The sequence below is a fragment of the Leopardus geoffroyi genome, chromosome B1 (genome assembly GCF_018350155.1).
Source record: "Leopardus geoffroyi isolate Oge1 chromosome B1, O.geoffroyi_Oge1_pat1.0, whole genome shotgun sequence".
NCBI lineage: Eukaryota > Metazoa > Chordata > Mammalia > Carnivora > Felidae > Leopardus > Leopardus geoffroyi.
Genome location: NC_059327.1, coordinates 92,149,976 through 92,294,154, shown reverse-complemented (window position 1 = coordinate 92,294,154; position 144,179 = coordinate 92,149,976). Strand labels below are relative to the sequence as shown.

General features: G+C 36.4%; 1 protein-coding gene and 1 long non-coding RNA gene across 5 annotated transcripts; one reads left to right on the top strand and one right to left on the bottom strand.

The window, feature by feature from the left end:
• Window positions 1-43,232: 43,232 nt before the first annotated feature.
• Window positions 43,233-51,200, bottom strand: LOC123592485. 2 transcript variants are annotated; one of them, XR_006709799.1, is made up of 4 exons: window positions 51,041-51,200; window positions 49,726-49,817; window positions 49,222-49,299; window positions 43,233-45,013 (listed from the first exon to the last, which is right to left on the bottom strand). It is a non-coding gene; the product is annotated as an uncharacterized LOC123592485 (long non-coding RNA). The 2 variants fall into 2 exon arrangements; XR_006709802.1 differs by lacking the exon at window positions 51,041-51,200 and adding an exon at window positions 50,109-50,213.
• Window positions 51,201-51,310: 110 nt separating this feature from the next.
• PCDH10 (protocadherin 10) lies at window positions 51,311-114,743 on the top strand. Of its 3 annotated transcripts, none has more exons than XM_045467512.1 (5): window positions 51,311-54,849; window positions 56,424-56,482; window positions 57,039-57,145; window positions 65,060-65,365; window positions 114,244-114,743. In XM_045467512.1, exons 1-5 carry the CDS (start codon window positions 52,219-52,221, stop codon window positions 114,309-114,311), a joined length of 3,171 nt encoding a protein of 1,056 aa, XP_045323468.1. In that variant the 5' UTR covers window positions 51,311-52,218; the 3' UTR covers window positions 114,312-114,743. The 3 variants fall into 3 exon arrangements, with proteins under 3 accessions (XP_045323468.1, XP_045323488.1, XP_045323477.1); XM_045467532.1 differs by lacking the exon at window positions 114,244-114,743 and adding an exon at window positions 91,538-96,033; XM_045467521.1 differs by lacking the exon at window positions 114,244-114,743 and adding an exon at window positions 71,475-71,751.
• The last annotated feature ends 29,436 nt before the right edge of the window (window positions 114,744-144,179 follow it).

Here is a 144,179-nt window from a genome sequence, read left to right as displayed (position 1 = left end):
TTACACTAAATAATAGGATTTTTTTAATAATTGGAATTTTAATGATTAACTGAAATTTCTGAATATAACATTTATGTCTTAAAAAATTCTCACTAGTCAGTGAAATATTTTTCATTCAAAGTAGTTGCGTGATCTGTCTTTTGAATAATAGTAAATATGGCTCACGTTTATTTTAAAATGTCAGAAAAGAGTCCAGTTGACAATATTAATAGAGTAGAAAATCCATGATCACAGAAGCTTTTCTGTCAAACATGACAACCTTCCAAATTACTTGTCAAAGTGGATCTGCACTCAAGCTTACATGAACTAAGTAAGTTAGTCAAGTTAACAGTGAGTGTAAAAGTGAGATAAATCTCAGAATTTCAATGATACTCATCACTGTAAATACCTTGGAGCTGAGTAAAGAAAACAGAGGAAAAGCTTACCTACTTCCTATAACCTCCTAAGAATGAAAAGTATATTAATACCAAGTTCAGAGAAAGGAGATTTTTAACACATAACTAATGTATAATTCAAGCAATACTACAGGGATTTATTTTATCATAAGTGAAAGAGACTGTTAACAAGATGTCAAATAAATCATGTTTATGATTAAACTACACTATAAAGATGGCATTTACAATTAGGAATATTAACTTCTTTTCTAAATTCAAACTTTAATTCCTGAAATCAAGGAGTAGGAAATAAATAAGGAATAGTTCCATGAGATAATCCATCATCCAAATATATTATGATTGTTCAGCATATTTTTTAAGTTTATTTATTTTGAGGGAGAGAGAGAGAGAGACAGAGAGAGAGAGAATGAGTGGGGGAGGAGCAGAGAGAGAGAGAAAGAGAGAATCTCAAGAAGGCTCCCTGTGCTCAGTGCAGAGCCTGATGTGGGGCTTGAACTCATGAAACTGTGAGATCATGACCTGAGCTGAAATCAAGAACCAGATGCTTAACTGACTCAGGCATCCAGGCACCCCAGCAGCAGCATATTTTAGATGCAAGATGAAAGTAATTCTTAAAACTTATATAATATTTCATGAAATATACAAATATAGGTTCTGAGGTAAAGATTAGAAGTTAGTTTATTATTATACTTAATATTTAATGAAGACTGACAATGTGCTAGATACTCTTTTGTCATCTTAAATTTTTTTTTTTTTTCAACGTTTATTTATTTTTGGGACAGAGAGAGACAGAGCATGAACGGGGGAGGGGCAGAGAGAGAGGGAGACACAGAATCGGAAACAGGCTCCAGGCTCTGAGCCATCAGCCCAGAGCCTGAGGCGGGGCTTGAACTCACGGGCCGCGAGATCGTGATCTGGCTGAAGTCAGACGCTTAACCGACTGCGCCACCCAGGCGCCCCTCTTTTGTCATCTTATATGAATTATTCACTTATTAATCACAATAAACCTATGACAAGTTCCTAATTCTAGTTCCAGTCCTATATGTGAAACTGGGGTATCAGAAAATATAAAAATTTGCTCACAGTGGCCAATAGAGAGCCAAGATTAAGATACAGATGTCACAGCCTGCAGTTTTAAGCGTCAACACAAGGAAGACTGATGTTAAAGATTTTACATGATTAGATTTTTGTTTTGAAAAAATTATCTGAACACATTCCCAGTCTGCAAATCCATCAAATATCTATAGAAGTTTTATAATAAATTTTAAATTTACCCTAAATCATTCTTGCTAAAATGCTTATTAAAAAGTTAGGGCAATTTGGGGCACTTGGGTGGCTCAGTCAGTTAAGCATCCAATTCCTGATTTCAGCTCAGGTCATGATCTCATGGTCATGGGATCGAGCCCCACATGGGGCTCTGCACTGAGCTTGGAACCTGCCTGAGATTCTCTCTCTCCTTTTCTATCTGCCCCTCCCCTCCTTAAGCTCTCTCTCTCTCTCTCTGTGTCTCTTTCTTTCAAAATAAATAAATATTTTTTAAAGTTATGGAAATTCTTTCTTTATATGATGAGGACTAAGTTTTATGCTGGAAGAGATCTTATGACTATTATTTCAAGAAACTGAGCATTATGTGTCATGTGAACACATACTGTGAGCTTATCTAGACATAGCAGAAATTGAGCATGCATAAAACACAGACAAATAAGTCATAAAAAAAACCTTAAAAGTACTGGGAAATTCAGATTTCTTCCCACTGTCTCCTGTGAAGTACATTTCTAAGACATTACAGAATCATTTTGTCCCTCCCTTTTTCTGCTTGTATAATAGTTATTTTGTTATGCACATTAATTCGGCGAGAAGTCCAGATTTCTTCTTGGTGCAAAAAGAATTTACTGGCAGCAGGGAAAACGGGTACATCTCAAAGCTGCATAATAGCTGTGCTATAGACCCACAGGTCTATAGTCAGAGGGAAATAAAGCAAAGTAAATAGCTTCCATTTCCTGGGCATCACCTATGACAACTATGACATAGTGTACTAGTGATTTTAAAACATCATTTCATTTAGTGCTATAAGAAATTCCTGTGGACAAATGAATTAGTGTGCATACCTAAGTGTTCCTACCAGATGGCTATAATTTTCCAACACTAAAGGAAATTTTAATTTATAAACAATTCTGAGTCAGAAGACACATTGTCTACTTATTGTGTATTTCCTCCCCAATGCCTCAATCTAGAGCTCTGCCTGGCATTGATAGTCAGTAAATGCTCTTGTTACACACAGAACTTGTTTTAGTATGTTTAAATCCTTAATGAAAGGTATCAGTATTTTTTTTGCGTGGTCTTTAGCTTTTAATTCCTCAATTACAATAGTAAAGAACAAGAAGGCATAGCTTAGATTCTTTTTCAAAGAGAATTAAGATAAAATGTATCGGTAAAGACCTTAGTTATGTATATTTTTTTAGATTGCTTTAACAAATATTTAGAAATTCTACAATATGCTGGTCATTGTGTGTGGCACTAGAAACTACCTATGTCAAGGCATTCACATCAACATCATGGATTGTGTGTGCATACATGTGTGTATATGTGTTTGGGAGTGGGATGCAAAGATAAAACTTAATAAAATAATCATGTCTAATACATGTAAGGATAGATACTATATTTTTTGATGAGTTAGTGTTGCCTTTTCCATCTCCCAGATTTTCTTCTTTTTTCTGCCTCCCCTTTAAGAAAGTAGAAAATGCCAAGCTTCATGTACTCAGGGCAAGTATATAACTGGAAGGAAAAGAATGATAGCCTGCCAGAATTCTTAACCCTTGTTTTGTAAATCCAAGATCCACTGAGCATAATGGGGTCAATTATAAATCAAAAAGAATATTGCAAAAGCATGAGGCAAGTTGGGGTTTCCTTTAAACTACTGTTTGCCTTCGGTTGGTGGGGGTCGGAACTAGAGACACAAGTGTGATGGGACAGTGCCCTATAGCCTCCAAAAAGAATGGCTGCATGGGAGTAGAGAAACAAGTAACCATTGTCACTGTTCGTTGGTCATCAGACTCAGAAGACATTTTGTCACGAAAAGCATGGCACGGGAGCAGCTAAAACTTGGCAAGCAAGTAGATTTCTACCGTATGTGATGGCATTGGGACTGTCAGCATGTCCATCACAGTCACCAAATCCTGATTTCTAGTCACTGGGTAACAAGTAGGCTCTCAGAGTATGGAGGAACATGAGGTCAGGGAAGGAGAAGCTACCATGTTCAAGATGGAATTTCCTGTGAAGTTAGAAAGTTAAAAAGTCAAAGTAAAGTAAATTAGAAAGGAAATAAAGTGGTATTTTGTACACATCTTGGCTTTTAGACTGCAAGTAACACCTGCATGACTATAAAATAATAAAAGTATGTATGAAGTACATAACAAGCAAGATAACAGGAATGATTAATGTGTTGCAGAGAAGGTGACTGATTATCCGAAAAAGACTTGCAAGATGAGTAAAAGCTTCCTCAGCAGTGAGAATAATACATGCAAAGTTAGAGACATCCCTAATACCAAACTAGATCTCAGTACCATGAGCAATCCATTACTGTAGGACTGGAATATAAAAATACACAAGCAACTGGTTTTAAGAGATGTGGAATTTACAGATAAACATAAATCGAATGAGCAGGATAATATTCTACAATAGCATTTGTTCTTAAAGTGTTCTTGACATGTGGCCAAAGGACTCCTAGTGATTCCAACAATTTTCAAGGGGTCCACAAGGTCAAAATATTTTTTTCTCGTAATAATAAAGCCTTTATCACTCTATTTCACAAGAAAGTTTTTGATGCTTACTGTAAATGGGATTGATTGATTTCTTTTTTTGGAAATTTTTTGCTAGTGTATAAAAATGTTACCTATTTTTGTGTGTTACTTTTGTATCCTACAAATTACTGAATTTACCGATTAGGGCCAACAGATTTTAGCTGGATCTTTCAGATTTTCTACACATAAAATTGTGTTTTCTGCAAATAGAGACAATTTTATTTATCCCTTTCTAATTTTAATACATTTTATTTATTTTTCCTGTCTGTGCTGGATAAGACTTCTAATACTATGTTGAATAGGAGGAGTGAAAGTGGACACACATTTCTTGTTCCTCATTTTAAATGAAAAGCTTTCATCCTTTTACCAGTGAGTATGATGTTAGCCGTGGACTTGTCATATAAGGCCTTCTTTATGTTGAGATATGTTCCTTGTATGCCTAATTTGTTACAAGTTTTTATCATAAATGGATGTTGAATTGTGTCAAGTGCTTTTTCTGCATCTGTTGAGGTGATCATATTATTTTCTTCTTTCACTGTATGAGCGCAATATATCACAGTCATTTGCATGTGTTGAACCATCTTTGCATGTAAGGGATAAATCGCACTTGATCCTGGTGAATTATCTTTTTAACAAGCTACTAATTCTGTTTGCTAGTATTTTATTGAAAATTTTTGCATCTCTACTCATCAGGGATATTGGTCTATGGTTCTCTTTCTCAGTAGCATCCTTTTCTGTATTTAATACCAGGGTAATGCTGACCTTGTAAAGTCAATTTGGGAGTGAGTGTTCCTTCCTCTTGGATATTTTTGGAAGGCTTCAAGAGGATTAGTGTTAATTCTTTAAATGTTTGGTAAAACTCACCACAGAAAATAATCTGGCCCTGTGCTTTATTTCATTGGGAGATATTTGTTTCCTGAACCCATATCCTCAGTAGTAATTGATTTACTCAGATTTTCTATTTCTTCTTGATGGAGTCATGGTAAGTTGTATGTTTTTAAGATTTTTTTTCCCAATTCTTCTAGGTTATTCAATATGTTGACATATAGTTGTTCATAGAAGTCTTTTATGATCCTCTGAATTTCTATGGTATCAATTGTAATGTCTTTTTCAATTACAATTTTGCAGATTTAAGTCCTTTCTTTTCCTTGTTATCTAATTAAGGTTTTGTCAATTTTGTTCATCTTTTTTAAGTTACAACTCTTAGTTTGGTTAAACTTTTGTTTTTCTGTTCTCTATTTCATTTATTTGTGCTCTAATATTTATTATTTCCTTCATCCTGATAACTTTCATGTCACATTGTTTTTAATTTTTCTAGTTCCTTAAGGTGTATGGTTAGACTGTTTATTTGGGACTGCTTTTCCTCTTTTTTATAATTTTTTTAATTTTTTTTTTAATTTACTTTAAGTTTCAAGGTTGTATTTAACTTCCACTTAGTTAACGTAGAATGTAATATTAGTTTCAGTGTAGAATTTAGTGATTCATCACTTACATACAACACATAGTGCTCATATGGGTTCCCTCCTTAATACCCATCACCCATTTTCACCCTGCCCACCTCCCCTCCAGCAACCCTGTTTGTTCTGTTTGGTTAAGAGACTGTTTTGTGGTTTGCTTTTCTCTTTTCTCCCCGGTGTTCGTGTGTTTTATTTCCACATATGAGTGAAAATTCCACATATGAGTGAAATCACATGGTATTTGTCTTTCTGTGACTGACTTATTTCTCTTAGCAAATACTCTCTAGCTTCGTCCACCTCATTAAAAATGCAACATGTCATTTGTTTGATGGCTGAGTAATATTCCATTGTTATGTGTACCACATTTTCTTTACCCATTAATCAGTCAATGGACATTTGGTCTCTTTCCATAGTTTGGCTATTGTTGATAATGCTACTAAAAACATCAGGGGGCATGTATCCTTTTAAATCATTATATTTGTATCCTTTGTGTAAATACTTACTAGTGCAATTGCTGGCTCTGTTTTTAACTTTCTGAGGAAATGCCATACTGTTTTACACAGTGTCTGCACCATTTTGCATTCCCACCAGCAGTATAAAAGTTTTCCCCTTTCTCCACATCCTCATCTATTGTTTCCTGCATTGTTAATTTTAGTCATTCTGACAGGTATGACCTAGTTTCTTATCATGGTTTTGATCTGTATTTCCCTGATGATGAGTGATGTTGAGCATCTTTTCATATGTTTGTTGGCCATCTGTACATCTTCTTTGGAAAAATGTCTATTCATGTCTTCTGCCCATTTTTTAGTTGCATTATTTTCTTCTTGAGTGTTGAGTTTTATAAGTTTTTTATAGATTTTGAATGCAAACCGTTTATCAGATATGTCATTTGCAATTATCTTCTCCCATTCCATAGGCTGCCTTTTAGTTTTGTTGATTGTTTCCTTTGCTGTGCTAAGATTTTTTATCATGATGAAGTCCCAATAATTTATTTTGCTTTTGTTTCCTTTGCCTCAGGAGACATATCTAGTAAGAAGTTGCTACGGCCAATGTCAAAGGATTTTGATGGTTTCCTGTCTCAAATTAGGGCTTTCATCCATTTGGAATTTACTTTTGTGTATGGTGTAAGAAAATGGTCCAGTTTCATTATTCTGCATGTTGCTGTCCAGTTTTCCCAATGTCATTTCTTCAAGAGACTTTCTTTTTTCCATTGGAAATTCTTACCTCCTTTGTTGAAGATTAGGTGACTATGGAGTTGTGGTTACATTTATGGGTTTTCTATTCTGTTCCATTGATCTATGTGTCTGTTTCTATGCCAGTACCATATTGTCTTGATGATTACAGCTTTGTAACACAGCTTAAAGTCTGGAATTATGATGCTTCTAGCTTTGTTTTCTTGTTCAAGATTGTTTGGGGCATTTGGGGCTTTTGTTTTTTACATTTATTTGTGTTATCTTCAATTTCTTTCATAAGTGTTTTATACTTTTCAGAGTATAGAACTTTTACTTCTTTGGTTAGGTTTATTTCTAGGTATCTTATGTTTTTTGTTGCAACATTGATTTTGTACCCTGAAACTTTGCTGAATTCATGTATCAATTCTAGCCATTTTTTAAAATTTTTCTTTCTTTTTTTTTTTTATTTATTTTTGAGACAGAGAGAGACAGAGCATGGACGGGGGAGGGTCAGAGAGAGAGGGAGACACAGAATCGGAAGCAGGCTCCAGGCTCTGAGCCATCAGCCCAGAGCCCGACGCGGGGCTCGAACTCACGGACCGCGAGATCGTGACCGGCTGAAGTCGGACGCTTAACCGACTGCGCCACCCAGGCGCCCCTTAAAATTTTTTTCTTTACATTTTATTTATTTTTGATATATAGACAGAGACAGAGCACAAGTGGGGGAAGGGCAGAGAGGGAGACACAGAATCGGAAGCAGGCTCCAGGCTCTGAACTGTCAGCACAGAGCCCAATGCAGGGCTCGAACTCAAACCGTAAGATCATGACCTGAGCTGAAGTCAGATGCTTAACCGAGTGAACCACCCAGGTGCCCCTATTCTAGCCATTTTTTGTTGACTCTTTGGGGTTTTCTACATAAAGTATCATGTCCTCTGCAATTAGTGAAAGTTTAATTTCTTCCTTTCCAATTCGGAAACATTTTATTTCTTTTTGATGTCTGCTGAGACTAGAGCTTCCAGTACTATGTTAAAGTGGTGAGAGTTGGGGCGCCTGGGTGGCGCAGTCGGTTAAGCGTCCGACTTCAGCCAGGTCACGATCTCGCGGTCCGTGAGTTCGAGCCCCGCGTCGGGCTCTGGGCTGATGGCTCAGAGCCTGGAGCCTGTTTCCGATTCTGTGTCTCCCTCTCTCTCTGCCCCTCCCCCATTCATGCTCTGTCTCTCTCTGTCCCAAAAATAAATAAAGGTTGAAAAAAAAAATTAAAAAAAAAAAAGTGGTGAGAGTGGACATCCCTGTCATGTTCTTTACTGTAGATAAAAAGCTCTTGGTTTGTCCATTGAGGATGATATTAGCTGTGGGTTTTTCACATACAGCCTTTATGATGTTGAAGTATGTTCCCTCTTTCCTATCTTTCTGAGGGATTTTACCAAGAATGGATGCTGTACCAAATAGAAATGCTTTTTTTTTCCATCTTTTCAGAGGATTATATGGTTCTCTTTTATTAATGTGGTGCATCATGTTGATTGATTTGTGAATATTGAACCACAATAGTGGTGAATGATTCTTTTAATGCACTGTTGGTTTTGATTTGTTAGTACTTTGTTGGGAATTTTTGCATCCATGTTTATCAGGGATATTGGCCTATAGTTCCCTTTTTGGTGGAGTCTTTGTCTGGTTTTGGAATCAGGATAATGCTGGCCTAGCAGAGTGAATTTGGAAGTTTTCCTTCCATTCTTGTTCTTTTTCAAATAATTTGAGAAGAATAGGTATTAACATTTCTTTAAATGTCTGGTAGACTATGACCCAGCAATAGCACTGCTAGGAATTTACCCAAGGGATACAGGAGTACTGATGCATAGGGGCACTTGTACCCCAATGTTTATAGCAGCACTTTCAACAATAGCCAAATTATGAAAAGAGCCTGAATGTCCATTAACTGATGAATGGATAAAGAAGGTGTGGTTTATGTATACAATGGAATACTACTTGGCAATGAGAAAGAATAAAATCTGGCCATTTGTAGCAACATGGATGGAACTGGAGAGTGTTATGCTAAGTGAAATAAGTCAGGCAGAGAAAGACAGATACCATATGTTTTCACTCATATGTGGATCCTGAGAAACTTAACAGAAGACCGGGGGGAGGTGAAAGGGGGAAAAAAAGTTACAGAGAGGGAAGGAGGCAAACCATAAAAGACTCTTAAATACTGTGAACAAACATTGGGTTGATGGGGGTGGGGGAGAGGGAAAAGTGGGTGATGGGCATTGAGGAGGGCACCTGTTGGGATGAGCACTGGGCGTCATATGGAAACCAATTTGACAATAAATTATATTTTTTAAAAAATGTCTGGTAGAATTCTCCCGTGAAGCCATCTGGCCCTGGTTTTTTTGTTGGGAGATTTTTGATTACTGATTCAATTCCTTTGTGGACTGTTGGTCTGTTCAAGTTTTCTATTTTTTCTTGTTTTGGTTTTGGTAGTTTATATATCTCTAGGAATTTATCTATTTCTTCCAGATTGCCCATTTTGTTGTCATATAATATTTCCTAATATTCTCTTATAATTGTTTGTATTTCTATGGGGTGGTTGTGATTTCTCTCATTAGTGATATTATTTATTTGGGTCCTTTCTCTTTCTTTTTTTTGATAAGCTTGGCTAGAGGTTTATCAATTTTATTAAGTTGTTCAAAGAGCTGGTTCTTTGGTTTCATACATCTATTCTACTTCTTTTTGTTTTTGTTTTTGTTTTTTTGTCTATCATTTATTTCTGCTTTCATCTTTATTATTTCCCTTTTTCTGCTGACTTTCGGCTTTTTTTGCTGTTCTTTTTCTAGCTCCTTTAGGTGTAAGATTAGTTTGAAAATTTGAGTTTTCCTTGCTTCCTAAGGTAGTCCTGTATTGCTATATTCTTCCCTCTTATGACCACTTTTACTATGCTCCAAAGGTTTTTGACCATCGTGATTTCACTGTCATTTATTTCCATGTGTTTTTACATTTCTTCTTTAATTTCCTGGTCACCCATCAATTCATTAGTAGGATGTTCTTTAACCTCCATGTATTTGTGTTCTTTCCCAAATTTTTCCTGTGGTTGGCCTCAAGTTTCATAATGTTGTGGTCTGAAAATATGCATGGTATGATCTCAATATTTTTATACTTGTTGAAGTCTGATATGTGGCCTAGTATGTCATCTATTCTTGAGAATGTCCCATGTGCAATAGAAAAGAATGTATAGGGGCGCCTGGGTGGCGCAGTCGGTTAAGCGTCCGACTTCAGCCAGGTCACGATCTCGCGGTCCGGGAGTTCGAGCCCCGCGTCAGGTTCTGGGCTGATGGCTCAGAGCCTGGAGCCTGTTTCCGATTCTGTGTCTCCCTCTCTCTCTCTGCCCCTCCCCCGTTCATGCTCTGTCTCTCTCTGTCCCAAAAATAAATAAACGTTGAAAAAAAAAAAAAAAAAAAAAGAAAAGAATGTATATTCTGTTGCTATAGGATGAAATCTTCTGAATATATCTCTTGAGTCCATCTGGTCCAGTGTGTCATTCAAAGCCATTGTTTCCCTATTGATTTTCTGCTTAGATGATCTGTCCATTGTTGTAACTGGCATGTTAAAGTCCCCTACTATTATTGTATTATTATCAATCAGTACCTTTATGTGTTTTTTTTTTTTAATTAATTAATTTATTCTTGACAGACAGTGAGCACATGAGCAGGGGAAGGGAAGAGAAAGAGAGGAAGAGAAAGAATCCCAAGCAGACTTCTCACTGTTGGTGCAAAGCCTGATTCAGGGCTTGAACCCACGAACTGTGAGATCATGACCTGAGCCAAAATCGAGTCGGGTATTTAACCAACTGAGCCACCCAGGCGCCCCATGTTTTTTATTAATTGTTTTATATATTTGAGTGTTTTCAAGTTGGGGGCATAAATATTTATAATTGATAGATCTTGATAGACTCCTTTATTATGATATAGTGCTTTACTTCATCTCTTGTTACTGTCTTTGGTTTACAATCTAGTTTGTCTGATATCAGTATGGCTACTCCTTTTCATGTCCTTTTTCATGTTCATTTTCTTTTCATATCCATTTTCCTGGTAATTGTTGTTCCATTCCCTCACTTCCAATCTGCAGCATATTCTAAAATGAGTCTCTCAGAGATTCAGCATATGAATAGGTCTTGTTTTTTTTTTATCCATGCTGACACTCTATGTCTTTTGATTGGAGCATTTAGTCCATTTATAGTCAGAGTAATTAGTAATAGATGTGAAGTTAGTGCTGTGTTATTACTTGTTTTATCATTGTTTCTAGAGATTTTCTCTATTTCTTTCTAGTATTTGTAACTTTTGGTCTTTATTTCCCACACAATGAGTCCCCTTTAATATTTCTTGCAGGGCTGGTTTAGTGGTCATGAACTCCTTTAGTTTTTGTTTGTCTGGGAAACTCTATCTCTCCTTCTATTCTGAATGGCAGTCTTGCTGGATAGAATATTCTTGGCTACAGACTTTTCCCATTCAGCATGGTGAATATATCATGCCACTCCCTTCTGCCCTGCCAGGTTTTGTGGAGAGATTTTGCTGCTAATCTTATTTGTCTTCCCTTAGGGACTTCTTTTGTCTTGTTGCTTTTAAGATTTTTTTCTTTATCTCTCTATTTTGCAAATTTAACTGTTATATGTCTTGGTGTGGACCTGCTTTTGTTGATTTTGAGGGGAGTTCTCTGTGATTCTTGGATTTGGAAGTCTGTTTCCTTCTCCAGATTAAGAAAGTTTTCAGCTATAATTTCCTCAAATAAACCTCTGCCCCCCTCTCTCCCTCTTCTTCTGGGACTCTTATGATATGAATATTATTAAGCTTAACTGACAGAGCAACCCAGGCACCCCAAGCAACCAACTCTTGATTTTGGCTCAGGTTGTGATCTCACAGTCATGAGATCAATCCTTGCTTGGGATTCTTTCTCTCCCCTTCTCTCTTTGTCCCTCCCTCACTTGCACTCTTTCTCTCTCAAAATAAATAAATAAACTTAAAAAATTCTGGATCATGCATATTTCTTATGTCTGTTGTGGTTAGATCACTGTTCATGACCTTTTCTTGCTCTTTCTTTTGAGATGAATTCCTCTGTCTCTGCTTTTTGTCTAGGTGTCTCTCTTCTTCTGTGTGTTAGGAAAATCTGTTATGTTTCCTGCCCCCGAGAGTATGGCCTTATGAAAAACAGACCATATATTGTCCAGGGCCTGGAGCTTCAGGAAGTGTCTCTGTTGTATGCTGCATGCACTCTGCTGCTATGTTATGGCTGCTCTGTCCCTCAGGTCAGTCCTCTGCAGAGTTTCTCCTTGCCTGCAGTGGGGAGTGTTTAAACTTTGGCCAGAGGATGTAGGTTTTAACGAGGTGTGTTCTTGTCTGCTTTTTAAAAGAGACCCGATGCGGGGCGCCTGGGTGGCTCAGTCAGTTAAGTGTCCAACTTCGGCTCAGATCAGGATCTCACCGTTTGTGAGTTCGAGCCCCACATCAGGCTCTGTGCTTTCAGTTCAGAGCCTGCAACTTGCTTCATATTCTGTGTCTCCCTCTCTCTCTGCCCCTCCCCTACTCTTGCTCTGTCTTTCTCTGTCTCTCAAAAAATGAATAAACTTTAAAAAAAGTAAAAGAGACCTGATGCTATTTCCACTAGAGCTGAAGCTTTGTAGAACTCTATGGTCAGTATGGTCAGTAGCCATGGTGCATGGGAGGGGGGAGGGTGTGTGTGCTGCTCTTCTGGGAGAGGGGCCTGGGGTAGTGGTTCTCAGGCACACTTGCCTGAGAAAGGTAGTACCAGCAGAGCACTGTGGGGGTGGGGCTTGGTGTAAGCAGATTAGGCAGCCAGTGTTGGCACAGTGCTGTTTACTGAAGTTAGTTTATGCCGAGGGATGGGGTATGGAAATGGCACCAGCCATTGTGCCTGGCACTCCCCTTTGTGCCTGGAGACGGGGATTTGTGCTTGCTGCTGTCAGGAAAGCCCTCCTGGAAGAGCAAACAAATGCCCTTCGTGTGTCCTAGGTGTTCTTCAGATTGCTGTTTTCATAATGTCTGTGTCTGTGTCCAGCTTGCTTGCCTGCCTGGAACAGCACAGTGCGCTTTGGGCTCTCTCCCACCCAAGCCTGCTATCTTTTGTAACTTCAAACTTTAGGGACCTGGTGTGACAGGACCTGTGCTGGTCTTCTCGGGGAGTGACTCACCATGCTGGGATTGATGCAGGTTTGACCTAGAAGGGCAGTCACACTAGATAGCAGGAACGTGAGGGTTGGAGCAAAGCACACTGAAGAGCCAGTGTCCAGTTTAGCTGTCCTCAGCAGGTGTCTCTGTGCCTGTGATGAGGGGTGGGAGAGAGAAATGGTCCCTGTAGGCTCCTTTGTCCCCAGAGAGGCAATACTACCTCTGTCAGATGTGTTCCAGAAAGGGGGAACTGTCTCTCCCACTGCATCCAAGGTGATCCTGAGACAATGCTGCCTGTGCCCCACCCCCTGGGGTTACCTGTTTGCCTTCTCTACAGGAACATTGCAGTGCCCTCAGAGCTCTACCAGCCATGCATACCAGCCATGCATCAGACCTCTAAAACTTTGAGCTCCACTGGTTGTAAAAACTCACAAAAATCAGCCTCTCCCCTTTACCCGGCCAGTGGCTTCAGGAAAGTGTTTTCCTTGTGCAATTTCCTGTGTCCTTCTCTCTCTTCTCTCTCTCTCACTCTTTCTCATTGCCTCTCTCCCTGACCAGGGCTTGCTCTTCTCCATGGCACCCAAGATCCATTTTTCCCCATCTCTGTGCCTCTTACCTTCCATGACATGACCTTCTCTCTCCCTCTAGTTGTCCAGTTTGTTCTGTCAGTCCTCAGATCAATTTTTTGGGTATTCGGAATGATTTGATACTTACATAGGGATAAATATCCCTCAAGGGAAGGGCAAGCCGAAGGTCCTCCTACTACTCTGCCATCTTAGCTGCTCTTGACTCTTGATGTAGGCATTTATTCCTATAAACTTCCCTCTTAGAATTGTCTTTGCTTCTTTCCGTAAGTTCTGCTATGTGGGGCTTCCATTTTCATTGGTCCCAAGAAACTATTTCCCTTTTATTCTTTGATCCATCAGTTGTTCAGAGAGTGTTAATTTCAATGTGTTCATGAATTTTCCAGTTCTTCTCTCGCCATTCATTTCTAGATTTATGCCACTGTGTTCAGAGAAGATACTTGGGGTATAATTTCAATCTTATTGAATTTTATAAAAATTGTTGTGTGGCCTAATATGTGGTCTGTCTTGGAAAATGTTTCATGTGCACTTGAGAATGATGTGCATTTTGCTGTTGTTGGACAAAATGTTCTGTATATGTCTGTGAGGTCCATTTGTTCTACAGTGTTCAAGTCTACTGTTTCCTTATCGATTCTGTCTGAATGATCTAGCCATTGTTGAGAATGGGTATCAAGGTCCCTCATTATTATTCCATTACTCTTTATTTCTCCTTTTACTTCTGTTAGTTTTTGTTTTACATATTTAAGTGCTCTAAGTTTGGGTGCATAAATATTACAACTATTATATCTTCTTGCTGTACTGACCCTTTTATTATATAATGACCTTCTTTGCCTCTTTTTACCATTTTGTTTAAAATCTGTTTTGTATGGGGCGCCTGGGTGGCGCAGTCGGTTAAGCGTCCGACTTCAGCCAGGTCACGATCTCGCAGTCTGTGAGTTCGAGCCCCGCGTCAGGCTCTGGGCTGATGGCTCAGAGCCTGGAGCCTGTTTCCGATTCTGTGTCTCCCTCTCGCTCTGCCCCTCCCCCGTTCATGCTCTGTCTCTGTCCCAAAAATAAATAAACGTTGAAAAAAAAAAAATTAAAAAAAAAAATAATGTCAAACATTTAAAAAAAAATAAATAAATAAAAAAAAATAATAAAATCTGTTTTGTCTGATATAAGTATAGTTTATAGTTTTCTTATATAAATATACTTACATAAGTACAGGTATATTGCCTTTTTTTGGTTACCATTTGGTTGAAATGTCTTTTTCCATCCCTTTACTCTCAGTCTATGAGTGTTTTAACATTAAAGTGAGTCTCTTATAGACAGCATATTATTGGACTTTGATATATTTTTTTAGTCTATTTAACCATTCTATGTCTTTTGATTGGAGAATTTAATTGATTTAAGTTTAAAGTGATTATTGACAGGTAAGGACTTACCTATTGGTATGTTGTTGTTTTCTGGTTGTTATCTAGACCCATTGTTCCCTATTTCTGGTCCTGTGTCCTTCTTTGTGTTCTGATGTCTTTTAGTATCAGTACACTTTGACTATTTCCTTGTGTTCTGTTGTGTAATTACTACCAAAGTTTTAACCATTATTGTTTTAAATATACTTTCTGTTCCTTACTTTCTCTTCTTCTGGAATTCCCATAGTGTAAATATTATTTATTTTCATGGTGCCCTCAAGCCCTGTAGGCTGTCTTCCCTCTTTTTCCTTCTTGTTTTCTTTGTGTTTCTTTGACTAGTTAATTTCCAATATCCTATTTTCCAGGTTGCTGATTCTTTCTTCTGCATGACAGAAGTCTACTTTGAAAACTCACTATTGAATTCTACAGTTAAATTATCATATTTTTCAACTCTAGGATTTCTTTTTTGTTTTTGTTTTTGATGGTTACTATTTCCTTGTCAAACATCTTATTTTGTTCAGGCATTGTTTTCTTAATTTCTTAATTTATATATTCTTTGACAGTTCATAGACCTCCATTTCTTGAGGTTTAGTTAATGAAGCTTTATTCATTTAGTTTGGTGGTATATATACTTGATTTTGTGTGATCCCTGATCCCCTACATTGGTATTTGTGCCTTTAAGTAATGGGACTCCTCTTCCAGACTTTACGGGTTTGCTTTGGCAGAGACCATTCTTCACCAGTCAGTTCAATTTGGGTTTCTGAGTATGTCTGCTGATAATGCCCTTGGGCAGCTGAGGCCTGCTGTCATGGGCTGTTTTGAAGCTAGGCAACTATTTGAGTTCTGAAGACAGGAATGGGGGGGGCGGTCTCACTGACAGAATAGTTAGATTAACACTACTCACTACCCAAGTGAGGCTGTAGGATAGACTCTACACTTGTGAATACTCTCATCAGATTTACTATATATTTGGGACTGAGTACTATATTTAGTAGTAGATGGGGTTATGGATTAGCTTCCTTGCTAAGATAGCAAACCAGGGCCTAGGGCCTGTACAGCTTGCTTTGGGATGGGCCCAAATCAGGGCTGAATGTGCACTGAGTTCTTTGGTCAGATGAGGCCACAAGTTTTGTTCTGCAGAGAGGAGAAGACAGGCAACACTCTCTGTTCAAGGACCCCTGTACAGAGTCCCACTGTTGAATTAGCAATGCAGCTTCCTGTGTGCTCTTACTAAGTGCTCTCTTTGGACAGGCTGAAGGCTATATTTAACAATAAGCAGGGCTATGAACTAGATTCCCTAACAAGGTGCAGGCAAAATAGCTCTAAAACTGGTGAAACTCTTTGTTGTCTAAAGTTAAGCTGACCTGCACCCCAATGTCCCTGGTTATACAAGGCCACTGGCTTTTCTCTACAAACTACTGGCTCAGTCTGCATTTCTCTTGGCTTGAACACCGAACTGCATAGCTTTCAGGTGTTTTTGCCTGTTCTTCTGGCCAGAAGGGGCTGAAGACATTCTCCACAGCAGGTGGGACTATATATCAGCCTCCTTGCCTAGATGGGAGGGGAAGGAGCCATTCCAAGCTACTCACCCAAACAGGCTCTCTGGTTGGTTGGGGCCAGGAGCAACACTCAGCCTTCTATGCATTAATTCTCCTGCCTATTCATAGCATGGGAAGCTTCAACATTGGGTACAAGTTTTGCTCTAGGAAAAAAACAATTCTTCTTGTTTGCCTATCAGCTCAAGTGCCACTGGGCTGAACAGTTTCATGAGTTGTCATCAAGCCTACTGGTCGTATGGGCCTAGAAGGCATTCTCTGTAGTGGGTTGAGCTACAGCTCATCATCACCTTGCTTGACTGTAAGCATTTTGGGCTCTAGGCTAGCAAATGCCTCCTTTGATGACCTGAATCAGGCAGATCTGCACCCCCCCCTCAAGGTCTCTGGTCAGAGGGCACCCCTGACTAGGTTCTGCAAATGAACAGATGTGCTATCTGGGATTACTACTTGGGCACTACAGGTAAGCGCTCAGTCTGCCAAGATCTATGTGCTGGTTGTTGTAATCCCCTCCCTGCCTTCTCTATGGCAATCAGATTCTCAGAGATGGCCCTGCAGATTCCCTTGCAATCTCCATGATGCAAGAGCAGAGTGAGGGCTCCCACAAAGCAACCTACAATGCTGGGGAAGGCTGGTTGACCTCCTTGTTGTCTTTTCCTGCTGGAATAAACAGAGGCTCAAGGGGGAGCTATTTGTATGGTGTTCTGGTATCCTGGGGAAGGGGCAAATGTGGTCAACGTGTGGCTGTTTCCATTACCCTTCTAATGTAGTTTTCCTTGGTCTCTAAAGTGCAAGGATACGCTTCGGCCTCACTGCCATGTTCTAGAATTCTCTCAATGATATCTTGTTCTTGAATAGCTGTCAATTGTTCTTCTTGTGATAGGGGAGCAAAATCAAGAATGACCTGTGTTGGTATATTGGTGATGGCATTCTTTTAAGCATGTAATTCAATACACATTCTCAGTAGCTGTAGTTTCAGTGCTGAAATACACTGTTTTCAAAATAATTAAATGAAGAGGCACCTTATGAGCTTACTATTAATTGACAATATAGTGAGTATAATAAAATTACACTACTAAACTATCAACCTTGAATAATGTGCCATGAACTTGCATTCTGCAAGAAGAGGAGCCTTAGCCCTTACCTACCAAAGATGAGTTTAAGGTTTCTAATTCCTTAAAAATGTTCTAGAAAATTAAGTACTAGCCCGCCCTCTATGTGAATTCTCAGAGCAATTCCTCAGGATTTCATTTGGAAAATAAGGCCTTAAATCAATTCAAATTATGCTAGTTGGGACCACACAAACGGAAGTTTCTGTTTTTTAATGTATACACTGTGTGAACACAAAAACATCACACATAATTGATGGCAAAAAGATGTATACATATACATCTACCTTGTACAGAAACACATATATATGTGTATGTGTCATGTTTACAATGCTAAAAAATATTTTACAGCAGTGGTAAGCTAAAGTTTAAAAGACAACTAAATGTAGAAATAATTACAAATATGTGTCTGAACAATTAGATAGATTTGCAGTGTAAAAAGAAAAACAAATGGTTCATTTGAAACATCAATATCAACAAAATTCTGAAGGAAGCCAAAATAATATAAATATTTAAAGAAAAAGATTCTTAAAAGGTTCAAGAGGTCTTCCTCATTTTGATCTCATTATTTAGAAAACTCAGTCCTAAATAAGACAACAGTAGAGGCCAGGAGACTAGGTTCTAATCAACATTTTACCATTATTTCTCTTTGCCACTTAAAACAAATCAATTAGGTCTATCTGAATCTTAGCTATCTCCCCCTTAAAATTAGGAAATAGATTAGATGATTTCTTTTCTTTTTTTTTATTTTTTCAATATATGAAGTTTATTGTCAAATTGGTTTCCATACAACACCCAGTGCTCATCCAAAAAGGTGCCCTCCTCAGTACCCATCACCCACCCTCCTCTCCCTCCCATCCCCCACCAACCCTCAGTTTGTTCTCAGTTTTTAAGAGTCTCTTGTGCTTTGGCTCTCTCCCACTCTAACCTCCTTTTTTTTTTTTTCCCCCTTCCCCTCCCCCATGGGTTTCTGTTAAGTTTCTCAGGATCCACCTAAGAGTGAAAACATATGGTATCCGTCTTTCTCTGTATGGCTTATTTCACTTAGCATAACACTCTCCAGTTCCATCCATGTTGCTACAAAGGGCCATATTTCATGATTTCTATAGTTGCCTCTAGTTTTAGCAGTCTATGATCGCAATTACATCCTGACTTGAGACCAAAAATCTTTAGAGCAAGATAAAGGCTACCAGTTAATGATGATGTGTCCTTTATAAATGATATTCCCACAAACATAAGAGGGGCAAAATCTTGAAGGTAATAGAATGAAAGACTTATACTTTCCCAGAGAGCTACATGATTCATTTCCTCACTTCATTCAGGGTTGGCTGAAATACCCTTCAACAAAAAGACCTTACCTGAACACCCCATGTAAACACTCACTTATTGTTCACTGAACACTACCATTTTTATTTTTCTTCCTCATGCCCCTTATCATGGCGTATTTTACATTTTTAATAGTTTGGATGTTTATAATTTCCCCACTAATATAAACTCCATGAGAGAAGTCTTGTTTTGTCTTGTTTTAATTCATAGTAGTACTGCCACTACTATAATGATGGCTAGTATACCAAAGGAGCTCAATGAAAGTTTGTAGATTGGATGGTTGATACTTTCAACAAAAAGTAGACCCATATGACTGGATCACTGAGGTGTGTCGACATTGTGTAGAAGAAAATAAGGCTGAAAGGTAAGCTAGAACGTGTTATGGAAGGGTTTGTACAACATTCTAAGACAGAGTTGTTCAATAACAATTTCTGTGATGATAGAAATATTCTAAATCAAGTAGATAACTCTAAATATGAGAATAGAATATTCTAAATATTCTAAATGCTAACCAATTCAGTAGTCAGTAGCCACAGTGGCTTTTGCGTACATGGAATGAAGCTGTGATTGATGAACTTAATTTTTTTTACTTACATTTAATTAAGTTTACATTTAAATGTGAAGGCCTGCACATGGTTGTGGCTACTGTCTTGAGCAGAGAAGTTTCTAAGGCATTTGAAACTTATTCCAAAATCAAAGATCTATGGAAAATTTGTAGCAGGGAAAATAATAGGATAAAAGCTATATTTTTGAAAAATAATAGTGAAGGTAATGTTTAGAATGAATTGGATAGAGAGAAATGGAAAAGTAAAATAGACAGAACCTGCAAAAAACTGAATGTTAGCGACTGAGGACCCAAATGAGAGTGGTGATAGGATGAATGGAGGGGGAATAAATGATTGGGAAACATTGAAGAGACAAAATAAACAGGATTTTGAGGTTTGTTTTGTTTTGTTTTGTTTTATGTCTGCATCTCAAACAAAGGTTAAGAGAGAGAGAATATCCATCATGATTTATGTTCAGGATGGAGATTTCTAGGAAGCCCTCTTGAGCTCACTCCTGCCATTCATGGGCAGTAGGGATGTTAGGATCTCCTAAGCGTTCTCTTCTTGTCTTCCCAAAGTGAGTGTGTAAAACTATTCACATCTTTCAACATCTCAAACCCCTCTTCACCGACATTTTGGTGTCCTTCCTCTATCAATGGAAAAAACAGCCTCCCCATTCCTTTTCTGTTGGGTTTTGAGACTTTAGAGGTCTCTTCCAGTAAAAGTACCATAACTCCTACAGCACAGGGAAAGGATGAAATAATAGCAACAAACAGCCTCAGAAAACAAAGGGGAGGGGAGTGTGGAGAAGCAGGAAGACTGGCCTTTTATCAAACTATGCTGAAGCATGTGCATTTCAGCTCATCCAGAGTCTGCTTCTGTAACGGCTCAGGGATCAGGATTGTCATGATTCTCCCCAGGATTCGACTTTCATACTTTGGAGCAAATGATGGATGTCCTTCCTATCATTCTCCTAGACATCACCCACGAGCTATCTTCTGCCACTGCAGCACCATTCTAGCACCATTGGGACTTCCCTTTTCAGTCATGCCTGCTGAGTCTTGGCTTCGCCAACTCCCAGCATCTTGGGCAGGGAAGCTGTGAGCCAGGATTTTGATTTTTTTAACCGTGACCCCACGTTTGCTGCTACAGGTGATTAGAATGATAACAACACGACTAACAAAAGAACACAGGTAGTAAAGAAAAAACATACCAATGTCAAGAAACATTCACTGATAAAAATTCAGATCACTTTGAATAGTTTTTAAATCCACATGCCAAAGTATCAGTCACAGTCCAAAAAACAAATCCATAAATTATAAAAAAAAAAAAAAAAAATGCTTGCTTGCCTAGTTGGTCAAAAAACGAGTCCAAATAAATTGTGTATCCAATTTAAAGTTGACATTAAATTAAGACTATTTCTAACATTAGATATATATCTACATGTGTGTATATACACATACGCACACACACACACACACATATATATATATATGTTCATTTAAAATATGTTTGTAAGCACATACACACATAAGTTGAAAAGTAATTTAAGATTTAAGTTGTTATCAAATAAATCTTTGTTCCTAATTCCTGTAGAAAGCCATCTGGGACAAGCAGGCACATGCTTTTTTTTTTTTTTAAATGGAGGGATACATTTTTATTTTAAGCTCACATCTAAACAGTGAAACCCTTTCTATCACAACACAAGGAAGACTTCTCCCATATTGGCAACTGTTTTTATACGGTTGGCAGGTTTCAATGGGTCTGAACTCATATGAATAAATTCCAGCTACTCCACTGGGTGAAAAGCTCTCACACTTCCGCTTTTAAAGATGAAGTAGAAAATAACTGTCAGATGTAAGAAGACCAAAGAGTGATTTAATATTTCATCAACAAAGAAGGCTTGACCCTTATTTGCATTATTAAAATCTTAATCTAACAAAGTCATATAATGGGACAGTGAGACTTTAGGAGCAAATAAAATTCCTTGGCAGACCAAGAATTCTTGCCACCTGTATCTGAAAGCGGAAGAGAGCATACTCTGCGTTCAGGCTCTATAATAAGTACATTAAAGTCAAATTTGCATCTATATATCCCAAGCTAAGTAAAAATGAAAAGAAATGCCTGAGGGCTCATGTTCTGAATAAAGCTGTCTATATTTTGAGAAATTTCACTTTCTATGGACTTCTAATGATTACAACAGCAGGAGATTGAACCAAAGAGACTCAAAGGAAATTGAAAAGCATGATTTTAAGGGGAAACCCTAACACCCAGTAGAATGATAATATAGATTACTCAGATTTCAATCTATATCAACTAGTAATACAATGTATTTGTATTTAGACAACAGCAGCATGATAGAATATAATCCATCTGAGAGACTAGCATATAATAGCCAACTTTTCTATTGTTCTTTTTCTGAAAGAGATGTAATTATAATTACAAAGTACAAGTAATTTTTGAAAGAAGTATATATATTCTAAGATTTCAAACTTAGGAACTACAAAAGATTTTTCAAAATGAGAAATCATACTAAAAAGCAACCATAGGTAGGAGCATGGGCAGAAGACAGCTTACCATTTAGTGGCTAATACTGGTCTAGGTTCAGTCTTATTTTAAATAACTAAATTATCATTAGAATTCAGCATTGTATGAATAATACAATGATTTCTAAGAATTAATTACACAATAAATTATGCATAGCCTTATTGCTAGAAGACAAATGGGGATTAGAAAATCTCACAAATTGAGCACATTTATCTGAAGATACGCCATTAAACTAGATACTACACTTTAAATTTTTTCTCAACATTTATCAGTTAATTATTATATTTTCATCTCTTTGTGTTAATAGATTCAAAAGAGAGATATTCCCACTTCATTTTACCACTTCCCTTGCCTATCCCATAACTTCAGACATGTAGCCTTCACCATTGGTTTGGAATTAGTAGAAGCATTTAGAATTACTGAATCTGTTTTTGAAGAATAATTCCTGAGATATAAGGTTGGAACTCATCCCCTTACAAATCTATAAATATGATTTTCAAGGTTTTAAAGCAAATAAAACTTATGTATTCTAAAACTGTAATAACTTAACTGTAAATAAATATCTTCTTAGGAATAAACTTTCAAAACAGCAACTGTAGTCAAAAATCTACTGCAGACAAAGGTAAGTGAACTTCTCTAACTGGATCTTTTTTCTGGCCTTGACCATCTTGCCTTTTTTTCTCTTATCTAAAATACTTGCTAAAAAGTATTAAACAAGGGAGAAAGTTTATTTGCTAAGCAAATTGTCCTCGAAAGACTCCCTATGACTCACCCCAAAATTCCTCAAAGAAAAAGAAAATACATCACATTAACTAACATGAAAAACAACAGGAATAACTTTCAAAAGGATTATAAATGTAAATAATTTTATTTGAATATGGATAAGGCAAGAATGCTCATAGGGAGAAATTTGGAAGTAGTTTAAATTAGAGCAGGGTTCTTTCTCTTATTTTTAAACTGGCGATGTCATTTAAAATACGTGAATCTGTAACTTTAAAGTTTGAAATTGCATTTAAAGAGAGACATCGAAGGAGTCTGAAAAAAATGAAGCTTGAGTACATATTTTTAATTTGTAACTTCCTCATTTGTCCTTGAGTATATTAGTTAATGTCATCACTCAATCTCGTAATCTCCATCAATAATATGATAATTATTATATATATTAATAGCTTTTATGATATATAATTGAAATATCACATGTCAAATATTTGGTAAAGGTAAATTTTCCATGTAGTCAGATACCTAATATGAAGTATGACCGACACTGAAATCAGTTGAGGAGATTCTTTATATAAAAAGCACAGAGTAAAACCAATTTTAAAGCCAACCCACTTTTATCCATACTTACTGGATAGCTAAGGCCCACTGTAAACAATTCCCCCAAGAAGAGTAAAATGAGCAAATTAAGACTGGCCTCTAAGTTAGCCTAGAAAAATCAACAAACTAAATGTACAACACACCTGAAAATGAAAGAATTGCTTCTGATGAGCAAGGCTTGTTTATAGTCGAAATATACCATGTCTAAAAAAGAATATGTCAGTCGGAAAAGGATTTGGTTGTTTAAAGAAACAAACAAACAAACAAAAAAGGATTGCAAACAGAAACATTGGTAGAAAATAATAGAAAAAAAAAGTTTAAAGCCCTAATCATAAAGAAAAAGATGGATTGAAATGACTACATTAAAAAATAACTTCTGTTCATCAAAACATACACTAAAAGAAAACAAAAACAACTATTATATGGTAGAAAAATATTTACATTACATGTAATAAAAATGGGCTCCTATCCAGAATTATAAGAAAAAAGAAATAATAAGGAAAGACAAATTGGAAATGGGAAAAAGAAATGACTGTCAGTTCACAAAAGTACAAATCCAGTAAATTTATGATACTCATTGGTAACTAGGGATGCTTATGTGAAAACTGTCATGGAATTTGGCTGCACACTTATGAAATTATCAGATAACTAAAATTTCAGCTGATGCCATGGGTTATTATGAGCAATAGGAACTCACATAAACTGCTGATAGGTAAATTGCTACAATTGCTTTGAAAATATGTTCTCAGGGGTGCCTGGGTGGCTCAGTTGGTTCAGCTTCTGACTCTTGATTTCAGCTCAGGTCATGATCCCACAGTGGTCATATGGAGCCCTGCGTTGGGTTCTGTGCTGAGTATGGAGCCTGCTTAAGATTCTCTCTCTCCCTCTGCCCCTCCCCCAGCACACTCTCTCTCTATAAAAATAAAAATAAGTAAAAAAGAAAATATGTTATCATCTACTAAGCATATATCTCACATAAAATTGTGCAATTATATGAGGATAAATATAATAAAAATGTTCATAACAATAGTGTTTGTGATAGCCCAAAAAAAGAGAATTTAACAAACATATGCAACAAAAATAAAATGTATAAGTTGTAAAGAAAATAAATTAACTATAGCCACCCTCAATGATATGTATGATTCCTATAAATGCAGTATTATTTTAAAAGAGCAGAACACTTGGGGCACCTGGGTGGCTCAGTTGGTTAAGTGTCCGACTTCGGCACACATCATGATCTCGTGGTTTGTGAGTTTGAGCCCAGCGTCAGGCTCTGTGCTAACAGCTCAGAGCCTGGAGCCTGTCTCAGATTCTGTCTCCCTCTCTCTCTGCCCCTCCCCTGCTCATGCTCTGGCTCCCTCTGTCTCTCAATAATAAATAAACATTTAAAAAAATTTTTGAAGAGCAGAACACAAAATAAAATATGTAGTCATGTTTCATTTATATAAAATTCAAACATGTATAAAACTATTATTTTGCTACATGAATAGCAAACATTTTTTTTAAAAAGTAAGGAAATTATTGCCATAAAATCAAAACAGTTCTAATGAACAAAGATGGGGAGATAATCATTAAAGGAAACAGTATATTTTCAGATTGCTGGGAAAGTTCTATGTCTTAATGTGGGTGGTGGCTACTCAGGTGATCACTTTATTATTATTAATTATATTGTATATGATGCATTATATTTTTTTCTGTCCTTTTGCTATGTTTTACAATGTTAAAAATTGTTTTTAATGTTTTATTTATTTTTTGAGAGCGAGAGACAGAGTGTGAGTGGGGGAGGGACAGAGAGAGAGGGAGACATAGAATTCGAAGCAGGCTCCAGGCTCTGAGCTGTCAGCACAGAGCCCGATGCAGGGCTCGAACCCACGAACTGTGAGAACATGACCTGAGCTGAAGTCTGACGCTTCACCAACGAGCCACCCAGGCACCCCTGTCTTACAATTTTTAAATGTTTTTAAAATTGTGGCCATGTCCATTGTACTGGGTTGAAAAATAATCTCCTAAAAAGGTAGGTCTACCTGGAACTTCAGAATGTGACCATACTTGGAATAAGGGTTTTTGCAAATGGAATTAAGATCAGAATCCCTAGAGATCATCCTGGATTAAGGTGGGTCCTAAATCCAATAACAAATTTCCTTGCAAGACACAGAAAAGAGGAGACACAGAGATACAAGGAAGGCAGCCATGAAAAAACGGAGGAGGAAACTGGAGTTACATGGGTGTAGGCCAAAGAAAACCGTGAGCCCACAGAAGCTGGAAAAGGCAAAGTAGAATTCATCCCTAGAGTCTTTGTGGGAAGCCAACACCTTGATTTTGGACTTCTGGCCTCCACACCTTTGAGAGAACAAATTTCTGTCATTTTAAGCCACTAAGTGGGTGACAATTTGTTACAGCATTCTGAAGAATCTGATAAACGAATGCTATAGGAATATTGTACACTGAGTCCTTTCCATTTCGGGTTATGGAATTGGCCTTGGTGACAATTCTGAGTCAATCATTTACAACCCTTGAAAGATTCATAATGTTTCTTTAACCTCAGTTTTATCCATCTGAAAAGGTTGCAATAAAGGGAAAACAAAAGCATTAAAAAGACCTCAGTACACTGGTACATGTTAAGGGCCCAGATAATTATACACATTTATATCCTCTCTTCACAATGCACCACAAATAATGGACTTTTCTTCAGAAAACGCCATCATATGAGAGATGAATGAATTGACTAGTTTTAATAATACTGTAAAATTAAATTAGCTTGCCTTAGTCTCATTTCAGAAACACCTAGCAACTGGTCCCAGCAGAGGCTTAACCACATGAAGTAAAGGAGCTTTTCTAGTAACACAGCTCTGCTCTCTATTAAATTACTTATAATTGGGTTTAAATACATTCTCCTAGTGTACATCCGTCTTTCACTGTTAGTCAATAAGAAATGATACCAGAGAAACAGACATAATGTATTCAAAGAATCACATTCTTCAGCAACTTTGAAAAGTCCACTTAAATGAAAACTTTTTAGGAAATAAACTATCGGCCCTTCTCCAAGGAGAAAGCACACCCTTTTCCTATTCTGTGCACTTATTTGAACCTCTAGTGTAAAGCATGGTTCTAAAGAATAAAATCATCTGAAAATGTTGTCACCGACTACATAGACATCCATGGTATCATTTTCACATAAACAAAATTAACTGTAATTATAACATTATCATAGTTATTAAATTGTGCTGGAGTGAAAAGTTTAAATGATGAGAGATCAAACAAAAATAAAAAAAATAATGAAATGTAAAACACAAATACTAATTCCCTCTTTTAAGGCAGTATTTATAGTTCAAAGAGGATTGAGCATTAATTTAATTTAAAATGCGATGATCAGTTTCTGCTTTGGAAACACAACTAGAACATGTACCTTTGGCACCTAACCTAGGTTCCTGGTAAAATTGTTTTTGAAATTTGTCATCATTAGGAAGGCTTTTTCCACCAAAAGCTTGCTCATGCATAGTCCTTTCTGACTAAGATTATCCATGCTGAGCTCTTTAACTTCCTAACTAAAAACAAAGGTAATTAAGTTGGATGGTCGTTAAGAGGAGACATCCCGTTTAAGTAAGAAGAAATAGGTAGATTGTAATTATGAGTGGACAAAGGGTCCCTTAGGTGTAAAAATTCTTAGCACTAGTATTTAGCAACTCTGGGTCTCAATTTAAGTCATTTAATCTTTCGGGCCTAAGTTTATTTGCTTATAAAATGGGGATGATAGATACAAGGAGTTGGTGCATATAAAAGCACTCAATACAGCACCAATACACAGCATCACTTAATACGTATTAATTGGTCATCAGCCTTATCACACCCTGCATTCTTGATTCACCTCATTCTGAGTTCACTTCATTCTCCACAAATCCTAAATGTTTGGATTACTGTCCTCTCTCCCTCGTCTTTCATCCAAGCCTTTTGAAGGATTTGTCTGTTTCTCTTTAGTTCCTCATCTGCCATTCGTTGCTCAATCCACAGAAATCTGACTTCAAAATAAGGTTTTTAATATACACGCTGTGATTCATACATATCCACATTTCAAAATGCAATCTATATGCCAGTGACTTAATACAGGACTGCGACATGCATACTCCATTTACCATTCCCTTATTTCTATTTAAATATAAAACACCAATTTTTTTTTAGCATTCCATGTTACCATACAGAATAAAATATAATATTCAGGGCTTCCTGGTAGTTTGGTGAGATATGACTAAATTCTCATAAAAGAGATATAAGCAGAATGGGGTGAAAGTCTGGCTAAGTCTCTTTAAAGGGAGGAGCTCTGCCTTCTTACATTTTGCTACTGGAGACACCACTGTGATGAAGCATTTACACCAGAGACTTTGGAGTAGAAGGAGTGCCACACTTTCAAATGGCAGAATAGAGATCTGAAATAAGTCTCGATGAATTTTTAGTGCTCACCTTAGCCCTAGTTGCCTTTCACTATCCTTCTTCCACAAGAGTGGAATAATTCTCTATCTTGTTTACGCACCTGTGATGTGGGCATATTCCTGTTTGCTGTAGCTTAGCTAACTGGATCAATTCTATATATTTACACCAGACCTTTCTGATGAGTTCCCATCCTACATTACAGATTATTTAACTTTTCAAAAGATCCTCAAGGCTAATCCATCTGAAACCAAAACATCTGTCTCCCTCAAACTTCTTTCCTGTATACATCATGCCTCAATTAATCGTACCAGTATCTGCCCCCTTATTCAAAACCTACATTTCCTAAGAAGCTTCCTCTTATTTGTAATACAGAATAGTCAATGATACCACCTTGAATTGACTTGACGTCATCTCATTTTTGAGCTTGCCCCTATTTCAATAGTATGTTCTTATCTCTACCTCAATTACAGAAATTTAATGTGACATGTCAGTATGCTTACTGAATTCTATACATTTAGTAGGACATTTTATGATATCGGCCAATAATATGAATATTTTTATAAGCATTAACAAGGCCTAAAATGCAACAACATTGCATTTTACAACAACAGTGGCAATTATTCTATCAACAGGCTAAACACAGATACCAATACTACGATAGGACATCTCATCCATACATTTTTAACATTTAAAAAAGCGAGTACTACAGAAAATCAATTGAACGCTCTGGTATGATCAGTGATGGACTTTTACTGATGAAGGAATTCAATCAGTATATAAATATATGTATTTTTAAATCATCTTTATTCTAGCGGAGAAAAGATCAGATGTGAATACTGTAGTCAGCGGGTAATAATTTTTCACGAGAACATTTTGCCACTCATCTAATGTAACCAGTCATTAGTGTAAATTCACTAAAATAAAATAATAAAAGTTCTGAACTGCCAGTTTTACAAATTGAAGTTATATTATGTGACTTCCGGCTGAACATGGTTTTTCCTCTGTTGCCTCTTAAAACTATTAAAGTGACAAGTAAAAAGGGACGCCTAGGTAGCTCAGTGGGTTAAGAGTCTGACTCTTGATTTCGGCTCAGGTCGTGATCTCACAGTTGTTGGAATTGAGCTCCGTGTTGGCTCTGTGCTGACAGCGTGGAGCCGGCTTGAGATTCTCTCTCTCCCTTCCTCCCTCTCAAAATAAATAAATAAACATTTAAAAATAAATAAAAAAATAAAGTGACAAGTAAATGAATAAAAAAAAATACATATACATAAAAGAAAGAGAAGAAACAGCAGATGAGAAACGTCAGGAAATTCTTTTGGCAAAGGTGAAGAAGATGGATACATGATAACTGACATAGGACAGCAAAGAAAGCCAATGCCGAAGTGCCCTCATAGGAAGAAAGTCATGTCCCATCTCAAAAGGCCACTGAATTATTCAGGAATTGAGTTTACCAGTAGTAAAGCATATAGGATAAAACTGAAAACAGGGAGATTTGTCAAAAGATGGACTAGATCACTTCTCAGATCTTTCTAACCTTCCCACCAGTCCTAAAAATACCCCTACCTCTTCTTAACACGCATTAACTTTATGGAGATGGTAAACAAAAAATACTTTATTGGGGTGCTTGGGTGGCTCAGTTGGTGTCTGGTTCTTGATCTGGGCTCAGGTGATGATCTCACGGTTCGCTGAGTTTGAGCCCTGCGTCTGGCTCTGCATTGACAGTGCAGAGCCTGCTTGGGATTCTGTCTCTCCCTCTCTCTGCCCCTTCCCTGCTTGTACTCCCTTTCTCTCTCTTTTTCTCAAAATAAATAAACCTAAAAAGAAAAAGGCTTTTATCTCTGGGTCACCAGACAAAGGTGACAGAGGTGAAGGTGAGGTACCCCCCAGAAACCAAAAGGTTTAACATGAAAGTCCGCATAGTCAAAAGTTGCATTCCCCAGCCCATTTTATATTTATCTGGAAGAGATTAGAAGATTCTGTTTTATGCAGATTAGTTGAGGATAAATGATCCCTCGACATTGATATTTAAAAATCCCTGATTAAATGGCTCTCCCTACTGCAAGGGACCGGTACCATTCTCAAACTGACCCTTGTACGCTGAGCATGTAATGAACTCTTTTATTCTGATCATTTAAAGCAACATTTTAGTTCTGTTTTTAAAACTGAATGGATGGTCAATGGCCATCACACGAAAAAGAATACTGTAAATGAAAAACAGTGAACAAATTCAATAAACAGAAAATAGGATCAGAGAAGAAAGAGAATAAATAAAGGTGAAGGATAATTCAAAAGAGGGGTGCCTGGGTGGCTCAGTCAGTCGAGCGTCTGACTTCAGCTCAGGTCGTGATCTCAGTTTGTGAGTTCCAGCCCCAAATCGGGTCCTGTGCTCTCAGTGCAGAGCCCACTTCAGATCCCCTGTCCCCTCCTCCTCTGCATGTCCCCTGCTCATTCTCAAACAAATAAAACATTGAAAAAAATTCAAAAGAAAATATTTTTTTCAGATATTAAAAAGGTACATTCAGAGTAAAACACCTCTTATAAATTAAATATATGATAACAGAAATGAAAATACCCAGGTGAAGACTTGGAAGACCAAATTGAAAAAAAGTTTAGACAGCAGGAAAAAAATCACAAAGACATGGATAATAGGAAAATGTAATAAAATCAAGGCACTGATTTAATTAAGTTTCAAGAAAAAGGAGTGTGGCGCCCAAGGAATTTAACAAAAATCCCCTACCCCTGGACAAGCAGAGCAAGACTAACTCCATTTTGTGCTACACACACCATCTCATGTATAACCCCCACATGACCTGCTTATTGCTTAAGACACTCCCCCACCCTAGTCAAGCCGCTGAGCACACCCTTACAGGAAACCGGTTCATATAGGAATGCGGAACCCCTGACCGCCAAAGAATGTAAACCCAGCCTTTTGCCCGCCAAACTTGCGCACCAATTCTGACCAGAGTGATAGGCTAGTTCAGACAGTTACTATAGGGTAAATTGTAATTCAATAGGCCACCTGCGTGTGGACTGGCATGACTATGCAACTTTCTGTGTGTGTTACAATCTCATTGGCCACTGGCCTCTATAAAACCGCTACGCCTCTTAACCTAGGGGTCCAAGTCCCTGATCCGCTGTGTCGGGTATACTTGAGCCCAAGCTCGAGCTTGCAAATAAACCCTCGTGCGTTTGCATCCGTATTGGCTCCTTGGTGGTCTCTCGGATTCGAAATCGGGGGCATTACAGGAGAACAACAAAATAGAAGAAAATAAATTTAAGAAATACTATCAAAATATTTCCCCAAACTGAAAGATTGTATGTGTGTGTACAAATATATGTATATATATATATATATATATATATATATATATATATATATGTGTGTGTATGAACATATATAAATATATATATATTTTTAAGCACACACACACACACACACACATTTTACAATGCAAAATGGTCTAGTGAGTCCTGAGCCCAATGAAATGTCGTATTTTGTGTGGAGCAACGCACAGGTTGTATCATCTTAAAATGTCAGAATACCAAAGATAAAGAGAAAATCCCAAAATCTTCTGGAGACATAAATAAGCACAATAGGTCCCATCACAAAGAGCTAGATTTAGAGTCAGAATGTCAGTAAGATTTTTCAAGAGCAACTCTGGAAGGGGGAAGAAATGGAATCTTCAACATTTGGAAAAATATACATTTTTAAACTAGAATTATATTTTCAATCAAATACAGTGTTCCATAATGCTTTTTAGAATTGTAGGCTCTCAAAAATGTTAACTCCCAAGATCCCTTTCTCATATGTTTCTGGAGGACATATTCACCTAAAATTAAGGGATAACCCGGAAAGAGAATAAAAATAAACCGAACACAAGAGCTACACACAGGAAATATTGGGATGATGGTGAAGGAAGTCCTGGATTGATAGCGGTATCACTGACCTACAGCTCAGAAGCTGCAGAATAAAATAAGAAGCTGGCAGTGAAAAAAAAAAAATCTAGAAGATTATGTGTACGTACTGAGAGAATTTCATAGTGTATCTGGAGAATTTGGAATGATAGGTACATACAAATTAAAGACATAATTTATCATCAACTCCAGGAAAAAAAAAACAGTTGCAGAAGAAAGCAATTATTTTCCTAGTGTATGGCATTTAACTCAGATATAAAAACATTTACATACTTGTAATAATGTAAACACCAAGTAATGTTTTAACCAAAAATTATAATAAGACCCTAGTGGGATAACGGAAGCAGTAGGAGCGTGTTTTGATATGTACACCCAGATTGTTAAAAGAGCTTCTACTCTGGGACATTAATAGCTAGAAGCAGCCTAAAATTGAGAGGTCGAGAAATCTAAATACCAATGAGATGTTTAGATATGTAACTAAAACTATCAAAAAAAAAAAAAAAAAAGCTTTTAACGTTCAAATACTTGCCTTCAGTGACTGGGTACTTTGGATGGGGAGACGGGGAGGGTGGGAGCAGAAGATCTCTGTATTTTATACACTGAACTATTTAGTTAAATTGTATACAAATCTTGATTTTGACTCAGGTCATGATCTCATGGTTCCCGGGATCAAGCCCCACTTCGGGTTCTGTGCTGACAGCACAGAGGCTGCTTGGAATTCTCAGTCTCCCTCTCTTCCCCTCCCCCGCTCACTTCCCTCTCTCTTTCTCTTTCTCTCTCTCTCAAAATAAAGAAAAAAAGAAACATTAAAAAACTTAAATTAAAAATTAGTTATTTTTAAGAAACTGTAACTTGAAATATGTTAAAACCTAAAACAAGGCAATGTTTCTTAGGAACATCAATACTATAATTAATAAGCAAGTTGAAACTGTCATGTCAAAATGATTGAAAAATAACGCTTTGAAAAATTTCAGCTATATTTAAAACTTTGAAAACTGCTTGATCTCCAAGTATGTATACTTTTCCTATGTAATTTTTTACGCTATTTATTTGTTTAGCGTACTCTTTTCCACTGTATCAAAAAAGTCCAATACTACACTGAAATTTTCAGAAATTCTACAGTAATCGAGTGTGAATTAACATATGATAGATGCTAGACAGCAAAATCCCAAATGCTGGCATAAATTCTGCCTTTGAATCAACCTCAACTAAAAAGTAGCAAAACTGAAAACAATCTCCATAAAAATCCAATATGGTGCAACATAAAAAAATCACTCCTAAGAAAAAAGGAAGCAGTCTTCATCATCTGTCTGAGGTTGAGGTAGGAAACACGCAAACAAAATGTTACTCATTCTATTACTCCTGCCTTCAATTCTGCAATTTACACCCCCCCACCCCGTCTTATGTTCATTTTAAGAAAAGTTATTCTTTGCTTTTTTATTAAAGCGAGAGGGAAATGAAAACATTAATGAGATTGGCCTGGTATAATGCATTTGCAAAAGTGAAACCTTAAAGTGAAATCGAGTGGGGCACAGGAAATCAAATGAGCTTAAGGACTCCACTATAACCAGGGAATAAAAGGTTATTCACTTTTGCAAAATCAAAGCAGTTTCTGACAAGTCTAATTAATGCATAAAATTATTGTTTTTTACAATAGACCTTTAAACTATTTCTACTCAGCAGTCTCCAAATGGTTTCACTCCGAGCTACTGGAGTTACTGAGCTGAAGTGGCAGCTGCTGTTTTCCTTAGTTTCCTTCATTCCGTAAAAGGAGTGGTAACTTATATTTGGCTTCAAAACACTTCTCCACTGACAACTCCCTGTGCTTTGTTTCTCCCCGAAAAGTTTAATCTAATTTAGGGTATTCAAAGGGGAAAGAATCAGGTTCTTTTTAAAAAGTAATTAAAAGCATGATGCCTTTAGATTCATTTGCTTCTAAATTAGGACTGCCCTTTCAAAGAAATATTAAGCTGAAACAGATAAAGTTCATCTCCGTAAATACTACAATTGTCTGGGGATAGAAGGATCTATATGTAAGCCAAGTTCTCCACACCTGTGGTTTAGCAATATCCACTCGAAAGAAAGATTAAGCAGCAATCAAAGTGCATTTTGAACTATTCATTAGATGTCAAAACATTAAATCCCTTACTCTTAAAGATCGATGAACTCTATTTTCATATTTGAATACTTCTTTATCATAAAAACATATTCATGCCTTTTTGGTCACAAAATATGATTGATATTGACCCTAGATTTGACCATAGATAGGCTTCAACAAAATATTACTGAGACAAAAGTATACAGTTTGGAATTTTTCAGTGAGTCATTTAGAGTGAATAAAACTAAATAAAATGAATGGGGGGAAATGTAAAAAGGTAAAATATCCCCTGATTCAATTAACTAAAGGCAAGCTCCCTCTGACTTTTTACAACTAAACATTCTTCTGTGGATACAAGTAGGCTAATTAAATAGGAAGCTTCATGCTTCTTAATTACTCACATTTCTCACAGAAAGATATTATGTGAAATTTAACAGTCATTCTATAGAAACTAAAGTGCACATTTCCAATTTCACATGATGAAATCGTTGGAAACAAGATATCCACAAGTTAGTACGTACAAGATATGGTATACTGACTGAGCTCCTTGTATGTAAATGAAAGAATGATTTAAACATGATTCTTTTAACATTTAGGGTTATAAATACATTCACTAATTGCACTGTAATTCCATAAAATACAGGAGAGTCTTTATAGAAATAATAGGCTTGCAGAAAAACAGGTATGGCAAATCAGTAAGCTAAATATTTATGGAGCATCTTTTTCAAAAAATAGATTAAATGCAATCTATAATGGTGTAATTTATTCATCAAATTATAAAAATAAAATAATCCACACAAAATAATTTTCTTTACAAAAGAACTGGAAAAATAGCTAATCAAAGGGGCTCCTGGTGGTTCAGTCAGTTAAGTGCCTGACTTTTCAGCTCAGGTCATGATCTCATGGTTCATGAGTTTGAGCCCTGTGTCGGGCTCTGCACTGGCAGCATGGAGCCTGCTCGGTATTGTCTCTCTCCTCTCTCTCCCTCTCTTTCTCTCTCTCTATCAAAATAAATAATTAAACATTTAAAAAAAAATAGCTAATCAAGGACTTCATAAACTTCTTAAATATATAAAGGATCATTATCATTAATGTAATTTGTTATTAACTTTCTATAAATGTGGGCCACTGTATTGAAATCATTTTGAAATGTATTAAAAATGTCTCTTATTCTTATTAAACAACATTTAACTTGTTCTCTTTGTCTTCATTGTGTACACCATCACATATGTAGCACTTACCTGAATTCACCCAGATTTCTGGTTCTCTGCTTCCAAATCTAGTGATACTTCTGTGCACATCTTCCCTGTCACAAATGGTTGACTCACAGCTATATGTCATACAGCTGTGAACTAGAAAGTACTAACCAATGGCTCTTAAATCAGGCACTCAGACTAGGCATATCACCTTACCACCTTTCACAGGAATTTCTTTAACCAGAAAAAGGTTTTGTATGCACTTGTAGCACAATGTCCCAAACATAGAAGACTTCATTGCACATTTTTAAACAAGTGAGTAAATAAATATATGACATTAGCAGAAAATAAATAAGCATTTATTTTCTAAATTATTTTCTAAATAAATTCTTCTAAAATAAAACTAGGAAAATTAGGCAGGAGAAAATCTTTCAGAGGATAAAACAAGAGTGAGCATTTTGTAATCACTGGTTTTACATTCACAGAAGACATTACTTGTTCTAAGACCACTGCTTGTGTAAGAATGGTATTTTTGCAAAGGGCAGTGAAGGTGGACTCTTAGAACAGTCAACTTTGACAAAGCTTTTTGTCATCAGTGTTCATGTGAAACTTACTTGCTCAAGTGACAATAACTACATTTTCTTTTTTTGCCTGTATTTTTATTATTGTTTAGTTATTCCCCATGGAAGATAAGGGTTTTGTTAATGTAACCAAGAAATTCTTCAAATGTCTCCTGCTGGGGACTCAACATCTTAAACCACAGTTTTGCCTCCACTGACATGTTCTTAAATCCTACCTTATGTTTCTGCCAAGAGAAAAAAAAAAAAAAAAAAAAAAAAAAGAAAGAAAAAGGAAACCTACTCTATATCCAGACTTCCCTTTACACCTTTACTTTAAAAGCCTTATTGCCATTAGAATGACAAAGTTATTTTAGTGGGTCTCCCACTAATTTAGTGTTTGGGGCAAATTGCCTAGTGGGAAAACATTCAATTTAATGGCTAATGAGAAATCTACTTTAAAGCAACTCCTGAAGGAAATGTTTAAAAAGAACAGCTTAAGTTGTGTTTGTTTTCTCTTCCCATGGCAAAACAACCATAGTCATTTACTAATAACCCTCTGTATTTCATCTCTGAATTCCATAACCCTCACAAATTTCAGAGGTACTCAATTTAAATTAAAAGATCCTCTTAACCTATTCAACGTTTCCTATTCTCCATAGCACTTTTCACCTTCTGAAAAGCTAGATGACTTATTTATTTAATACGTTCATTTGTTGTCTGTACTTACGCACACTTAAATGAAGACAAGAACATTTGTCTGTTTTGTTTGCTATTGTATCCTAAACACCTTGCTTGGCACAGATGTTGAATATGTATTTCCTGAATAAATAAATGAATTAGTCAACCAAAATTTCTTCCCATTTTTTTTTTAAATTTCAAGTTGAAGTTACATGAAGCATTACAAGTTATTAAGTTCTGGGGGGGGCTATATTTAATAAACTTGAGTTCATAAACTTGAAATCCAGATTATCACACAGGACCATGCAAGCACAACCTAAATAAATGATTTTTTCCTAGGCTCTAACCACACATGCAAAATAAGTCAGCTGCATTCATACTGCAATATCCATTGATGTTTGTTTACCTTTTTATTAAACATGTGCATCAGTAGTGGGAAAGATTGAGATCTCAACTAATATAATAATGGAAAAATTCTTAGACATACTCCATAGGAATATGGTAGCTCCAAGCATATTTCTTTCAGGTGAAAAGATGCCCATTCTTAACATGCTATTTGATTCAAAAGCTATTCAAGAGTAAATTATTTAAAAATAAAGAGGCTACAACCTGGGGCCCATTGCATTTCTCCGACCCAAACAGGAGATTTGGGGTTGGTCTCCCAACATTTTCATGGCTTCAATTTATTTTTCAAATGAACTTAGCTCGGGGCACCTGGGTGGCGCAGTCGGTTAAGCGTCCGACTTCAGCCAGGTCACGATCTCGCGGTCCGTGAGTTCGAGCCCCGCGTCAGGCTCTGGGCTGATGGCTCAGAGCCTGGAGCCTGTTTCCGATTCTGTGTCTCCCTCTCTCTCTGCCCCCCCCCCCCCCGTTCATGCTCTGTCTCTCTCTGTCCCAAAAATAAATAAACGTTGAAAAAAAAAATTCAAATGAACTTAGCTCAATACATTTAGCTGATGTCTTCTTGTGGTTCTACAGGTTTATGCCTATTTTAAACTCCAAATGCTTAAGGATATTCATACTTCCAAATGCTAGAGAACTACATCTTATCAAAAAACAATAAAATCCATTGGCAAGTACTTAAGAAACATTCAAGTTTTGAGAACTTATCTTACTGACCTTGAAAGAGAAAAAAAATGAACAGTTTCTCTCTGAATTTCTCTAAGTCTACTTATTTCTTATTAGAATTAATAATGCTTAAATATCAGCTTGAGAGAACCAAATGATCCTAAAACAATTGCCCAGCATTAACATGAACATTTGCAAGCAAGCATATCTATTTGAAAGTTACAAGCTACTTTATAGGCCAAAATTTGCAAAGTAATTGGCTGCATTAAAATGAATAAACAGGGGCGCCTGGGTGGCGCAGTCGGTTAAGCGTCCGACTTCAGCCAGGTCACGATCTTGCGGTCCGTGAGTTCGAGCCCCGCGTCAGGCTCTGGGCTGATGGCTCAGAGCCTGGAGCCTGTTTCCAATTCTGTGTCTCCCTCTCTCTCTGCCCCTCCCCCGTTCATGCTCTGTCTCTCTCTGTCCCCAAAATAAATAAACGTTGAAAAAAAAATTTAAAAAAATAAAATGAATAAACAAGTTATGGTGGGGAAAGTGACAAACAAAGCAAGTCGGCAAACAGACATAAAAAGCCACACTGGAGGGGCATGTGGGTGGCTCAGTCGCTTAAGCATTGGACTCAGGTCACGTTCTTGCGATTCCTGGGATCCAGACCTCCTTGGGATTCTCTCTCCCTCTTTCTCTCTCTCTCTCTCTCTCAAATAAATGAACGTAAAAAAAAAAAAAAAAGACTCTGGAGAAAACACATATACAAAGTAAATACCGCTTACTTCGTTAGCAGTACAGTGGTTAGTATTCATAATGTCAGCCCTACACTGCTAATTATTGACTTGACCCTTAGCAAGTGTCTGAATCTACTCCATTCTCAATTACCTGCTCTAAACATGAGGATTTTGAATTAGATAAGATGATTTTAGTTTAGAAGGGAAAGAGGTTAGTTTACAAAGTTCAATATGTAAAACAAAACAACAGGAAAATTGCAGGGCACCAGAGTTTGACCTGCTTGCGTCTTTGGCTCTCACCTCCACTCTCTCTGCCCCATCTTCCAACCCCACGTGTCTCTCAGTAACCTTCCTAAAACCTCTGGATTCACTTGTGAAAAGTTCTGGAAGGCATGGTGTCAATAGACCACTTTACTACCTAAGGTTCTTATTCTCCATGAGACGACACACTCTGGCTATTGATCATCAATTTAAAGTTTTATCTTTCTCTACATCATGTATAATTTTATTATACTCATGGATATAATGCTTTTGGAGTGGATATGAGGCATAAAGAATAGCAATTTTGTACTTATTCACAAAGATAGATATCACACCTCAAGATAGTAAATCAAGAAAGTATTGAATTTTTACAACTTAGCAGTCAAAACACATTTGCTTGTAACTTTTAAAACAGAAGAGGTAGAGACAGAATAAAAAATTCTCTTGTCACTGGCTTGATATGTAATTCTAAGAAGGCTTTAAGCTTTAAAATTCTGATGTTAATATTAAGTCAACTGGTCAGTGACTATTACACTCTTTGTAACGTATCTTTAATAACATTACAAAAAATACTTTGTATCTGTCAGAATAAACCTGAGATTTAAAATACTTTCCAAGAGCATTCTCTTATTTGTGAGAGTTTATTTGATGTTCTTATATTAATAACAAAGAGGAAGGGGGAGTTTAGAATGGGAGTTAAAATTGCAATAAGCTTAAATATGAAATTGCTAACCAACTGAGATATCTTCTATCTACCTGCAATAAAACATGGAATTTAGCTGTGTATACTGCCACCTATAATTCACTGAAATATAACACATTCTTCTCAGATAAAAAAAAAAAAAAAGAAAAAAGAAAATTTGCAAATGTTGCTGAACACAATATATATCAGCAGGGACTCTGTGATCATCAGCAATTTAAGAGAACAGCACCATATTAAAAAGATATTCTTAAATGCTGTGACCTTTACTTTTTAATCCATTTTACCCACAATTATTAAAGTTGGAATAAAACTATAAAGTCAGTAACATTGCTGCCTTTACACCTAAAATTCTTCATATGTAAAATTTAAGTGCACAGAAATAAATTGTTCTTGTTAGACTCTCCAATCTATGAATCAGATCTCATGCTCTCGTGCATGCCCTTATTTTAAACATAAAAATGTTACATAAATTATGAGAAAACCAGCTAAATCCAAACTACTAATTTTAAGGGTGAGGAAGAAAGGAACTTTTTAAATGGGCATTTATTTTAAAATTGTAAGTGAATTTTCCCATCCCAGATTAATTTGGGTGTGCTATTAAAAAGAATTATGACAAAGATCAATAGATTTTTAAGGTAAATAAATCACATGCTCTTGGTTGATATTTACTCTTTTTTTTGCCTTTCAGAGATAAATATTATTTTATACATTTAATTCTAGAAAAATAGTTACTCAAATAAGGAATGCTATACTAAAACATAAATAACTGAAAAGTCAAAAAATATTTAGACAAATATTAATGTGAATTTCATTGAGAACCATAAAACAACTAGTAACTTAGTTTTCCAATCAGAAGACATTGTCAAAGCTCTTTATGCAGGTTAGAAATACTCTCCACTCGGAATGTGAAAAACGGGTTATTATCTCAGGACTCTAACTGAAACAAGCCTCTTAGACTTTCTGGGATATCAACACTAAAAATTGGGAAGTTTTAAAATCCTGTTAATGAGGAAATTATTGAAAGGGTAACAATCTTAATTCCCGTCTTCCCACATCAATGTCAAAAGGAACTCACCATGTAGGGGCACTTGGTTCAGTCAGTTAAAGGCAGACTGTTGATCTCTGCTCAGGTCGTGATCCCAGGGTTCATGAGTTGAGGTCCCAGGTTGGGCTCTGCGCTGACAGAGCCTCTCCCTCCTCTCTCTGGGTGTGCACATGCTAGCTCTCTTTCTAAATAGATAAATAAACAAACAAACAAACTTAAAAAAAAAAAAAACACCTCATACTGCAATTAAGAGAGGTCCATATAATTACAACCTTGATTTCCCCTTCCGGAACCTCCATCTGTTGCCACCATCAGTGGTTTCAGTCAACAGGGGCTCCTAGGAGTGAATGAGCAGGTCTCAGGAGAGGGCTCCTGCTCACCATTTGAGCGCCTCACTTTGTGGGAAGAGCAAAATTTCTGCTGTCTCTCACATATTTGTTTGGGAAATTCTCTTACTTGCCTTCAGGAGTGGACCTGAACAGCACAATGGTAAGCCCTGTAACAAGAACCTGGAGTGATGTAAATGTTCCACGTGTGAAAGGATTCCAAGCGAAAGCATCAGTGGAGCCTCTGAAACAGAGCATCTGAAACGGAGCATCTCACCCATGCACTCTAAGGGACACACAACTGAAGAACTAGAAGGCTGCCCCTGTAAATCCCCTATTTACAGAAGACCGAAACTTCTCTTCCAGCCAAGGAACATCTGCGAAGAATCTATCCCCCGTCTTAAGCCAATAAACTCGCTGCTTGGACTCTGGCTGGACTCCCTGCTCTTTGGGCTCCTCCCAGATAAATGCAGCCTCCCCAGGCGCTCAGACTTTGCAAAAGGTTCCTACCTTTTGCCTTCCCTGTGCAATTCTTCTGCTATTCCTGAATAAACTAAATTTCTGGTATTTGCACTTTCCTCCATTTACCTCATTTTTTTTTTTTTTGACAGATGCTATCATAGATCTAGTTAGCCCATGGTTTTATATTTTTTTAATTAATGCTCAAATCCAGTGGGAATTCATCTTTGTATATCACGAAAGATGAAAAACTAAACCTTTCTTTTCACAACAGACATGAAATTTCTCCATTTTAAACCAAGCAAACTTCTACATCACCTGAAGTTGTGTCATCTGCCCTGTTTCACTGATATGTTTTTATTTTCTTATACCAAAAAACATAGTTTTAACTACTATACCTTTTTTTTTTTTTCCCTACCGTGTGTACTTTACCTTTATACTTAAATCCTTTCACTCTGGTCCACTAATCCTGACTTTATTAGCCTGTGAAAAACCTCACAGGATTACTCTTAATCTTGCATGTGCAAAATAGTTGTGAGCCTAATTACAGAATTATATCCAAACTCCATAATATCTAAACCATAACATAAGTGTCATAATATGGAATGAAGAAGCTGGGGAATATGGAAATGCATATATATATATATATATATATATATATATATATATATATATGCAACTAATAGCCTTTTTTTTTTTTTTTGAAGTGACATAATTCCATTTCAGGAGATTGAAGAAATGAGAAGCTAGGAGCAAGACAGTGTCCCCTCTGGCTTGAAATTCAGTATATTGCTTTGAGTCCACAAAGTTAATCAACATTTCTTTTTAAATTAACCCTGAAATACTCTTCTAAATTATAGTATCTCCCGATTCTACCTAAGGCAGCAAATGTTCTCCCATCTCCCTCTCTGTTTACCCTTAACATCTAACATTCTAATCACAGAGGACTCCTTCTTACCTTATCATCATGACCTTATAAAAGAAATAAAACAATCCAGAATATTGGCTTTTTTGCTTACTCTATTCATATTCATACAGTCAATGCAGTAAATAGAAAATAAGATTAACATTAGACAACAAAGAAAATCATAATGATAGCAATTGGAGAGAGAAGACATGCATTTCATTAGTGGAAAGTAAGAGATAAAGTGTTTTTAACACACTCGTACCATGGGCTTTCCGTATTAGGTTTCTTAGCAATAATCTACTTGAAAAGACCTTTTTCAAATACAGATTATTAAAAACATATATTGTGGAATTGAGTGAAGTATCTTAGAAATATCTTTTAAGATGAATAATAGCAGAAAGTGAAAAGGTCAAGCATTCATGTGTTTAGCAGCACATCTTTATTAAGTACTGGTTATGCAGCCAACAATTTCATCAAAAATGTGACCATTCAGCTGAACGTTTGTTAGGTTCCTTGGGCTTAAACAGTACTCTCTCTTATCCTGTTCAGCAGAATGACAATATGTTCTTGGTAAATTCGATACTTATGTAGTCTGACTAGGCAAGGTTAAAAAATGGTTGGCGAAAATCAGCAATCAGCACTTCATCATTAGATTAGCAACAGCGGCCAAGGTCCTCAAATATATATGCTAATGAACAAGCAATAATATTAGGTTTTATCATAAATTCTAAGGCTAAAGTTGGCTATTGGCCCAAATCATACCCAAAGCATTACTCAGGTATGAATGCTGAATGAGGATCTCACCCTTCTCTGCTGACCTTAAATTTGGTCAAGTTCTTGCACGTGGTGATGGGGAGGGGAAAATCTAATGAAATAAAATTCAGGCCTCCTGACATTGGAGATTTAAGCCAATCTCCAATGAGATTGAGTCCAAAGCCAGGACAAACTGAGTCCAAAGTCAGGATGTTGCCCTGTAATTGAAAAGATTAATTTGCTGTTTGATGATCTCTGTCAGAAAAGCTTTATGCTGTCACTGCCTTCACTTCCTCATTGTGCAAGTCCTTCTCACTTACTTCAGATAGGTCTTTCTACCAACCCATATCACTGTTGTCTTTAAAACAGTAACAAAACTGCACTTTTCTAGAAATTTTTGCTTAACTAGTTGGTGTTATTCTAGTCTTTTCTTTATTCTCCATGCACTCAACATTTACAGTCATTATATGTTTTAACAGGTTTATTTTCATACTGTTCAACGTTCAGACCTGTTAATGTATATTCTTTATTTATCACATTGAGGGTGAATCCTTAAAAAAATATACCCATGATTTACATTTTTTCCTTTTTTAATTTTTTTTAATGTTTACTTTTGAGAGAGACAGAGACAGAACGTGAGCAGGGGAGGGGCAGAGAGAGAGAGGGAGACACAGAATCTGAAGCAGGCTCCAGGCTCTGACCTGTCAGCACACATAGCTCAATGCGGGGCTCAAACTCACCAACCGCGAGATCATGACCTGAGCCCAAGCCAGATGTTTAACCGACTGAGCCACCCAGGCTCCCCCTACATTTTTTTTCCCTATTATTTCAGTATTCCTATGGCTGTGCTCCTATCATAACAGCACCAGTGCATGCTTTTGCTTCTAAATTTATAAGAAGCTACTGAAGAGAATACTAACAGCAAAACTAGGCAGAGAAATTGCAAGGAGGAGAATGCTAAAGAGAAAGTCAAATACAATTGAGGCTTGACACTCAGAATTGGTCATTCTAATAAACTCATTCTATTTTCAGTCACTGATTTTCACTAATTTGTTTTTAATTTTGAGAATTTTAGTACTCAACGGCATGGATAGAGTAGAAGGTATTAAGGCTTTACATCAAGGAACTGGAAGAAAGATAAGCAAATCTATCAAGTAAGAGTACTTTAATCCTAAAATTGCGACAAATATAGAAGAAAAATATTTTTGCAACGAAAGAGCCATGTTCTTATCAAGATGATTTTAAAAATCGATCTACATATTAGTATTATCATATAAATTAAAGCTTATAGAAAATGTAAACTTATTTGGAAAAAAGTAAATAAAAGTTTCAATATAAAACATGATTATGAAATTAAGGTCATTATTGATTTTTATGTCTTGATGCCTAATTAAAATTTTGTTAGTTTAGTCTTCTTCATTCATTATTTGCATCCAGTCTTCAAAATTATATTATAATTTCCGTAAAATAGGAGCAATGTTAAACTGTTTTTGCACCTCAAAGTAAATTCTTTAGGTTGTGTTTCATGAAGGAAATAAAACCACTAGGAAAATCAATGCCAATTATTCTCCATAATTATCTTATTTCAGGATACCTCATTCAAAACATCTGGCTATCAAAATATTTAACACTGACTGAGAGTCTACTACAGGCCAAGAATTTTACATATAACATTTCAGGTAAGCCTCACAATGACTCCACAAGGTCAATATATCATCATATTTTAACAGATGTTCAGCATGTTTGACACACTTTGACAGAGTTTCAAAGAAGTTAAGTAGTGTGCCCAAGTTCACATATTTTGAGAAGCAGGGATTTGAGCACAATTTGGCTTAATTCTCAAGTTTATGTTCTTCATAATTTACTGTATCATTGTCTGCCATAGTTGGGTGCCTTTAGAAATGAGTCACTTATAGAACCTACCCTGTAGGGCATCCAATACACATACCCTGAATTACCAAGTACTCTTCTAAAAGAAACACAATATTGTTCCTCTGTCAGTACTTATTATCAAAATAATAATACATATTTTACTTACAGTAGGTATATAAGATTCCAAATCATCTTCCTTTGATTATTTCTTTCTGCATTTAAGAGCATTTTAAAGTTGTTTCTTTCCATTTTCTGCCGGCACAAGATGGTCAAATAAATTTGTTTAACTTTGAAATTTCAAATTAAAACAATCTTTTCTGAGCAACATTGAAGAAGTTAGTATCAAATGATAGTTGAAACAGAATTTCCCTTTTAAAGACCAGAAATATATACAAAATAAACACAGATATTTGCACTGTATAGAGTGATTACACTTTTTTTTTTTTTTTCCCCTAGCTTTTAACAAACTCTGAGAAATCAAGCCAATGCTTCTGGGACCGCTGATCAACATCCTATCTTTCAGGACTGGAGGAAGTGGAGATGCATTTCTCTTGGGCACGTGTGTTCTATCAATTTCCATTTTCAATCATTAAAACCTACAATTTCCATTTCAGGCTGGTCTGCATGAGAAAGAGATGGCTGCTTATAGTCTATTCACTCTAGTAAAAAAAAAAACAACATATTCAAGTTTCGGTTTCTTGACCATGCCCTGTGCCCCCGCCGCATATGCACACACACAAAACACCTCCTTAAATACATTTCCATGGCTCAACTCAATGATGTACTAGCCATTTGACTATGATGAAAGCTGTATTCTTGTCAGTACAAAATCTGAATGAACTCCACTTCTAAATTAGTTCTTTTTTTTTTTTTTTTTACTTTTTAAGTAAATCTAACTCGAACTAGAGAAACATCGTGTTGTAGAAAAATGAGCTTCAACATTAGCATCAAGAGGTCTGGATTTGAGTTTTGTATTGATTTGGTGAGTTACTTAAATTCTGAACATCCTTATTATATTTACCTATGATATTGAAATGATAATACCTTTAGATATGGGAAGTTATGCTAACTTATGTAAAAATGCTTGGAATACATTGGCTCTTTAAAGTTAATTATCCAGTTTCACTTAAAAAAAATCAAAACTGTAATAAAATAAAGAATCTTACAGTATAGTGTTCCCAGACCCATTTAAATGAGGCATCATGAAAATCAAGTTTCTAACACAAAAAATTACACTAACTAGCCAGTCAAACTGAGATAGATAATTTTTTTATTGAAGTATCTATTTGTTCTGTTTACTATTATAATTCCAATTACTAATTAGTAACATAATTCTCAAGTTATGTTTGATATTCTTTGCATGGTGACTGTCTCCAATAACATTTTCAAACTCTTCAGAAAATAATGCTGTGGTTTGTGGATTATCAATGTGGATGCTTGTGGATTATCAAAATTTGGATAATCTCATTCTGTATTTATAAACTCAAGGGGTTTCCCCTTAAGAAAACAATTTATACTTGCCAAATAAACACTAGCATTATGCTGACTGTATCACTGTCAGATAAGAAGCAAACACACTGGTGAAGAAAAAACACAGAATTCTAGATACCTTTTTTCTTACTCAGACAAACTTAATCAGGGCTTGCAATTAATTTTTGAAATTCTTCTGAACCGATCTAAATGTTCAAACCTTCATTTCTACCTCTGGACCCCATCAGTAAAACCCACATGGCATTCATGTTAGCAAAACAGCTTGCTTTTTAAATGTGATGTCTTGTAGTTCTCACTCACAATCCTAATAATATCATTGATTTCAGTAAACTTTCAGTAAGAGTGATATGAATGCTATCAAAAGCAGAAGCTGTGATTCATTTTTTTTCTTCTTTTTCTTTTTCTACCTGGACAATTAAGATTAGTCCTAACAATGTGACTGTAGAGGCCTCTGGGTAATTAGAAGTTTCCTGAGGTTAAATGTGTAATACAGCAAAGATACTATCTTCTCTTAAAATTCTACCCACACACTAAAATACTTACATAAGACACAAATGGTTAAATAAAAGTGCTGGGAGCAGTCACCCATCATAACATAGAGGTAACTAGATTTTTTTTTCCAGATTCAAAAAACAAGCATCACATAAAATTTTATCTGATTGATTTTTTTTTTCCTGTAATTTAAGATGGCCAAAAGAACTATTTTGTCTACTAAGGCCAAAATAAAACTAAGGCATATGACCTTTTTACTAATTCAGGTGTGTCTTTAACACACTAAGGAAGTAAACAATGTTCTGGAAAAATAGGATGAAACAAAGATGAAGAAGATAAGAGACATTTTTGAGAAATCAGATTTTTCAATATCCAAAGCAATGACAGAAAAAGGTAAGATGAGATTACACACTTTGATCTTCAGAGAAAGAGGTCATGACATAATAAGGATTGTCATTCTAAATTAGATCTATTTATTTGCATTCTGAAAGAAGGTGTGGAACAAAACATTAGTTTCCCAAAGACTATTTATCACTCAGTGATACAGTATGTGAAGGAACTGACCAGAATGTTAGTATGTTCAATGTTCACCACCCACACTCGGGGAAAAAATATATATCTGGAACCCATATCGGACACCATTGCCTAATTTAAAAATATTCCTGGACCTCTTATTGATCAATATCTCTTATAGAAAGGATGAGAGTGTAGCATCTGAACTGAAACAGTATTATTAGAAAATGATATCGTGAGCATTAGGATGTATAATTCATGTTGCTTTCATTTGCTCAGACCATTGTAAAAATCCATAAATCATTTTCTTCTTCATGTATTGCTTAAGTGCAATTTGTCATTTTGCATTAGAGGGCTGCTTCAGCTCATCAGTGCTTTTAATTCACTGTTTAGAGTTTAACAAAATGCTGGCCCTGACTGATAACTGAAAAGACACTGAAATGTGAAGCCGTACCAATATTAACGAGGTTAAACAAAATGGAGAAGAACATTTCTACTTTGAATATCAAGTAATGCTTTAATGGAATATCTAGTATTCCCAGTCCCCAAAATATGTATTAGTTTGTTCTCTGTTGAGTTGAGAGCATTACAACACAGTAACTAAGGAATTACCTAAATGCTTACAATATGCTATCAATCTTTTCTAGAAACTTAGTCAACATTGTCTCTATAACTAGATGAACAAAAATATCAGCGTCCCTGGCATTGGCTCCAAAACTTTCCACCTCTAAAGTTAGGTTGCACTACCACAAATAAACCTATTTCATAGCCATAAGAGATGCAACGCAGTCCAGGTCCTTTGTGATTGCTCTCTGCACTCTCCTTGCTGCGAATAGCAAATGCCAGGAACCATCTACTTCAATCCTGGCCAGGTCTGGTGTTTGAAAGACTTCTTATTGACAATTTAAATTTTTTTTCTTTCATTTCTTTAAAAAAAAATCTTCTCTCAAAGCTCTGGGCACACTGCAATAATAAGAGGATTTAGAAACAAATTGCTTTCAAGTCAAGTTAAATCACTGCAAACACTCATTTATCCAACCGCTGGTTAACAAACTTGTTTCCCTCCCGCTTTTTCCACAAAAGGGTAAGAAAGAAAGCAACCCTGTTACCTAGTTTCAAAGTTTCTAACTATGTATATAAAAAGCATTTGTGGGATCCTTTGCACCCCCCAATTTCTGCTGCACTTAGAGGCCAATGAAACACACGAATGTGCATTATCACTCTCAAACACCAACCAGGACTTTTATGAAAATTGATTTTGATACACCTCTCGAAATAATAATTACTGCTTTCCCACTCTGATTGAGGATGCAATTTGTTTTAGCCCAGACGGTTGGCTCCCCTGGAGAAGGTGTTGGAGGTAGGGGTAGGGAGGCGCTCCATAGGTATCACTGCTCCCTTCCTGGTCCAGTAATGGGGGAAGGGGGATAGAGGGACGCGGTTTATTACACGATGTTCCGCACTTCAAAGAGGTCGTGAACCCCACCACCGAGGCTCTTATTTACTTAATCATGGCTTCACTAAATTCTGGGGTCCACCGAAGGACACGTAAAAGAAAAAGGAATTAAGAGGCATTTTTAAAAGGCTGTTGTTTTGTGGGTGACGGGGTGGGGCTGTTTAATGGTTCCAGGATAAAGACGCGGAAAAGGCTATTAATGCCAGTATCTGAATCTTGTTCGGAACAAAATGCTCTCGCAGTTGTCTTTGGCTGGAGCTACCTAGAGGGAAGACAAGGCCGGGCTCGGGTCTGTTCCCTCTAGCAGAAGACCCCGCTGTCACCCTGAGGGTCCAGGGGAGCCTTAGAGACTAGAAGTTCGAGAGGCGAGACCTCTAGAGGGCCCGGGCCGGCGTCGCCTGCGCGGACACAGGCCTCTGTGACCCAAGAAATCCTGCAGAGCCCCCAACAGGCGAACCCTGCGGAATGGGAGCTCCAAAGCAAAATTCTCTGGCTTGCCCTATGCTGCTTTCGCCGCTAGGAGACGCCTGTAACCCACGTTTGCGAGAGAGTTCCCGGCTCAAACACAACAGCTCCAAAAAAAAAAAAAAAAAAAAAAAAAAAAAAAAAAAAAAGAAAGGAAAAAAAAAAAAAAGGCAGCTCAAGTGTTACAGTGGATGTAGTGATTATTTACAGGCAAATCTGGCCATCTCTCCACGTTCTCATCTCCACCTCTGGAAGCTCTTTGGCTCTCAGAGAACGCCTCAAGTCCGCCCAAACTTCATCTACGTTTTGAAAACACAAACCCTCTTCCCCAAACAGTTTCAGATCTGCATTGTCATTCAGCCACATGTCTCTCACACGCAAACACGCGTGCACACGCGCGCACACACACAAGTGTTTCCATATGTATAAATGAAAACATTAGAAAATTACCGTCATTTTAAAAAATGCTCCAGGATTCTGATGAGTCAGCTAGAAGAGCTCAAAATATTTCATTTCAGTCCTGCAGATCTAAAGAAAAAGGGGGGAAGGGTGGAAAGTACAGATGCAATGCCGTTATTAATATTCAGATATACTATAATCTCCTTTTCATTGATCCACAGGTCGTTTTTATAAACTGCCATTCCATTCTCAGCAGTAGACGTGACGCTAAAATCATTTTAACTGCAGCGGTTTTCTCTTGGCTATGGCCAGTAGTCAATTTACTGCAGCTGAAAAAGGATTAGCCATTTTTGCTGGCATCCTTTCCTTCCAACCGCTCAAAGGCACGACCCATCTCCATGAAAGAGCCCGGGGCGGAGGGGGGGTGGTGGCGGATGGGGGGGCAGGGCAGTAGACACGCACTCTGGGGACTCACAGAGGCATGCCTCCGTCTGCAATCACGCCCGTGGACACTTGCTCTGCTTAATTCCCTATCACGAAGAGATGAAAACGTACCTCGGGCTTGGGGAAATGGTCCGCCTTTTCTCGAAGGTTGTGTTGGTGTTACCCTCGGGTCATTCATTACCAGGAAGCCGCGAGGGGCCGTCCTATATTGTGGCATAAGAAGACTAAACTGGGGCAGCTTTAGCGAATAAACAACCCCCGTACAGCCCATTAATTAGTATAAAAACATGCTTTAAAAAATCTTTTTTCTCGGAGAATGGACATTCATTCCACTCTCTAACAAGAGTTCGCGCTGTATTTTAACTTCACAAGAAGTGGATGCATGGATGCTCTGCTTTGCCCCCGCGCCACGGCAGTGGGCCCTCAGAGTTCGTCAAGCGCATCCTTCGAGATCCGGGTGGGGGGTTCGGGACTCCGCTGGGGCTTTCACAGACCTGTGCTCCGGGCTGGGGGAGGATGGATGCGAGCGCCGTCAGTGTGCGAGCGCCTTCGCTGATAACCGCAGAGGCACAGACTCGGGCCCCGCATGTGCTCAGCCCCTGCCCGCCTACCCACCCCCACCCCTGCGCGTGTTCTCAGCAGCCCCGCCGTTTTCACCTAGCGGTCTTGCCCCAAACTGGGCAAGAATCGCTGCCCGGGTCTATAATGGGGGCGGAGAAGGGGATCTCCAAATGTCACAAAAAGCAGAAAATAGCCCGTGCGCGCCGCCGCAGCGAAGCACTTGGCAGGGCGAGGCGCAGGGATATCCGAGGCGCCTTACAGCGCCCAGCGGCGCTCGGTTGCCAGCGAGTCGGGCGTTAGGTTGGCGTGCTTGCAGGTAGTGCTCAAATGGAATTCCTCAGTCATTGATCAAAGCGCTCGTAGCCCTAACTAGGTCCCCAGGGGAGATAATCTGTTTGGTAAGAATGTTACGGACATACACTGAAGAAGGGCAGAGGCACGTCTAGCGCGTCTGCACATCTATAGTAGCTGCCAGCCCACATCTCCCGGCGTGAATTCCTCGGCTTTTCAGGACCCACCTCCGCCCCACGCCCCAACTGCCTCACTCCGCTGCATCCAGCCCCGATAGACCCTCCCGCTTAGTTTGACACAACCCATGTTATATCCCTTTTTTAGAATCGTACAGGCAGTCTCGGCCAGAGCCCCCTGGTTAGGTAACCCCTGTCAGTTAGCGGCCCCTCTGCAACTTTTCCCCTTCTCGGTGATTTATTTCCACGATCGGTAGTAAAGGAAAACACCTTAAAGGAAAAAGAATGTTAGCGTCATTGGAAACCCCGCTCCTGGGAGAGGATACCGCTGCTGTTGCTATTATGTTTTCGCATTTGCTGATGCAAACAGGGGAACCTCTCTATTCCCTCTCCATTACCTGCGGCTGGGGACTGGGAACTTTCCGCGGCAGAGTCCCCAGCCAGCGCCTCGGGACCTGCCGGGCTGTTCTCACTCTCACACTCACACTCACCCCGGCAGCCCGCCCGAACGCGGGTTCCATCCCGCCCCTCCCGGCTGCCGAGTGACGCTCATGATTGACAGCCAGATCTGCCAGTTAGCGGTGGCTCGGTGGGTGGTGCTCTTCAGCGATTGGTTGGCAGAATGAGGGCGCTGCGCAAAAACAGAAAAGCGGAGCGCTCGGAGCTCAGAAACTGCCAGCCGAGATCACAGTCTCTAGGACTGAAGCAGGAGGAGGGAAAGACTGGAAGGAAGAGAGACAGGTTAGAGGGAAAGAGGCTTGGGAAGAAAACAGCAGGAAAGAAGCCGCTCATCACACTTCTAGAGAGGCAAATGATGCTGGAGATGAGGACAGAGAAAGACAAAACTATGAGAGCCAAAAAATACAAATAAAACGAAAGAGGAGAAAATGCCAAGAAGAACATCCATCCGGAGAAATGAAGAGAATGAAAGTTTTATGCTGCAGAGCCGTTCTATGTTTTTCCGGCAAAAAATTCTCTTGCTGTTTTTAAGCCCTTTTGCATTTGCCAGCCGTTGACATTGAGGCATGTTCAGCGGTGCCAGCAGCGTCTCCTCTTCCTTCTCCTCTTCCTCTTCCTCCTCCTCATCTTCCTCCACCATCACCATCACCACCACCGCCGCCACCACCACCTCCTCCTCCTCCCCCTCCTTCTTTTCCTCCTCCTCCTTCTCCTCCCATCAGCAAGAAGACAAACCGAGGACAGTCTTGAAATATCGAAATTTCCTCCTTGGGATTTGCCAGCGCCGCGTTGCGCCAAGACTGTCGGAATAAAGGACGCTGACTATTGTATTATTATTTTATTAATTGGTCAGTGGGAAGATTACCGATGAGGAAAGGGGACGCCTGTCACCCTTCCTGCGCTAAGATTGAAAAATGAGGCTGAGTTGGGGGAAGCCCTAAAATGAAGCAAAAGGAATAAGATTTTTCAGGACAGAAAGCCACAGGAGCCCCCCACACAGCGTACTTTTATTTGTTTTGTTTTTTTTTTTTTAAGATTTTTTTTTTTTTTCGTGGTGGTGGGGGAGGTGATTGGGTGGCTGACTGGCTGCGGGAAGCTGCTTCCTTTCCCTTTGGAGATGATTGTGCTATTATTCTTTGCCTTGCTCTGGATGGTGGAAGGAGTCTTTTCCCAGCTTCACTACACAGTGCAGGAGGAGCAGGAACATGGCACTTTCGTGGGGAATATCGCTGAAGATCTGGGCTTGGACATTACAAAACTTTCAGCTCGCAGGTTTCAAACGGTGCCCAACTCGCGGACCCCTTACTTGGACCTCAACCTGGAGACCGGGGTGCTGTACGTGAACGAGAAGATCGACCGCGAGCAAATCTGCAAGCAGAGCCCGTCCTGCGTCCTGCACCTGGAGGTCTTCCTGGAGAACCCCCTCGAGCTCTTCCGTGTGGAGATCGAAGTGCTGGACATCAATGACAACCCCCCCTCCTTCCCGGAGCCGGACCTGACTGTGGAGATCTCTGAGAGCGCCACGCCGGGCACCCGCTTCCCGCTGGAGAGCGCTTTCGACCCAGACGTGGGCACCAACTCCTTGCGCGACTACGAGATCACCCCCAACAGCTACTTCTCCCTGGACGTGCAGACCCAGGGGGATGGCAACCGATTCGCCGAGCTGGTGCTGGAGAAGCCGCTGGACCGAGAGCAGCAAGCGGTGCACCGCTACGTGCTGACCGCGGTGGACGGGGGAGGAGGGGGAGGAGGAGGAGAAGGAGGGGGAGGCGGCGGGGGAGGGGGCCTGCCCCCCCAACAGCAGCGCACCGGCACTGCCCTACTCACCATCCGAGTGCTGGACTCCAACGACAACGTCCCCGCCTTCGACCAACCCGTCTACACTGTGTCTCTACCAGAGAACTCGCCGCCGGGCACGCTCGTAATCCAGCTCAACGCCACAGACCCAGATGAGGGCCAGAATGGCGAAGTCGTGTATTCCTTCAGCAGCCACATTTCGCCCCGGGCGCGGGAGCTCTTTGGACTCTCCCCGCGCACTGGCCGGCTGGAGGTGAGCGGAGAGCTAGACTATGAAGAGAGCCCGGTGTACCAAGTGTACGTACAAGCCAAGGACCTGGGCCCCAACGCGGTGCCCGCGCACTGCAAGGTGCTTGTGCGAGTACTGGATGCTAACGACAACGCTCCGGAGATCAGCTTCAGCACGGTGAAGGAGGCGGTGAGCGAGGGCGCGGCGCCCGGGACCGTGGTGGCCCTGTTCAGCGTGACCGACCGCGACTCCGAGGAGAATGGGCAGGTGCAGTGCGAGCTGCTGGGGGATGTGCCGTTCCGCCTCAAGTCTTCCTTCAAGAACTACTATACGATCGTGACCGAAGCCCCCCTGGACCGAGAGGCCGGGGACTCCTACACCCTGACCGTTGTGGCTCGGGACCGGGGCGAGCCGGCGCTCTCCACCAGTAAGTCGATCCAGGTGCAAGTGTCAGATGTGAACGACAACGCACCGCGGTTTAGCCAGCCGGTCTACGACGTGTATGTGACCGAGAACAACGTGCCCGGCGCCTATATCTACGCGGTAAGCGCCACAGACCGCGACGAGGGCGCCAACGCCCAGCTAGCCTACTCTATCCTCGAGTGCCAGATCCAGGGCATGAGCGTCTTCACTTACGTGTCCATCAACTCTGAGAACGGCTACTTGTACGCCCTGCGCTCCTTCGATTACGAGCAGCTCAAGGACTTCAGCTTCCAGGTGGAAGCTCGGGACGCCGGCAGCCCCCAGGCTCTGGCCGGTAACGCCACCGTCAACATCCTCATCGTGGACCAGAACGACAACGCCCCTGCCATCGTGGCGCCCCTGCCTGGGCGCAACGGGACTCCAGCGCGGGAGGTGCTGCCCCGGTCGGCGGAGCCAGGCTACCTGCTGACCCGCGTGGCCGCAGTGGACGCAGACGACGGCGAGAACGCCCGGCTCACCTACAGCATTGTGCGGGGCAACGAAATGAACCTCTTCCGCATGGACTGGCGCACCGGGGAACTCCGCACCGCGCGCCGGGTGCCGGCCAAGCGCGACCCCCAGCGGCCTTACGAGCTGGTGATCGAGGTGCGCGACCACGGGCAGCCGCCCCTGTCCTCCACTGCCACACTGGTGGTGCAGCTGGTGGATGGAGCCGTGGAGCCCCAGGGAGGGGGCGGGGGCGGTAGCGGGGGGTCAGGGGAGCATCAGCGCCCCAGCCGCTCCGGCGGCGGGGAGACCTCGCTGGACCTCACCCTCATCCTCATCATTGCGCTGGGCTCGGTGTCTTTCATATTCCTGCTAGCCATGATCGTGCTTGCCGTGCGTTGCCAAAAAGAGAAGAAGCTGAACATCTACACCTGCCTGGCCAGTGACTGCTGCCTCTGCTGCTGCTGCTGTGGCGGTGGGGGCTCGACCTGCTGCGGCCGCCAAGCCCGGGCGCGCAAGAAAAAACTCAGCAAGTCGGACATCATGCTGGTGCAAAGCTCCAACGTACCCAGTAACCCGGCCCAAGTGCCGGTGGAGGAGTCCGGGGGCTTTGGCTCCCACCACCACAACCAGAATTACTGCTACCAAGTCTGCCTGACCCCTGAGTCCGCCAAGACCGACTTGATGTTCCTTAAGCCCTGCAGCCCTTCGCGGAGTACGGACACTGAGCACAACCCCTGCGGGGCCATCGTCACCGGCTACACAGACCAGCAGCCCGACATCATCTCCAACGGAAGCATTTTGTCCAACGAGGTAAGGCTGAAGCGAAAGGACCACCATCTCTCATCTCCTCCATCTGAAAGCCTCCTCTAGCCCGGCCCTTGTATCTCTGGTGCACTCTGTATTTATATTTAGGATATTAACTTCTTTGTATCTTTGTGGGGGCAGGAATTGGGCGGGGGAGGCTATCCCACCCCTTCGTATGTAACCTAAACTTCGTGTTGTCCCTAATTTTCTGCGCTCCACCCCTCCACATTTACTTTCATTTCCTCCCCTTGGTGCTTTGCCACCTTGGACCTTCCTTCTTCCCTCGGGCATCGTTCCTTTAAAATCCTAACCCCTTCTCAGTCCTTTCCCTTCTCAGTTTTCTGAGGGTAAAGGGAAAAGTAGGAGGGGGACCGAGGGAAATGTGATGGAGGGACTTTCTGGCACCGGCAAAGGTCTTTTTCTCTTTGCGTTTGTCCCAGGCGTTAATAAAGTTAATGCTGTTTGCTTTGTTTATCGATGCTTTCAGTCGCGTGTAAAAGTAAGCTATAGATTGTTTAACTTTGCACAGTCGTCTAAACTCGAATGCATGTTTTAGCGAATAAGTTATCAGATCCTTGTCCCCTGAACTCGGGTTGCAGAAAAGTCTTCAGTTCTGCTCTGGACAGCATTTACAGACGCTCTTGAAACCCAAGGCCCACACAGTGTGAATTTGAATGAAGTTACTTTGGCACAAACCCCTGTAAGCGTAAACTAAAGAAAGGCTTAAACAATTGTTACCTTAAATATATCTTTTAACTAATAATCACCTCTTGCCACTGTTCTTGATAAATCATCACTGTTGGCTTTCTTCCTCAAAGAATTTGGCTTGTCAATTCCGATTTCTATTTAAAAGATGGAGAAGTGGCAAAGTTGGAAGGTGGGAGGGAGGGGGAGAACAGGGTTGATTTATGTACTAGAAAGTTTGGACCGGAAAAGGTGTGTGGATGCCTGAGGTGGGGGGAGGAGAATGCAGAGGGCTTTGGAGGGGGAAAAGAGTGGGGGGGGGGCTTTATGAATTCCTTTCTTGGCAGGTTATTTTATTTGAGTCTTAGATATTATTAATTGACTTTCATGAATATTTGTACAGTTCATTTGTATCTTAAGCACATTTTGAAAATAAACAACAAAATAATTCCATAAAATATCCAAACTTTTTGCTTATTGAGCGTGCTGTTTTTCTTGTGTCAACCAGTATGCACCTAAACACTGTTTTAGGCCACTGAAAGAAAGACTGTAGAGTTTACCTAGGTTGACTCTATTAGGGACAATAGTTTATGAGCCCTAGCTATGAGGTCATTTGCATTCTCTCCTTAAAAACACACATACACACGTTTAAAATTGGCTTTTTATTTTTGGAATTTTTTTTTTTTTAACCTTTACTGAAAGTCTAGATTGAGTGTCTCTGCATATCCCCCCACCCCTTACCCAGCAGTCACTAGGGTGAGGTCTTAGAATAGCTTGAAAATTCATAAAAATGCACACAATTACTTAAACTAGACTCAGTTCCTTACCTCAAAAAAAGGACTGTTAGTTAAACCCTTAGCATTCAAATGCTCTTGATTTATTTATTTTTTTTCTAGACTAAACACCAGCGAGCAGAGCTCAGCTATCTAGTTGACAGACCTCGCCGAGTTAACAGGTATGGACTCTTTTTTTTTTTTTTTTTTTTCCTACCTTGGTGTGTGGACAATTTACAACCTACTAAAATTAGGAATTAGGGGTATTATTCAATATTAAAATATAAAATGTATAAAGCATTTCCAGTTAAGGCAGAACATACATGCCGATTATGTTGGGGTTCCTAGACAATACATTAAAATCTGGGCATATTTCATTTATATACAACTTACTGAATATATTTGAATATCTTATCAATTTACACGCCTACGCTGCTTCTGATAGTCTCCCTAACTGTTCCAGGTGGATACTATCTTTTATGAAAATCATATAAACATATACATAACTCTAATCATAGAAAATGGCTAAGCTAGTTACGCCTTAAGGGCTCAACCACCTGCTATGCTCAGTTTTAAAGAGCTAAGTTTAAGGTGATGAAAACCAGCTTTATGCAGAAATAAAGGCAACGGAGAGGTCTATGAATCTGCAGCACCATTGTTGACCATGTGGTGGCAGAAGAATATTTTCTGTGTTTCTTCACCTTTTTTATTCTAATATTCACGTTTTTGTACTTCTAGTTCTGCATTCCAGGAAGCCGACATAGTAAGCTCTAAGGACAGTGGTCATGGAGACAGTGAACAAGGAGATAGTGATCACGATGCCACCAACCGCGGCCAGTCAGCTGGTAAGTGTGTTCAAAGAGCAATGCTGACTTTTATGGTTTTTGTTGTTGTTGTTGTTGTTGTTGTTGTTCTAAATAAATCTAGAAAGAATGATGTCCTAGGTAATTTTCTGTAGGTTTAATGTTGGTAAATCCACAGAAAAAATGGTGTCATGTTATGTTGATAAGTGTATATTCAAAGAGGATTATAAAAATTTGATGTTCCTTCAGAGAGGTAAAGCTAGAGATTTATTGTGAAATATGTTAGAATATGAGCTATTTCTTCCTTATGTAATGTTCTTTAGTGCAATTGTATTGCATACAAAGAGCTATAGATTTCTCACCTGGTCCAGTCCTCAGTCTTTAGTCAATTAAGGTATTATTAGACTTGTTTATGGATGAAATAGCTGAAGATGAATGAAATTGATTGAACTGTACAAAGTCACAAGAGAATAATTGGATGATTGGGAACTAGAATCAAAATTTCTTGCTTTTGAGAGCAGTGCATTTTGTAAGCCACTGAGTATTGAATGGTAGAAGGAATGGTGATGAAAAGTCATGAGTAGCCTGAAAGCAGGGTTTCCAATGCTGGGTTCTTAGGCTTCAGGACATTAGGAAACATTTGATAATGTGTATTTTCTCGAGCATCCTAGATTTCCTCATATTTTCAATAAGGCCCATGACCTGTCAAAAGTTGAACCCTGTGTGTATTTGTATACGAGCTTAATGGTAGTCACTGATGGGGTTACAATGTGACACAGATGTTTTACATTGTTTATTTGCTTTACTTTTGTCTATATAAATTTAACTGTGAAGTTTTATAGGATGCCGATAACTCTGCTTACTAATACTTAAAGAAGACACTTTAAAAATAAAATATGTACCTTACAATGATGAAAATGATTTCATATTTGAGGTTGGATTAAATGAGGTTGGATTTTCCACCTCGTTGGCCTTTCAACCAAGAAGGGTGATTGTTGTATTTTTTTTTTAATTTTTCTTTTTTTGAGTTTTGTGGTTTTCTGACATGCGAAAAGAAATGGAAAGGTGAATGAATTAACTTTTGTGACTTGTAAAAATGTCCATCATTGGGCCATCTCTGGATTCAACTCTGGTCACATGCTTTTGAGCTCCATTTTGGTTAACGATGTAACCCTAGAGGGAGAGAGTCCTGATTCTCAAGGTAATATTGGTCCTAGAGAGCACACATTCCTTAACACACTCAGTGGACCTCTAAACCGTGCTGAGGCAGTGTGTCAAAGGGCAGCCCACACCCCACGGTCGCCTGGCAGCAGTGGTTACTGCAAGCCTCCCACTTGGCCAATGTGTGCTGTGTCTGAGGCTGACTTAGCCTTGGGAAACACAGGCAGGAGGAGGGGGGGAAAGGCTGCTCAAGGGTCTCTTTATATTGCTGCAAGTCATTAATATGCAGACCTAATGAGACTTGAGAACTGCCAAGAATCCCCGGAGGTCCCTGCCCCTTGCGGGCCTTCACGCTAAGTGAACAGAGCATCTATTTAGTGTCTGGGAACCTGACAACAAACCAGATCTTGCCAGAAGTTTATATTTGAGTACAAAGTCCCTTTCATTTTTGGCCTATATATGGCATATGATTTATTGTTATCTTTAAAAAGCTGTACATGTAGAATTGCTCATTCCTGTTCTTTTTCCAGGGTTTCTAATTTAAGTTAGCCTTTTTTAAACTTTTAAAACAAAATGTTTAATATTAAAACAGAGTATCTGGTGCATGTTTCCTTGGGTGCATTTTATTCTTTTCCCACTCCCCCACCCTCTGCTTTGTTTTGTTGTTGTTGTTGTTGTTGTTGTTGTTGTTGTTTTTCTGTAGCACTCCAATTTCAATGAACATTTCAATTAGTTTAGTCCCTCAGACATAATGAGCCATAATAACCTAACCAAAGAAAGAGAAACGAATAAACATCTGCAAAAAGTGCTAAATTTGGAAGATGGATGGGAATATATTCTTATCAATGCGTCTTCCCAGTAGCTGTTTTATTTCACAGGCACTCACTGTTGCCATTTCGGTAATGTTTCTTTCAAATTATTTGAGATGTCAAAGCATTACAAGGAAAATTAAAATGCTACATTGTGTACTGGAAAAATTTCCAAAAAGCAAGGCAGTTTGTATTTTTCTTTATCAGTGGTAAAATTTGCCTCTGTCTTTACATTCTTAAACACGAAAAGTATCACAGAATTAACAATTTACTTTTGTATTTCCTTGGCAGTTACAAGGCAGGCACAACATACTGAGTGCGATAATTGCTCTTTTAGAATTGTAATGACACGCTTGTATTAAGAAGTAATCTCACCTTTGTGTGCTGAATTGCAATCAGATTTAATATGTCTAATTTTATGGTAAGAATGATTTTGAAGTGTTTTCTTTTTTTTAAGTATGAAACCCTAAGTGCAGAGAATTGAAATCCATTTACTTAATGACTTTTTCCAGTCCCTACTGATGTTGTGTCCTATAAACTTCACACCAAGTGGCTACAATATTTCCTAAAAGTTAAGCCCATTTCAGGGAAATAGGTACATCTGTTTTATTTTCTTGTAATGCCAGGTACTAATGATCTTCTAGTTGTGTAATATTCAGGAAATATTATTCATAGCACGTCTATATCCAGGTTTAGGATATGAAAAAAAAATTCATACACATCAGCAAATCTCACTGAGCTAGTTTTTAGGGGAAGAACACCAGATTGCCATGGAAAAATAACATTAGAAAGATACAGACTCTGAAATCTCTACTTCAGTTTGTACCTTCTTCCATATTTCATTATATACACTATTTAGCTCAGTGCTTCACCTGTTTAAACTTGCTAACTTTTTATTTATCCCTGATTTCTTTTTCTGTTAGCATTATTTTGTATTTATTTATTTCGATATGCCTTCTATTTATTCTACTATGAATAGTTTTCTTTTTTGTTCTTTCTCCACCCCACCCCCCCCCACCCCTTGCTTTTCTCCTTTCTAAGCCATTTGGAGTCACCAATCTTGTTCATAGAAGGTCTTTAAACACGGAGGCAGCTGCACAGAGAATCACATAAGCTTTTTCAGTTTTCTACTGCACCTGGCTCCATGTGTGAAATTCTTCGGCTTGACCACTGCTCTGTGGCATTTTCTTTCTATAGCCTTGTCAAGGTGCTTTCCGTTTTTTTCAGTGTGCTATTGATGTATTGGTTAGATATGGCAGAAGTCCAGGGAGATGTGGTAAATGTATGCATAAACCATCACAAGAGGAAAACCTGATTAATCACAGCTTAAATAGCCACAAATAAGTCAAAGTGTACTTAAAAGAAATATGGTTTCAATTTGGTTTATTATATCATGAGATTAAGATATCTTTTTTTCTGATTTGGAATACTGATACAAAAATTTTAGTTGCATATTCTTAAACATTTTAACATTATTACAGGCACATCTAAGGAGATATATTTAGTTATAAGAATTTTTTGCCTCGCTTGTTAAATATTTGTGATATGCACACTATTAGACTTATCAATTTATTTCTAATATTTGTGTCCTCTTAAAAAATATATTGAAAAGGACAATCTAATAAATGATTCTGTTAATGTTACATGTTATAGTTTACCTGAAAATTGTCAAACCCCTCTTCCTTGTACGTTTGACCTTCAGTTACAAGGAAACTTAGACTAGGTGTGTTAATTTTAATTATTGAGATCGATGCAGGATGTGCGGTCAAAATTTGGCTACATGTTAAAAAAACAAAGTGACTGGAGTTGCCAGTATTTCCAAACTTGTAAAGTATACCATGAAACATATTCAGCGATTGCACCATTCTTACAAGACCAACAAGACAATTTTTGATTTATCATCAATACAAATTTCCCTTTCCCAGCTCCACTCAGAATGTAGATACTGGCAGATTAGCATCTGGATTTGTAAATAAAGTGAATTTATACGATTGTTTGCAAAAGCTTATTCGTGTTACTGGTGAAAATCTGAACTGCCACTTGATGCTACAGAGAGATTTATAATTGGAAAAAGCATATGACAAAATATTAGAGAAAATGGAGAAAAATATCAACACACTGGAAGATTGATAAGTGAGGAGAAATTTTGATGTACATGTTTTGATTTTTTTCATGAGTGAATCATGTTGATAAATATCTGCGTCCAAGCTATCTTTTCCTAAAACTTATGCCAATTTTTGCAGTTATAATTAATATCTCTCCATTTTTTTGTTGTTGGTAAGTGGTTAAAGGAAGACTGGAAATTTCCTCAAAAAATTAAGTATCGATTTTCTTTAAAATTAATTTATCGTGTTACGAAAAATTAAGCATTTTTATGAAGTCTTGGTTCATGAGAAAGAAATGCACACATGACTTTATACTGTTACATTCATCAGAAAACAGCACAAACTGAATACAATTATAATATTTTTGAAATCATGATTTGTTCTCAATGGTAATAGCACTGCCTCTGACTATAAAGAACAAGTTACTTGCCAGTTCAAAAATATGTATTTTAAAATTTGTCTAAATATATCTTTGCATAACAAGCAGTCTATCACATCAGCTGTCATGCCTTGTAGAAGAGATTATTTCTGAGAAGTGGGAAAAATAAATAACTAGGAGAAGAAATTTCAAGTAATGTATATGTATGTGTGTATATGTATATATATATATGTATGTATGTATATACATACATACATGTATATACATATATGTGTATATGTGTATGTATATATATGTATGTGTGTGTGTGTGTGTGTGTGTGTGTGTGTGTGTGTGTATGTTGAGATGATTCTTAGAAATTACCAAAACTTCAAAACTGAGGTTTGGCCTGTATTTTTCTGCTAAACAAATCTCACAGGTTCTATACTTAGGGGCATTTGAATGAGAAAATATAAAAATCACCTTAAATTTATTTTCTCTGGGGCCTTCACTTTGAGCTATTAAAAAATTCCAAGAGCAATGTGAAAAGCATACATTTTAATACATCACCTGTCCCAGAAGACCTGGCATTCCTGTATATCATGTAGTCATTTATCACAACAGAACTTAAATATACTTCTATTTATTTGGCCATTAAACAGTATATTTAATGGGACTGGCGATAAATGAAAGAAGGTAAAAAAAGAAAAAAAAAAAGAAAAGAATAGTTAGTCTTTCAGTGACTCCCTCAAGTGAGGAATGGTAACAGGTATATTTACTTGGTTCTCAAATCATGTATCTAAAAGACAAATGATTTGACATGTATTGATGTAGTTTTTATGTTATTATTTTTTAATTTTGCTTCTGAGTCTGACATTTTCCTCCTGAGAAACTGGTACACTTGTTTTGTCAGTAAAACTGGTGGAGTATGTTCATGCACAGTTTGTAGCACCTTATCCTTCATTCTGGTTACATATAGCTGTGTGGTATTACTGTGGGAATCACACTTTTAAAAGACTAGTTCATGAATTCAGTAAGAACATCATTTACAAGTGTTTTCTCTGTCAAGTAAAATTGTTCTTCCAGCATAAAACTTCGTCCTATTTCTCATTTTTCTTGTTATGCACATGATATCATTTTTGTATGGGTTCTCGACTCGTGGGAACTTGATTACATCGTCTGAGAGAATTTTAACTAGTTTCTAATAATTAAAGAAGCCGAAGATCAGAAAACCAGACACTTCAAGGAAAGAAAATGGGCGCAACTGAGTATAAACTATTTAATTAAACAAGTTCTACTAAAAGTACCTCCTAACACATACAACATCTTAATAATTTTGAGAGACTAGTTTATTAAAATTTTTCTATAAGACAGATGATCACATTTAAAATTAGGAGAGTACTTGAGAGTATAGCTGCTCAAAAAGATGGGAAAGATTGTTAATGGTATCATGTGGTATATTTAAAATGATATTCATCGGTCATGTGAGAAAAAACTGTATTCCAAATTTTGCATTAATATCCATTTTTATTATGGTTTAATAATGTAGTATTATCCTAATATTTGTATTAATTCCACCAACTTCAAACTTAATTATGATTTGGATTTAATTTTAAAATAAATAATTGCTCACAATCATTTTACTTTGAACAGTAATTCCATCTATCAAAAAATCTTTTTTTTTTTTTGCTTTATCATATTTCAAATAGGGAGCGTTTCTAGTACAGTATTCAAAATATAAATCTCTTTGGTTCTATAGCTTCTACCAACCTAGGATGTCAATGTGTATCAATTTCTTTCCTTTTTCTTTTTCTTTCTAAATATCTCTGTGAAGAAATAGGGAAAAAAAAAAAACCTCAGCTACCCTGGTGTCAAAAAAACACTGACATATTTTACATGCTTTCTTAACCTGGTTCCTTATCCAGGTTTCAGCTCACGTTTAAGTTCCTCAACAGTTCACTGATCAGTAATTTATTTCAAGGCTTATGCATGACAATTATCAATGGAACACTATAATCGAAGCCAGACTCGGCATTATACATAGTTTAATTTAAAATAAAAAAGTCATAAAGTGAGATTAATATATGATAAGAAGATTCATTTTATTTCTTTAAACATAATTTACATAATTAACTGTTCTTATCTCCAAAATACTTGTGGACAATCTAGAAGATTAATACTCTGAAAAAAATTATTTTCTATACCTTATATATACAGATGTTAATATATACACACACAAACACGTAAAGCAGTTTGTGACAAAAGGCCATTAGGAATTTAAAAACCAAAACTCAAGAGTTCAAAATCACTCCTGATATTTGTAAGAAGAAACAATCAGATGGGTTCATTAAATAAATATGACTCTGTTGATTAAAAAAGAAATTCATCGTTTTTCCAGACTGCTCATGCATTTGAGAGCTTCTTTTATGCAGAATAATCATACTTGAGTTATTTTAAATTGATCCTGTTTAAAAACATGCACAATAAATGTGTTAGTATGTTTAGAAAAATATTAAAATGTGATTATGGTTTATGTACTTGTTTTTCTGAATAGGGGTAGTTACCAAAATGAATGTCAAATAGTATTCTATAATGCTCCAAATTATTATGCTTTGCCTAAGAAACTGAGCTTTCTTGAGTCACAACCAGATAATATTTAATAGTCTTGTCAATCTGTGGGAGACAATGAAACTTGAAGGTGTCATTTGAAATCTTAGTATCCTAGGATTAGTAAGGAAACAGTTCTGTGTTCACTAGGACAAGCGTTTCCAGTGTGAAATAAGTAATAAGGTATTTGTCAATAGTATCTGCAGCTGACTCACATTACACTTGATTACCTTGGTTTCACTAATTATAGTCATTTGTTCTGGGTTTGTCTGCAGTGGCGAATAATAAGTAATATGGGCTACCAGAATGTCATTGAGCTATACCTTTTAGGGTCATTTTCTGAGATCCTAAGAAAGCATGCTCTTGGCCACTCACAAAATGTTGTTTCATTCTTGTTATTTATTGGTTTATCAATATGTGTGCCGTATTTCTCTTGGATTTCACTTTCTGTTTAATGTCTAGATTTCTTAATCTGAATATCATCATTTGTGCTTTATGTATTTCTGATGTTTTTGTCTTTAAGGGAAAAATAAACATGTTGGATGCCTTATCATCATTAGAGATTATGGATTATAAAAGCTTTATTCTTATATTTTTCTCTATTATGAATTTCACCAGAGATTTTTAAAAATATTCATTCTTTTTCTACTCACCATTCCCTAGTTTTTGTTTGTTTGTTTTTTTTTTTCCCACAGCTTTTTCCCAACTCTGAGAATTTTAGAAAGATCTATCTACCTTAAGGTCCTCTTTGCTAGAAGAGTCTAACCCTTTGCACAATAGTACAAAGACATTTTTGATGTCTGTGAGGTTAAGGCAAGAAAAATTTGTTAAAACGCATTCACCCAGCACTCTTTATGCTACCTGTAATCTTTCACATTAGTGAAACCTGGATCCATAGTTTCCCTTTTGTTTACAGGCATGGATCTCTTCTCCAACTGTACTGAGGAATGTAAAGCGCTGGGCCATTCAGATCGGTGCTGGATGCCTTCTTTTGTCCCCGCGGATGGACGCCAGGCTGCGGATTATCGCAGCAATCTGCATGTTCCTGGCATGGACTCTGTTCCAGACACTGAGGTGTTTGAAACTCCAGAAGCCCAGCCTGGGGCGGAGAGGTCTTTCTCCACCTTTGGCAAAGAGAAGGCCCTTCACAGCACCCTGGAGAGGAAGGAGCTGGATGGACTGCTGTCTAATACACGAGCGCCTTACAAACCACCATATTTGAGTAAGTATTACATAAAAGCCTTTATCAAAGTATTCCCTTTGAGGGAATAAAGTTCAACATGCCATTCTTCTTAGTGAAAATAGAGCTCAGGTTGTTTTTCAGAAACAAAGATAAAAGTGACTCTTGGATGCAGGCAGTCCTTTACTATGGAAAAATGAATATCTTAACAGGAAGACAGGTTTCTGTGTTAGGACATGGTTGTTGACAACAATCAAACATAACTTTTGATGTTGAAAACATTTTTCAAATGCATTTCATATTTCCTTTGAATATTGCTCGCTTGCTTACTTGATTTCCATGTGTTTTGAAGGGCTTAATTAAGATGGAAAAACATCTCTTGACACTTGAGTCACTGGGAGATCTCATTTTTTTATTGATGCCAGCATTTTCACATAATCATCCTTTTCCCACAGTGACATTAAACATTTTAGGCTAAATTAAGAAATCAGCGCAGCTATCACTTTGACCATTCAACGTGATTTAGTAATATGTTCATATGGTCAGAATCAGAGGAACTATGTGATGGAAACATACGAATAAAGCAATATTCTTCATTTACTTAAAATAATACATTCTTCTAACAATGGAGATGTTCAAAATTGTACTCCTCTCTTTCAATATTGGGACCATATTCTCTAAGTGGATTATTTTATACAACCACAGTGAAAATAAAAATGCTTAGAGATTCTGTAGTATATTTCTTTGAGGGTCTTGGTAATGAAATTATCCTATTATTCTCTGCTACATAGGAATCTTTTTTTCTTTTAGTTAATCAGTAAATACCACTGACAATTCAATAGTTTGGTCAAACCACATAAACTAATACTTGATAAGGATGAAACTCACAAAGACTCAATCAAAAGATGACTTTTATTTTGTATTGCAAATCTAACGTACATGGTGTTTTCTTACTTTCATCCCCTAGTACAAAAAAAAAAAAAAAAAAAAAAAGAAAAGAAAAGAAAATCATGGGATCATAAGCTAGAAACAAAAATAAAACAGTTTCTAGATGTATCATTACTTTCATGACTTCAAGAATGGTAGGGAAATAGAAAAAAATACCTAAAGGAAAGACAAACTAGAAGAACATATATTTTAACTCATGAATGTAAATATGAAAGGCATGAATTGAATACACGGAGGACAAGACTACTACTCTAGACATTGATAAAAGAATGGATCTGCCATTGGAAACATACATTGTGATGGCAACACTGATTAAACTGTTTTTTGAAGGATTCAATTCAACTTTTCATATTTCTTGGAAATACCATTACCCCATATCATTTCAGAACCAAATAACTACTCCTGTCTATAAACTATTGATATTTATTTTGCTTTATTTTTTGGCGTTATAAAATACAAGGAGACCACACATACTTAGAAAGTATTGAAATGTCTAGCATCATAACTGATGAAATTTGGATGCTAAAGTCCTAAAGTTTAGCTCACACATCTACACACATTAGTGATTTAAAATAACCTAAAATAGTTATTATGTGTGTTGCTAGAAATCAAAGAATTTGTATATCATTTAATTAAGAAAATTAAGATTTTTTTCCATATTACTCAGATACAGTAGAATAAATTAGTTTTAAAAAACTATTTTTTTTCTGTTTTAGCCAGCTCACACCACTCAAAATTTAGGGTTTGGGATGAAGCGTGCCCTAGATGAAAAAGAAGCAAAAATATAAGTATTTTGTTGTTTTTACTTATACTCTCCTTAGCTATTCGTATGACTTCAACTTTTAGTGTTTAATATTAACTTAAAATTACATCATGAGCCCGATATTAATAGACATAGTCACTTTTATGGTTAATTTAATAGTATAAACTATAAATCAAAACCATGCCTGACCATTTTGCCCTCCAAATTCACATGGTGGTAGTCATTCATATTTGTATTATTTATCATCAGGAATGGAAGTATTCTCATCTCCTAAATTGAAAGCATGTCCCTTACGTAACTAAATTAAAATTTTGACATCTATAACTTATTTTGAATCAGAATGTTTAAATAATTATTGAGATAGAGTTTTATTTTGCTAAACATGCATTTAGTTCTTTAGTAAACATAACGTACATTTTGATGTTGAGAAAAACAACTGTATATTTGGTTAATTTTGTAGAGCTCTAAAAATAAAGCCTAATGAAGCTACCACTGCCATTTATAAAATGATGAGGAAATGGTAATATGCTTAATAATACAAATGAGATCATTGTCTGTGCCCAAGGACTTCCCGTTTCTATACTTGTGATTGCAAAATTTAAAATTTAAACTTGCAAGAAACCAACTTTTACATAAAAGTACGTGTATGCACATGTTAAAGAAAGTAGTTTCTGTGTTTCTTTTTTTAAAGAAATGCTCACATACAGCTATATTTTTTCTTTTTTTTCTTTTTCCAATGTGTAAGAAAAGATCTGTGAAGAATATACGTGGTGCATTTAATGAAATGAAAGTTCGTTTTTAAATCAGGAGCGATTTTGAAAGTTTCTATTAATACTCGTTAGTCACGAACACCTTATGAGCTTGTTTGCTCTTATTTTTGTTATGATATTGTAGTTTGTTAAAACTCTGGTAAAAACCAAAGGGATACACTGAAGGACTGAAGAAATAAATGTAAATATGTAGAATATGGTCATATTCAAAACTCAGTGTTTAGATTTATCTTAAAATGCTGATGAATTTTAGCTTGGCTTTACCTTTTTTAGAATAATAAGAAATTCTAAAGTATCCCTTTAACTTTTAATAAAAGTTAATCATTGTTTTGAACACTTATTAAAATGAAACACAAAAAATATTACCTGGACTTTAAAAATAACATCACATTTTATAGTGAAGACTTCATGAAATTCTTTAGTATTATAGACACCTTATATAAAATCAGTCTTTCAAATGACACATTCTGAATAATATCAGCAAATAAGGAACATAAAAATAGTTTAAGTTCCAGAATAGTTGATAAAAGCTGTATTATCAAGGTAATTTAGAAAAACCCAGTAGTTAAAACAATTATGTTATTTTTGCAATCATTCTTGCTCATGATTTTGGCTACACATTTTGAACATCATCACTTAACGATTGATTTTGTCAGTGGATGAGACATATCTTTCGGTTCAAATAAGCCTAAATGAAACAAAGGATTTCAGGATTTCAGGATTCATTATTTGGAAATTTGATTTCTTGTTGATAAACATAATCAGTGCCTAAGAATTGGCAACAGTCAAAAGACAATAACCAATGAAATTTCATCTAAAATATATTTGTGAAAATCTTTTTTTCATTAATTTGAAGGGTCATGAGATAATAAATTATGTTGAATGAAATGAAGAAATACGGTGACATAATTAATTTTTAAATAGTGTATTCATGAAATATTCTAGGTTTCTAGAACTGTAAAGAACGATTTACTGAAGTGTCATGGTCCATGTTGCCTTCGTATTACACATCATTTAGACCAGTCCGTGCATGCCAAAAAATTACGAGCTGTCTCCTGACCCAATTTTAATTTTGCCTACTTTTTGAATCCCCTTGAAACTTCAATTCAATTTGCTCTTAACACAACAAAAGGTGTCAGAACTTTTGAAACATCCCATTTGAAAAATTGCTGACACTTTACGTAGACTTCTTTTCAGTAAACGTCATTTTGAGAAAATTCTTTTGGGCATCGATGTTATTTCTATGGTGCACTTCAAGTTTTCAGTTGATTAAAATTGTAGAGCATGTTTTGTTTAGTCACATTTCTTTCCATCCCTTCATTATCTCAATCTGCCTTCTGTGAGTTTTCTTAATCTGTTGAACTCAATAGTGTGGTAAGAGTGTACATAGGATTCAAAATAAACAACTTCTCTTATTGGCACACAGCACCCTCATATTTACATATCTTCATATAGTGTTTTCTCTGGGATTTGTATATTCCTATAATGTCATAAACATAGCATCACTTTTTCAAATATTAAAGTCCACAAAGAAGCATTCTTGTATGTGGCCTTTTTAACATTCCTGTCTCCTAGCTCCATACATCACTAAATAGATGCACATCTTTTTCAGGATTATTTTTTTTCCTAGTACTTACGTTAATTTCTGTTCCCTTTGTCTCCAAGTTGTGTTACTTTTCTATAATATCCTATTTTTGAGACTTTTGCTCCTCTCACTCTTCTCTATAAGAATAGCTCTAGATTTGTGAGCCTAACTTTCTCACTTTTTTAGTTTATCTCTTTGTGACAAATCTCTAGTCTTTGAATCACACCAGTCCTTCTATTTTTCATTAAATTCCTTTGTTTAGTGATTAAGAATTGATCTTTCATAATCGACATAATTTACTCACCTCAACTCCGTGAACAGGGAACAAATGATAACTCAATCCCAGTTCATATTCTCTGCATATCTATTGTTAGATTTAATGTTCACTGAATTTTATGATATTTTACTTCTTTGAAAAATGATCATCTGGGGGCGCCTGGGTGGCGCAGTCGGTTAAGCGTCCGACTTCAGCCAGGTCACGATCTCGCGGTCCGTGAGTTCGAGCCCCGCGTCAGGCTCTGGGCTGATGGCTCAGAGCCTGGAGCCTGTTTCTGATTCTGTGTCTCCCTCTCTCTCTCTGCCCCTCCCCCGTTCATGCTCTGTCTCTCTCTGTCCCAAAAATAAATAAATAAATGTTAAAAAAAAAAAAAAAAAAAAAAGAAAAATGATCATCTGTTCACAACTGGTATCATTACTCCAGTTAGCTGATGCAGCAGCTGCCTGGAACTTTCCTGTACCTCCAGATAAATGAGATATTATAATATTATCTTATTTCTTCTTTCGTTAAGTAATGGTCTACCTCAATTAATATGATTTACATCGGAAGCTGTAAAAATCTTCTGAGGTGAACAGTTCATTTGTACATCTATACATATGGCAATTTCTGTAGGCAATTCGTTTTTACTTATTCAGACATCAGTGCTTCTCTGTGACTTATCACATGTCATTTAAAATGTGTGCCTTTGGGTGCATTGGAACTAGTTAGTATCCAATACTCTCTTGGCGTATTGAGACTCATTACCCGGCTATGCATATTATAAATGCTAAATAATTATGTGATGAAAAATGAATGACTGGCTGAATGAGTGTTTTTAAAGTATCCAAATAATCTTTAATGCTCTCATTATACTTTTCATTTACACACACGTCTGCTGTTGTTTTTAATCTCCAGGCAAACTTTCTTCTCTTCTAATTTTTAAAATATGTTTTAAATTAGTTGTATTTCTCTGGTGCTATTACCTCCAAGTTTTTATAAGGGGAAGTAGATTTGAACTCATTCAAAATATTGAAATGCACCCAACCAAGGTGCTTTGTTATGTATATAGGTGGAGTTTTTCTATGCTTTGAGTCTTCCCTTTGATTCATTCTAAGAACTTATATCCTAAAAAAAGTGTTAAGGGGCGCCTGGGTGGCGCAGTCGGTTAAGCGTCCGACCTCAGCCAGGTCACGATCTCGCGGTCCGTGAGTTCGAGCCCCGCGTCAGGCTCTGGGCTGATGGCTCAGAGCCTGGAGCCTGTTTCCGATTCTGTGTCTCCCTCTCTCTCTGCCCCTCCCCCGTTCATGCTCTGTCTCTCTCTGTCCCAAAAATAAATAAACGTTGAAAAAAAAAATTAAAAAAAAAAAGTGTTAAATTTGTTTCATACCTGTTAGTTCTCTTACAATTCTAAGTACTCCCCTTTCTTACCATGTCATTGAGATAAGCTTTTTTGGACATATTTTATTTACTAACAGCTCTCATGGTTTCGGTCCCATCTTTCATTTCTTTGTAAAGTTAATAGATCCAAATTTTCCTCTGGTATCATCACTTGTTTTTCTTATATAATTCCCATGTAGGAATTACTTATTTGCATGTTATTAATTCTGTTTTTGAATTCACAGATATATAGTTCAATAAAATATATATTTAAGGGTATATAGAAAAAACTTAATTGCTAAAAGTAATTTATATCTTTATTCAGTATTTTACACTCCATGTGTGAGTTCCCATCAGTTATTTAAAGCAGTTTATTTGGTGCATACTTTGCATTTTATTGAGCAAACATTTAGCATATTAATATTATTTATATACCTGATTTTATATTACAGATCATTTCCATCCTCTTTCTTATTTTGTACATTGGAAATAAATCCATATAAGCATTTGTCCGTCATGTGAGCCTAACAAAGGAAGATTATCAATTAAAATATAAATAGAATTATTCAATGAAAAGGATTATCTACCTGGGAATTTTTCCTGCCTCATCATACTGAAGATGTGTGGGTCAAAATTTAAATGCATTGAGTTATAAAGATATTGTAAAGAAGTCTGGAATATATAAATTCAATTGCTTATAAATATCATTAAACATTATTCAATACTCAATGTGCCAGACTTTTTTTGGGTGAGTCTGCGTCTTCTGAAGTCCTTTTAATAGGAATCAGATAGTGTCATTTAGATAATAGAGCTTTGAAACTGTTTTGTACTCTGAGGTTTAGTGTTTAAGATTAAATAATACTCTCAAATCAAGACTGAACTTAACATAATGTGAGTCAATTTAATGTTTCCCAAAGTGTAATAAAATCCTGGAAGTTTTGTATCAAGGTTCATAAGACTTCCTAATTACTGCATTAGTGGCCCCTAATCACCTACATCAGTTTAAGTGGGGACAGTATAGAAGATTTGGAAACACTGAATCCCGAAAATGTAATTACATACAAAAGAACACGGATGAAAACAAATTATAAGCTAGAAATTTTCACAGATAAAATTCAGGGTTTTATTTCTGATTCGTTAACTGATACATTGCATGAAATTATATTTGTACCTTATACTTAGGCACATACTGTATTCTTTCTCCTGGAGATACATTTCTTTTAACTGTGAGGATTGAAAGAGTATATGTGAACTTCATTTCAACAAATTTTTTATAATCTGGCCAGTAGAGTGTTATTAAATAATCAATGACAAAAAACCCAAAACCAAACCAAAACAAAACAAACCAAACCAAACCAAACCAAAACAAAACCAAACAAAAACTACCACTGACAGCTTTTAAGTCATTGAGCTCAACAATGAGCTCAACAAGTGATTGTAAATCCTTTTTCTGTGTTCTGTAGTCATGATTCTGTTATATGGATGCATTTATGCATATAGACATCCCATATAGAAGCATTATGTCTTTAATTTAATTTAATTTTTAATTATATCTATCAGTTACCAGAGAAAGAACAGAGCATGATTATTTAACTAATGGCTACTTCAGTATCAGAAACGGTTAAACATGAGAATTTGGCACTTTTTGAGAAACAGATAAGTGGCAATCGGTTTTGGTCCGTTTCTTTATTTTTTAAGGTGCTTGTTGTACTTTTTGAGGACCAGTTCACATTGCACATTAAAGCAAAATTGACCTGTAGAGGAAATAGGTGTTTGTATTACGAGGAAAACATTATTTTTATTGTTTGCAAAAATATTGTAATGAATAGGACTTTTTCTCCTCTTTTAATGTTGCTGTCAGCCACAATCCTGTGCCAGATTCCAAGTTACCTGTGCTGGATATTTAATCATATATTTTATACTTCCTAGAAAAGTGACTTCGTTTGTTATCAAGTGTCCTAAGGTTTATATTTATGCCAGTCACTATATTTCAGCTGAGAGTTGGCCAATGACTGCATTATTCCATGAAAAGCATAGTTGTAAATGTGTTTTTGTTAAAATCGTCAAATAAGTGCCTTAAAGAAGATGAAAAGACCCAGGCCTAGGAGAAATACATAAATAAAGCCAGTATCAAATGTATATTTCTTGAGTTAAATTTTGAATAACCCAGGATAAAGAAGTAGCTATGGGGAAGGGTCTGTCTCATAGCTCACTGAACATATCATTGGGTTTTGTCTCAAACTACAACACATGGTAGAAAGTTCGGAGTCAACAACGGCAACAGTAGAATAAGCATACGTGTTGTCTTGATGACATATACCTGATGGTGTACATAAGATGAAATATCTCACTTGTAGGTTTAATCAAAATAGTTTTAGGAATAGGTCCATAGATAGGAAGGTTAATGTTCTAGTTTGACAGTTGCTATCATTTTATTCTTAGAAAATGTATAGAAAATCTGGAGGCGAACCTGTAAAATTAGTATAAAACGACGTTACTGGTTTTCCCCACTGTTGATAAACCTTATACAAGAACTCGTCCCCTTGCCAGTTACTAATGGTGTGGGTTTAAGTTTTGTTTGCCAGAGAAATACTCCTCAGATGATTACACTGGAGAGCATGAAACCTAGTTTGGTTTTGGTAGATGTATCTTGATTCTTGATTTACCTCAAACTTTTTTTATGAGAACTATGGTAACAGAAAACAATACTACTCGGAGCTCGTAGAGTTCCACTAAATTTTACTTTTAAACATTTTAAAAAATGATGGGTAATTTCGAGCATATAAAATAGAGAGAATAGTACTAAACTCTCCAGGTTCTCCAGCCTAAACAATTATCAGGTTTTGGCCAAATTTATTTCATCCAAATGCTAACATACTGTCTTTTTCCTCACATTTTTAGAGCAAATCCAGGGTTCTGACTGCTTAATCCATTACTATTTCAGCGTATGTTTATTAAAGATGAAGTTTATTTTTAACATCACCACAAGAACCTATTCCTCTTCAACAAGAAAGTTTTTACTATCATTGATTGTCTAATTATTGTTCCCATCTCCATAATTTTCTCATAAATATTATTTACACTTACAATTAATTTGATTCATGCTTGAAATAAGTTCCATACATGACAACTCATTTTTATTTTTAAACTTTTTATTAAAGTATAATATGCATATAGAAAAATACAAAAATCACAGATGTATAACTCCAGTTTTTACAAAATGAGCTCACGTGTGTAATCGGTGGCCACATTAACTGGGTCGAGTAGCCAAAACATTACAAGTACCTAAAAAAGTCCTGTATTCTGTCTTCTTCCAGCTATGACCACCCCAGGGGGTGCCACTATCCTAGCCCCTAACCAAATTTAGTTTTTCTGGGTTTTCGATTTTATATAATTTGAATAAGTGGAATAGTATAATGTATTTGTTTCACTAAAATGTAATAGCCAGTTATTCTCTCTGTTAATACAAGGAAAGCAATCAGCAGAGCCTAAAATGTGTAAGCTAAAAAGACCAGTTAACATGTCTTCTCCTTGAACATGATTTATCTTGCTATTTTTTTGAATTCTTGTCATGTCTAGTCTTTCAGAAATGCTTGGTACCTGTCTTTATATCTTTATTTTTGATTGAAACATAATCTGTTAACTTAGAGGTGTTTTATAGAAACAAATATTTAAATATATTGATTTGAATACCAGATTAAAACAAGAGAGTAGAAAAATCGTAATGTCTGTATTTCACATTTCTTTGAGTCTAGGTTAGAGGACTGTGGCAAACTGGCACCCATGATGCTGAAGGGAGAGTTAATAAAATAAAGAGATTAACATTTTGGAAAATAGCATATCTGACTAGAGTTTAAAAGGATTGAGGGACTGTGAATTGAGAAGAAAGAGGAGAGGTGACTTAACAAATGTTAAGTGCTTAAACAAATACTACACAGATAAGATAGTGATCGGTTAATCTGTCTTTATTGAGAGCAGAAAAGAGAAAATGGATCTATATTGCATCCTGAGAGATGTAAATTGCACATTATGGGAAATATCCTGACCCTGACATTGGTATTTTCTCCTGAGAGATATGGAAACACTTTACCTAGAAAGCTTTACAAACTACAAACGCAGGCATATGTCAACTGTGATTTGGTAGAATGGCACTTTCTAGACCTGTGATGTACTTCCTGCAAAACACTTTTCCTGGCATTGGGGCTGGTGAAGGAGTGAAAGAGATGAAACTCAATTTTACTGGAGGACAAAGGAAAAGCAATTGAGGAAGCCTAGGTTTTTATCTATTTCCTTCCCTTCCTGTTTCTATATAGATGACTTATTCTTAGAGATTCTGAAAGGGAAAAAAAATGGTTTCTTAAAGCCTTTGATTCCCTCTCACACAATGAATTGCAATTGATGATTGACTATCCAAGAACAGAAATTGAGAAATCATAGTTTTAGAAGGAAGTTTGGGGAAATGTGTAGGGGGCAAAAGCTAAGTGTAAAATGTTTATTAAATTATTGAATAATTATTTAATTATTGTTTATGTGAAATATATAACATAGATTGTGTCTATTAAAAGTATGCATTACAACTTAAAAAATGTGAAGCTTCACATTATATATGATAATAATTTATAAAAGGAAGACATGACTATAGATTTTAAATAGCTTACTTTGTCAAATATTGAATCTTTATCAAGCTGACTTATTTCTCTTATAATAAGAATTTTCCCCTTTTGGTATCATATTATCTTCTGCTGAATTTTAAGGAAATCCCTGGTGTCAGTTACTGTGAAATGCCTCACAATTAAACAAAAAATGAAACAGCCGTTAATAATGGTTCACAGTCAAGTTGCCTACTCCTTAAACCTAGTAGTCATACAAGCTTTCTTAATTATATTGGAAGATATAGCAAGCTGACTATATGTGATCATTACATTTTGGGTTTTATTTTGGAAAGTAAATGGAGCATTAGCTTGGTAACATGAAAGCAGGAGTTAATTCTGCACTTAAGAAAATAAAATGAGGGGCACCTGGGTGGCTCAGTTGGTTAGGCGTCTGACTCCTGCCTGCTCAGGTCATGATCTTGCGGTTTGCGAGTTCAAGCCCCACTGACAATGGGGAGCCTGGAGCCTGCTTCAGATTCTGTGTCTCTCTCTCTCTTTGCTCCTCCCCTGCTCACACTCTGTCTCTCTCTTTCTCTCTCAAAAATAAATAAACATTAAAAATAATTTAAAAAAAGAATAGAAAATGAAAAGAACAGTGTAACGGTAAATTGTATTAGCTAAACATTAAGTCTAAATTTAATAACAGTACTCGCTACTGCTGAGTGCCTATTTTGTAGGCACGAAAAGATGAAATAAGACACAATAAAGGAACTGATTTCATAAATACACAACCAGTGTTGTAAGGGGATAGCTCTTTTTATCAATCAAGGGTCATGAAATAATTTTTGAATTAGATACATTCATATTTTATGATTATATAAATATACTTAATTTTATAGAGACAAAGGGATTGTTTGGTATTAGACAATGTAGAAATGGCTTTTGTTGATGGATTGGAGTGAATTCTAACTCCTTAGAACTTGAATTAAGCTAAGGATTTGGGAAAATGATGTTTTTTAAATTATATAAGGAATGAAGACAATTATTTCTCAAATTATAAAAATAAAATATTGACTCATTAAAATTACTAAGAAACTTATTTTTTTTTAATGCAGGCTTACTTAGAATTACTTTTAGGAAATACTTGACATTAAATAATTTAATTTTCATCTCTCACATTTAAAATTGAGCCTGGGATCTAGGGACATAATCCTTGAGAACTTCAATTGCTTGCTTTGTAGGAATTCTTCATAGAAATTATATTTTCATAATGCTAATAGAGAAAGTGTGCTGATATATCTAATATGGGGAAATGTTATCTTCCTCTTAAATAAAAACATTTAATGTAGTTTATGAAGGGCATATTATATTTCTTTGAAGTTAATTTTAATTCTATACCCTTCATTAATCTTTCAAAGTTTTTCATATTTCAATTACTTTCTAATTTCAGAGGATGTCAATAGGTCCTACTATTTGTAATACTATTATTTATTATAAAGTAGTGCCATGGCAGTTTAGAACTGTGAAAAAGTTTTTAACCAGCTGTTTTAGGCAGATCTTCCCAAGCTACTGACAAAAACAGTATGACACACATTCAAGAAAACTTGCAGTTGAGTACCAGCTATGTTCTAGGCACAGTGATTTTCAGTTTTGTTTGCCCTAGAGCATAGATCAACATACTCAGATCAGGTCATCTCAGTGTCACTTGCTCTGCACCATTCTAGAAATATGCAAAAGCATTTTTAATTATTGATATCCTCCCACACTATACTTCATGCTAACTACCAGCCCTCTTTTGAGATAATTTTGAAAAAAACAAAAATGAATAAACAAAACTTGGCATTTTACAACACTAGTGAAAAGTTCTATTTCCTTTAAAATATACATGAAACACAGCCTACTTACCCAGTTGGATGGTGGTCTTAGCAAATACTTGGAAAATACTCTAGTCTTATTATTTTCAGGTAGGTTTTCCTAAGCATCACTAATTTTTTTTCCCATTTTGTCTATATGGGAACATGGAATTTTTAACTCCAGCAAATATCACTTTCTGATTTTGTTCTTAAGGTATGTGCATACTTGCTTTGGACTCATCGCCTACTACATAATTACAAGAGTAGGTCTTTCTGTCTGTCCTCATATCAGAGATGTGATGTGGTATAATTAAGAGCTCTGGTTACAGGGCCAGTCTACCCGGGGTTCCAATACTCATCCAGCCAGTTACTAGCTGTGTGACCTCTAGAATTCATTTAACCTTCTTGTAACTCATTTTCCTCATCTGTGACATAGATCCTCGAAAGCTCATTGTAGAGATTAAATTATTTATCATATCTAAAGCAGGGAGTGCCTGGCCCAAAGGAAGCACTCATTAAGTGCTCAAGGCAACCATATATTCAGTTAAAATTGGAACAATGACATCAGCCTGAGTATGGAGAAAATTAAAATTCTGGCTTAAATAGAACTAATTATGCTTTCTTTTACTCCCAGAGAAAAATCAGACTCCAAATGTTCTTTTCACGATATATCACTATGTTACATCTGCAGTATATATTCTTCACATAATACATATGTTTTCAAAGGACAGCATCCGTATTTTTCTTTTTCATCTGTAAAACCAATGAGACAGATTGAATAGAACCAAAGGTATGATGCCCACTAAAGACTGGGTTGTATTCATTTTGTGGTGATGTTAGTCACAGAGCATGATTATAATTTAAAAAAAATTATATTCTCATTATTTTACTTGTGTATTTACAGTGAGTAAATATACTTGATCATGTACAACAAGCAGTTAAAATAATTTGACAAAGAATACACTTTTGAGACAACAGATTCTTATTTCGGTGTAAGAAGCAGCATATTATATTTGAAAAAGAAACCTTACGTTTCTTGGGGCTTCCCGCCCCCCTCCAAATTTTAAGTGGTACAAATAGATGCCCGTATCTAATTTGACATAATCTGCATTTTGACAATTATACTAGCCCATTAGAGTAAATTCTGGTCTTAAGACATTGTTACTCCAAAAAGTTCTGATATCTCTGTGTAGATGACACAGATGCCCCCAAATCATCACACAAAGTAAATGAGAACAGTCTGCTACTATGTGAAAATAGAGTCTTTCTAGAAGATATCCCAAAGACTCTGCCTGCCGTAAGTCAGTATTTGACATGCAGGAACTCCAATATTTCCCTGCCTGTTTTTCTGCCCTAAAATCCTATTATCTGATAAACCGAATTCTCTCACCCAGATTTATATTTATATTTTTGTAACTTTGTCTTTTAAAAATAACATAAGACTAGCAAATGATCTTACCTAGCCTCGTTTGGAGAAATTCTTAAAAGACTATCCAAACTTTACTTTCTGTTTATGGTTTATTCGTCGGGCTGTCTTACGTAACTCTCGTAATTTTATGTTTCTCTGTTTTCTGTCCTCTGCCTTCCTGTACATATCCCATATATACTGCCGTATATGTACATTGCTATTTTGCCTGAATAACAAGAGACCTAACAACTTTTAGTGCCCGATTACAATCCAGCATTATATTTTCTTATGTCTTTTTATGTTCATGCCTCATATGCAAACAAAAATTTCTCAATCTTTTTTTATAAAATGGTGAAATTTCCTCCATTTAATAGTACTTTTGCCCAACTCTGGCAAAAATGAAATTTTAAAGCAGATTTAATTGTTTGTTTCATTTACATATCTGTGAATGAAATTGCAATGTCAACGGCAATTAAGCATTTCTCTCTTCTCAAAATGCAGTTTTTCGGTGATTGTACTTTAAGTTTCTTATCTCATTAACAGATAAATAAGATGGTTACTTTTTTATAGTAAATGTCTTTGGCTATCTTTGGAGAAGATCTCTTAGAGTATAACCAAGGAAGGATTTATAGAGCTCCACTTTGGGGCCATTATTGGAGCACTATCTGAATGATTTTAACTGATAAAGAAAAATGGCATTCTAGGAGGACAAAGTTGAATGAACAAAAATGTGGAACTAGACAGCAAATAAATATGAAGAAGTGAGTATTCTGAGTGGCCAAATCTAAAAGATAAATCCAGAGGGAATAGTGGAAGTTAAAGTTTGAAAGTTATGTTTAGGATGGATGAAGACGTGTTTTGAATAATAATGCTAATAATGATAGTAGCTAAGAGTTGTTAAGAACTTGTCAGCCTAGCACTAGTGATGAACTAGTGATTGAAGCCTTTAAGTAAGACTCAATAAGCAAATGAAATAAGTTTTCTGTCCCCATTTACAGATGATAAAATTAGGAAAAAGGGATGTCCAGTAACTTGTCCATGGTCTGAGAGCTAGGCTTTTTATTTGAGACCACCTGATTCTAGAGTAAGAATTTACTTGTAACCAATTCATTACTTGAATCCCAGGCTTAAGAAATTGGACACTATTCAGAGAGAAGTCAGGAAGGATGTATTGTACGGTATTGTTTTGCATTTTGTTTTATCAGCAGAGTGTATTCCAGTCGTCAAGCTTCGTGGCAATAAGACCCCGGAGGAGAATGACAACTGAAGTTTACTATTAGAGAAATTAAAGAAAAAAAAAAAAAGGGGGGGGGGGAAGTATTAGAATTCTAAATGTAGCAATAAAAGATAAAGAAAATAGTTATCAAGGATGGTTGTGAAATCTTCTGACTGAATGTTTGGGAAAAGGTTGCATCCCTCTTATATACAACTACTGAAGGAAAGGGAATACATTTTGATTGAAAAACTAATAACCAGCTAGGAACACCCTTGAAAGGACAGTTCAATCAAATGGAAAAAGATGAAAAATTATGTATCAAAAGCAAAATATATATCAAAAGTATGAAATTTTTTACACAGTGTCACAGTTAATTGTGAGACTGTAAAAAAATGTGTACTTTTTGTATCAAGATTTTTGGAAGTGAAAAGTAGATACAAGGTAAGGTGATAACTGAAAATTCTAGTAGGCAGAGATATGACAGGGGTTAATTTTGGATAGGAAAGATTTGATCAAATGCATGTGACCTTTAACCACTTAAAATATATTATTTTAAATGCAACAATTAAAATTGTTCCTGTGTCTTCACTATTTCTGTGAATTGCGGACCCAGATGTTCTTAGGGTGAGCTTTACTTGTGAGTGTCTCTTTGAAAGAATAAACTCAGGAGCCATATTTTATTTACAAAATTTCGGTTTCATGGTTATAAAGTAAATTTAATGTTAGGCTATGAGCATCATCTGCCTTAATTTTTCTTTGTTAAAATGGGTGTGAAAAACATCCCACGCTTTTCTCTAGGTGCCTAGTTTTATTGCTGCTGACACTACCCGAGGCTTGAGATTTGGGAAGGAATCACTTCTTTGAGCAGGTCCTTTCACCAATTTTTGTCTTTCATAATTATCTTTAATATTGAATTATCAGCTCCAAAACACCCAGGCAGTCATTTGATTGCAAAATAATTTATTACACTTGGGAGATTTAGGGTGGAATGCAAATTATTTCCAGATATGTAAAGTATAAACCTCTCTGCTGGGCTCTGGGAGGAGACACAGGTATACTTTGTTTTGCATTCTCCAAGCCCGGTCCTATGTGCTTAGTTCACCAAAATTAATGAAGATCCCTCTGTTTTTCCATCTGGCTTCTACTGTTAAGTAGAGTATTAATTTATATTTATAGACATTTGACTTCGATAGTCCTCTAAAATTTTTGAGAAGCTCCCTGTTGTGACCACAATAATGTTCAGTAGCTTTATAAGCTTTTTATGTTTAAACCCTGCCTGTAGTTTTGCTGTATGTCATTCAGTGATTGTCAGCTTCTTGTCATTTGACACATTCTATTCTCTTTCTGGAATGCTCTCTCACCTACAAAACCACTCCTCACCACATCTGTTTGGCCATCTCATACTCGTCAATTAAGATTCAACTCATTTTACTTTTTATTTTTTAATTTTTTTAAAGTTTATTTATTCTTGAGAGATAGAGACAGAGCATGAGCAGAGGAAGGGAAGAGGGAGGGGGAGACACAGAATTCAAAGCAGGCTCCAGGCTCTGAGCTGTCAGCACAGAGCCCAGTGCAGGGCTCGAACCCACGAACCGTGAGATCATGACCTGAGCCAAAGCTGGACGATTAACCCACTGAGCTACCCAGGCGTCCCTCATTTTACTTTTAATAATGAAGCCTGTCCAAAAAGAGATATGCATTCTTGTAACTTCTTCTAGATTTTTATACATGATTGTTATTTTTAAAATATCTTGTAAAATATTGTTTTTACCACTGAATCGTTAACTCTTTTGGAACAGAATCCATGTGTATTCATTTTAGAGTCTCAAATCCCAGAATGATGTCTACAGCAAAGTAAACACCCATAAATGTTTATAGACCACATCAATGAATCAATAAATGAAACACCTTGAAACTAAGACAGAACTTTTTTTTTTTTTTTTCCTGTTTGGTTATCTAGGCATCTTCCCGACTTATGCAAATTAATAGAATTGTAATAATCTCTTAATGCCAAAACAAACAAACAATCCTCCAAACCTAACCATTTCTACTCCTAACATACTCTCCCCTGGGTTTCATCAATTTTTAACCTTCCATAATTTCTTTGTCCTTTTTATTCTGGCCTTAACTGTATTAGTCTTTTTATTCTTTTTTTCTGATTACTTTTTCTTTAAAAACTCCCTAAGCCTCATGTTTCACCATCACCAACTGCTCGTTTAACTAATATATTGTTTCAATGGTTTGTTGTATATAATTTACAAACATATTTGTAAAAATTAAGTCAATATAAGATAATTAAATATGAACATAAAAGGAGATCCACTTTAAATACATGATTATGGGCAAGGGCAGGAACTTGTTAATAATACAGGATAACTATGGCTACAGGCAATTTAACTGACTTTCCTTTAGGTTTGGGGGGGTTTCCATGTAACTAACAGTTTTTAAGTCTTTGTTATCTTTACTCATCATCATTATTGCAAAAGTTATTTTCAAATTGTTTTCTTAGACAACTCTTTTTCTATGGCCTTGTGGCAACTGACTATCTCATACTTCTTTTTTCATAAGGTAGAATTTTGATTTTTTTGTGTGAGAACTTTATCGTAAGATATGTAGGTAGGTTGTACATTTGTCATGTTTTAATAATGATATAGATATCTTATATATAAACAAACACTGCCAATACTATTTAACCAGAATCTGTTGCTGCCCCAGCAAAGATCGATTATTTAAAATTTGAATTTTTTTCTAGATTTATTGTGGTATTTTTCATAAATACTAAGTGTCTAATATGACTTTTACTTTTATTTATTATGTGGTTAAATATTTACAGTAATTAAGGGCAATCCTATTTAAACAAAAGTGTAAAGTTATGAGATGTAACACAACTATTTAAGGATCCAAATCTTGTCATTTAATTAGTACATAACTAAAATTATTTTAACCTTTAACAAGCATAATGTAATCTTGTTTCAACAATTCACATGTTTGCGATTTTAAAGGTGAGTATAGTTCACTGCGTATCAGTTTTCAAATCTTTAATTATCTGATGATAGGTTAAATTGGAAGGGCAAGAGGGAGGTGGTTTAATGAGTTTCTAGGAGATAACTAAAATTAAAATGTATACATAGGCTTAGATTTTAGAATAAATAATTAAAAATTATGTTACTATGCAAAAAGAGAAAGAAGATTTGATCTAATATGCTATATCCACATCTCATAAAAACAAAGATTTCATTCAAAACCAAGGTTACAATTTAATCATGATACAAAGAAATAATTTAAATGACAATAAAAGATTGCCTTCGTGTATGATATTAAATTCATTACATATGAATTTATATTGTAGATAACTGCATTTCATTTCTCTATCTTTTGAATTTTATTATTTTTATTTATTTTCTTCTTTGAATTTTCAATCTTAAATTAAAAAAAAATTGTTATCTTAATTGTAAATCATTGTAGACTGAAATACATATGAAATTTAGGAATCATAGTGTTATAAAACAATTAGAAAATGTAACGCAACATGTTTTTCTAGGAAACACTGTACCATTTACCTCAGTAGTAACTAGTGTCACCTGTGGTGTCATGAAACAGATGCTTTAGGATAGGGCTGCCAGGTTTAACAAATAAATGACATGACACCTAAATGTTGCATGGAGCTTATGTATACTAACAAATTATTCATTATTTACTTGAAATTCAAATATAAGGGCATTCTGTATTTTATCTGGCAATCCTGTTCAAGGAGTTATGGAAGCCCATACGTAGTCTTGGAGTTTCTGACATGGTTGAGTGTGAGGGTTGTTTTCTGAATACAGAAAAAACAGTGGTCAGCTTTCACTTCTCAGTATGTCAGCATTTCAACCCCTATCCGAGCCTGCAAATTCCTCTTTTTAATCTGCTCTTTGTTTACACATAGAAGCAACTGAGTTATGCTAGGGGAAATCGGATCATTAAGTATATTAAATATACAGCCATATTTTTATACATAATTTCTAAGCTATGTGTATCGTGTGTGTCTTTTTTTGAAAATAAATTTGTGTGAATTGTGTCATAAGTATTTTATTTCCCAATCCTGAAGATTTTGCATTTATTTTCATGGCTTAATTATCTAAGGTTTTACGTACATTATTTTGAAATTGTATTTAGCTTAAGTAGGTTATTAGTGGTTAATAAATTAGATACATAGCTATATATTTTTAAATTAAGGTTTTAGGTATTTATTTTTAAAGTTTTTCCTGTCTTTCATTGCTGGAATTTATGATTAGTTTTCATATAAAAGACAAAGGTGCACACATCACTAGTAATTGATCTAATATTGTGGTACAATGATGTTTGTTGCAGATAGGTCTATGTACATAAGACCCTTATACCTGTAGGAATGACAGATCCCATTCAGGCATTTTTCATGTCTCCTGCTTTGAAAATTAATGCTAATCGAGACCTTACAGGGAAATAACTAATTTGATCTCCTTATAATGTTGTTTTGAAGAAAACTAGTTGAAATACAAGCGTCTAAATGTCATTAAATGTTATTGCTCATAATTGTCAAAGAAAAAAGAAGAACCATTTATTCTGTAAAGGAGTATAAGGATATCCTCTTAGAATTTTAGATACATAAACTAATGGTATTTGTGTAACTTAAATGAAAGCATCCTTTGTCATTATTAAAGCAAGATAACTGAGTGGCTTGTCTTCAAGAGATATTTCAAGGGTACTTCTTTATTACCAACATAAAAAAAAATGTGGTTTTCAAATAACTCTGGAACAAATCATAGTGTTCATATTTTAGTGGATTATGATAAAGGATTCCAGAAAAATGTTCGATGATATTATAAACATAGAGGGCAATATATATTAGAGTTCCATTGCCTAAATATATGCTGATGTGGGATGGAAGTATTAAAAAACTAACTCAATCCCCAGCTTTGATTTTAAGATACCAATGATGCAAGGTGGTTTTATTCATCAAGAGAGCCTGACAGAGTGGCCAATGTGTGCTAGGTATTGTCACCTTCTACTATTTTTCCCTTCTCAGGGAAAATTTCTTAAGCCTCTAAGGCATAATTTTCCACATTTCTAGATGATTCCCTCTATCTGTAGCTTTTATGCAATACCTTGTCATATGGGTTTTTATTTTTTCATAAATAATTTAAAAGCTTAATGGTTTTAATATTTCAAGAACAAATATTTAGAATACTGACCACTCTTGTGTTTAGATGGAAAAATTATGCATGATTACTGTGTTTTTAGATATCTAGCTTGAATCAATTTAGATAATGATAATAATCAAAGTGTATTGTCTAATTAAAGGAGCTGATACATGATCACTGGTTTTTGCTGTAGAGTTCAAAGCACTCTTAATTAATTTAGCTCATTAGAATTAAAGATTTTAAAAACAAAATTGAGTTACTATAATTGTACAGCTTTCCTGTTAAAAATAGTAGTGATAGTTGACATGGTTGCAGTAACCCACAGGGTAGATATTTTCTAGTGAACCAGTTGTAAATGTACCTTTGTGAGAAGGTCATTTTAAATAACACATACCCATATGCACATAAACACACGCAGGCATATAGAAATTTCTAAAAGCCTATGGATCCTGTATCTAGAAAGAACCCATGATGTTTCAGGAGACTCACGTCTTCATACAGAGTTGTGTGAGGGTCATGATATATGTCATAGTTGTGGACTGTACTTGTGGACAAATAGAAGCCCCTGTTTTGAAGGTTGTTAAATCTTTTAAATAACGATAACGTTTGGCTTGAAAATAAATTTTGAGCAATGAATTCCGAAATTTTCCCTGGTAGTAAATTCAGGGCTTTGTACAGTACATCAACCTCTACTTGATATTGGGAGCACATTCCAGCTTATAAAATAAAGTATCTTTGTACGTAACCATTCTTAGTGAGAATATGAGTCCTAATTCATTTTTAATCCATAGCCTCAAATTGGCATATAGTCTTTACCACAACTGAAATATAGCAGTATTGGTTACTTTGGATTTTTAGGGGAGATGGTGACTGTTGTTAAGTAACAGAAATCCAACCGAGTAAATTTTAAAGATCTAATTGGCTTTATTAAATGATTCACCAGTTGGACAGCATCCGATCTGGCAAATACAGGGGGCCCCTGAGGAATTTTACAAAATGGAAGGTTTTTATAGAAGAAAGGTGGGGCAAGAAAGTTATTAGCAAAACGAAGGGAAGGAAGGAAAGGATTGTTCCAGGCAAGGCTGCTTTCCCTTGGGGGGGGGGGGGTAAGAAAGGGATTTATCATGCAAATTACCTCATCTTCCTTTGGGGAAGAGAGAGGGCCCTTGTGTCCCTAATCGCTAATCAAAAAGAAAAGTTTCTTCTGACTGATGATTAACACTGGGTTTCTGGGAGGGAGAGGTTGAAACTGCAAAAAGATTAGGTATGAGGCTCCTGTATAGGAATTTGGTCCAAGTGATGCCATTTTGAAAGATGAAAACGGCAGGCAATGGTTTTCTTTTTAATATTTCTGAAAAGAATATGCTCAACATGCTTGTTTTCTCTCAAAAATGATCCATTTTGCTCATTCTTGGTGTAAAATTCTATACCACAAAACTACGCTTGCCAATTACCTATCTCTGCGAACACCCATGAATTTAACTTTTAATAAACATTAATTGTAAACTACATTGTAAGCATTACATAAATCTAGAGACTAAACTAAACACTTGGATTTAATACATATTTCTCGCATGAATGTTCTGAAGGCTTGTTTGAGTCATTCATTTTATAAATTTTTCTTTCTAAAAAACTAATCAAGTTTACATATGGGAACCACTTTCTCCAGATGAACTCTCGTTTTCTAAATGTATTCTATAATCTCTTAGCTCTGTCAACCTAAAATAAAGAGCATACTGTTTGATGAAAGGAAAAAAGGAAATTTAACATGAGGATGGTGTGAATATTACGAAATAAATGTAAGACCTCAAGATTATGCTGCACTAAGCTAGTACTATTAGACAAAAGACAATATATATTATATTAACAGAAGGCTTTCAAGCTTTTTATAATTCATAATAATTATAACATTTAATCAGTTTTTGCCTTATATGGATCTTAAAATTTTAAACCTTTTTGTCATTTTTTTTTGTGAAAAGGAAAGCATTTACAATATGGACAATGTACGATTATATCTTAAAATATAAAAACAAATATAATAGTGTTCAAGTGGGAAGATAAAAGACCAATCAAGCAGTGACCCACTTTTAATAGTAACCTCTACTATGCTTATTTCTGGACTTTACTGTTAAACAGAAAAAAAATACATTTTTAAAGAGAATCCTCAAAAATGTCTCAGGAATAAGATAGAGGAAAGTTAAATGAATTGATTATTCAGCTGGACAGATCTCTAATGGAGACTTCCTTTTAAACGATCTTTCAGTTTATGATATGCTTTTACTCAGGACACAGAGGGCAGGTGTTTCTGACTTCTAGAAGGGGTAATGGGCTTTAACTTGTCTCTGCTAGTTTCACTTTACTTATAAAGAAGTGTCCTGACCTTGAGGCTCATTAAACTTTTGAATGCGCTCTGGAGTAGGTTACTGATCTCAGTATCTGGAAGTTTTTCACTGCAGTGGAGTCTCAATCATTTGGGATATTTGAAGGCTGTTCTTTCTTTCAGTCACAGAAGTAGGTTAGATCACTTCACACGTTTATATATTTCTTTAGCTTCTGTGGTTCATACTGTCATAAAGTATAAAGGATAATTTGCTTCCTGTTATGCAAATATAGAAATGTGAATATTCTAGTTATTTAATTTTCATTTTAATATATTATACTAAATTATTTTTCGGCAGGCAAATTATAGTATTATTCATGGTATAAATAGATTATCAGCACTTTTATTTTTACAATTATTTCTGCAGCATACATGCTTATAGTTATTCTTCTTACGTCATTAATCAGAATTTGTAAATGTCCCAAAGTTTAATATCATACTTTACAGATGATCAAAGGCAATAACAGGATGACACAATATAAAGAAAAATATGCATCGGGGCTCCTGAGTGTCTCAGTCGGTTGAACATCCAACTTCGGCCCAGGTCATGATCTCAGGGTTTGTGAGTTACAGCCCCGCGTCAGGCTCTGTGCTGACAGCTCAGAGCTGGGAGCCTGCTTCGGATTCTGTGTCTCCCTCTCTCTCTCTGCCCCTCCCCAGGTCATGCTCGTACTCTGTTTCTGTCAAAAATAAATAAACTTAAAAAAATTACAAAGAAAAATATGTATCATAAAAGTGTCATTAAAAACATATATGTTAAATATATACATACCTCTAATGTTAAATATTTGCATACATACATGTATGCAAAATTATAAAAAAGGAGATATTTGAATATCTCTTTTCCATTAAGAGTAATTTTTTCATCCATAGTTCAGAAAATAATATAAAGGTCTTAAATGTAAGATTTTTATGACTCACTTTGAAGAATAAATGAAGTGAATGAATAAATTGATATAAAAAGAATACCAACAGTCCTTTGCCTTTACTTTAGATTTGACTGAAAAGAAAATCTTTCATCTATATCAAGTGACCAACTCCTTATGTATGCTGATGAATAACTAGGGGAAAAATGCATTTGTGAAGTGAAGAGAAAAAGCAAAAAAAAAAAAAATTCAAGCACGCTTTCATAATTCCAAAACATATGTAGAATATATCATAAAGCATAGAGATTCAGCATATTTGACCCATTCTCTCTAGCCTGAAATGTTTCAGCAAATGCATACCCATAATAGTTAACACTGTGGAATAACTGTCCTTGGCACTGACTCTAAAATGTAATAACATTGCTTTTATATATGTATATATATTTGTGTGCTGCATGTCCAACATTAACCCAGACAGCCCCCAAGGACAATGAATTTTCAGTATTCAAAATCAGCTCTTAAAAGGCTTGAAACAAAATGTATGTGACTATAACTTTAGTAATAATATTTCATTTTCTCTAGTTTATCTGGCACTACTTCACATTTGGGAAATTTGATGCTGAAATAGAGGAAATCTTTCCTTCCCATCCTACTTGGTTCTGACCTTCAACCTCAGCCTTTACGCTTGTCCTATTCAGATTTGCATTCCTGACTTAACAGATAGGTGGGAGGTGGTAATTTAATAAAAGGCGGTTATATTATTCATACAACTACTTGAAATAGGCGCACTTTAAGTAAAAACGGCACACAAGTAACCCTAAGCAGTAACTAAAATATGCATTTTAAATTTATGTTGAGATTTAAGGTATCAAGTATAATGTGTGCTAAACTTCTGTGTTCTTAAAATTCTGGACCATTTCAGTAAAAACAATTTGTTTTTGTATTTTGACTACATGAAATAAACATGTAATATCCACACTAAAGGGTTTCTCCATAAGTATTTTATAACCTAATGAGAAACATTTTACTGATTTAAATATGTGTTAGGTTGACTAATTTCTGCATTATACTGCGATGTGCTTTTCGGTATATTAATTTTTACACATAATAAATTACTCTATAGGTTGTGGATAGGTCACTCGAGTTTGTTTTGTCCTCGAACTACTAGAAAGTTGTTTCTTTTAAATCAGTATTTTAAGAAAAAAAAAGTTTCATCCTGTAAGTAGTATCCCCTCCTTATTTTGCGAAAAGTAGTATTATTTGCAGGATGTTCATGTGTCCTGAGTTATCCATGAAAGCACAAGATTATGTCCTGTGCTTCCTTTTACTCACACAATTATTTGGATTAGTAAATTATTTGACCCCTGCAATTATTTGTTCAAATTCATTTTACAAACCTGAATTTCCATGGTGCTTAATTATTGTAATTTACTGAGGAATTTTAAATTCTGATTGGTATAAACAAAATATATTTAAACTATATATATTCACGTTTATCATGAAACAGGGAATTCGAATTCAAGAACATAGGAAAATAAGATTTGATTGCTTAAAAAGAGGAAAATTTCTATTTTCTTTAATAGAATATTCTCTATAGCATTATGACCAGGTAAGTTATAATAACTACCATATAATCCTGGGTCGTAGCTAACTTGTTTTATAATTCATGATATTATATTACAAAAATATATATTTTTTGATTGCTCAATATGAGTTACCACCAGGGACATGTAAATATTCATTTTCACTTTATTTCTGTCAATTATGGTGCCTGACTTTTCCAGTTTTAGTTGATGTGTCTGCTAAATGGTGACCTAGGGAAGAAATGTTTGGTGATTTGTTCAGAAACTGAATTTGTGAGGAAAAATAAATGTGAGAATTGGAGAAATAAATTAAGAAAAATATATTAACTAGATAATGTACTTGAAATAAATGGAAATACCACAGAAGAAAAATTATTCTGATCAGTATGTTCTTATGTTTGTGTTAAAAAAAACGAAAGAAACAAAAAAGCCAACTATTTACCAGATTGAGACAATCCAGTTATGCCATTTAGTGTAATTCTTAATTTTTAATTATATTTTAATTTATATATGTGTATATATTATTACAATCGATTTTACACAACAGAATTGCTTTTTATCACAATTGAACACTATTTTCCGCACATTTTCATTATATATCTATTACGTGCCAGATGCTGACCTAGCCAATGCAGTTTCTGCTCTCATTGTGCTCATTGCCTAATATAAAGATTATAGAAAGGTAGGAAGAAATATCCGTTATCATTATAAATAAATAAAATACTTAAAATCATAAAATCTAACTGATTGGATTTGGAAATTCTACCTCATAATTCAGTACATTTTATAAGACTGGACCAAATTCAATATCTTTTTTCCTGTCACCCTTTTATAAGAAAACCGATTCCTTTTAGGGAATAAATTTATTATTATTATTTTTGTACACATTAAAAGGTTTGGTTTTTACATAATATAAACAATGAAGTAAAGTAAAACCAGAAAATGTGAAGCATTTTTTAACTTTTTAATTACATCAACATTTTCTAGTACAGGTTTCTGTATGATATGTTGATTTAATATATATAATTTGGAATTTTTTCAATTAAACGTATAACCAGTTATTTGTAGATATTCTAATGACTCATTCTAGAATGTTTACAGGCCACACTTTTTTTTTCTATACTCTGATCGTGCATAAGTAATGAAGTGGGGATTGTTCTGTATGTAACTTCAAAAGTTTAATCTCCACACAATTGGTGCTTGATATATAAAACATACCTTTCCCACACAAAACTCATTTTCTAAAATACCAAAATTGACATTTTTAGAAACCCACGCAACGGATTGACTTGACAATTAGAAACCAAGGCTAACACTGAAATACTTCGACACGACGTGGGTCTGGTATAGGGAGAGGACTTATTTCCAGTTGTATTTGTTTCTTTTCCAGTAACGTGCAATTCTAAACTCCCAAACGCAGGCTCCTTTTCTTAGAGTATTTTTCTTTCTTTTTCACAGCACGGAAAAGGATATGCTAGTCAATTCTACAGGATTTACCTGAAGCAGCATGATTTGCACAAAGTCGACCAACAAAAGCATCAACTTTTCAACTTCATTATCTTGGCCATCAGTTAGTTGTGTGTAACCGAGTACTAGATTGCCGGCGGAGTCATCGTGGCCAATTATAGGACCTAATTGCTCTCAGCAGGCCTGAGAAATGAGTTGAAATGTGCAGAACTGTAGAAACTTTAGAGGCAACTGCTTTTGCCTCTCCGATCAGTGTGTGCCTGTTTACAGCACTATATATCTTTCTCTCTCCAAATGTCACTGAGCCCTTTACATGTTTATATTCACCACGAGAAGCCAGTCATACAGATAAAGGAAATTTGTGCATTATAAATGCAATATCACTGTTTTAAACTTGACTGTTTTATATTCTTTTTGTGTGATCAAGTGTTCCCCAAACTATTCCAACTTTACAAGACAGATTGTGATTATGTTCTTTTCACCTGTGGGTTATAAAAAATGTTGTATTCTGAAGACCCACAAAATATCAAAGACATTCTGTAGTTTATACACCGTGTTGCAAAGTGTTTACTGTACTATTTCAAAGCTTCTAAATAAATATAAAATATATATATTATATTATATAATTTTCCTAAAATGTGGTACAACTCAGTTGGTTTTTAAATGGATTCATACAGTCCACATCATATAGTAAAGTGAAGGTAATTCAGGGTCCCAAAGATAAGCTTACTAAGAAAAGAATAATCATTAATAGTTTCCTCCCAATTTTCATCTTATACAACCCTGTTTTTCCTTGTTTAAAAGAAAATGAAGCTCTAAGCTACACAATTTTGTCAAGAACTTGTACTGAATTTTCAATGCCAAAGATATAGCTGTCGATGTTATCAGAAGAGCGCTGAATATGTAATATCAGAATATCTAACAATCTACATTCTTTCGATTCTATTTCTATGGCTTTGAATTTAGAATCATTTAAAGCTTTTATAAAGAATCTATAAATCCACCTGTATTTGTTGTTAGAAAAAAAAACAAAAACAAACACTGGGTGTCTGTACATTTTGTGGTGTAAAATACGTAATTGAGATTACTATTTTAAGAAGTCCTCAACCGTATAACTCACACAGAATTTTATTTTACATAGTTTTACATAGTTTTGTGACTCTTACTAACACATGAATATAAAATCTATTTATAACTCTATATGAACATATAGAGATATATAAGTATCTGAACTGGTAAAGAGTAACTATAAGATATAAGTGATCTCTAAATTTAAAATAAGTTAAATAAATTTGGAGATAGAAATATGGTACATTATTGTTTCAGTATTATCTTACATGTGAAGATTTTATAGCTTAAATATAGTCAGTGTTTTATTAATGAGAAAATTCTTTGAGTCAGCCTTGAAAAGTTAAGCTTGCCTTTTATTTTCATGTCCACGAAGTTAATTATTAAATTCATTTAGATGTATTTTCCTTTCTTTTACATAGTTTTCTTTTTACCAGCTGTTGTTTATTGCTTAATTAAGAGAGAAATTAAGAGAGAAAAATCAGAGGATGTGAGATAATCTTAGCAAAAAACAGAATTCTCAAAGCTCCCTCCTAAGAAAGCCTTCAACATTTCTAAATGTTTGCCCAATCCAAATTACAGATCAATTTTGACACATTTACCTTAACTGCTAACTGATCTTCTGGATTCAGTGACAGTTTGAGCTGTGCTATGTTATTAAAGAGCAGACTAAAGCTTAACACATAACAAATGTTTCCCACCTAGTTTCATGGTCATGTAAATGGGAATATTTTCCTTCGATTTAACAATAAAATGCATACATATTTTCAGAGGACCTTGATATGTAGATTTGAGTGATATCTTGGCATCACTCATTTGACTTATCAAATGACAGAGATTAATATGTCGTAATCCCAATCATTTTATCTTTTGAAGTATGTGTAATATTCCAGTCTTTTGGGGACCCTTTAAAAATACGTAAAACCAATCCATCGCATATGACACAAAAGCACATACGTTCACAAAATGCAGCAGTAACATTTTCTCAAACTTTTGGCGCTACTTCATTAAGATTTTGAATGATAGACTATTTTAATAAGGATATGTTTCTATATAATTTAGCTGGAAAAATGTCTGTTTGTTGTAATTGCTTTTTAAACAAGAAAATGATTTTCTTGTTGAATCACTGCTTTAATTAAAACCTTTCATTCATCATTTTCCAATTATGGCGGAAAACACACATCCATCTGCCTTATCACATGCATTAAAAATAAGGTTATATTCATTTCATGTATTATGTTTATATTCATTCATTCAATGTTAAGAAGGTTTCTTTAATTATTTAGACTTTTATGTCATCGTATGTCATCTCCCTTGAACAAACTTCTTATGCCATATATTTACACATTCATTTTTTATATATCATAGTAACAGTTATTCTAATTTACATTCTAATTATTAAATTATATCATTAATCAACAAAAACAAACAACAAAAACAAGAAAATTTTACTCAATTTGTGGGAAAGATACAATTTGCTGAAATGCTAAACAGTTATTAATCATGTATTGTATCCAGAATAAATCAGAAGTTACCAGAGAGTAATGATATAATTTTAGCTAATTGGCTAGGATGTTTTCTACCAATGAGAGGGGGACTATAAAATAGAAAAGCAACCAATCAATAATAAAGGTTTACAAAAAAACATGTATTAGATTACCATGAAAAGGAATTTTAGAATAGTTTTTCTGTTTAATCTAGTCATCTTAATATCCAGTCTTACATAATTTCATACATATCAAAAAATACTATCTAAATTATTAGATGACATTTCATCAATAAATTACTTCAGAAACGAATGATCATGACATTTACTCCTTGATAAACACGGTTCGTTCTAAAGTAGTAAAAATGTCAAAATATTTTCCTGTGGAAACAGTGTCTTAATGTTTCAAAGGTATGTCAAACGACAATTTTTAGAAATATTTTCTCCACGTGTAAAATTCTAATTCTTATCTTGTAAACATAATTTTGTGAAATCATTTTAAATCAATATTTAAGTATCACATCATAATTACTTTACAGATATAATGGTATCACTCTAACTGTATCATCTTTCTTGGGAACTATTGAGAAATATGTATATTTTGTTTTTTGAAGATATTAAATGCAATGCCTTTATCAAACATTGCAAATTAAGTACTATAGTAGAGGATTTAAATATTTTAATTACTCCCGTTTCCTTTTAATTTCCTCCTGTTTCATTTCTTAATAGTGTTATAATTTGCCGCCGGATCTCCTGTACTGTAGAAACCTTCTTAGTTCTTCAATAAGAGGAAGAAAAAACATCCTCACAATTCTCAACATAAACTTTAATAACTGTCTATTAATTATGCCGTTTTAACTTTACAAAAATAGTTTACTGGAGTAAAATTAATATTTAATACGACTACTGACTCAGAATGTTGCAAATGTTAGGCAGCATAAAGAAAATTACTTACGGTGCTGACTGATCATAGCACTGTTATTTGTCATTACATGTGGTTTTCTTTCTCCCCCTCATATTTCTATGTGTGCTTTTAATACCCGAGGAACTCAAAAACATTTAAAATCTTGGTATTCTTGATAATTTTTCTGAAAATGTTATATTTTTCATATTGCAATTTCTTGGGTTCTTTATCTTTTTCAAAACTCTAATTTTGTAGTGGTAAAGGCTTTGCACTTAACATCCTTTTTATGTTCCTTTTTAACAAGGAAAAACAGAAAATGACAAAATTCCATATTTTTTATGCCATGGAGTAGTAAAATTATTTTATATATATTGTTAGCACTTCAAGGAATATCCCTCTGCTAGGTCGAACAAAATCCTTATACAGTAATTTGTGAAGCTACTGTTCAATAGAATATTTTTGTTTCTTCTAAAACTTGGCATAGGTTTTAGATTATAGCATTCTATGAGAATGCTGGGAGATGGGTGCCGCCAGAGTATTGCAGGCAATAATATGACTAAAATTCTAATACCTTTAGTGTGCATGCATGTATTTCTAACCACTGTTATTTTTTAAGTATTTGTAAAATTAGAAAAATGACTTTTATTTCTTGAAAACTTGTCACATGCTTAGTTTGAAGTTTTACACTTCAGACGTTTTTGAGTTGCATGCAATTTTTGCATTAATGATGCAAATATTAAAATCTCGCATGAGACTCAAAAACTTCTGAATGATAGAACTCAGACTTCCAATACATCCGTACATCATAGAGCTGAAAGTAAGCAGGGAATTTCAGCTCTAAACACATTTTCAAGACAGTTATCTGTGAGTGAAAACAGGGTATTATAACAAAAGATGAGTTTAAATCTTAACTATAGTGTTTGTTACTGTGAATGCTATAATAATACATAAGTAAAATGAGTGTAAATGTAACATATTATTTTATACTGCTGTATACACATGGAATAAATAAAACTAGGATACATATTATGCCATTTTTCCATGCATGGATCTTCCACTGACGCCCGTGGGAGCTTTGAATAAAAATCAGTGGCAAAATATGGCCCTAAGTTTAAAAACAACTAATGCTGCTTTAGTAAATTCAGTCTTAATATAACAGGTCTAAGGGGACATCTGTTCAAAACTGAGTCTCATTCGAAGAAACATATGCTAGGTTTAAAGGATTTTGCGATATTTACACTTTTGAAAGTAGGCATTTAATTCTATGTGATTCTCATGATACCCACAATGAATATTTTAAATGTATATATTTTTCCACCTATTGTTTTCTTCTTAAGTTTTTTGATTTGTAGTAATACCAAGGGCCCACGAGGAATAATGTAGATGTTTGACACAGGATATGAGTGCCTTCGAGCAATAAAAGGAAAATATTTTATCTAAAATTCTAGACACAAATTATTTCATATTTAAAATCAATGGACACATAAGAAAAAAAATAAAATTCATATGGGTATCATATTCCAAGAAGAAAACATAAATTAAGGTATAGTGTTTTTTAATAATGTTAATAATCTGGACAAATCTTATAGAAATTTATATTCTGAAATAACTAAAAGGTAAAAGAAAAGTGTGCTTTGTAACCTAATGTGTGGTTTACGTAACCAATTTTCTTGAGTTCAAACTACACATACCTGGACAGAAACTCATTTTATGAAGCAACAAGGGATAGGGATAGGACTAGGTATTTCTCTTGCTCTTTATGTCTAATAAAGCCAGCCCTATGGTGGGAAAAAAACTAATAAAAATATACAGGAACGATTCTCAAGAGAATGTTAACAGCGATAGTTACAAGTTGCTTTGTTCCCCTAGACCTGTCCCTCCTGTCCCTTACTTTTACCCTTCCTGGGAATCATATCATGGACTCTTCTATGTAACCAAGATTATGAATTTTCAGACGTAAAAATTAAATTTTATTAAATTACACACTTCTATTAAGGTCCAACAATGAGGAGAGGTAGGAATGCATAGTAATATCTGCCTTCATGAAAATTCTAGTTTGCTTTGAGAACCAAAGAAACTATAGGAAAATGTGAAATAATTCAACAGTCAAATAATTAAGTAATCAAATTTGTGGTCAAAACCCAATAGTGGGTCACAAGAGTAATTCAGTGTATTAAGACGATAACATAAAAATAAAACTAGAAGTAAATAGAATAGGAAAAAAAGTAGAGTAGAAGAGTATGAAAACACGTCACTCATGGTAAAAACAAATAGTTCTTTGTGAAACATTTTTTTTCCAATACATGTGTAAAATAGGTCACAATGTGAAATATATTTCTCGCTGTGAATCATTACCCAAATGTTTGAAAAGCACCGGATCGTATGATCACTATTTCAAATTTAAATTTCTTTAATGCTATAGAAAGTCAGGGGAGATCTTTTCAAAAAGTTATCTCACATCTGAATTTTGATCTTTACTTTTGTAAAATATGAAGTACACTTAGCTGTGAAATTCTTATGAGAATTAGGTGAACTGACATGTGTGAAATGCATAGCACAATGCTAGCGCACATTAAGTGGTGTATTTAATTATTAATATTGCTTTTCATCACTTTGTCGCTATTCTTGATTCTCAAAAGTATGGAATACAGGCAACAAATGGAAATCATTCCTTTCTCAAAACTCTAGTCTGCTTCTGAGTTGTATTTAACCAGCGCTGATTGCAAAATTGCAAGATGAAAGTTAACTTGCCTTTGGTATCTACTCATTAGCTCAGTTCACCTTTGCCTCTCTATTTATTGGTGGTATGGAGTCCAGGAAGTAAAACTCACAGCTGCTGAGCTCCAGTCGTTTCCCTTGCCCCCCTTTGCAACTCTCAAATAGCCCTCTATCCCTAGTATTGAAAAATATATATGTATGATTGCACTAGGATATATTTACCTGATATTTCCCCTTGACCCCCAATGTGCTTTTTGAATAACTTTCTATTTCCATGCAAATAAATGTTTGTTGGAGTTACTGAATAATTGACAGAATCATATTTTTTTGCATATGATATATCATGAAATGAATCTGGACAATGTTAAATAACAAAAATTCAATTGAGTAAATTTTAAAGTTCTAACTGGCTTTATCGAACAATTCAGAAATCTGACATCTCATCTAGCAAGTAGAAAAGAGCTCCAAAGGGCTACAGAAAGGGAAAGGTTTCATAAATCCAGAACAAGGGAATCATAAACCAAATAAAGGACTATTTCAGGCAAGATAGGCACGATCACCTCCCTTTGGGGGCTAACAGGGACTTATTATGTGGATTACTTCACTGGTGCTGAGCAGAGAATTCCAGACTGACTAAGATTGCATTTCTGGGGAAGGTTGAAACTACAATTAGGTTAGGAATAAAGCCCCTGTTTGGCAATGCGGGCCTAGCAGAAGCAACTCCATTTTGGATGTGTGGTTTCCTTTTCAACAATTCCTTCCTTTAGATCAGACTGTCAGCTTGACTGAGATATGTCATCAAAATTGAAGGCATTAGCACCCCTCTCGGCTACCACTCGCAGCTTTTGTTGTTTCTTTGTGTGGTTTCCATAGGTCACTGTTCCAGGTTCATAGTCCTTAGATTCATCATTCTCTTTGCTTCTTTTTTTGAAATCCCAGTCTTGGGGAGATCGTTTTCTTGGTGGCTAGCAGCTGTGAACATACATTTAAAGATTTTGAGAGAATACAATGCACTAGGGAGATTATTATGATTATAATAGGCAGGATAGTTTTTAATGTGTGGCATGCACTTTGCAGCCATGGTCCCCCAAACCCAAACCAATCAAAATAAAAAAAGTCAAAGAAAGACACCCCTAAAAGAGTCACCTTTTTAAGCCAAGTGACTTGCTCAATGATCTTATATAACTGGGTTTCAACTTCCACAGAAGTATTAATCCAGGTACAGCACATTGGTGTTGGTCATAGCACTGATATCTTCTTGCTGAGCTTAAAGATAATCAAGGGCTGGGGCGCCTGGGTGGCTCAGTCGGTTGGGTGTCCCACTTCGGTTCAGGTCATGATCTCACAGTCTGTGAGTTCAAGCCCCGCGTCGGGCTCTGTGCTGATAGCCCAGAGCCTGAAACCTGCTTCAGATTCTGTCTGTCTCCCTCCCTCTCTCTCTGCCTCTCCCCTGCTCATGCTCTGTGTCTCTCTATCTCAAAAATAAATAAATTTTTTTTTAATTAAAAAAAAAAAGATAATCAAGAGCTATCTTGTCCTTAAGAACTACCTTGGTCAGAAACGTCTAAAAATTTTTCTTGGGTAGCTATTGTTTTAGCATCAGATTCTACAATATCTTCAAGAATTAGGGAGAGGTTTCCCATCATATTCTCATTTACATTTACTCCTGGCCAAGGAAGTATGGCCCTGCCAAAGGAAGCAAATCCTGAGTCACTAGTGCCTCCTGAAAGGTTCTTTCTAATTGGATGGTGTGAATTCAGGGGAGTCAATTCACGAAGTATCTTAGTTTGTGGAAAATTAGAGGCACAGTTGGATAACCCAAGAGGCATGGCCCAGTTATGTACCAGCCATAACTAGGTATTCAGGTCCAAGAAGAATGATAAGTATCATAGACAAAGACAAAGCCAATTAGGGCACAAACCATTCCCATTAAGGAGGTTCTGTTAATGGATTCGTTTACAGAGATTAATGCATTTGCCCCATTCAACCCAGGGGTCAACTAGGTTCTCAGCACATTCAGAAAGTAAATCTCATTGTCCGAAATAAAAAGGCCTTGCAAAGATGGGTGCTGCTGAAGAGATCTCTTAGTGGGCAGATCTGATCCAGATGCTCATGGCAATGTGGGAGTGGGATTGTACAAATATTTACATAGGTATATGGGTCTAACTGCCTAAATACAGCTATAATTGGAGAAAGGGAAAAAAACAAGGCACTGGATATTCTGATCATAAAAGTGGAACTTGGTAAGAGACTTCCAAGATTGAGGAGTTCACCCCCATTAGCATTGGTGTAGGAAATATGGATGGGGGTGTTGTGTATCTTTCCAGACCAATGTCAGAGTAAAGGAAAGAAAGAGAAGGAAAAAAAAAAAAAGCTTTCATGTTCAGTTAAAGTATGAAGTGTGGATCTGGTGTCCTGGGTGGAAGGAGCCTACACTCATGTCAGCTGCTTCTATTCCTCGTCAGTTTGATTTGGGGGTCTTCAGTGTCTGTACAGGCCAAGATGTCAGGTAAAGCCTTCTTTAGCTGTGAGATGTGTACCTTAGACTCAGTGTCTTCTAGATTTGCAGCAGTGTCAGTGGTCAAGAAGACTTAGTAATGTTCTTTCCAGTGGGGCTCAGGTTGATGTTTCCAGAATACCCAGTCACTAGGCTTCAGACAATGACCAACAAACAGAATCTTTTGAATTGGGATCTTGGATCCCAAGACTTGGAAGTCTTCTTTAATCTGTTGATACTTAGAAACGTTAAATAATGATCGTATATAAGACACTAAATAAGACATTATTGACATATTTATTAATATATTTTAATATAAAACATGAAATACTTTTGGTAACGAGTCATACTATCATGACAACAAGGGATCAGGAGAAAGTTGTATACCAATAGACATTGGTCTACTGGTGACTATCTCATGTAGAGTTAGTTTCCCGAAAGGGATCTGCGAGCAGTCGGCAAGGCCAGAGGCAATACCTTAGGTCAAGGGAGTCCAGTAGTTCCAACAAGTTTAGAGATCCCAACAAGTTTGAGTTTGAGGATCCCATTAGTTTTCTCGACCTTGCCTGATGACTGAGGATAATAGGGACAGCAATCATTCCAAGAAGTCTGCAAGATTTTCATTAAGGCTCGTATGATTTATCCAGTGAGGTGGGTGCCTCGATCACTGGAGATTGTGGAAGGTATGCCCCAAGTGGGAAACACAGTCTCTAATAATCTCTTTGCCATGGTGAGAGCATCAGCATTGTGGCAGGGGGAGGCTCAAACCATGTGGAAACATAAATAAAATAAGAAGTACATATCAATAACCCATAATAAGTAGCAGTTGAATAAAGTCCAGCTGTCAGTGCTGAAAAGGACCAGAAGGATTAAGTCTGAGGCCTCTTGGGACAAAAATAGTTTTTCCAGTGTTATGGATCTGACAGGTTAGATGTTGGTAGTAAACTGTTTTCTCAATTGTATAGAAGTTGCTATACCAATGTCTATTCATAATTTGAGTCCTTTTAAATGCACCATGGCAGATAAAGGAGTGCAAAAACCCAAAGTTGGGGTTTACTAGGGAGCCAGGATAAACTATCATCTTGGGTCTCCCATAGCCCCAAACTGTTTGATTTAAACCACTGTTTGCTTATCTTATTATTATTATTATTTTTTTCTGAATCAGGAACAGACAATTACTATGTGCCAAGAACATCAGGATGACAAAAAAGTCTGACAATGAGGGTTAATTTTTTGCCGAAGCAGAATAAAGTCCACCACCTGAGCCACAACTTTTAAGATTCTGTTGCTGCTGTCTGTGCAGGAAAGTCAGCTAGGGCATTTCCTTGAGATTCAGGTTCAGTCCTTTCAGTGTGGGCCTCAATATTGATGAGAGCAATTTCAGAAAGTCAAAGAATAGTTCATTTACTTCTCTGTTTTTGACTGGGGTCTCAGACAGCATAAGAAAACCCCTTTGTTTCCATAACATCCCTCAAAACATACTGGCTGTTAGTATAAATATTAACAGTTTGTCCTTCTGATAACTGACATGGTCTGGTGAGGGCCTGGGATCTGCTTGTTCGTCTGACTTCACTTATTGGGAAATTGCCCCTTTCAAATAGTCCTTATTGGAAAGCAAGCACTTGGTGAGCTTGGAATGTCTTTCTTCATTTCTACAACATGACCTGTAAACATCAAGATTACATCAGGATTAGTTAAAGGGGTGCCCTGTAAATCTGCAGTACTTAGTATCTGCTCCATCAAATGGATTTTTTCACTGGTGGTTCTAACTGTAGACTTGTTGAACTTGTAATTTCTTAGCTCAGCAGACCAGGTTCTCTAGAGCTGTCCTCGGGTTGTTCAAAATTATTTTATTTTCCGCTTTTCTCTGTTAATCAATCACAATTTTTATTTCCTTATTTTGAAAGCTAGGGTTTTAAACTTATCAAATAAAGCAGTTCATATTAATCTGTGACTAAATGTCTCAGAGGGAGCATTTCTATTTTAAAAGAAATGTATCAATCCATGTAAAAACTTCTATTGAGAATATTGTGTAATTGAAGACAGTTTTTGTTTTGTTTCATCTTACATATTTACTTTTCTTTGAGAGCAGTTGCTAATCATTGGGTCATTGCTCAACCAGTCTGCCTGGGCGTAAGAAACATTTAATGAATGTTGCAATTATCTAATTTGGAACACAGTCACCATCCTCTTTTTCCCTTTATCATTGTGAGTGACTCTTCTTTTAATCATGAAAAAAGCGAAGAAAACAAGCGTTGGTGTGGTGAATTGCATAAGCCTGAAACTGAATTGTATCCTCATAGTGTGAGGGTGTTTATATTCTTAGTTGTGTTTCCTAATTAACAATGGAGAGGGGCGCCTGGGTGGTGCAGTCAGTTAAGCGTCCGACTTCAGCCAGGTCACGATCTCGCTGTCCGGGAGTTCGAGCCCCGCGTCGGGCTCTGGGCTGACGGCTCAGAGCCTGGAACCTGTTTCCGATTCTGTGTCTCCCTCTCTCTCTGCCCCTCCCCCGTTCATGCTCTGTCTCTCTCTGTCCCAAAAATAAATAAACGTTGAAAAAAAAAAATGGAGAGAATGGCCAACTTCAAGGTTTTCTGGCAATACATTTTTCTCAAAATTGATGTGTGTGTGTGTGTGTGTGTGTGTGTGTGTGATGGAGAGAGGTATTAAGCAACACAAAGGAGACTCATGGAGGAATACATGAAGGGAATAATCCTATATGCAAACACACACATTCTGTGCCCCTTTATTAATTAATATTTAGATTATCAGAAAACCTGGTTGATCTTCAACAAGCTACCATGGACTTTTCTGGTTTTATTTTTGTTTGTTTTAATTTTTTTCTAATGTTTATTTGTTTTTCGAGAGACAGAGAGAGAGAGAGAGGGAGAGAGAGAGACTATGAGCAGGGATGGGGCAAGAGAGAGGGAGACACAGAATTGAAAGCAGACTCCAGGCTCTGAACTGTCAGCACAGAGACAAATGTGGGGCTCGAACTCACGAACCTCGAGATCACGACCTGAGCCAAAGTCGGACACTCAACCGACTGAGCCAGCCAGGCGCCACCATGGGCTTTTCCACTGGTGGGCAATCAATAGTCAATTTCTTTTGACACTCTCCGATAAGAACCCTTATTTTATACTGGGCGACAAAGACCACAAAGAGACAACACAATGTTTATAATAAAATGTACCAGGTAAAGTTGAATTAGAGAGAGAAAGTAAGAAATGTGAGGCCAAAAAGAAGGAAAGAGAATATAACCATTGTCTTCCTTCATTCTCCAGTAAGTTTTAAAAGACTGAGAAGCAGTTATGATTTTCAAAGTTCATGTGGTCGTATACATATATAAGTTAAAACAAGGAGAAAAGTAATGAAAATAAAAGATGCTTGAGTATTTCTAGTTAAAATACAATAAAGAATGAGGTAAAGTGACCTGGTATACCCTAGAAAGGAGTAAAACACAGAAAGGATATATAAATTTTATTTTAAAATCTAAGAATACCAAGCTATCTCATTGGGATGCCTCTGTAGATGCTTGCTTTGTGTGCCTTGTTTCTCTGACAAGGATGTATGGATTTACATGACAATGTGTGCAAATATTACTGGGTTCAAAGATGTCTCAATCATCTTAAGAAAATGCATTTGCAATTATATGGACCAGTACAGGGGAGAAACTGGGAATACTGTGAACAGACCATGCAGAATCAGGTGACACTGGCATAACATTTCATAAAGCTACATGGCAAGTTTACAACACTGGTTATTAGTCAAGAGTATTGCTGCTGAGGTGGGAAGAGTGTTTTCTATCGCACATCAGTTGGGTGAAGTGAACAAAGTATATTAGCATTTTTATTTAAAAAAATTAACGTTTATTTATTTTTTAAATTTTTTTTTCAATGTTTATTTATTTTTGGGACAGAGAGAGACAGAGCATGAACGGGGGAGGGGCAGAGAGAGAGGGAGACACAGAATCGGAAACAGGCTCCAGGCTCTGAGCCACCAGCCCAGAGCCTGACGCGGGGCTTGAACTCCCAGACAGCGAGATCGTGACCTGGCTGAAGTCGGACGCTTAACCGACTGCGCCACCCAGGCGCCCCAACGTTTATTTATTTTTGAGACAGAGAGAGACAGAGCATGAACGGGGGAGGAGCAGAGAGAGAGGGAGACACAGAATCGGAAGTAGGCTCGGAGCCATAAGCCCAGAGCCTGATGCGGGGCTCGAACTCAGGGACCGCGAGATCGTGACCTGAGTCGAAGTTGGACGCTTAACAGACTGAGCCACCCAGGTGCCCCTATTAGTATTTTTAAAGTTTACATATGAAGTACAGTTTTAGTTTAAATGTAATACTTCCTTTGGCACTCTAGAAGAGTCTATTCCAGTATTAGATATAATAATAATGAAAAGATGAAAATAAATGCTGCACATAATGTAAAAGCATTACTAATTTAGATAATGTTATGAGATGATTCATAACATTAAAAACAAGAAAAAAGGCGGGGGGTAAGGGGGGCCAGTGGGTTAAGCGACTGACTCCTGATTTTGGTTCAGGTCATGATTCCAGCATCATAAGATTAAGCTCCACCTCCGGCTCTGTGCTGAGCATGGACCCTGCCTTAGATTCTCTCTCCTTGTGCCCCTTCCTTGTTCATGCAGCTCTCTCTCTCTCTCTCTCTCAAAATAAATTAAAAAAAAAAAAACAGAAAAAAAAAAGAAATTGGGATAACAGAGATCTATTGTAAATCTTTAGCTAAGAAGCAAGTGAGCACAATTAACTTTCAGTCTGGACTAGTAAAAATGGAAGAAGAAGGACACAACTGGGAGACATTTCAGAAAACAGATTATACTTGCTCCTTGACTGATGAAGGAGAGGGAGAAGTAACTATGACGGGGGTTTTGTGTGCACCTGAGTGGATCATGCTGTACTTAAATAAGGCAACATAAAAGAAAGAAAAAGCTTTATGAGGAAGGTAATCTTATTTGTAGCAGGGTTTGCTAATTTCCTTTTATCATTCAATTTTTTGCTATGCTTGCTATCCAAGTGGAAATTGAACTGAGTTATATTTAAACATACCATAAAATTTTAGATTTTTATCCTTATATCAAAAGTAGTCTCTCTACTGTATTCTAGTTTATTCTCCATGTAGAAATATAACTAGAATCATTTAAATTATGTCTCTTAACCTGAATTTTTTCATTATGTTTATGTAGAAATAATTACATATGTAATATGTAATACATATGTAATATGTAAATTAGAAATATTTTTAAAGGTTTTCTTTTTTTCCCCTGTGCAACTTTGGCTAGTGTATATGCCAAAAGGGTCTTGACTAATTTAAAAAGGATGCAGATTAAGTCAAAAACCCTCTCACTCTTTTTGCGACACATGCATGATACTACATAATGAAGAGGAAGATACATAAATAAAAATAAAGTTATAAGAATCGTAAAATCTATTTATTTATATTTCCTTTCCATCTAGGTTCAACTAACATTTTCAGCAGATTTTTTTTTTTTTTTAAATCAAAACACCTTCATGGTGCTTGGCCTTTATTCATCAACTACTATCAGCAATGAATGTTATTTTCTACGTTTTATTTCTTTTTAAGTGGGCCCCACAGAATAATAGGCTTTTAGTGCAGAGCAAGTCTTTGAAAATATTCTGGTCCTGAACCTACTTATGAAGAAAATAAGACCAATATAGACCAGATGATGGCAGAGCATAACCATGAACTTAACGCCTGAACCCTATCTCTTGACTGAATTCTTCACCTGTGCCAGGCTGCATTTCTAGTCCCTGTGTCTTATTTTAACTTGAAATCCTAGAAGTAACTATATTTAAAAAATATAAAAATAAGTTACAGCATCTAGAACTCCACTTCACATTTTTAAATTTCAATGCTCCCCCTATGCCACATGCTCATTTCTAAGGATGGTTCACATGTATAAGGCACCATGAAATGTGGCCTAAGAAACTAGAGAGTTTTGACTGTCCTTTTATGGTTTATATTTAGAATAAAATGTTGTTTTAACATATGCATTTTTATTCCTCTTAACAACATGCTATGTTGGCAGTGAATAAGCAAAACTAAAGTCAAACAAATATGAGTACATCTCCCAGAGAAATCCCATATAGCAACTGCTGCTTCACCAAGAATAGGTCTGAATAACTGGACTTTATAAAATCATCGTCAACTAACTTCAACTAATTTAGTGAAATACTGAAAGAAAAAGAAGTTAGGTAAAGGGTGGTTTTAGTCATCCACTATTCACCCTGTTGGAGAGGGAGAGATTTCCATCCTAGGGTTATGGGGATGGAGAACATACAACATCTGACACTGGACAGACAGATGAAATTGACAACAATTTATGAGTCACGTATTTTCACAGGCTGGGGAAGAAGGATATCACACGAAACACAGGGCGACACTACCAGAGGCTGTGAGAGGCAGGCTTTCTTTTGGTATCAAGAGGGAGGGATTCTCTCTGGTTCCTGCTGGAGGATGTGACCAGGGAGAATTCAGTGGAGCTAGCAGGGAAATGAAACCTCACTACTTAAGAATGAACTGGGCCTGGTCCCCCTGTCCAGCAGAGCTGTTCGGCTCTTTGGATCTCCCTTTCCAGAGGGGAATGAGGGAGGTAAGATTAGGCCATTCAAAGCACTCTAAGATAGGCCAGATGTCAAGGCACCACATAATATTGAGCTTTAATTTTAGTCCTCATATCAAATTGACTCCCCGATGTCTTGACATCAATTTTTATCTTGGTGATGAACTGAGATTTCTAGGTAAGAGAAGTACCTCTCCAACACATGAAGTAGGCACTTGACCTGGAGGAAGAGGCAGTGTGATGAGAAAAAGAACTATTTTGAGTTGCTGCCTAAGAATTCCACAGTATGATAACCCTGCATAGACCCAGAGTCTGGACATTTAGATAAGGACCTGAGCTTAGGATTCCCATCAAAAGTTCCTGCTTTGCTTTTCCCAGGACACCTTTTAGAATAACCACTTAGAATCAAGCCAGTGAAAAGTTAGTGATCTCCACCCCAACCACCTTATAGGTGCTTACTACCCTGCTCTCTGTCTCCTTACTCATGGCCTGAGACAGGGGACTGCCCTTTCCCTGGCTCTTTGCCCCCCCACCCTGAGATTTGTAACTACTAAACCTTGTGATTTTATTTCCTTTGTGTGAGTGTATTGAAACTGTGTTATTGATCAAAATAATCCTGGGTTTTACTTCCCCAAAGTGGGAGCTCAGATGCTAAGGGAGCTATCTGCCAAACTTGCATGGGTGACTTATGCCTCCTCATTCAGCGGATCATAAACTGCATTTTTTTAATACATCAGCTACACCCCCCCCCCCCCGCAGAGGGCCACGGGCCACATAGTGAGGTGACCTTCAAAAACATGAACTTTAGAGGTCTTCCCTTTATGACCAGTAAAGGAAATTAAGGGAGCTGGTGGCATTAGTACAGGGACTGCATGTCCCCATGGCACGTGGATTGAGACTAAACCATATCTGTGGCGATCACGGGGGGTTATTTGCTCTATTTGGAATTCTTTGAAGGGGACATTAGGTCTATAGAGGGCATGGAAGTTGTATTGAATGTCTTATTCAAGAGTCCAACATTGTCTGTTTTGAGAAGTGAAATGAATGCCTTGGCCACTATCAATAATCTCTGAAATTCCAAAGGGGATGAAGAGTATACCGGCAAAGCCTTGAATTGTGGCTTTAGTACAGGTAGTGACATCTGTTACCTTGATTTATATTTTGGGTCTCTGTGAGACAAGCGGTTCCCAGAGCACTTTACCTCAAAGGAAGCAATTCTTATGTAATACACCAAGAGTTTATGAATATGTACATATGGAGCCATTTTCTGGCCGGGGTATGTGGTGCTAAGATGACTACCTGATGTATGGCTGCCCCTTAGATCCTGTTGTTTTACAAGGACATCCTGAATAAAGAATGAAACCCAGCAACATTCCACCAAGTTCCATCATATATGAGAAGAGTGGCAATATGGCCCATAAAGTATATAAACTCCCTTTAATTTTTCACTCAATTGCTCCGAAGGGGCTCTCCATGTGGCTAAGGGGTCTAGGAGAGGGTTGATCTCCTCTACCACCATGTCATGTGTCAAGGAACTGAGGAGAGGTGGGGCTACACCACCCTGCAGATGGGATATGTCAGAGGGTCAGCTTTGACTCCAGCTTGTAGAACGGAAGGCTTGATAACTGTGCAAAGCTTGTGAGCCGTGCAAAGCATGGAGCATATTAGCTCCACGACCCAAGGCATAATGGTTGGCTTGGTATGGAGGAATAGATGTGCAGGGGCTGCGAGAGACTGTTTTCAGAAGAGCTCAGTGTGTGGCCAAGAACTACCACTCTAATGGTATATAGTGCAAGGCCAAGGAGAGCAGTTTCCTTTATCAGAAGTTCACAGGAAACTTACAACCTGGTGCAGACCTTCTGCATAGGGGAAGAGAAAAACCTGGCAGCCCAGAAACTCCTATAGACAGCTATCTCCTTTTCCAGGGTTAAGCGATGTTCCCAGGGTCAGGGTTCACCTCTAGTAAAATCCTCCTGTTTATGGTGCTAGTCATGCAGTCAAGCCCTATGATTAGAAAGTTAGCCCTTTGGCATGCTAGTAGCCAGCAGTACTAAGACAAGCCCAGGCACATTGTCTATGGACTTTTATCTTATTATTATTTTTTTTTAATTTTTAATGTTTATTTATTTTTGAAAGAGACAGAGCACAAACAGGGGAGGGGCAGAAAGTGAGGGAGACACAGAATCCAAAGCAGGCTCCAGGCTCTGAGCTATCAGCACAGACCCCAATGCCACAAACTGTGAGATCATGACCTAAGCCAAAGTCATATGCTTAACTAACTGAGCCACCTAGGCATCCCTGCTAGGGCCTTTTCATTGAGACGGCAGTTGTGTTACGTCCTCCATTGTTTGGGGAGGAACTGGTACCCAATGCTCTTTCCCCTTCCCCTTCTTCTTCTCCTTCCTCCTCCTCCTCCTCTTCTTCTTCTTCTTCTTCCTCTTTTTTTTTTTTTTTTTTTTCATCAGTGCCTGGTCCATGGGTTGCCAGACATGTATACCTACACTTGGAGATCAGGAAAATACTTGGGATAGCAGCACGGGAAACAGTAGCACAGGAAATGGGCAAGGTAGCTGCCATTGCCTGAACGACTCTTATTAAGTGACTTATTAAGTGACTTAGGTCCCATGATTAATCTTCTGTAGGATAGTGATGTCCTTCTTTTCCACGAACCACATAATGAGCCATCCCCGGAATCCCTCTGATGGTGTGCAATCACAGTAATGTCCAGATGGCTGTCCAAGCAGCTAGTAATGATTCCCAAGTTAGATCCAGTGACCAGAGAGCTCTAGCTTATTCCTTGGTAAGTAGAGCTGAAGAACCAGAAGACCAGGTATGGTGCTGTGTTATCACTGCTTTTACAGGCAGAGGTCCTAGAGACACCTGCCAAATGTAGACTAAAACTGACAAAACATCATGCTGAGGTATAGGGAATTAACCACAATTCTCTTCTTTAGAACAAGAGCATTTGGGGGTGGAAAGGGAGGGAAATACCTGCTAAAGACAACACAGGGTCCAGTAGGCCGAAGTGCAAGTCCACCAGTAACAAGCAGTTTAGTCCCAGGCAGCCTTCCCTGTATCATGAAACCATTTAGTTATCCAAGAGCAGTTAATTCAAGCTGACTGGGTCATTGTTGGATCATCTTGTTTAGCGTTGTTTAACTTGCCTCTTAATCACTCCATTGGTGAGGGGAAAATTTCTGCTCCAGAATGGAGTTGGAGACTATATAGCACCTGACATAGGACAGAATAGACCAACAGCAATTTGTTAGTCTCATATAATCACAACCCTGTGGTGGAAGGTGGCAGGAAGGATCCTGCACAAGGCCTCACAGGCTGTACTCAGGAACAGAGTGAACAACCAGGGGTCATGGAGGCAAGTCTTTGTAGCATCAAGAGGGTGAGGTGCTCCCTGATTCTGATGAGATAGGATAGGCTTTTTGAATTGGCTTGTTTTGCAAGTTAGTAGGGAACTGACACCCACCTTCACCTGAGCCCTTTGGCCAGTAGGGTTGTCCTGCTAGGGAATATTATCTTTGGGAGCAGAATGGAGAGAGAAACTTGGAGTTAGGTTATTTCAAGTCTTCCTGGTTATGCCAGATGTCAAGACAACACATATATTGGTCTTAATTTTGGTCATACTGCAAGAATGAACAGTAGGCTGTTTCAGAGGACCAAAATCCCTGAGACCCCTTGAAGGATGTAGGTCTTGGTCACTAGATTCAAACCAAATTTGTCAGATATTAAGCTTTGATTCTTTGAAAGGTTTTCTATATTGTTTTTTAAAGTAGAACATTTTCCAAAGTAAAACTAAACTAAACTTTTTATGAACATAGGTCCCCCACCTCCTATGGGATTCTTATGGGAGGGTCTCTTTGTCATCAAGTTCTGAAATTTCATAATATCGTGTAATTTGATGTGGATCTGTTTCCATCTGAATTGCAGACACTTATTAAGATTCTTCAATCTTTAAACCCAAGCCTTTCAAGTTTTGGATTTTTTTTTTTGAATTATTGCTTTCATCATTTCTTCCATTTTTTTCATCTTTTTTATCCTTTATTATTTGAATATAGAACCTCCTTTACTGACCTACCAATATTCTTCATGTTTTCTTCCCTACTTTCTACAGTTTTTTAATCTACTTTCTCAGTGATTTTCTTATGTTTATCTTCCAACCTTCTATTGAGTTTTTAACTTCATTATTTTATTATTATTTTAGGTATAAAAGTTCTTCATGTTTTCCCAAAATTCTTTTTTAAGGTATTTTGAACTCTTTTCATGTATTCAATATTTTCTCTTATTCATCTGAAAATAGTGATGATAGTTTATATTGCATTTCATTTTCCCTGAATAATATCTCTTTCCAGGAATTATGGTAGGGATTTTTTGCAGATGTCTGGTGACATTTACACTTAGCTGTGTACCCATAATTAAGAACAGTACTCTAGGGGCTCCTGGGTGGCTCAGTCTGTTGAGCTTCTGGTGATAATTTCACAGTCCTTGGGTTTGAGCCCCCCATGGGGCTTTCTGCCGTCAGCACAGAGCCCGCTCTAGATCCTTTGTCTCCCTCTCTCTTTGCCCCTCCCCTGCTCTCACTCACTCTCTTTCTCAAAAATAAATAAACATAAAAAAAAAGAGCAGGAATATAAGTTACAAACAGAGAGGGAGGCAAAACATAAGAGACTCTTAAATACAGAGTACAAACTGAGGGTGATGGGTGTTGGGGGAGAAAGGAAAGTGGTTGATGGGCATCGAGGAGGGCACTTGTTGGGATGAGCACTGGGTGTTGTACATAAGTGATGATTCACAGGAATCTACTCCTGAAGCCAAGACTATGCTGTATGTTAGCTAACTTGACAATAAATTATTAAAAAAAAAAAAACAGTATTCAAAATTGCTGAAGGTAAAACTGGTTTGTGTGGAAAGCTTGTTGAATATGTTTGTCTGTAGGGTGATCTTGCTGGATCATTTAGTTAAGGAAACCCCAGTGTAAATATGTTCAGTATATTTTTCTTCTTAGGCTAGTTAGAGATATTCAGGGAAGTATTTTTTGGGTCTTCTGCCTGGGCACATGCATTCTGAAAGTTAATTGGGGAAAGATGTCTGGAATACTCAAAATCCTAAGTTTTCTGGGTATGATGATCTCACATTAAACTGTACCTGCTGTCTTCTGATGTAGGCACCTCTGTTTTAACCTCCTTCGAGAATAAATCTCCTGTCTTCTAACCAGAGGGGATAATTGATCACCTACTTATGCACAGTGGATGAGGGAAACCTGGGAGTCTAATTGCCTCTCAATGACATTTTTGATCCTTCTTTTTATTTTTATATTCACTCCCACTTCAGAACTAATTTGTTCTATTAATTCCTGAGACTTTGGAATATTCTGTGGGATAAATCAGATTTTTTTTCTTTAAACTCTTAACTTTCAGCTCAAAATTAAACATTTTCAAAACTAGCAAGTCGATAACATTTTGGTGGTCCACTTCCAAACTTCCAAAATATTGTTACGGTTGTTTTCTCACTGTTGTTGTTGGTGGTGGGTGTTTTGTTTTATTTTGTTTTGTTTTTTGTCTTTTAATTGCTCTTGTAGATTTTTCCATATAAAATGTTCTTTTCGTTTCTGTGAAGTTTTATATATAAAAGTTAAGTTTTGTGCATGAATTCATCCCCTCTCTCTTTTCAACTGGAACCTTAAAAATAAGCTTTGCACATAATAGCAAAGTCTTAAACAGAAAGTGATGAAGAAATCTGCTCTTAGATTATTAAGAGATGGTGTAATTCTTGCTGGAAGTACATATTTATTGGTTGTTAGGATTATATAGATTTGCTTTACATTTGGTCACATTTAAATTAATATTTAAAAGTTTTTTAATGTTTATTTATTTTTGAGGGAGAGAGACAGAGTGAGAGTGGGGAGGGGCAGAGAGAGAGGGAGACGCAGACTCCGAAGCAGGCTCCAGCTCTGAGCTGTCAGCACAGAGCTCAACGTGAGGTTTGAACTCATGAACCATGAGAACATTATCTGAGTCGAAGTCAGATGCTTAACCGATTGGGTTAATTCATAATTTAAATGTAAGATATAAATAATGCTCCCATTACATATCAATAAATGAGATTATAAACTATGATATGGAATTTCTATTTTCCCAAACGTGACTATTACAACAACTTAGTTTTCACTTTTGGCTTATAACAACTTTATCATTATCTTGAGATCTAACAAAATTTTAGATCAATAATGTTAAAACCAAACATGTCCTATGTGTCGTTGTATGTAACAGAACAGTCGACTGTCTTTAAGGTTACAGTTACATATGAAAAAAAATAACTGGAAACCTCATAGTGCTTTTCTCTTATTACGTTGGTTTATTCACCATATTATTCTACTTTGAATAGTGCCTGAAATTAGTGTCCAAATCGTATCAGGCAACTTGCGAGCTTTAGTACTTGAGGTCAATGTAATTACACTGTGCATGACAGAAACGAGGCCATTTGGGTATTGCCTTTGCCACCAGCAATTGACACCTGAGTGTTAATGAGCCGGTAATGAAGAGCTGGCACAGACAGACGCATTTTACTGTTTGGGACTAGGATAACCATATGCTCCATAACTTCGGTGCTAAGTATTTCGCTAGCTCCAGAATTTACAGAATTTTGTTTGGGAGGTTTTTTAAAAAAATCTTCCTTACGCTATGATAAAAAAAAAAAAAAGACAAAAAAAAAAAAGACTAAAAAGGGTCACTTTAAAGATTGAAGCAACTGTACTTGTGATTTTCAAGTTACGAAACATTTGAAAACTACTAAGATCATATTTGGAGAGCAAATATTTGGAAAAGATAAATTCGTGTAGTCACATTTACTTTCAGGCTAAAACCATATTCACAGGACTTCTATTTTGAAAAGTCTTTCGTAATATAAAAAAGTGCCCAAAGTTACTTCACATGGATGTGTATACACAGGGTAGGCAGCCCCTGGAATGGCCCATCGTGATTTCCATATCCTGGTATTGAACGCTTGAGTACCCCCCTTCCGTTGAAGCTTGTTGAGATACGGAGCCCACTTCTATGAAACAGAATGTGGTCCTGGGGCACCTGAGTGGCGCAGTCGGTTAAGTGTCCGACTTCAGCCAGGTCACGATCTCGCGGTCCGTGAGTTCGAGCCCCGCGTCGGGCTCTGGGCTGATGGCTCAGAGCCTGGAGCCTGTTTCCGATTCTGTGTCTCCCTCTCTCTCTGCCCCTCCCCAATTCATGCTCTGTCTCTCTCTGTCCCAAAAATAAAAATAAACGCTGAAAAAAAAATTAAAAAAAAAAAAAAAAGAAACAGAATGTGGTCCTGATGTTAAGTTATGAAAAGGTTATGTTTTCCACCTTGGGAAGCTTCTTATACATGCTCTCATTCTCTTTTGGATTGCTTGCAGAGATCTGGAGGCAGCTCTGTGGTGAGACCCACGCGGCGCGAGATCAAGGCCTCTCAACAAACACATGAGTGAGCCCTGAAGCAGACTCCCTTCCCCAGGCGGCATCATCAAAGGAGACCAGAGCTTCTGCCAACATCTGGAGTGCAGTCCCAGAAGAGACCTTAGTCAGAGACACCCAGTTAAAGTGCACTAAGAATTTTGAATCATACGAATTTGAATTTGGAATATATTGTTATGAAGCAATAGATAACTAATACAATATGGAAGTGAGAATCCTATTGTCTGCCACAGCAATATGAATTCTTGATGTTTTCTGATGTGATGTGTATAATCGAACAATATGTATAATGTACATGCATCGTTTCTTTGCCTTCCTCTCCAATTTTCTGCTCTCCTTTCTTCCTCTTCTCCTCCCTACCTCACACAAAAGTCCCCATCACTTTCTTGATTAAACTTCTATTGGCTTAAAAAAAATAAAACTGTTCTCATCAGATGAAAAATGTATTAACTTTTGTGAATTTTAGTTGTGGGAATTACTTCTAATTTTCTTCTTTGAAAGAGTTTGCTTTTCCATCGAACCCTCTGTAGGACATAGAGCCTTTTATATGCAGATTGATATAATTATGCTTTGAAATAGCTTTGAATTCCCTGTAGCTTAAACTGAGAACATGAAAGGCCAAATGTTATATCGAACTGAAGGATATAAAAGTGCACGTACATCAATCCAAAATGAGATATAGAAATGAACAGCTCTTTACACAGTGATGTCAGTTTTTGACAGATTATTGAAGGATCTTTATAACTGCCAAGACTGCTTTGGGTAGCATGAAAACTCTGCCTGGGGATAGTCTTATCAGTTTGTATTTTTTATTCTTTCAATACCAAAAGGTGAGTAGATGTTTAGTGAAACAAGAGAAATACTCTCTGACAAAAGCTTTAACTCTCTTCCCCAAAGATGACATCTGGCCCCACATGGTAAAACATAGTATGATGAGATGATGGAATCATCCACCCAATCTGTCACGCTAGAGATGGCAGCCTAGATGAGGAGGTTACATTTTCGGAAGTCGACAGAAAACCCACTTGGCAAACTTCACCTCCGTAGAGATCCAGTGACAGACAAGGGTCTCTTCTGCACAGGAGGGGAGTTTATTGTGCCAGTGACAGACACATCAAGAGGATTTAAAGCGCCCACACTCTTCCTTACAGCTAGCAGGAAGATAAAAGCATAAAAGAAAACCAGTGCATTTTCTATGTTCCAAACCTGAAAATCAATACTATGTTTATTTACGAGGAGAATCTAAAAACCCTAACTTTATGTTGAAAGAGTACGCACTGCTCATTTTTAATATCCCAACTGCTTTGTGTTAACTTTTACTTAAAAGTACATCTTAGAAGTGTTCTTTGGATCAGTCATGAATAAAGATTTTTTTTTTCTGTTTAAAGGGCACATTCTCTCTTGAAATTATAATCCAAACAGAAGAATGAAATATTCATCTCATCTGGTTTTGTCAGTAAAGGGAAATATGTCTTAAAATTGAAGATGAAAATCGCCTAAACTCTGGTGTTTCTAGCTTGTGCAGAGATACTAAGTAAGTATAATTGAAATCAGAACAAGAGGGGGGCAAAACTTTGGACAAAATAGACGCTTTGATACTAATACTGATTCAAGCAGAATTGAGTAGATGATGAATAGAGTATTTATGTGTTCAATACAGCTAGGGAATTGTACTGTGTTTGGCATTTTGCAAAGCTTACCACTTATTAATCTGCAAAATATATATGAAAGGAAATGATAACTCAAGCAGTAGTTGAGAAAAACATAATCATTAATTACCTTTGGCGCTATAATTTAAAAATATATATATGTGTGTGTGTCATATATATATATATGACATGTAACTTAATGTATATACTTAATGTATATATTAGATTAGTACCACTCTTAACTTTGATACTGTAGAAAATACACAGTGTGTAAGGAGCAGCAAGATACCTCTGAAATTATTTCAAACTGGATTCTGCTAGGTCTACTGCTGAAAATCATGTGACCTAGGTAAATTTCTAAAGTTGATCTGGAGACTCAAATCAGTTCTCATATCTAAATTAAGGCCATGAATCAAAATTGAGTTGGGAATAATTTAAGAAACAAACAATCCCGGGGCGCCTGGGTGGCGCAGTCGGTTAAGCGTCCGACTTCAGCCAGGTCACGATCTCGCGGTCCGGGAGTTCGAGCCCCGCGTCAGGCTCTGGGCTGATGGCTCAGAGCCTGGAGCCTGTTTCCGATTCTGTGTCTCCCTCTCTCTCTGCCCCTCCCCCGTTCATGCTCTGTCTCTCTCTGTCCCAAAAATAAATAAACGTTGAAAAAAAAAAATTAAAAAAAAAAAAAAAAAAAAAAAAAGAAACAAACAATCCCGGGGTGCCTGGGTGGCTCAGTCCGTTAGGCGTCCTACTTTGGCTCAGGTCATGATCTCGCGGTTTGTGAGTTCAAGCCCCGCATCAGGCTCTGTGGTGACAGCTCAGAGCCTGGAGCCTGCTTCGATTCTGTGTCTCCCTCTCTCTCTGCTCCTCTCCCACTCCCTCAATCTCTCTCCTTCCCTCTCTCTCTGTCTCTCTCAAAAATAAAAATAAACATTATTTTTTTTTAAAGAAGAAAACAATCTTCATTTTCTAGAGAGAATCTTTTATGATCAGGGTGGGGGGCATACTCATTCCATAAATTCATGTGAAACTCCTTGCTCAGTGGAAGTTCTGGATTAGCATAAAAAACAAACTAAAAAACTCTGTCAATCCCGTGAAGGACCTACTAAAATGGTTCTAGTTATTAGTGATGGAGAATAGTTATATTCTAAGTTATATTGGTGGGTGTTACAAATAATCTTTTCTTGATAAAGGTGATAAACTATCGCTACTATGAATTTTTTTTACGATTCCAAATTGTTGCACAAACCAAGGTAAACCTATAGGGCTCACATTAAAATCAAAACTATGATGCTTTTAAAGTTATAATGAAAACTAATATTTCTTAAACATTCCATCTGTGACAAGTACTGTGCTATTCATCACAACATTTATATGAAAAAGTGATATTTTTAATCAATTTACAGATGATGAAACTATGAGAAGCATGTAAACTTGATTATTTCTTAATTATAAGGCTAGTGAGTGTTGAAACTTAAAAGTAACTTCTGACATATAGACCCCTGCTGTCAGCTACCTTAAATAATATGGAAAGAATGGGGCACCTGGGTGGCTGAGTCGGTTAAGTGTCTGACTTCAGATCAGGTCATGATCTCATGGTCTGTGAGTTCGAGCCCCGCATCGGGCTCTGTGCTAGCAACTCAGAGCCTAGAGCCTGCTTTAGATTCTGTATCTCCCTCCCTTTCTGCCTCTCCCCTGCTTGCTCTTTCTCTCTCAAAAATAATAAACATTTTAAAAAATTAAAAAAAATAATATGGAAAGAAGAAAAAATAAAATGAGGCAATTAAGCATATTATGTTTCATTAGAAATGCCCCAAATAGATACATGCCAAATTTTAAATATAAACTAAGATATATATATTTCTCTCACATTTAAACCACGTATCCTTGTGGTTTAAACAAAGCGTGTATTACACGTATTAGAAATGAGGAAAAAGATGAGCAGATTTAAATTGTAGGTTGTATGCTTTTGCTACATCTTTAAATTACAATGCATACAGATCTGTATGCATGTGTGTGTGTGTGTGTGTGTGTGTGTGTGTAAAATGAGGTAGGAACTTCATGGTCACAATACTGGACATGAACAAACTAGTATAGAATAAAGTTCCATAGCATATGCTGCAGTAAAATGGGATTTAGAGATCTCCTTGCCTAAAATTTCCCAAAACGTGTTACATGAACTTCAGTTTCGCTTCATTGAAAGTGGGGGAAAAGGGAAAAGAATAGGAATCTTGGTTTTCATTTTTTAAGATGGCAGAGAGATTCCAAGCAGGCCCTGCACTGTCAGCATGGAACCGGATGTGGGGCTTGAACTTACAAACCTGTAAGGTCATGACCTGGGCCAAAATCAAAAGTCAGATGCTTAACCGACTGAGCCATCCAGGAGCCCCAGGAATTTTCAAGTAGACATTGCATGCTGAAAGATTTATAATTCACCTTGCCACGTTAAAAGTCTCACAGGAGTCTTACAACTTAAAAAAGTCCTGTTTAATGCTTTTTAGCCAAGTATGTGCGTATGTATGCACACACATATAAATACAGACCTGCATGTTATACAATATATAAAATGCAATAAACATTTTACCTGATGATCTAAAAGTATATCATCCTTCAGAAATGCTGTGAAAAACAGTGTTTTTTGTTTAAAAACAAATTATTTGTAATTGATTTGCATGAAATCAAGGCTCATAAGGAACTTTTTAAGACACTGATAAATTGTATTCATTACTTATTCTTAATTAAAAGGAATCGAAAACACACTTTAATGGAGAGAGGGGAATTAATATAAGCATTGGAGGAAATGATAGTTTTTTTTAGCCTTTCTAATGGGAAGCCTTTCTAATATGATTTGTCTAGTTAATGTTTGATGTGTGCAATTATCAGGAATACCAGATCATGTAACTACATTTTCAAGTTTGAATAGTTGATATAGGGTAAGGATACCTAGATTTCCAATTCAAAAACCAAGGGATATCAGAATTAACATAACATTTGATAAAAATGTGGGTTTTTTTCTGAAAAATGGTTCTTAGCAAATTGGATAATCTGACAATACCTTCTATAGTTAGTTAAATTTCCTCGAATCAGGCATCACACAGTCTAAGCTTTGCAATGCCATCTCATTTCATACTATTTTCTATTCCTTCCCTGCTCAATGTTAAACCATCACTACTCTACTCAAGCCTGAACCCTAAGCCTGTCTCACCCATACATTTCAGGGGTGAGCTTGCCTCCTAATTTAGAGAAATAGTTTGGCCATCAGAAAGGATCCTGTAACTTCTTCTAAACGTCTCATAGTCTCAACATCATCTGCATCCATCTTTACGTCTTAAAAGGAAAATTTTTGTCACTGTTTGTCTTTGTCAAGACTTGTAAGCGACAGAATGTCAACCTACACTGGCTTAAGAGGAAAGGAGTACTTTGGCTCAGGTAACTGAAAGGTCTATGCATGGGTGTATTCAAGGATCCAAGTGAGAAACAAGATTAAGTCTTTTTTTTCTTTTTTTTCTTTTTTTTAATTTTTTTTTCAACGTTTATTTATTTTTGGGACAGAGAGAGACAGAGCATGAACGGGGGAGAGGCAGAGAGAGAGGGAGACACAGAATCGGAAACAGGCTCCAGGCTCTGAGCCATCAGCCCAGAGCCTGACGCGGGACTCGAACTCCCGGACTGCGAGATCGTGACCTGGCTGAAGTCGGACGCTTAACCGACTGCGCCACCCAGGCGCCCCACAAGATTAAGTCTTAAATTTAAGGTTGATCCATTCACTTACGATTTTAATCCCATTTCTTCTTGCTTGCTCTTTGGACATCTTGCTGCATCAATTATCTCTTCCTTTCTTTCCTCCTCTCCAGTAACATTTCAGGTTTGTCCCTTGGTATATAAACATGTCCAAGCTACCCTAACTTAAAAATACACACTTACACAACATCTGGATTGATATATGTGTGGTTTCTCACTGTCTCTCTGTATATCCTAGCTCAACCACTCAGATGTCCCTGCACCTCAAACCCTCATGTTTCTCACGCCGATTTCTCAAACTCAACACACCAGAAAATTAAAGCCTCACTGTGGACCCTACAGAATTTGTCCTGGAACTGCTGATTTACCTCTGCCACAAAAGTGATCAAGGTACTCTCCAAAGCGAGAGCCAAACACTATTTAGTCTCTGAGAATCCTTGCTTTTCAGCTCTTCTGTTCACACTTAACAGATTTTCTGGATTCACTTCCAACTTAAACGAGCCAAGGCCTCCTCTTACTAAAGGAATGACAGGCATAAGTTGCTTTATTGCCCTTCACAGATAAGTAAATTTTTTATAAATTGAAGATTTGTGGCAAAGGACTCCATCAAGTCTTGGGGTCCCATTTTTCTTATGGCATTTATTCACTTCATGTCTTTGTGTCACATTTTAGTAATTCTCCCAATATTTCCAAATTTTTTATAGTTTTATACTTTGGGAGAGAGAGTGCATGAGGATGGGGCAGAGAGAGAGAGAGGGAGGAAGAAAGAGAACCTCAAGTAGGCTCTGTTACTGTCAGCACAGCGCCCAATGCAGGGCGCCATCTCTTGAACTGTGAGATCATGACCTGAGCAGAAATCAAGAGCCAGACGCTTAACTGACTGAGCCACCCAGGTGCCCTACAAACATTTTTGTTATTATTATATTTGTCACGGTGATATGTAATCAGTGATTTTTCTGTGTGTGTGATCAGTAATTTTTGAGGCTACGATTTTGAGGCACTATTGACAGTACCCAGATAAAACAGAAAATTCAGTCAATAAATATGTGTTCTGACTGCCCTACCCACTGGTAATTCCCCCACCTCTCTCCCTCTCCCTATTCCCTGAAATACTGAAATTAGGCCAATTATTAACCCTATAATAGTCGCTGAGTGTTCAAGTGAAAGGAAGAGTCACATGGTTTTCACGTTAAACCATAGCTAAAATGATTAAGTTTAGTGAGAAGGCCTATTGAAAACGGAGATGGGCCAAAAGCTAAGCCTCCTGTGCCAAACGGTTACCCAGAATGTGAATACAAAGAAAAGGTTCCTGAAGGAAATTAAAAGTGCTTCTCCAATGAACACATGAATGATAAGAAAGCAAAACAGCCTTATTGCTGATTATGGAGAAAGTTTCAGCGGTCTGAATAGAAGATCAAACCAGCCACAACATTTCCTCTAACCGAAGCCTAATCCAGAGCAAGGCCCTAACTCTTTTAACTCTATGAAGGCTGAGAGGGGTGAGGAAGCTGCAGAAGAACAGTAGAAGCTAGTAGAGATTGGTTTATGAGGTGTAAGAAAAGAAGCTATCTCCACAGCATAAAAGTGCGAGGTAAACAGCTGATAGAGAAGCTACAGCAAGTTGTCTAGAAGATCTAGATAAGATAAATAAGAAGGATGACTAGTTAAACAACAGATTTTCTGTGTAGGTGAAACATCCTTCTATTGGAAGAAGATACCACCTTGGCCTTCATAGCTAGAAGGGAGAAGTCAATACCTGGTTTCAAAGCGTTAAAGGATAGGGTGAGTCTCTTGCAAGGGGTTAATGCAGATGGTGTCTTAAATGGAAGCCAATGCGCATTTATCATTCTGGAAATCCTAGTCCCCTTCAGAATTATGCTAAACCTACTCTGTCTGTGCTCTGTCAATGGAATAACAAAGCCTGGATGACAGCACATCTTTTTATAAGATGGTTTACGGAATATTTTCAGTCCCTGCTGAAATCTACTGCTCAGAAAAAAAAAAAAAGAAAGATTCCTTTCAAAATATGACTGCTCATTGACAATGGGTCTGATTATCCAAGAGCTCTGATGGAGAGGTATATAACAAGATTCATGCAACACAACATCTATTCTATAGCTCATGGACGAAGGAGTAATTTCTACTCTCAAGTCTTATGATTTAAGAAATATATTTCATTAGGACATAACTGCCAGAGATAACAATTCCTTTGATGGATCTGGATGAAGTAAATCGAAAAAGTCTTCGAACAGGGATTCTAGATGCCACAAGGAACACTAATGATTCATGGGAAGAGGTCAAAATATCAACATCAACAGTTTGAAAGAAGTGGATTCTAGCCCTCATGGATGACGTTGAGGAGTTCGAGACTTCGGTGGGAAAAGTAAGAGCAGGTGTCGTGGAAATAGCAGAAGCACTAGAATCAGAAAGTGGTTCCTTGACGGAAACCACTAGTGGTGAAGCTGATGTGAAGGTTGTTGAAACGACAGCAAAGGATTTAGAATACTGTACAAACTTCACTGATAAAGCAACAGCAAGCTTTGAGAGGACTGCAATTTTGAAGAAGTTTCTGCAGGTAAAATGCTATCAAATAGAAATCATTCATGAAAGGAAGAATCAGTAGATGCAGCAAACCTCACTGTTGTCTTATTTTCCGAAATTGCCACATTTTCAGAATTGCCAACCTTTCAGCAAGCACCATCCTGTTCAGTCAACAGCCGTCAACATCGAAGCAAGACCCTCCACCAACAGAAAGATTGTGGCTTGCTGAAAACCCAGATGAGAGTAATTTTTAGTGATAAAGTATTCTTAAATTAAGGTAGGTACCTGTTTAGACACAATGCTATCATACACTTAATCGATTATAATACAGTGCAAACATAACTTTTTATATAAACTGGGAAAACAAAAAAAATTCACTCGACCTGATTTATTTCAGTATTGGTTTTATTGCTATGGTCTGGAACTGAACCCACAGTATCTCTGAGGTATACCTGGAGACTGCTTCTGCTTCTGTGTCTCCTTCTCTCTCTGCCCCTAACCCACTCACATTCTGTCTCTGTCTCTCTCAAAAATAAATAAACATTAAAAAAAAAAAAAGCTACAGCAAGTTATCTGGAAACTATTGGCAGTTCCCTTTTGTCTATTTTATGTTTAAGATACCAAAGAATATTTCAAAATATTTTTACCTCTAAAATATTTTAACACCATTGACTTACTGGATAAAACATAAACAACTTCAGTGCATATTCTGACCAGTGAGTCAACCTTTCTTTTCCCTAAGTTTGCGTCACATTTTTCAGTCTAGGAACCCTGAGTTGTATTTCTTAGTTGAACAAACCTCCCTCAATCTCTTTGCCCTGGGCATTTGATATTCATTTTGTGTGGAACAGTCTCAGTCACTTTTTCTAAGGAACCCCAATTCATTCTTCACTCCTTAATCATTCAAATGCTGATTATTCTGTGACATCTTTGACTGCTCTAGATAAATGTCTACCCTTCTTTTACTTGATTCTGTTCCACTTCTTCTAGAAGTAACTTGAAAATAAATCAAAGAATGACTTTTGCCATTATGTTGTTTATAATCTAGATATATCTGAGAGTCACGTGTAAAATGCTTAAGAATGAGGAAGACAATTTACAAGCATTGTCTAAGTAAGATATGTTATGAAGTGGGGCGCCTGGGTGGCTCAGTTGGTTAAGCATCCAATTTTGGCTCAGGTCATGATCTCACAGTCCGTGGGTTTGGGCCCCATGTTGGGCTCTGTGCTGACAGCTCAGAGACTGGAGCCTGCTTCAGATTCTGTGTCTCCCTTTTTCTCTGTCCCTCCCCTGCCCGCTCTCTGTCTCTCTCTCAAAATAAATAAACATTAAAAAAAAAAAAAGATATGTTATGAAGTGAGAAATTATGGAGTAAGTCTATGTAGAGTTTACTGGGGATGATTTATTTATACAGATTAGTTTTAGAGATTACAGAAAACAAAGGAAAGTATACTATGTGTGACTAGTTTATCTCTATTATCACTTATTAGTAATAAGCTGTATGTATGCTCTTTATAAATCTTGTATTATGGTAAAGACCACTTTAATTAATTAATTAATTAATTAATTAAATTATTTGAGAGAGAGAGCACAATTGGGGGAAGGGAAAGGGGCAGAGGGAGAGAGAGAGAGAGAGAGAGAGAGAGAGAGAGAGAGAGAATCTTAAGCAGGCTTCATGCTGAGCATGGAGCCCAACGTGGGGCTCAATCCTACGATCCTTGGATCATGATCTAAGCCGAAATCAGATCAGGTGCTCACCCGACTGAGCCACCCAAGTGCTCCAATTTTGTTAATGTAATGTTTATACATTAAAACAATATGTTGAAAAAGTGACCAGTTTAATATAACAACCATAGATTTTAAATTGTTTATGAATAGTTATTATTATTATTGCTGTATATATAAGTTACCATCTTATCTGTACATTGTCATTGAAGTACAGCCTAGACTTTTTAGAACATTGAAATAAAAGGCATTTTGAGTTTTCTTAACCATGTTCATCAAAACTATTTGGGAAAGATTTTTCTATTTCCAGCGTTTGGCTTAGCAGTAATGGTATCAATATCAGGAACTATAAAGAATTAATTTTTATCATCCTAGGAGTTTAGCACTTTGTCCAATATTTAGTATACTTTAAATATTTATTCTGAGTTAAAAGCCTTTATGAATGAAGCAGTTCAATTCAGGTGATGATTTGCATTAATCTGAGAAGTAACGTGACTTTTTTCATAGAATGTTATAAAAGCAGAGAAAGTTTATTTTGGCAACAGAAGGAATATCTGGATAGGTTTCCAACTCTTTGAAACTGTATCTCCACGGTGTGACTTAATTGCCTTTAACGAAATGATGAGTTCTTTGAATAACTGTTTCCTTTAATTTTACAGACACAATTATATTTACAGTTGACCCTGAACAACTTGGGTTTGAACAGCAGGTCCACTTATACGTGGATTTTTAAAAATAAACACAGTATAGTACTGTAAATGTGTTTTTTATTCTTTATGATTTTCTTAACATTTCTTTTTCTCCAGCTTACTTCATTATACGAATGCAGTATATAAAATATAAACCATACAAAATACATGTTAATCAACTTTTTGTGTTATCAGTAAGGTTTCTGGCCAACAGTAGGCTATTAGTAGTTAAGTTTTTAGGGAGTCAAAAGTTGCATGTGGGTTTTCAATTGTGTAGGAGTTCGGTCCCTCTACCCCCAAGTTATTTAAAAGTCAATTGTCAACTGCACATATAATAGTTTTCAAAGAATGTTCATTATCTATTTTTATTTTTTTGTTTTATTTTAGTGTTTACAAAAACAAAATATATGAAATATTTGCCATTTTTTTCTTATGGAATCTGTTTTATCATTTTAGTTTTATCTTTTTTTTAATTGTTTATTATTATTACTTATTATTATTATTATTATTTTACAGAGAGAGAGAGAGAGAGAGAGAAAGCAGGGAAGGGGCAGAGAAACAGGGAGACACAGAATCAGAAGCAGGCTCCAAGCTCTGAGTGCTCAGGACAGAGCCCAACGTGGGGCTCGAACTGACAGACCACGAGATCATGACCTGAGCTGTAGTCGGCCGCCCAACCGACTGAGCCACCCAGGTGCCCCAGTTTTATCTTATTTTTTGACATTTATTTATTTAATACAATGTCATTTTTTTAATAAATACCATTATTTCATTTAATCATAGAGGAAAAAAAATGGCTTCAAGAAGGAATTCCTGTAGGTCTGTTTTTTTTTTTGTTTTTTTTTTTTTTTTCTTTAAGGCAGAGGAGAAGCTTGAAGAGACACAATATCTTTAGTTGTAGAAGTAGAGGGGTCAGTAACTCCGCATTGTGTTCAGTTGATAAAAATGATAGTTGGGGAAGGCAAGTAGTAGCAACATCTCTGAATTGCCATGGGGGGAGGGAGAACGATATTTCATACTGAAGGAGGTTTCTATCATTCACTCACTGAGATCTTTTAGAAAAATCTCTGTTCAGTGTTTGGTTCTGCCACTTTCTATTGGTGTAATAGTGGGTAATTTCAATGATTCTCAGAGCCTACTTGGGTAAATTTGAGTTTGTAATATCTTTCCCCAAACACTGTTACATGGACAAACTATAAAGTGGCAGTAATTGGTAGATTTTTTTTGGTTGCTATGGTGTTAATGGTGACAAGGATAATTTTCTTTTTTTAATTTTTTTTTCAACGTTTATTTATTTTTGGGACAGAGAGAGACAGAGCATGAACGGGGGAGGGGCAGAGAGAGAGGGAGACACAGAATCGGAAACAGGCTCCAGGCTCTGAGCCATCAGCCCAGAGCCCGACACGGGGCTCGAACTCACGGACCGCGAGATCATAACCTGGCTGAAGTCGGACGCTTAACCGACTGCGCCACCCAGGCGCCCCGACAAGGATAATTTTCAAGTGAGCCGCCTACCAGCCCTGGGCTAAGATCATGGGATTCATTGATGGGTGAGGCAGTTTTGGCAGTTCAGAACATCATATCCAAATGTTCCTTTGCTTGCACGAGTATTCCATGATCATGAAAAATACTATGATGCAAACTGGCTAAGCTTGTCCAAATTGTCTTCATCTGGTCTGAAGGTTTCACCTTCTCTTCATTTCAGATGGAGCAGAATAATATCCTTTTTTCCTAGAAATAAATACTTAGATAAGCTTAGAGGACATCCAAAGAGGAGTTGTATTCCTTCATTTGGTCTTCAAGTATATCTTACGTTCCAGACTCTGTTTAAAGGCAATCACAAATGAGGTTTACAGAGTCTCTGAACTGTAACTGAGGCAGAATGGTATCAAAATTTTCATCTATGAAGATAAGAATAAGGTCAACATCCCCAGGTTATTGTAAAGTAAATTGCAATTGACAATAAGAAAGATTGTAAAAGATAGCCACAGGTATCTTAAAATTCCCAGGAATTTTCGTTGCCTTTAAACTTTGCTCAAAAGCTTGTTTAATCTACAACTAGTTAGATATACCTTATACCTCATACATATTTAAGGACTCCTCAATAATCATGATACTAACATTTGTTGTACATTAACTATATCCCAGTCACTGTGTTAACCAATTTACATCACACTAATTTTTTGCACCACATACTATTGGTCAAAGTACATTAGAAAGAAAGAAATCCTCTCTAGCTATTTTAAGCAGGAGGGAATTTATTACAGATTATTAAGTGTCTCACATAATCCTAAGTAGAGTTAAGGAAAAGAGATCTTTGGATGAGAATTTAGGAACCCCTTTTAATGCGACATTGCAAGAGCAAGTTTGTAAGAGAAACACCATCTTGTCCGTGATCAGCAGGTGTATCAATTCTGTCACTGCCATAGTCAGGAAAATGCCGTTATCAAGAAACCACCACTGCTTTGGAGTAGGAAGCTTTAATGAGCAAAAAGTTCTCTAAACTATATAAACGAATGAACATATCATTTTGTTTACAATGTACATGTAAGCATACAGCCACTAGGAAGAATCTATCTTCTGTATAGTCAAGGATAGTGTGCTCAGTAGCATTATTTCCTAATAACTATGGAATATGCTTTTTGAGCATATTCTCTGGTTTGAGGTTTGCTGTGAGCTCCATAGTAGACAAACCATTCTTCAAGTCTGAAATCAAATCTGAAATGAAGCAAAACACGAGTACCCCAATGAAATTTTTATTAAATTATATGGGCTATAAATGCTGACTTTATTTTCCCATCAAAACAAGTTAAATATCAATGGTAATTGATCTATGGACTTAAAATGCCAAAAGAAACCTCTGATAATGATAAATTCATTGATTCCTTTAATAGTTAACTCAGGTTGTTCAGAGGCAGATTTTTTTTTTTTTTGAGAATCTATTTGACTTTTATGTATTTGTATATTACAGATAACTTAGGCCATCAATGTCATTTGGCTCACAGAATTTAAACAATACAACTTTGATATTTCATTACTTGCCATAAAAATATCCTGGGCCATCTAATGAATTGTAGACCAAATTATGTGTTTAATAAGGAAGACTACTGAAATCTTTTATGCAAATCTGGTATTATATTTGTCATTTCATATCTCTTTTTTTTTATTATCAGACATTGCATTAGGCTGCATGTTCTTGGCTAACAAATATGAAACATGATGGAATATATAATACAAGGCCAACCTGAATATGTACGAAGATTTAAGAAAGAAATAGAGCTGCCAAATGCAGATTGATAAAATTAATATTCTTCATTTAGTGAATATTATTAGAAAATTACCAAAGATTTTTGTAGGGGAAACATATTAAAATGTTTACATTGTATAGTATGCTGGATTTCCTGTGAAATATATGTAAATATATCTCTATTACATAGCTCTCTACTCTGCCTTCCAGTCTTTCTGTCTCTTTTCATCCAAGGCCCACTGTTCTCTGTGAGTATACCTTTCCTGGATCTTTCTGATGAAGATGCAGATTTAGTTTGTGATTTTCTGTGTCCTATTGTAATTAACTCCTGTAGTAGGTTTTAGGATAGCAAGGTCTGCTTTCACTGCAACATTTTTTTTTCCTTGTTAAAATTGTAAGAAAGTTTCAGAGGGTTAAGGTTAACATTTAAGAGTAAAGAATTGTATAATCCACAGCTTTAGAATTTCACCCATTTATGTTGCACAGCTAATACACACACACACACACACACACACACACACATATATATATATATATACACATATATACCACACACATGCCTACATACCCTTCCTTTGCATCATACATAAAAATCAATTGTAGATTGATGTCATATTGTAGAAGAAAATATCATGCAGTATCTTTGTGACTTTGAAGTAGATAAGATTTTCTAAACAGACCTAATGAGAAGTGAAAATAATTTGGACTGCATTAAAAACAAGAACGTCTACCTTCAATTGACATTCGACACAGAGTGAAAAACCAACCCATACAACGGAGAAGATTTTACAGTACATGTATTCAAATAAAAGACTTTTAAATAAATTAAGAACTCTTACAAAGTAATAGTGAAAACACATAAATCCAGTGGAAATATGGGTAAAAGATTTCAACAGATATTTAACAAAAGAAAAAATCCAAATAACCAAAATGCAGTAAACATACAAATGGTGCTAACTGTGTTGGTCATCAGACAAATGCAAATTAAGACCACAATGGGATACATTACACATTCACTGCAATGGCTAAAATGAAAAACAGATAATACAAATTTGGGGGCAAGATTCAGAGCAATGGGGATTCTCATACAGTATGGAAATATGGGCAATATTTGCTAAAGAACATAAACATATTTTAAGATCCCGCTCTATCTGTAGTAAACATATACTCAGACATACAAATACATAATTAAAACAAAAAACAAAACCTGGGGAAAAAAAACAAACAAACAGGTAACTCCCATAAAAGAAAACAGAAAGCAAACTAAAACTATTCAAATGGCTAACAAAAATAGATGGCTAAAATTTTAGTTATAGGTATACAATGAAATATTATATAGCAATGAGAATGAATAATCTATAATTACATATAATAATGTGATAAATGTCACAAACATAATGTTATGCTAATAAAATATGACACAAAAGAGTACACGTTATAAAATTCTGTGTAGATAGGGTGCAAGAAAAGACCAAATAATATATGATGTTAGAATTCAGGGTAATGGTTATAGTTTGTTCAGTAATATCTGAACAGGCATAAGGAAGGATTAGGATCTGGTACAATTCCAGGTCTTGCTTTAGGTGCTGATCATTCAGGGGCACTTTGTTTGTGAGCGACCCCATGACGTGCAGTTTTCTCAATGCAGTTTAATTTCAGCAAAAATTCAAACATACCAAAGAACACAGTTATTCCAGAGACATACAAAAACAAGAAAGCCCTTTTCAGAAATGTTGGAGAATTCTGTTGTGGGAATAAATGCAGAAACAGTTGGTAGCTAAGAGAATTTAAGGACAAAAAAAAAAAAAAAGATGACAAAACTAAATCATCGTTTGTGCATGAGTTGCCGTGTAACATGGAGGCACACATTCAGCTGTTACCATGTAACTGTAAGTCAGAAATATCCCTCATTAAATAGAGGAGTCTTTTCTCTCATTGAGAGAATAGTGAGTGCTACTGTTCCCGACTCAGTAACATTTATTACCAGTTGTCATTTCGGATTTTAAAAATAACTGGAAATGGTAAGTTAAGGATGGATGGTTTGCTCCTGATGGAATTATATCCACTGACAAGATGTATTCTATTTATCGTGCACGAGGTAGTCATCTTTAGTTGTGCTGTTGATTTGTACCCCGTAGGCATAGTATGCTGCAGAACATGTGTGTGCCAGAAGCAGCACATATTATGATTTCCCAAATTAAATTGAATTTGGTTCTCCTATCACATTTACCACAGTCGGGAGATGTCCAACTAATGGAGATCCTTCCTCTTTTTCTGTTCCTCTTTTGACAAGAGCAGAGAGCTGTGCACATATACTCATATCGGCAGAAAAAACTTTAAATGTAACAGAGAGTTTTCTAGTGCTCCAAGAGGAGAGATTAAAATATTTTCTCACCAGATGCCGACCTGTCCTTTTAATTGCATTCTGAAGAATTACTCTTTTCTGATTTTCTTAGGTTTTTTTTTTTTTTTTTTTTTTTTTTTTTTTTTTTAACTATAACTTCTCTCATTTTTCTTCCTCCTTTCCATCCAATATTGTTTTTCTCCAAAGTTCTCCTCTGGCCTTTCCATCGCCTCTTTCTACATGCTCTGCCTGAAAGGTATCTCTCCACGTCCACATTTTTAAACTTATACCTGTATGCATCTTCAGACGTGATGGTTTATCTTAGTTCCAATCCAGGTTAATTACCGCCTATTGATTATCATTACATCCTGGCACCTTACTGTTCTACAGGCACTTCAAAATCAAGATGAATAAAACCAATTTTATTGTTATACCTGATGTGTTCCTTCTTCTGAAATACCGATACGAAAATAACTTTTTCTTATAATTCATCACCAAAACATAGGTTCTAGCTCCAAGTCTCCTTAATACGCCTGTCCTCTTCCATCCCAGTATATTCAACCTGATTGAAGCTTCTTTGCATAACTCACTGTGGCAGAATTTTTTTCTTCTTTTTTTTTTTTTTTTTTTACTGGTAGCAACCTCATTTCTTCCCTAAGACACAAGGCATCAAACTCACCTGTTGGAAAGGCATAACTATCGCATTCCTTGTTGACTCAATTCCATCAGAGAGTCCCCATGTTAGAGCAGGTGAGGGATAATCTCCTGCCCACGTGACATCTTTTACAACCTCATCTTGTACTATTTTCAATCACACTCTTCCACCCAGGAAGAACTGCTTGTCACTTCAAGTTTCCTTGTCTTTTCCCAAGTTAGTTTGTCTTGCCTGGAATATTTCTCCTTTCCATGCACATGCACAATTTCTCCTCTGTCTTCTAGATTCGGGCAGTTTTCACCTGCCCCGTGTTGTCTCTCTGATAGGTTCAAGTGCTGACAATACAAAGGTACACGAAAAGACAAAGTCCCTGCCTTCGTGGAGATTCCATTCCATCCAGAGTTGGAGAGAGACAACAAACAAGTGAACACATAAATAAATGAGAAAATCACATGTTATTATACACGCTTGGAAGTAAATAAAAAAGTTCAGGTACTTAAACATAGCTAGTTGGGGAAGGAATTTTAGAGAATATCCTCTATGGGTTTGAACAGAGAACTTGAACTGGGGCTTTGTACCAGTCAGTAATGGCATTTAACTATAGTAGCATAAAAATAAATAGATAGTTTTGGGGTGCTTGGGTGGCTGAGGCAGTTAAGTGTCCCACTCTTGACTTTGGCTCAGGTCATGATCTCATGGTTTGTGAGGTAGAGCCCCACATCAGGCTCATGTAGAGCCTGCTTGGGATTCTCTCTCCTTCTCTCTCTCTGTGCCTCCCCTGCTCTCTCTCTCAAAAAAAAAAAAAAAAAAAAAATTAAAAAAAATTTATAAGGGCACCTGGGTGGCTCAGTCAGTTAAACATAGTGTGGATCCTGCTTAGGATTCTCTCTCTCTCTCTCTCTCTCTCTCTCTCTCTCTCTCTCTTTCTCTCTCTCAAAATAAATAAATACACTTTAAAAAATAAAACAAATTTATTAAAAAAATAGGTAGTTTTTTTTTTTTCTCATTGAGAAATCTAGAAGGAGTCCTTTGCTACAGTGGTTTAAGTGTTCGGTTATGCAACCAGCGACATACTTATTGTTAGCTTGTTGCTTTCTCCCTCCTGCTTGCTGCCTCATGGTTACCCAATAGCTTCTTCATTTCCATCTATCCCACCTCTTTTCAAAGCAGAAAGAAAGAAGGAGTAGTTACATTTGTTGTATGTTTTTAGAGAAACAACAGATTTCCCAGTGTAGTGTCCAACAGATTTTTGCCTACATTGTATTACAACTGGGGAATATATATGCCCTAATAGACAGGGAATTAAGAAAGCATACAGTTTTTATTATACTTGGCTTGGAATAAGCATCATCTTTTCCTCCATGTAAAATTTTAGGCAAAAAGACAGGAGATAAGCATACAGAGTTGGCAACTATTAGTGAATTCCAAAGACCTTAGTTTGGGAAATAGCTGGTCACATCGGGTGCCCCAGGCAGATAGAAACTTCAGCACAAGCACCTGAGACGGAAAGTCTTTTGTGCATCTGAAAAATAAAGGCAGGCTATCAGTGGCTGGATAGAAGTGAGAAGGACAGGGTGTGGTAGTGACAGATTCAGAGGTACAAAGCCTGCCTTGTAATATCTGCCTGCTGCACAGGATCCTCAGTTACTTTAAGATGAGGAAACCACTTTTTACACAATTCTTTATTCTAAGTACCTTTCACAGTCCTAGGATAATAGTAAGTTTATTTTTTTCTTTCCTATGAGTGAATTAAGGGTAACGCTTTATATAAATATATGAAAGAGCTCTGTGATTTTCTTATTTATAAATAACTTAACCTGTATTCACAGGAACTTATGTTAATAGGTCAAAGTCATCTCGTGACTGGTCTTCTTTATTTTCAGCATAGATTTCTCTAGAATTAATCGTGCCATTTGAAACCATAGAAACCTAATTTTAATTGTCAATCGCTTCAATTCCATAATTCCTCTTTATGTATGTTGTCTCCATTTGCTTTGCTTTGGCAAAAGAAGTCATATAAAAATATATATACAGCATGTCAGTTCTTAAGTATCAAAATAATTTCATAAATTTTCTGTTTATTTTTAACTGTGAAGTTCTGGTCATATTTGATATTTCACAGCTGTGAAAAATTCACAAATAACTTTATTCAATAGTATTTGATTAAGAAATTACCGACTCTGATTTTTAAAAGTGGCCACTGAAATTTGAGTAAATGGCCTATTGAAACAAATGCTACACTGAATATGTGATGCATTAGCCCTAATTTGGGTGGTGTGCAATTTTTATCATACAAACTGAAAAGAAGTGATTGACCCTATTATTTTCAAAAGCAATATGCTAAATTGCAACTAGTGTTACACCTTACATCAAGTAGTATATTTTTTTCTTTGTAACTGTTCTTTTGAATTCTTTTCAAATATAAAGCACAAATTCCAATGAGGAAAATATTAGCAGTAATATTTCTTAGAGTCAAAGTAGAGAACTAGTTGTGGAAAAGTTTATAATATGCTACAGTTGATTACATTCAGTACCATACTATGTGTTATAACATTCGCAAAGGTTTTTTTTTTTTTTTTATATTTTAATAAATTCCGCAAAACCATTGAATGGTTTTCATTTTATGTTTCATTTAATTAAGACCAAAATATGCTTAAAGTGTGTGTGTGTATTTTATATACATGTGTGTGTATTATATATATATATAATACACACATATAATACACATTGTATATATATATATAATACACACACATGTATACACACACATATATACACACTGTATAAACATACACATATATACACAAATACATATATACATATATTCATATATATACATATATATATATATATATATATATATATGCTTTATTTAATTTTTTCCATGTGAGTCTTAATATAAAGTGTCCTTGGTAAATTTTTGTGTAATTAATAATAAATTACTTATAAAGCATGGAGTTATTTTCCAGGTTCCCATGTACCTTATAGTATTTTGAAAGTCTAATTCTTGTTTCTTGTGTTTCCCATCTGGTCTTCTTACATTATCATCCTATGATCTGTTTCCAAAATAATGCTGGGAAATGGAGTGTTGATTTCTTCTTTACTAAAATATATTTTCATTATTTTTGAAGTAATGAAAACATTTCTATTTTTATTCAGCTAGCTGACAACACCTTTTTCCATTATTTTATTTTTAGCTGGCTAAGTTTAAACTTGACTGTGTGCCTTTTAAAATTCAAAGTGAAATAATCAGACCATTTTACTTCCATTTGCCATCAGCTGAAGGATTAGTTACTTCAACTAGAGGACAATATAATCAATAATGGCTAAATTTATGCCCAAGATGACCATCCTTGAAGATATCCTTTTCTTTCTTGGAAGCATAGTAAAGTCTATCATAAATTTGGCCAGGAAAAAGACCCTCGATTCCTTTTAAGTGTCTGTCACTGTCTTACAGTCCATTTTTATGGAAGGGAGGTAAAATAATAAATCACCAACCATTAGTCATGAAAGGTCAATCATATATTCCTAAAATATACTATTATACCACTTAAGGTCTAAATAGTTTTCATATATATTCAAGAAGACTATTTCTTGTCATTTTCATATTAAAGAGATCACAAAAAATACATATTAAAACTTGGAGTTATCAGGATAATGTAGATCTACATGATTTTCCTGGATTAAAAAACACAATTGATGAGGTTTATACTTTCTTTTGTCATGGAAGTATAATTTCAATCTTCATATGCTTTCAGAGTATGCAAGTTTCAGTACTAATAAAGATTAAATAATGATTTTAATATGTATAATATTTTCCAGGTTTCCAAACAATTGGAAATGAAAAGCAAAAATTTACTGTGCTTATGATACTCATTCTAGAAACATGAAACTGCATCAAATGTCAAGAAAAGATAAAAGTGACATAGTATATTCTCTTATAACTGGAAGCAAAACCTGTTTCATCTTCATGAAATGTTACATTAGGGTAGTCTGCAAAAACAAACAAACAAAAAAACAAACAAACAAACAAAACCCTAATGCATACTTATTAGTCTGAAAATAAAACTACTTCATTAAGACGTTATTTTCTTCTATTAAACATTGGCATTCCCTTTGGTGCCATAACATGTATCTTTATAACTTTATGACTCCTACCTCTTCCAAAGCCAAACAAATTCAAATACATTTTTCTTTTTTTTTTTTACTTCATTAGTCACAATCTTGTTCCTTTCTTCCAAATTAGAGTATGGCATTTCCCAGTGAAATATTATTCTGGTATTAACTTCTTAATTCCCACAGGTATGTTCCAGAGAAGATCCCATGTAAGAGCCCTTCATATAAGTAAGGACTACTGGGAAAACTACATTAAATCCTATTTCCTATAGACTAAAGACCTCGGCTTTTTAAAATCATCTGTTGCTGTGCCACATCTTGCAGTCTTTTAACTATCTTTCAAACTTTCCTCAAAGAATTTTCTTTGGAAGTACATTGTTCAAAAAAGCTACACATTCTCCTATGAAAATTTTGACCATTGTTCATGATGGCAGAAGAAATGCCCTATTGTTTTCCTCCATCTTGCATCACTATATCAAAATTTATTTCAATGTTTGCATTTCAATTTTATGATTGTGTCCTCTGGCGTTATTAAGTCTCCACTGCTCATTACACACTGCTCTCTTGGTTTTCATGACATTGCATCCTATTACTTCTGTAGGTGTATTTCTGTCTATATCGACTCAGTTTCACACACACACACACACACACACACACACACACACGCATGCACACACACACACACACATACACACACACACACCCTTTTTCCTTTATGTTGACATTTCTTTTCTTGGACTCTGCCTCTGGTAGAGGCTCTCTTTACTCTTGCTGGGTAAATATAGTCACACTTATGTCTTAAATGATCATTGATATAACTATTCACTATGGATTAAATTTCAGTGTTCCTCCAGACCTTCCTATCCTTCTAGACATCCCCACATGGATGTCTCAAGATCTCTCTCCTGTTTTTTCCTTAGTACCTTTAGATGATGGTATTAGCCAACCAAAATGTCAAAGTCTGAAATTTGGAAGCCATATTTTATCTAAAGTGTCATTGCCTTAGTTCAGAGAGTTCCCTTAGATTATTCAAATAGCTTTCTTATCCTTTTCCCTGTCTCTAGTTTCATACCTCCTTCTCTTCCTTTTACTGCTGACCTTTTCAGTTTATTGTTTAAAATATTGCCACAGTATTTTCTATAATATTCCAATTAGAAGATACACTGTACCCTTTGCCTGGACTACCCTTTCTAACTCTCTGTTACTAGTTTCATGTAAAATATTACAAAATGTTTCCTAACTCCCAGGAACTCTCTAGAGCATCCCACGTCTTGTTTCCATTAGACTTATGAATACCATTCTCTTGGATGCAAGGTATTGATTGTAATTCTGGAATATGACTAGACCCCAGTGCCTAGACTCTAAGGCAGAGACATTATTCTTCCATATGACCACCTGAAATGCTTAGTGGAGAGCACGGAGCAATAAATATTTGTCAAAATCAGTGAAATAAATGAACATATAAATAAATACATACGTTCTTCATAGGCAGAGCTTGTCATGGTAAACAGCAATGACAAGACAGGTAACACCAGGAACTTAAATTTTCTTAGTTATTCGGCGGTGTTATATGTTTGGTAAGTATTAACGCTATCTCAGTTTACACGAAATATTTCACTCTAAGAATTTATTCAAGGAGCTTGCTTTTCAGTGAGGGAAATGCTCAGATTTCTTATTTATGTCATCATTCATCCTCATAAGGTGTAAGCTTGAAGGATAATTAATAATAAATGAGTTAATTAGAAGACTATATGAAGAGTTAAGATTAAGAGTAAGGGAACTAGGTGTTGCATCATTTAGTCAACAAATACTCTGAGAGTACATACAATTGGTCAGGCACTGAAGGTTACAGATAGATGCACAGCTGAGACAGTACAGACTTCCAGGTTTCCCTAAAGTTATAGATTTGACTATCAAACTCATTACTTACCATTTTCACTTGGAAGTCTAGTATGTAACTTAAATTTAATGTGTCTAGAACTAAGATCTGGAAATTTTTTTCCCAACCCTTGTCGCTATGCGTATCTTTCTCATATCAGTTAATGAAACTATTGTCCACACGTTTTCACAAGTTAAATATCTGGAAGTCTTTCTTTATTAATTTTCTTAGAATTCTAGGAGCATCTGGCAGGCTCAGGGGGTTGAGCGTCCAACTTTGGCTCAGGTCATGATCTCAGAGTTCGTGGGTTCGAACCCCACCTCAGGCTCTGTGCTGACGGCTCAGAGCCTGGAACCTGCTTTGGATTCTGTGTCTCCCTCTCTCTCTGCCCCTCCTCTGGTCTTGCTCTGTCTCCCCCTCTTTCTCAAAGATAAATAAACATTAAGAATTTTCTAAATCCAATACAATAGTCAATACATCAGCTCTGCTTTCAAAATATATCTTTTGGGATGACTTCTTTGCCACACCAATTTATTCCCAGATTTCTGCAAAGTTACACTAATTTTTCTCCTGCTTCCATTGTTTACTATATTGCATCCTCCACTTAGTCACTGGAAGTCTTTAGAATTTGATTTGGACCATATCACTACCTTCCAAACCTTATTTGTCCTAGCCTAACTTAAAATGTCCATTGGTTTGTCTTTGTATCCAAATTAAAATCAGTTTTTAAGTATAAAGGCCCTATTAATATAGCTTTTGATTGCCTAGCTATGTTTTCTAACACTCTCCTCTTTTTCACAGAGCAACAGCTGCAGTGGTCTTTAAAACATCAAGCTTGACCCATTTCCAGGCTTTCAAGAATGTGAAGAAAAAAAAAAAAAAAGAGGGGCATCTGGGTGGCTCAGTCGGTTGAGCGTCAGCTCAGGTCATGATCTCATAGCTTGTGAGTTCCAGCCCCAGGTCGGGCTCTGTGCTGACAGCTCAGAACCTGGAATCTGCTTTGGATTCTGTGTCCCTCTCTCGCTGTGCCCCTCCCTCACTCATGCTCTGTCTCTCTCTCTCTCTCTCTCTCTCTCTCTCTCTCTCTCAAGAATAAATAAATCATTAAAAAATAATTAAAAAAAGAATATAAGTAACATCTGTATAAAGTACACAGATATGTAGTTGGAAAAGGAAGGGGTATTTCAGATAATTGTAGGTATTTTCTCTGATACCACACTAAAACTTGACAGATGGTTGTTTCCACATGTGGCAATGTAGAATCTGAAGCCATATCAATAAACTTCTTCAAATTCTATTTTTATGAAAAGAGCGTTGATACTGTGGACCCCATGGAAGTATCTCAGGGACTCTGGGAATTCCTGGACCATTCTTTGAGAATCACTGGCAGATAGAATCATGTCATTTTATTTAAAAAAAAATTTTATGTTTATTTATTTCTGAGACAGAGAGAGACAGAGCATGAGTGGGGGAAGAGCAGAGAGAGAGGGAGACACAGAATCGGAAGCAGGCTCCAAGCTCTGAGCTGTCAGCACAGAGCCTGACACGGGGCTCAAACTCACAAACCTTGAGATCATGACCTGAGCCAAAGTCGGTCGCTCAACCGACTGAGCCACCCAGGTGCCCCAAGAATCATGTAATTTTAAAGCAGGTTATATTATGTACCGGGCACGGCATTAGGCGCTCTGGAAGATGACAATGAGGAAGGCTAGCTAGTTGAGAGACCACAACACTAAAGTAAGTGCAGGTTGGGGAGGTCAGGGGCTAAAATAGTGAAGGCTGTGGAAGCGCTGGTTTCAGCGGTGTTTGACCCTGTTGGATTTGAGGAAGAAAACAAATTACCCGGAGCTCTCAAATTTCAACGTTTCATTACCTGAGACTTAGTTGCTGATTTTCGTAAAGGGATCCCTCATTTCCAAAACTGCTTCCTACGTGTCGCGTCCTCCAAACCTCTTACATGTTGGTCACACTTTTCCAGAGGAAACACTAACTTGATAATGTTGTAAATGCGGTCGGTCCTAAAGAACAAGAATCTCAAAGTGAGCGGATCAGGAAAGAGTAGCAGTATGTGAGATCATTAAATATGTGAAGAAACTTGAATTTATCATTGATTGGGAATAAATTATTAACCGGTGTCTTGAAATAAATAACTTATACCTGACTCCGTTTTCTCATCAGTGAGATAAGTTGTATCTAGACATTACCTTTAGGTCCTTTTTGGTGTCTTCTTATAATTCTACAATGTAATGCTACCATACTATTAGTATAACATGTTACTTAATATGTTTTAATAATTTGTTATATATCATGGAAAAACTAATTCGTTTACATTTTACTAAAGTTACAATAAGTATCATTTCCTGCCATCAATAATATACCAATTAGGTTGATTGTAATTCAGGCATTATTCCCTTAAACAAAATTGACTCTCAAAAATATCTATGTATGAGGTCAAAAGGTTAAGACATACAATAATTAATTGGCATTCTTTCTAAAATATTCATCATTTATTCCATTCCTGATCAAGATGAACATTTATTTCAGTTTCAGTGACCTACGCAAGGTAAAAATAGAAATAACACATCTCGGGTTTTTTTAAAGAATTACTAACCATACAGGCATTATTTTCCTAACTTCTAACTGCTTGAAGTCTTCCTTTAGCTCTTAGAACACTCATTCTGTCTCTGTTTAAATATTTTGAGTGAGGGGCACTTCAGTGGCTCAGTGGGTTAAGCATCTGACTTCAGCTCAGGTCATGAGCTCACCACGGTTCATGGGTTCACTACGGTTCATGGGTTCGAGCCCGGCATCTGGCTCTGGGCTGACACCTCCGAGCCTGGAGCAGGCTTCAGATTCTCTGTCTCCCTCTGTCTGCCCCCCTGCTTCTTCTTCTTCTTGCACTCTGTCTTGCACATTGTCTCAAAAATAAATAAATATTAAAAAATTAAAAGCAAAGTATTTTGAATGAGAGGTAGTTTGCAAGAGACCCTCATTTAATTTTTATTTGTCACGCTACTAAAATTTATAGCTGGAATCAACTTCAACCTATAAATGCGACTTGCATTTATTTCTTCTAGTGGCCTTTGGAACTGCAGTGAATATATTCTTCTAACAAAAGATTCTTCAACTATTTGCAGATATTTTTAAACTTTTATGCTTGGGGCGCCTGGGTGGCTCAGTCGGTTAAGCGGCCAACTTCGGCTCAGGTCATGATCTCGCGGTCCGTGAGTTCGAGCCCCACGCCGGGCTCTGTGCTGACAGCTCAGAGCCTGAAGCCTGTTTCAGATTCTGTGTCTCCCTCTCTCTGACCCTCCCCTGTTCATGCTCTGTCTCTCCCTGTCTCAAAAATAAATAAAAAAAAAAAAAGTTAAAAAAATTAAAAAAAAAAGGTGATAAAAAAAAACAAAAAACAAAAAACTTTTATGTTTAAAGATTCTAACATTTAGGAATTACTTTTTCTGTTCTTCAAATTTCTCACAGAATATGATTTTTAAACATTTTTTTTAAATCAGCAGCCTCCTCTGAATAAAATTAATTTACCCACATATCTCCTAAATCTTGGCCCTCTAAATTGCATGTACTACTTCAGACATGGCCTTGTATATACAAGGTATCATGGTTTGTACACCAAGAAGTTTTGAATTATAATGTTAAGGGAAATATTTTATTTCTTCGTATACTTCTTAAAATTAATATTAAATTTTAAAATGGTGTGGTAATCATAAACAGAAATGATAAGTTTTTAAATGCTGTCATTTGCCAAATGTGTGTTTTTTAAAAGTGCTCGACTGGATTATTATGATTGTATATTATCATTTATCTAAAACAAAATAAAATTATAAGTACCTTTCACTATATGAAAAGTACATTAGCTTTATATATCTCATAGAAGGCCAAATAGAAATTTTAAATACTTTAGATATGAAAGATGTAGTAGACTGTGCTTTTTATTTGTTTGTTCATTTTATCTGCTTAGCATGGTTTCCCACACATTTTTGGTCTAAAAACAAAAAACAAAACAAAAAAAAAAAAACCACTATGCTTTCTTTAGAGAATTTCTCTCCCATCTCCTGTAGTGTTGGTGTGATTATCATTCACTGAACCTAGACTTGGGGTATAGGCTTTGGTCTAAAAGTAGGACAAATATCCCATTGTCTAGATTCTTCTGAACTGTCATTTAGGTAGTAGCTAGGAAAGGTAGTTTCCTTTTCTTTTAGGGTTTTATCTCACAAGGATGTTAAGACAGGGGCTGCTGGGAGTCTACCCTTCCCAGAAAATAGATGCAGTCTATTTGTAGAAGAAAAGAATACAACCAAGAAATAAAGAATACCAAAGACAGGCAAAACTAGGCAAATGAGAGAAAAAGATATTTGATGTTATTAGTTCTTTGAATTTTAGAAGCAGCTGAGATAAATGATCTTTTTATCATGAATTATTTTACGATAGTATTCAATCTATTCTTTGCAACCAAATGCAACTTGATTAAAACTGAAGGTACTTGATCACTTTCCTTCAAGTGAAAATTGAATAAATTAAATCAAAATTATCTCTGGTAAATTGTTTTCTGTATAGAAGTTGAGTATCCAAGAAAGTGTACATAGTGGAGATAATGGAAGATAATCCATGTTCCAATTCCATCTTTGTAGATAGAAAAGACTGTGTAATGCCTCTTATAAGGTCATTGCTGTGCCTTTTCTTTAGAGAAGTGAAATAAGCTCTGTCATTTCATTCAATATTTGATTTATAGAGTTCCCTAAATGTATTTTATATTCCTTTTTTATAGAATAATTAACAGTAAGAGTGAGGAACAAATTTATATTGAGAGCTTATACATCACCCCTAAGTTTCTAAAAATATTCAGTAGTTCGTCTCTGTTAAGATTTGGCCACAAAGCTGACAATTAGTTCCTTTCTTTTAAAAAATTGATTGCAGGGATAATGAGTACTTATCTTAAGTTTGGCAACTTTGCTTAGTGGTTAGTACTGAAAATGAAGATTTCTGAGTCTTTTGCATGTGTTCTGAAAGAGATTAGAAGCTCTTCTAAAATAGGTTTCTACGTAATGAGACATTAATGGGTGCCATTTAGCACACTATTGCTACAGTGAGCTAACTTACATGTGGCAGTAGCTTTTAAGAGTAAATGTGCCTTCTGAAGTGTCTATATTTTTACCAGGCAGTGATTTAAGTTTCAGAGCGAGCAGACTACTCTATGAATTAATTTACATGTATATTTTAGGTTTTCTGATACAAGATGATGTTAAGGTAACATCACTTTGAAAAATCTTATGTTTATTTGGAAAATACTTCAGTGGGAAAAGAAGTTTCCAAAGACTGCTTCCCTAACATTGCAAGGAAAAGTGCATTTTTTAAAATCAGAGGACCTATACTATAATCAACATTTTTATGTATCATCCAACAGGAGGAAAAACTTATAGGTTAAGACTTTGTGTTTCACGACTCTCAATCTAATTTACAGTGGCTGGTAGAAAGACTTCATGCTTTGTTTGATATTACGTGAAGTTAGAGATATGAGCGTTCTTTTATCTGCACACTCTCTGATTTTAATTGTATTCTTTTCTTTTATAAATGCTTGAATATATAATATCCTATATGGTTTGCTTTACATTATTACTGCTACTAAAGTGATTATTTTTTATAATTAAATCCAGTAGAATGTACAAAAATAATTGATCGGTTACTCAACATTGGACCGTACACCTGGGCTAGATCTTACTTTGTTGTTGTTACTGCCTACCAAAAAAGTTTACGAAGGTCTGTTTGACAGAGGTCATTCCCAATAGTTTTCCAACTGTTACTTTTCGATGTAAAAAAAAATAAATTATTACTATCTGATTCTTTAGATCCAGGATCTAGGTTTGCATGTCTGTATATATCTGCCTCTGCACAGGACTCTCACTTGTAACGGTTAGATAGCACACTGCACCCCTCCAGAGTACCCCACTAACATAGCCAAAATTGAAATTCCCTTCAAAGATGGAGAAAGCATAATTTACCCAAAATGAGTAGCAGACCTGGGTAGAGCATGCTACATTCTGTCTTATTCTTATACCTTTCCTTTCAGATGTGACTGGTCGCCATTTTCTTATTTATAAAAAGTTGTGAAAGAAGATTTCACATATTTCTTCAGAGGTATGTATTGAAAAAAAACATTTTCCATCATGTTGCTTGTCTTGTCATTTTCTTTAAGGTGACTCTTGATGAGCAGAAGTTGTTACTTGTGATGTAGCCTAGCTTATCAATATTTTCTTTTATAGTTACCCTGTTTCTCCATTGTGATATATTTTAGTAACATTATTACTTAGTTTTTTACATTTGTATCTAAAGTCTACTTGTATTTCATTTACATGAAATATATTGTATGAGGTATGTGCCAGGAATATATATATATATATATGTGTGTATACACACACACACACACACACACACACATATATATATACACACACATATAGTTTATATATACACACATATATATGTATATATACATTTATATATATATATATATATATATATATATATACACACACACATATATATACATACATACATATAGTTGTTTTTTTTTTTTCTTACAGATAACCAGTTGACCCAACTGTATTTCTTGGGAAGACCGTGTATTCTCCACTAAACTGGAGTTGCATCTTTGATACAAATTTGTTTTTCCTTGGGCAACTCTAATATGCCTTAATTACTATAATTTCATAATGTATCCTGAAAACTGGTAGCAATGCCCTTAATATTAGGTAAGTATTTTTAAAGATTATTTTGGCCATTCTTTTGTCCTTTGTATTTCCACATACAATTTATTATTTTTAAAAAAATTTTCATATTTATTTATTTTTTAGAGAGACAGAGCATGAGCATGGGAGGGGCAGAGAGAGAGGGAGACACAGAATCCGAAGCAGGCCCCAGTCTCTGAGCTGCCAGGGAAGAGCCCGACGCTGGGCTCGAACTCAGAGACTTTGAAATCATTACCTGAGCTGAAGTCAGAAGCTTAACCCACTGAGCCACCGAGGAGCCTCATTTACACATACATTTTAGAATAAAAGTTTCAAATTCCAGAAAAAACAAAGACAGAAAACAATGCTGTAGGTTTGATTAGCTTTGCTTTGATTCCAGAAATCAGTATGTGGAAAAAGTTTCATCCTTACAGTATAAAGTTTTCCAATTTATGAATACAGTATAACCCTTTTTAAAAATTTTTTATTGTGTATTTTTGGGAGAGAGAGACGGAGACAGAGTGAGAGTGGGGGAAGAGCAGAGAGAGAGAGGGAGAC

Coding starts and splice junctions, on each gene's coding strand:
- PCDH10 (XM_045467512.1), top strand. CDS start 52,219: ATGATTGTGCTATTATTCTTTGCCTTGCTCTGGATGGTGGAAGGAGTC. Junction 54,850..56,423: donor GAAGCATTTTGTCCAACGAG/GTAAGGCTGAAG, acceptor TTTTTTTTCTAG/ACTAAACACCAGCGAGCAGA. Junction 57,146..65,059: donor CAACCGCGGCCAGTCAGCTG/GTAAGTGTGTTC, acceptor TTTTGTTTACAG/GCATGGATCTCTTCTCCAAC.